The sequence below is a fragment of the Halichoerus grypus genome, chromosome 5, assembly GCF_964656455.1.
Source record: "Halichoerus grypus chromosome 5, mHalGry1.hap1.1, whole genome shotgun sequence".
Lineage (NCBI taxonomy): Eukaryota > Metazoa > Chordata > Mammalia > Carnivora > Phocidae > Halichoerus > Halichoerus grypus.
Window position 1 is genome coordinate 175169310 of NC_135716.1, and position 109010 is coordinate 175278319.

At 53.4% G+C, this 109010-nt stretch overlaps 3 protein-coding genes, 1 long non-coding RNA gene and 2 pseudogenes across 6 annotated transcripts; 2 read left to right on the plus strand and 4 right to left on the minus strand.

Annotated features, from left to right (window-relative positions):
- Window positions 1–357: 357 nt before the first annotated feature.
- RCC2 (regulator of chromosome condensation 2) lies at window positions 358–25308 on the plus strand. Of its 3 annotated transcripts, none has more exons than XM_036066970.2 (13): window positions 358–456; window positions 1608–1896; window positions 7002–7095; window positions 10444–10587; window positions 12884–13015; window positions 13421–13509; window positions 14744–14858; window positions 16803–16969; window positions 19056–19236; window positions 19493–19598; window positions 20466–20538; window positions 22114–22191; window positions 22905–25308. In XM_036066970.2, exons 2-13 carry the CDS (start codon window positions 1615–1617, stop codon window positions 23007–23009), a joined length of 1566 nt encoding a protein of 521 aa, XP_035922863.1. In that variant the 5' UTR covers window positions 358–456; window positions 1608–1614; the 3' UTR covers window positions 23010–25308. The 3 variants fall into 3 exon arrangements, with proteins under 3 accessions (XP_035922863.1, XP_035922861.1, XP_035922862.1); XM_036066968.2 differs by having other exon boundaries at window positions 421–569; XM_036066969.2 differs by lacking the exon at window positions 358–456 and adding an exon at window positions 844–1053.
- Window positions 25309–26523: 1215 nt separating this feature from the next.
- PADI6 (peptidyl arginine deiminase 6) lies at window positions 26524–45261 on the minus strand. The gene is made up of 16 exons (XM_036066972.2): window positions 45152–45261; window positions 44197–44380; window positions 42362–42434; window positions 39937–40004; window positions 39373–39484; window positions 38456–38581; window positions 35315–35493; window positions 34934–35037; window positions 32625–32736; window positions 31265–31372; window positions 30901–31055; window positions 30201–30357; window positions 29972–30095; window positions 28816–28886; window positions 27806–27967; window positions 26524–26983 (listed from the first exon to the last, which is right to left on the minus strand). The coding sequence occupies exons 1-16, from the start codon at window positions 45241–45243 to the stop codon at window positions 26738–26740; spliced, it is 2073 nt and encodes a 690-aa protein (XP_035922865.2). The 5' UTR covers window positions 45244–45261; the 3' UTR covers window positions 26524–26737.
- Window positions 27774–49046, plus strand: LOC118519491 (uncharacterized). Its single transcript, XR_004909186.2, has 4 exons — window positions 27774–27955; window positions 28359–40065; window positions 40442–40565; window positions 48378–49046. It is a non-coding gene; the product is annotated as an uncharacterized LOC118519491 (long non-coding RNA).
- A 1535-nt stretch (window positions 49047–50581) lies between these two features.
- On the minus strand, window positions 50582–87364 carry PADI4 (peptidyl arginine deiminase 4). Its single transcript, XM_036066973.2, has 16 exons — window positions 87234–87364; window positions 73451–73631; window positions 71260–71326; window positions 69662–69729; window positions 68136–68253; window positions 66312–66434; window positions 64722–64900; window positions 64473–64576; window positions 63432–63543; window positions 61683–61790; window positions 56160–56314; window positions 54964–55105; window positions 54637–54739; window positions 53715–53782; window positions 52968–53108; window positions 50582–51081 (listed from the first exon to the last, which is right to left on the minus strand). The coding sequence occupies exons 1-16, from the start codon at window positions 87323–87325 to the stop codon at window positions 50848–50850; spliced, it is 1995 nt and encodes a 664-aa protein (XP_035922866.1). The 5' UTR covers window positions 87326–87364; the 3' UTR covers window positions 50582–50847.
- Window positions 58005–61199, minus strand: LOC144381787 (large ribosomal subunit protein uL6 pseudogene; annotated as a pseudogene).
- A 5938-nt stretch (window positions 87365–93302) lies between the features above and the next one.
- Window positions 93303–94472, minus strand: LOC118519493 (phosphoribosyl pyrophosphate synthase-associated protein 1 pseudogene; annotated as a pseudogene).
- Window positions 94473–109010: the final 14538 nt, after the last annotated feature.

Sequence of the window (109010 nt, forward strand, 5' to 3'; positions counted from 1 at the left end):
CAATTAGGGCACGTCCCTTGTTGGCGGATGCGTGAGCAAAGTAACTATTTTCCGGCGAGTGTCCTCAGGTGACCTGTCTAGACCTGCCCAGGGAAAAACAATCTAACATTCTCCTAAACCCCAAAGAAATCCCTGGCGCGGGACGCAATGCGCAGAGGGCCCGGGGCGCGCGGCGCAGCCTGCAGAACGCGGAGGACCAGGGCGCGTGGAGTCTGGCCGCGTGGCGCCCGGCGCAGGCTCCGGTGGGCCGGCCGTCCCGCGGGCTCCGGCGCGGGCGCGGGCGGGGGCGGGGCCGGGCCGCCGCGGGGTCCGCCGGCCGGCAGGGGGCGCGCGCTCCCCGGACCCCCAGCCGCCCGCTCCGTCGCGCGCTCGCTTGCCGCCCGGCAGCACATGTGTTTCTGTTTTGTGTTGTAGCATTTGTTCTGGAAGCTCGTATTTACATTTTAAGTGTATCTGGTGAGTGGGCTGGAGCCCTGGTCTGGGCCGGGGGGGGAAAAAAAAAGCCCTCCGGTTCATCTTTTAGTTGCTCCTCTTCCGTTTTCTCTCCGGTTTCTTATCACTCCAACCAGGTAGGGACTGAAAATCAAAATCGACAATGTTCAGTTTGCGGGATCTGGGAAAGTTTTTTTTTTCCCCCCCCTCCTTTTTTTTTTTTCTGAAGGAGAAAAGGTAAAAAAAAAAAAACCCTAAGGAAGGGGGGTTGGGGGATTGAATGAATAAAAAGGGGAAGGAAGGCGGATCCACGTGGTTTAATCGGAGACAGACAGAGATCCCATTGTTCAAAATCAATAAAAAAAAAAAAAAAAAGGCAGACAGGGCGAAAGCGCAGGGACGCTGGGGGAAAGTAGCGGCGGAGCGGGGCACTTCGCAGCCGGGATCGGAGGGACCGGCTGGGCCGCACGTTCGGGGAGGGGCCGGGAGAGTTGGGCACCATTAAAGTTTTTATTTTTCGTGTCTGTGCGAGCAGGTGTTTGGGGCTGGGGGCCGGCTTCATTCGCCCCCCTCTCGCCGGGGGCAGCCCACCCCGAGGGATTAGGCTAATTAGAGCCAGAGGTCGGAACCCCCAGGCTGGCGCGGAATTGGGGGCTCGGGCGGGGGAGGGGGGCGACCGAGAGAATTGCATTTAATTGAGGGGGCTCGGGGAGGGGGGCGCGGAGACAAAAGCAGCAGGTGGGGCGGCCAGGGAGGGGGTAGCTCTTTCAAAGGGGGATCTTTGAAGTATCCCGGAGCCTTCTCTAATTAGAAGCTAGGGGATCGCAGGCTCCTTTTTCTTTCCCTTTACTTTCTTGGGGACCAGGCTGCGATGGTGATGCCATGTAGGCAAACCTAACTTGAGGATGGCCCGGGGGGGTCTCCATTTTTTTTCTTTCCCTAAGCGGATTGCAGTCGGAGACCTGGGCTCCCGTGCGGGATTCCCCGGAGGAGGCGCGCCGGGGCCCGGGAGGGGCGCAATTTCCTCCCGGCTCGCCCCCTCTCCGCCCACCCCGCGGCCGCCACTTTGGGGAGGGCAGGGGAGGAAGTGGAGGCCGGTGGCTCGGCTGCGCTCCCCTCCCCCCGCGCAGTTTATAACCCGTCCATTGTGCGCCGCTGCCCCGTGTCTCCTCCAGCGCGACCATGCCCAGGAAGAAGGCGGCGGCGGCGGCCTGGGAGGAGCCGAGCTCGGGCAACGGCACGGCCCGCGCCGGGCCCAGGAAGCGCGGCGGCCCGGCCGGCAGGAAGCGCGAGCGGCCCGAGCGCTGCAGCAGCAGCAGCGGCGGCGGCAGCAGCGGCGATGAGGACGGCCTGGAGCTCGACGGGGCCCCCGGCGGGGGCAAGCGCGCAGCGCGGCCGGCGGCGGCCAAGGCGGGCGGCGCGGCCGTGATCATCACCGAGCCCGAGCACACCAAGGAGCGCGTCGTGAGTGCGGGGCCGGGGGGAATCGGGGGGCCGGGGCCGCGGCGCGTCACTGCGCTTCCTGGCCGGGGGCGGCGGGGCCGGCGCAGGCTGCGGGCTGAATCATCGCCGCCGCCGCCGCCGCACAACAAAAGGGCGCGGGCCGGGGGCGGGCACGGGCCGCGGCCTAGCCGACCCCGTCGCCCCCGCCGCCCCCGCCCGCGCGGCCGTTGGCCGTTGGGGCGCGCGCCCCGGGCCCCCGCCGGGGGAGGGGCGGCCGGAGCCCGCGCCCGCCCGCCCGCCCGCGCGAGGGGGTCATGGCCCCGCCCCCGGCGCCGCGCGAGCCGACTCCCTCCGCCTCCCCTCCCCCTCCCGCCCCGGGAAGGGAGACTTTTGCAAGTTGTCTCGGGCCGGAGGAGAGGACGCGCGCGCGCCGGGTGCGGGCCGCGGCGCCCGGTGCCCTCGCCGCCCCCGGCTCCCGTCCCCCTCCCCAAGGCCGCTGTTCCGCCGGGGCGCCGCCGGGAGAGGGGGCCGCCGGGGCGCTGCGGGGAGCGGCGGTTTGCGCCGGGGCTTTGAGGTTCCCGCCGCCTCGGCTCCGGCGCTTCGGGGGGGCGGGGCCTGGCGGCCGCCGCGCATGCCTCATACAGCCCTGCGCTGTCTCGCGCCGCCTGGGAGGCGGGGGTGGCCGGCGCCGGGGCGGGGTGCGAGGGCGCATGCTCCGGAGAGCCCTCCCCCTGAGGTCGGGAAGCCCCCGGGGCTGAAAGGTGTTGGGGCTTTGTTCAGCGTTTGAGGTTGGGGGCGCGGGTGCTCGGTGCGGGCTCCGTGTACAACCCCCTTCCCTCCCCGCGGGAAGAAGCATCTCCCGTCCCCTGAGTGGGCTTCAATTCTCTCGTTAGAGTTGGGCCTGCAGATCTTAATTGAGGTCATAACCAACTCTGGTGCCTGCAAAACCCTGCACAGAGCCAGAGATCTTAGCCTGGGGTCTGCGATCCTCAAAACCCACGGGCTTCTTGTGGGACGTGTATTCAGTAGAGGATCAGAGCATTGGCCAGATTTCAGATAGCCCCAGAAGAGTAAGAACTTCCACTTAGGGTGTAGGCACTCTGGAGAGGCCCTTTTCTGTCCCCAAAGGGTGTGTGAGGCTTCGCAGTACCAGAGTGCTTCCCTCAGAGGTGCTCAGTGTTTAAATGGTTAACAAGAATGCGTTTCATCATCTGCTTTACAGATGAGGAAACTGAGGCACAGAGTTTAAGGGCCTTGTCCCAGCATCCCATGGCAGTAAATTTCCACATGGGCTCAGGTGTATACTGATGGCGTCCTTAACCCCTGTGCAAAGTGTTCATGTGAAAATGCTTCGTAACTGCCCTCCCGTTGAAAGGGTCAGCACGTCAGATGGTGGAGGAGAGCCCGTGTCACTGAACTGTCTTAACCTTGGGTCTGGGACCAGGCTGTGCCAGGAACTGGCCGGAATGGAGAAACTGGAGCACAGGAACGGTTTTCGTTTGACAGATGTAATTCTCTGTGCGGGACTCTAGCTGTTTGCCCTTCCCGTCCCGGTGTGTTAGGAGGGAAACGGAACAGAAGGGCCAGCAGGGCTCTGTCTCTGCTGTGTTCTGTGTGCCGGAGCGCCTGTCAGCTGCAGGGTTCCAATCAGCCTATCAGAGCAGCGTGTTTTCTTGTCCCGAAGTGAAGGAAGTGATCCTTACCCCAATGCTGAGGTTCACCCAAGCATGTAGTCCCAGAGAGAGTGTGCAAAGGGGCACACGCTGGCTTGTCTGATGGGAATGGCACTTTCTTAGTCTTACTGAGAGATTCCTTTGCTCCCCAGGAGTAGACAGACCCAGCAATGCCTTGCAGTTTGCATTTGCTTTGTATTTACGACCGCGAACCTTGTACGTTCTGGATACACGTACACAAATCTATACATACCTTCTCCCACCCCCTTAAAAAACAAGCAGTAGTGCGGTTTCCTTTGGACTAGTAAGCGCGTCCAGGAGACTGAGCATCCAAATGCCTCGTGGAAGATGCACACCCTAAGTTTCCAGTTCTTGTTAGCATCTTTTGAGTTTGGTCCAGAGTCAAGGCCAGGCCCGTGCTGCCCCGCTGCTTTCCCACGGGCGTGGGTCCCCCCGCCTGGCCCCAGGTTCCCGGCTTCCAAGGGAAGCATCAGCTCGCTCCCGCGAAGCAGGCCTGCCCCGGGCCGCCAGCAGTCCCTAGCTTGTTTCCAGAGAGGCTTTTTGCGGGAGAATTTTGCAAGCCTCACTGTGGAGGGCCGCCTGAAGGCGGTGTGTGTGTGAGAGCAGTTGCCGGGAGCGGTCTGGAACTCCAAGCCGAAGTCGGGGCTTGTGAACCCAGATACTCGTGTGGTTGAGGGGCAAGGTTGCCTTGAGTAAAGAAGTGTATTTTTGTAAAACAGTCTTAGGATTTCAGTCTCAGGAAATGCTCTCTCCCGGGCTTACGTGTAGTGTTGTCAGATGAGCATTTTACAGTGGTCTAGGGTGGATGACGTGTGAGCCCCCTGACCCTGGAGGTAACGCAGGCCGCCTCGGCAGAGTTCTGGAAAACGGGAGTGTCGCCGGCTGTGTGGGTCTTTGTGGTTTCCTCAGTGTCGGGGTGCTAAGGTCTTGTGGACCCCAAGACGAGTCTGTCCCATCTGCAAGGGCCAAACAAATATGACCAAAAAGCAAGCTTGAAGTCTGTTCTAGTTGATAGCCCGTTAGGGAATTTGCCGTTGCTGGCATTTCTCTGAGCAGCCTTCCCTCTGCCGGGGGTAGCGGTTTCTTAAAAGGATATATGTTAAAAGGTGGACTCTCAGCTTCATAAACATGCTTTTTGCTCTTGGGCAATAATTCAAAAATCGCTTTGAACCAGAAATCCCATTTTGCTGATTGAAGAAGCTCAGTGCATTTTTCTGCGCTGGCCATTCATCTCGGACCAGCTTACGTGACCGGGGTGTCGGGAGGCAGCAGGTGGAGTGAAATTCACTCATCCTCTTGGGGAGACTGTTGGACTGGCTTCCCTGCCACATAGCCTTTAGTCACAAAGAGCACTCTCTCGGCCCATCCGGGAAGGCTGGATTAGACCGCGAAGGGTCCGAGCCTCCGTCCCTCAGCCCCGCAGCCATCCCTGGGGTTCCTCCAGGTGGAGCCCGCAAACATCGGGGTCTTTCCCACCTGTCAGGCCAGCTCAGGTCTGTGACCAAGAGGGACATGGGCTGTGATTTAAAGGGTGTTAGGAGTTCTGTTCCTTATTTGAAATTTTTCTTTCCTAGAAGGTAGAGGGAAGAATTACATTAGGGAGAAATCAAGTGGGTGGCCTGTGGCCAACGGCTGTGCAGATCATAGCATGAAGCCTAGTCTGTTAGTTTCATCTGATGGGTGAGGACCTAAGGCCCAGGACAGGAGAACCTGAGAAAGAGAACAGTCTCTCTGGAGGACTCCGACCATGGTGACTAGAGTAGACTGCACTGACGAAGGCTTGCCACAAGCCTTGGATCAGAAAGGTGGGAGTTGTGGAGAAGCCCAGTACCCACAGGCCCTTGCTCCCTGGCGCAGAGGAAGCCCGCTCCTGCCCGGGGCCATCGCAGAAGCTCTTGCAGTCTGAGGGAGCGGCCGCGCTGGTGGATGACCCTCCATGTCGTGGTTTCGTGGTCACGTCGCCCCCGGGGGTCGTCTGCTGCCCTCTCCACGCAGACCTGAGGAGCCGTGGGGGGCCGGCGGGCATCTGGGCAGAGACGCAGGGCTGCTCCTTCCTTGGGGAACTTGACGGGACCCACTGGCTGCTGTTCATCCCCTGTGGTAGACCTGCAGAATGTTCCAGCCAGGCCTGCCCGCTAAGCAAAGAAGGGGAGATAACTGAGGGAAACTCGGCTCCCGTTCAAGTAACCCGAGCCCGTGGGTGCTGTGGGCTGGGACTGTCCTCCGATGGAGGTCGTTCTCTCAATAATTTACGTGTGATGAGGTCCTTCTCCATCCCCAGCTATTGGGCTCCCCTTCGTGTGCTGCCTGCAGGACGGGGCCTGTTGTGTGGGGTGCCCATGGCCTCAGGTCTGGGTCACACAGCGTCCCCCTGAAGATGTGTTCCTCTTAAAAACGCACGCACCGTGTCGCCAAGCATCCCGCCAGGGCAGGCACTGCCTAGAGCTTAGAATGACCGGGGCCAGGGGCGCTTTTTTTCATCGAGCCTTCCAAGAACAGTTCTGTAAACAGAAGGAAACCATTCTTTTCGGTGACCTGGGGTGGTGAGGTAAAGGATGACGGCAAAGAGGGAAGTCCCCCTTCCCCGGCCCCCGCAGGGACCTGGGTGCATGGTTCAGAAGCGAGTCTCTGGCTGACGGTCAACTTTTAAAAGTGTGTTTGGACATTTCGTTAATGCAGCACACTGCTGAGTATTCTAAAGAGTGCCACCCCAGATTGGACAGTGGCCTTTTTGAGTGGCGCGTCCCTCGACCACCCAATAGCGTGTGGTCCTAGTGCCATTCTGTGTGGGGAGGCTGAGCGTCTGGACTCCGGAGTCCTGGGGCAGGGAACACGGCCTCTCCCTCCGAGGGCCCGGCCCCGGAGCCGCCCCGTCCCCACTCACCGCTGCTTCCCTGGCTCACGGTCCGGCAGCCGGGATCTCCCGTGTCACACGGTGCTCTGATGCTGTTCCCCCCCCCCCTCCGCCCCCCCCCCGGAAAGGCGCCGCGCACAGCAGGCAGCAGAGGGCCAGTCCAAAGTCACTGGTGATGCAGGGCTCTGCTGGCCCCAAGGTCGGCCGCTTTAGGACTCCCTGCGCCTCCATGCCTGGCTTCTTGCAGTTACCTCTGAGGCAGTTTGCAGGGTGGAGGGAAATGCCACGTATGTAGCTGATTTTTTTAGTGTTTTGCACAAGGTATTTTCAAGAGAAATAGACGGATAAAAATGAGCCTGGGCCTCTCAAACGAGCTGCCGTGGGCAGGTTTGGGATTATGCACACTGATGAGGTGGTGACCACCTCGGGCCTCCGTTCACGGTACGAGCCACGGGGGGAGGCACGAATAAAGAATAATGATTTTTCTTTTGTTTCTGGCTGTCGTGGGACAGACTGCCAAAGCTGGAAGCTGCATTGCAAGCTAATCCTTTTTTTCCTCTCTTTCCCTCTCTCTCTAGAAACTTGAAGGGTCTAAGTGCAAAGGGCAGCTTTTGATTTTTGGGGCAACCAACTGGGACTTGATTGGTCGAAAAGAAGTGCCTAAACAGCAAGGTATGAGACCCGGTTTCTAAAACTACGAAGCTACTGTTTGTCGAGTGTTTCCTGTGTGCTAGGTGTCCCGTGTGGTTCCTGCGAGCAGCCACCAGGTAGGTACTCTCTGCGTTGACAGAAGTGTTCAGAGAGGCCAAGCGACTTGCCTGAGGCCACACAGCCCCTCTAGTGACAGGGCAGGACTCAAACCCTGGTCTTGTGCCAGTCTCTCATTTCACAGTTCTGTGTTGTTGTTGTTTTTAAGATTTTATTTATTTATTAGAGAGAGAGCAGGAGAGAGAGGGAGAGAGAACCCGAAGCGGACTCCATGCCGAGCGCAGAGCTGGACGCGGGGCTCAGTCCCACAACCGTGAGATCACGACCTGAGCCAAAACCAAGAGTCAAACGCTTAACCGACTGAGCCACCCAGGCACCCCTCACAGTTATGTATTTTAAAAACCCAGTTCCATTTAGGATTAAACGGGAGAAGTACAAATAGTCACAGATAGCATGGACACCTTTTTCCCATCCTCCTCCTCACATCAGTTACTTTCATGAACATGAAGAGGCTGGTCCCGTGGGATGTCAGAATGTCCAAGACGTTTGTCACATGTCACACGTCCAGCTTGTTAGACATTGCAGAAGAGTCCATGAGTTTGCACGCTGCCAAATTGTTGCAGGAACTGGTCAGACGGAGCGAGCAGCAGTGTGGCGTGGAGGGAGCAGAGAAGCCCCAAGAAGTAGCTTTTGGTTCCCAGTGGCTTTTAGAAAATCGGTATCTTTCCTCAGGAGGATACTGGCCCATCCAAGAGAAGTGGAGCTGGCCTGTCGCCACATTTTATGGCTTCTTGATTTCATTTGGAAGGATTCCCAAAGTACTTTCCAACATCGCCCAGCGAACAAATATTTGCACACGGACACTCCCTGTGCCTCAAGCTGGGCAGAGGAGATCATCGTATTCCGTGAATGCAGCAGGACTTCCAGCAGCGCCTGGGGTCCGGCTGAGCTGGAGGGGGCCCGAGCCCTTTGCCTCCTGTCGTGGAAAGGACCACCTGCCCCGGGGCTGGTGTCCAGGAAGCCCCTCCCGGGGTGTGATGGCCACCATCTCCCTGCCGGCCCCGTGCGGGCGCCAAATCATGTCTCCGAGCTGCTCTTCCAATGAGTGGCCGGCGCACAATCACACACGCTCAGGCTGGAGCAGGGAAGTAAATGCCAGAGGAGAGCAAGCGGCAGAGTATGGGCCGTCTCCTGTGGACGTAGGGTGGGGTGCCGGGCTCCCCACACCCCGGTGAGGCCCGGAAGGAAGGAAAACTGCCTCTGGTTTAAAATCCACTTTCACGCCCTGGTTGAAGGCATTCTGGGCGCATTTTAAGACTGCCTTTTTGTCTTCTCCCATTCCGGCCTTTGCTATCCTCATGGATCTCCCTGCAAGTGAAGTTTTATATAATTAACAAACAGTCTTCCTAAGTATTTTAAAGTATCCTTTGGCCCTCCGTGACCTTGCCGGGGAGACTATAGGAAAAGGGGGAGGACTTGTTGTCCCGCTGGTGCGAGCTGAAGGGGAGGAGGAGTTCTCCTCCCACCCTGGCCCTTCCCAGTCTCCTCGCACCCTGGGGGGGGGGGGCGGCGGGCAGCCCCCCGGGTGCCCACTGCCACGAAACCCCTGGAATCGGCGTGATGCCCACTTCGTTGATAGCATGACACGGTGGCTTGCGCTCCATCCCCTGACCGCCAGGCTGGCCGAGGAGCTGCCACTGCCGCCGGGCACCGAGTTTGACTCGGATCACTCGGACAGGGCTCCTCGGGGGCCGGGACAAATCCTCCCCCTCGGGCTCTCGGCGTCTCGGGCATTGATCCTCCTGGAGCTGCCCTAGGGAAGAGGCTTCGGCACACCAGGGCGTCCGGCCCCCTGTGAGACAGGTCCACTTCAGGCTGGGTCTGCTACGGTACCAGGTCCCTCCACGGTGTCCCCGGGCGCTGTGCGTTTTTCCCAGAGATGACACGGGTCAGTCCTGCCACCGTCCTTTTCGCCTTCGTGATAAACAGACATTGGCAGAATCCCTGAAGGCCGTTATGTTTGGTGTGCTCTTTCCAGGGAATTGTTGGGTCGTCTTCCACCTTCCAGGAGAGCAGAGTGTCTCAGGGTGGAGCAGCTCTCGGGGGTGTTGCTGTGTGTGGGGGGGTGCTGACTGCAGCGGCCCCATAACTGAATGAGGGCGCGCCTGGCGCCCTCTGCTGGTGGGGCGCGGCAGGGCAGGACTGGCCTCGAAGAGTTCACCGATGCTTTTCCACTGGAGCCCGGTAACTGAGCAGCCTCATAACCAGCTCCGACATCCAGATTAACGTGACACGGTTGACGTGGCAGCTGCTAGCATTTCATAATGGTCCCCACGGGCCGAGAAATGTGGCTCGTGTCTCTGTCCTCGAGAGCCCCAAATTGAAAGTATTAAGCAAAACGTTGGCCATGCCCAGTCTACAAATGGGGAGGAGAGGGAGTTTTGAAGGAAGCAGCTGTGTTCTTCCCACCCACACGCCTTCCAGTGTTCCTGGGTGCTCCCTGGGTGCCAGGCATTGGCGAGGCCCTCGGGTTGCTAGGGCCTGGAAGGCACATGAGTTCAGTAGGCTTGAGTGCTGTGATTGGCCTCCCGGTGTGTGGGAGCCATGAGCTAAAAGAGGGATGTGGGCATGGAGGGCTTCCCAGAGGAGGGAGGGCTTGACATGAGGTTTGAAGAACAAGCAGGGGACACGGAAGGGCATTCTGTGGGAGGGAGTGCATGGCAAAGCATGGGGCCATGACCTGGCCACTACAGTGGGACCCCGGAGAAAGGAGGACACCGTGTGGCAGGGGAGGGGTGTCAACTGGGCCCCCCTGCACGGGGCCTGGTAGATGTGCAAGGGAGGTAGGTGGTTCTGGGGAGGATGGGGACACTCAGACTCCGCTCGGAAAGGAGCCTCTGGCTGTAGGGGTGAGGCCGAGGTGGGTGGAGGGCAGGCAGGGGAAGGTGAGAAGGGGTATGGGGAAGGAGATGCTGGGTCCACCACCAGCTTTCCTGGGTTGGGCTCGCAGCAGGAGGGAGAGCACCGTCCCTTTTTGGCCATTTGCATGTGGGCATGCTCAGCAGCCGATGCACGAGGGTCTGAGATCCCCGTGGGTTGGGGCCGGAGACAGAGGTGGGGCGACAGTGGTCGGTTTGTTTCAGTTGCTGCACACTTTCTCTCCTCAGTCAGCCTCCCGATGCGAGGCTGACACAGCACCCCGGGGGTTCTATGTCGTAGGAGAGTGGACCCTTTGTGGCTAGTGACGTTTCTTGGGGTGCATTTCGCTCCCCAGTCACTGTGGGTGTTTGATTTGCATTCTTCCCTTTGCAGCTGCCTACCGCAATCTCGGTCAGAATTTGTGGGGGCCCCATAGATATGGCTGCCTGTCGGGGGTCCGGGTGCGGACGGTGGTCTCGGGTTCGTGCGCTGCCCACAGCCTCCTCATCACCACGGAAGGGAAGCTGTGGAGCTGGGGTAAGTCTGGGGTCGGGCGGGACAGGGTGACTTGTGGGGCTGAGCCCTCCCGGGGGGCTGACTTTCTCCTCTGTCTGCCTGGAAGGGTGGCCTTTTTGCAGCCATATTTCTTCTCCCCAATTTCCAGTTGGTCTTGCCTGTTCCTTGCAAGTGCATCCCCTTCCTCCACCTTTCTGCCATTTGCTCATACACCGAACTCTTTGAATCTTCTTTTTTGGAGGAAAGATTTTTTTTATTGGAGAGCGCATGAGCGGGGGAGGGGCAGAGGGAGAGGGACAAGCACGGAGCCCTACATGGGGTTGATCCCAGAACCCTGGGACCATGGCCCGAGCTAAAGGCAGACGCTTAACCTTTTCCTGAATGTTCTGACTGAATCTGGATTTTTGTGATCTTGAGGTACCTAGAATTGAATTCCTCTTTTAGATACGCTGTCCTCTGGACAGACAGTCCCCCCCTTCTTGCTTCGTGGCACAGTGTTGACGTAAGACCTCTGTTCTTGCCACTTTAAATGCCACCGGCCACGTCATGGCATTGGCCACCGTGTCTCTGCGATCCTGTCCCTCCAGTTCCAGGGATCACACCCGTCTGCAGGTTCAGTTGCTAGGTTCCTATTTCTTCTTAGATTTCCTGACCGTTGAGTTTACTTTTTTCTGAGTGGAGTTGCTCTTCTGCTGCTGGACCCCTTCGCCTGGGTCGCTGGGAGGTGGCGTCCTTGCCCTTGGTCCCCTCCATGGGGCTCCCACGCACCGCTGCCTGTTTCCTCCTTCCAGATTTTTGATCCAGGTACTGACTAAGGCTCAGTTTAGCCCCACGCCCTCTGGTAGCTCCGGGACTCTTCCTCCAGCTGGGTATGTTGGCAGTTGTCCCCGCCCTTTGTTTCTGGTCCTTTGGCTAGCTTTTAGTCCATATGACTGCTTTTTTATTTCAGTCTGTTTGAACCGTTTTTTGCAACTTCATGAGCTGCTGTACCAAAGTCCAAATATATTAACATCTGTTGTCTTGCTGCACTCTGCTAATTTTGTAATGCTGTTGGAAAAAAAAAAAAAGCTAACAAGTGTGTCTGGCCCAAATTTAAACTTTATAGTCTCTTGATGACATGCTGACATTGCCACGGTTTTCCTTTTCCCCGATTGGCGCAGAGGTGTGTCCTTCCCCCAGAGCACACCCCTTCTGCCTAGCGTGCCAGCGCTGAACACAGCAGTCTGTCTGAGCTCCGAACTTGAAATATCTTCTTTCTGATCTCTTTACTGAATTGCACTTACATGGTGCTTCTAAAAATGTGCTCTGTGCTGGCCCTGTGGGCAGGGAGGTGCAGAAGGCCGTGCACCCAGCCTGGCCCCCAAGCAAAGACCTGTGTCCCTTCAAACAGACTTAGTGGCGGGGTGGGGGGGATACGTCCCGGTGGCACGGTTAGCTGCTTGAAACGGCCTGGGATGTCGTCTGGCGTCTGGAAGCTTCAGTGCTACAGCACGTCACTCTTGAGGGGTCCGTACCGGTCGGCCACTCGGGCCTCTTGAGGGGCTGAGAAACCATGCCTTTCCTGGTGAGCTTGGACAACTCCTGGTAGAAGCTGCCAGAGGGCTGGAATCCGAGCGAGCCTGTGTGGCTCCAGAGGCCGTGGTGGCCCCACTGGGAAAGGCTTGTGGCCCGCGCAGTCCTGTCCTCTGTCCCTGGCTGAGGGTCCTGTGCAGGGCGGTCCACAGGCGGTGGGCTTGGCACTGCTCTGTGGGCATCGTTTCCAAGGCAGGTAAAAAGAAATGATGATTAGAAATGAACCAAATGGTCCATGGAAGATGCCCAGGGCAAGTCTGTGGGGCAGGTGTCGAAAATGGTTCCCCTCTTAAAATCCACCTCGGAGGGAAGGGAGCGAGGGAATTGTGGGCTGGCTGGCAGGTAGAGTGAGAACTGGGAGTTTCCGTGAGCTCATGTGCCTGCACGGGACACCCAGGGCAAACCGAGCGCTTCTGTCTCTTGGTGGCAGAGCCACGGAAGGGGCTCCTGGCCAGGTCCCAGCCGCTGTCCCAGAAAAGCAGGTCAGAGAAGGTGAGGGAGGTGGCAGCGGCCTGCAGAGCCGTCTCTGGGGACGGCAGCGTGTATCCTACCCTGGTCACCCAGCCCCACTCGCGGGCCTCGAGAGATTGGCCATTGGCAGAAGAGCCGGGGCTTGCTTCTGCCTCGTCCTCGGCTGTCGCGTGTGGAGGGCGCCTTTGGGGGGACCCAGATGTGTCTGCCTTTCCCGGGACGCCGCTCCAGCCACCCTCTCTCCTTCCCACTGTATCTTGCTCTTGTTCTGCAGGTCGCAACGAGAAGGGGCAGCTGGGACACGGTGACACCAAGAGGGTAGAAGCCCCCAAACTCATTGAGGGTCTGAGCCACGAAGTGATCGTGTCTGCGGCATGTGGGCGGAACCACACCCTGGCATTGACGGGTAAGGAACGGCTGGTTTCTTCTGAATCGGGCAGGAGGCCACACGGTCCCCCCTGGGCTTTGGGTGGAGTTGCCTCTGTGGCTCTTGGTCAGGATCAGAAAGATGCCCAGAGAGCCCCGGTGGGTGCTTCTCGGGGCTGCTGACGGCCTCACCCACCTCCTGTTGGCATCGGAAGGCGGGCCAGGAGGCAGAGGCCGGAGGCCGTGCCTAGTGCCTCCCCGCACACTCGGCCTTGGCCGTGAAGGGCTTCTGCCCTGAGCTGCCTGCCCCACCTCTGCCGTACGGTCTCACTTGCGCTCTTCCTGGCAAAGGAGATGTTTTATTATTTTGGAGCCTTTGATCCCAAATCGAGTTCAGAACCCTCAGTGTTCTTTTCCCTTCTGTGATACTGTTCTTTCCTTCCAGAAACGGGCTCCGTGCTTGCATTTGGAGAAAACAAGATGGGGCAGCTTGGCCTCGGCAACCAGACAGACGCTGTCCCGAGCCCCGCGCAGGTGCCGCACGCTCCCCTCTCCTGGCTCCAGGGCCTCTGTCTCTCCTTGCTTTTGTGCTCAATTTTCCGGGCTGACACCAAGCACTGCTCCCTGTAGTTCAGTCGATGCCTTGTGGAAACGGTCTAGAGTCTTGGAGTGGAATTCACGTGCTGTAGTCTTGAAAGCACACTTCCTAGGTGCCCACGGTTGAAAAACCTCCAGAGAACAGTTCTCTCTGCTTGAAAGAATTTGCTATGGAGGCCTGTTTTAAGCCTGTTCTGTTCCAAAGAAAGTGAGAAATGTTGGATGGATGGGATTCGTCTTTCACTGCAAATACCTTCTGAGTTCTGACCTTGTGTGGCATCACCTGCCGGGGGCTTAGCACCCAGACAGGAGTTAGGCGGTCTTTTATTCCTGAGGAACGTGTGCTTCCATCAGAGAGGTGGCGATCACACCTAAGAGGGACTACTAACGGAAGGCAGCCACGTGCTAGTGAGCGTCTGATTAGTGGTTGAAGGATGAAGGCGGGGCCTCACATTTCCTGGTCTGTAAAAGAGACTGTGTGTGAGCTTACCTGGGGTTTGAAGGATTTTTGAAATGTCCCCGTTGCGTCTGCCATTTGCACAAAGGAGGAAGTGACAGTTTCTAGAGGAAGCCAGGAGCGACGGGCAGGGCCCAGGGCTCACACTTGTTGGGTGTGATAATAGCACGGTTTCCAAGTCCCATCTGACGTGTGTTCCCAGAGCCCATGCTGAGTTCCTCAGGGGGGCCTTGGCTGTCTTATTTCCCAACTTTGAACAAAAAGTTTTATCTCTTGTCCACACCTTCCGTGGGGACTAGTTAGGCTAGTGTCTCTGCAGAGGGTAAGGAGAACGGGAGAAAGTGTCTGTCTTCCAAGTTGATAGTGGCAGGGTGAGGTTTGGGGGTTATATGTGGGCTAGTCTCTGTTTCTTTACCCCTCCCACCCGGGCTGCTCGGCTGAGGTCTGTGCTGACCGGTCGCAGTGTCGGGCATTTTGGGGAATGCGGGGCTGGGCGCACCACGTGCCCTGTCTTGGGATTCGACTCTGCTGGGAAGGTGGGGGTCACAAGGGTATTCCTTCATGTACACTCTAGGCTTTGGCCCTCACAATTCCTGGGTCCGTTCAGTTTCTTTTGCAATCTAATAATTGTTTCACACCAATCTGCAGAGAGGGGGGAGGCTTTTTATCAGTCTTTTAAAAAATGTCTGAGAGTCTACTGTCTTGTCTTTTCAGATAATGTACAACGGCCAGCCAATTACGAAAATGGCCTGTGGGGCTGAATTCAGTATGATAATGGACTGCAAAGGGAACCTCTATTCCTTTGGGTGCCCTGAATATGGTCAGCTGGGTATGGAAACATTTTTTAAAAGCTCTGTAATCTAACTGCGTATCTGGAACCAGAAGTCAGTGTGGGCCTGTACACACGTGTTGGAAATGTGGGTAATTGATCGCAGATAATAGCCTTGATCCATTAAGTGGATCTCCCGTTTACTGGGACAGCACGTCCTAAATCACAGGGTTGTGGAGCATTACAATGGCTTGGCCTTAATGAGTAAGTCGGGACTGGAGTCTGACAAAGGATTCTTTTTTTCTGGGAGGGGAATTCATTTATATGTAAAAGGATTTCAAAGTTGTAAGAAAAAAAAACCACTTTCATTCAGTTTCGTATTTAAGAATTTGCCTTTATTGGAAGCGAGAACACACAAGGTAAAGGTTGTTGTGCAAACCCTAGGCTGGGCGGCTACCCCTGGTGTCCACCTGAGCCCCCTTCCCTGTGACTGGGACCCCTCTCGTTTCCGTCCCTGAACAGAACACACTCCCTCCTCCAGAAACACATTCACGTCTGTCTCATTGAGTAGAAAGGGAAAGCTCAGAAAGCCGTTCCCTTAAGTGGAAAATGTCGTCTCGATCCTGATTTTACAAGGTCTCCATTTTCTTTTCCCATCTGACACCAAAGTGGTTTTTTTTTGTTGTTTTTTTTTGTTGTTTTTTTCCTTCTGGCGCCTTCCCACAGCCCAGCCCCTGGCGAGTGGGAGGTGAGGAGTGGGCGCCCTCTGCTGGCGTCTCAGCTGCATGCCACTCCGGATCCCGGCAGCCCCCGTATCTGGGTTGCCGGGTCCCCACGTCATTAAGAGCAGGCAGATGGAAGAGGGTATAAATAGAACAAGGAGCATCGCGCTGGCCTTAGACTCCAGGGAACAGTGACTTTGTGAAACTAAATATACCTCAAGTCAGAAGTGAATAAGAACGAACAGCCCCTTACGCACATGCAATGTTGGTTGCCAGGGAGTTGCCAGAGACTGTTGGAGAAACCGTTTCCATGGCCACAGGCCCTGGTGCCATCTCCAACCCCGGGCAAAACACCGGAAGTGTGTTTCCAGTGTCCTTCCGGAAGTGTGTGTGGTTCCCCTGCTGCGTCTCTGGCTGCCCCGGATTTGCGGACGAGCAGGTGGATTTTCCTGGAGGGAAAACTCCCTGACCTTGGTAGTGCTGACCGTGGCTGGTCCTTGAGCAGGGGCCGTGTGCCACACGCTCGGAGCGCCTCATACAGACGCTCAGGTGCCCGGTCGTTTGAGGTACCGGCTTTACGAGTATCTGCGGAATCGGTCCTACTTCTCAGCTGTCTTTGAAACCCACTTTGAATCTCTTTGTCCAAATCCAGAGAGATCCCTTTTAGAATTAGAACATATAAATGTAACCTCAGAGAAGTGTATCCCCAGCACACGCTCCCGCCCCCACCCTCTCTTGCTCTCATGACGCATTTTACTGGGTCAGGCAAGGCAGAGACGAGCATGTGCTATTAACTGTATTTTAATGCCCGTAATGATATGTTTAGGTTACCGGTAAGTCCTAAAAACTTAAGTCTAGGGATTGTGGGTTGAGCTTTTTCTGTGCATTCTTGGCCCATCCAGGGGCCAAGTGGGGCACAAACCATACTCAGTAGGCCATTCCTTTAAACCCGGGGTCTCTGGCTTCTGTGACCACGGCTCATAGTCAGAAATGTGGTTTGTGTTACGGTCTGATCCAAAAGTTAGAGGCACATACAAAGAATTTTTACAAAACAACATCCTCGTTATGGACAGTATCCTCGGATGTTTCCTATTCTGTCCCTTTCATTTCTTAAAAATAATTGGTTTCATCCCCCAAAATCGATTTCATGGTACTGGTCAGGTTGCGCCCCCAGATGGGAGGGCATTACATTGGTGGACAGAAGTGTCCCACGAGGCCCCGATGGGTCAGGCTGGGGCACGTGCTCGTGGCCGCCACTGACTCCTGGCTCTGGTCGCCCCAGGACACAACTCGGACGGGAAGTTCATCGCCAGGGCGCAGCGGATAGAGTATGACTGCGAGCTGGTCCCCCGGCGTGTGGCCATCTTCATCGAGAAGACGAAAGACGGGCAGATTTTGCCAGTCCCAAATGTGGTCGTACGAGATGTGGCCTGTGGCGCTAATCACACGGTAAGGCCTGAGGGTTTCTGGCTTTTCCTCTGCTTCCCGAGCATCACCTCCGCGGAGAAGGGTTGTGTGTATGCTCCGGTGTCCCAAAACTTGGCTCTGGCTGGGAACTGATCCCGGAGATCTGCAACATCCTGCCCTCCTCCCACGGCTTTGCGCCATTCAGTTGTCTCGGGTCATAGTGCTTTAATAGTGTCTCTAACTTCTGGAGATGCAGCTAAGGACAGACTTTGGGGGTCAGAATCCTACTGTAAGTGTCTTTCTGGCCTCGGCTTTTGTCTAACAGAGCACCACAGACCTCGTTTCTAGGTCCATAGATGATCCCCCATATCGAGGGTGTTGAATGGTTTTTAGCTGTGAAGGCTGTTCCCTTAAAGATCACTTGGAATAGGGGTGCCTGGGTGGCTCAGTCGTTAAGCGTCTGCCTTCAGCTCAGGTCATGATCCCAGGGTGCTGGGATTGAGCCCCGCATCGGGCTCCCTGCTCAGCGGGGAGTCTGCTTCTCCCCCTCCCCCTGCTTGTGCTCTCTCTGTCAAATGAATAAATAAAATCTTTTAAAAAAAAATCACTTTGGATAGATGGCAGTACTGTTTTTGTGTACGTGCTGTTTTGTTTTGTTTTGTTTTTATAAGATCTTATTGGTAAGTAATCTCCACACCCAACGTGGGGCTTGAACTCAGCCCCAAGATCAGGAGTCGCTTGCTCCACCGACTGAGCCAGCCAGGCGCCCCGGTATTTGTGTCTGTTTATCTTCGTTTCCTTTTTGCAGTTATTTTGCCCAAGAACGTCTGTGAGTCAAAATTGGCTCTCTTCTCTGTTGAAAGAGCACTGGGCTGGGAGTCCAGAGACCAAGCTGGTCTCCTGGTGTGTAGCTGGCTGACTGGCGAGTGACCTCAGGCATGGCTTCTTCCCTGCAGTGCTCCCTGTCTGGTGCTCAGTGACGTGGACTAGGAGATTTTGGTCCCCTGGAGTCTAAAATCTGTGGTTCTCTTCTGTCCAGTGCAGTCTGGGGAAGCAAAGGTGGATCTTGTGCGGGCCTCATGTCAGGTGGTTTTAAGAGGTTGTACGTTCATACCATTCAAATGCTGAATGTTGAAGACGCCGTGAAGGAAAAGTTTTTTGGGTTTTTTTGTTTTGTTTTTTAAATTTTTTTAATTTTAATTTTTTAAAATTTTCTTTATTTGAGAGAGAGCACAAGAGGGGGTAGGGTCAGAGGGAGAAGCAGACTCTGCTGAGCAGGGAGCCCGATGCAGGACTCGATCCCGGGACTCCAGGATCATGACCTGAGCCGAAAGCAGTCGCTTAACCAACTGAGCCACCCAGGCACCCTGATTTGTTTTGTTTTTAAGTAGGCTTCACACCCAATGTGGGGCTTGAACTCATAACCCTGAGATCCAGACCGGAGCTGAGATCAAGAGTCTGATGCATACCTGAGCTACGGGGGTGCCCTGAAGATCAATTTTTTTTTTTTTTTTTAAAGATTTTATTTATTTATTTGACAGAGACACAGCGAGAGAGGGAATACAAGCAGGGGGAGTGGGAGAGAGAGAGAAGCAGGCTTCCCGCGGAGCAGGGAGTCCGATGCGGGGCTCGATCCCAGGACCCTGGGATCATGACCTGAGCCGAAGGCAGACGCTTAACGACTGAGCCACCCAGGCGCCCCTGAAGATCAATTTTAAATTGTTTTCAGTCCCTGTGACCAGATGGAGGTCCCCTGTGAACGGGGTGGGGTGGGGCGTGTCTAAGAAAGAGTCCCAGGCAGGCCGGCCTTCCCTTGGTTCCTTCTGCAGTGCCGTCTACACTGTGATGGGGGAACCCGGTGCATTGACCTGCCCTCTGGAGACTCAGCTCATGCTTCTGAGGAGGAACCAGGGGGACTTGTGACTTTACGGAATAATGCAGGTCGGAAAGTAGTGTCCGCAGCAGAGGAAAGAGGAAATGCCCTGTGCCCTCCCCCGCCTTGGGGGCAGGTTCGGCTTATCTGCAGCATTTCTGCCTCTTACCATGTTCTCTGCAACAGAGCAATGTTCCTCTCGTCCCCTCCCGTTGGGGGGCCCGTCCCAACGCTGTGTGTTCTCTCCGCCCGCAGCTGGTTCTGGACTCTCAGAAGCGTGTCTTCTCCTGGGGCTTCGGTGGCTACGGCCGCCTGGGCCACGCCGAGCAGAAGGACGAGATGGTCCCTCGCCTGGTGAAGCTGTTCGACTTCCCTGGGCGCGGGGCATCCCAGATCTACGCCGGCTATACCTGCTCGTTTGCTGTCAGCGAAGTGGGTTAGTGACTTCCCCCCCTTTGGCCTCAGGAGCGGGGGGTGTGCAGAACCTCCCTGGCAGATGAGCACTCTGGTGGGTGGGGAGCCGCAGAGCCCTTCTGCGTTCCTAGACCGAAACCCTGGTGTTCTGTCAGACAGAATGTTTCTCTCTTGTCCGCAGCGTGTGGCGTCTTCCTTTCTTGTTGTTGTTGCTAAAGAGGAGAATTCAGTTCTTGGCATGTGTGGTCACGGTGGCAATGTGTCTTGTCTTTCCCCAGGTGGCCTGTTCTTCTGGGGGGCCACCAACACGTCCCGCGAGTCTACCATGTACCCGAAGGCCGTGCAGGACCTCTGTGGCTGGAGAATCCGGAGCCTGGCTTGTGGGTATGTGGCCGTGTTGCCTGGTGAGCAGGACGTCTGTCCCCTTCCTGGGCCTGATGGACACCCGGGGGAGGGGGCCTCTTCCCTTGAGAGGCTTCATTGTACCACCCCCACCCCCCACCACCACCCCGCTCCCTCATCAGGGCATCAGATGCACCAGAGTTCAGGAGGGGGAGGGACTGTTTGGGGCAAGAGGGCTTGGTAGGTCCTACATGACGGCTTGTAGTCCTGCCTTCACAGAAAGAATACCCTCTTGACGGTTTCTGTTCTTCAAAGGCTTGGTGGGCTCTGCTCATCTTGCAGGTTAAAATTTTAGCTGAACATCATGGTAGGATTTTACTCTGACACGCTGGGAAGAAGTTGTCCTTAAGCCAGTACTTTTCAGTTTGAGGACACCTGTTGAGCTCTCTAGCACTTCTTTGTGAGGAGTTTATGTTAAGTGCCAGGTGGCTTGGGGGGGGGGGACAGTGTCTTTCGGTAGGGGGGCTCCGGCTTTCATCTCTGCCAGAATGTCTAGCCCCATCTATGTTAGTTTTTGCTGCCCATGTTCCATCCCCTTTGGAATGAGCGCTCCATCCTGATTCGATGACCTCCTTTCCTGGTGGAACGGTCTGGGGCTGGGGGCCTGGTTCCTGGCGCTGTCTCGGGGCTCTGCTTCGGGGCCTGCGTGGGACACCGTTGAGGGTTTCGGAGAAGCCTGTTGGCCTGGTGTGTGTAGTGGCAAATGCGTGCCTCGCAGAGTTTTTAATGGGATGGCCTGGATCTTAATGCTAGTAGGTCACCCCCTGCTCTTGAGCCGGCAGCCTGCAGGAGCGCCCGTGGGGGCCGGGGCCGCTGGCCACGCTGGTGACAGCCCCTACCTGTTTGCAGGAAGAGCAGCATCATCGTGGCCGCCGACGAGAGCACCATCAGCTGGGGCCCATCGCCGACCTTCGGGGAGCTGGTAAGCGGGGGGGCCCGTGTGGCAGGGCGCAGGACCCAGGCCGGGCTCTCTGCGGCTGTGCCTCCTGAAGACGGGCGTCTGAAAGGCTGCGACGCTCCGCCGTCTTTGGGTCACATCGGCTCTCGGAGAGGATTCTGTGCCCATCACGTCATGGTGACAGTGCTTCACAGCCACATTGTAAACGAGAACAGGGCGGTTTCAGATCCCATTTCCCTGTGGTCTTGTAGCGCGGTTGAGGTGTGCCGGTGACGCGGAAGGGGGTGCTTTCTCTGCTCCCCTCCAGGAGGGTGCCCGTCAGCCGGAGCAGCGGGGCATCGGGCACCGTGTGGCCCCCGGGTTTTCACCTGCTCCTCCACAGAACGGTGCGCCACGGGGCCAGCCTCTCGGGTCACTTGGGGACATTATTCCCTCATTTTTCCTAAATAAGTCAAAGTCTGTGTTGCCTGCTTTTAATCTCCGTTGCCTGACTGATGAGAACCGATGGCCCTCAATTTCTCACCCGTACTTGGCCTTCCCCAACCAACTGTCTGATTCTTCAGTTCTGGTGCCTGATGAGTCTTTAACTTTTAATTTCCTCATCGAGAACAGCTTGGCTGCCGAGCTCGGCTGGCGGTCTGCCCGTTTAGTTGCGATTTGATCCTCAGCCTCTTTGTTATTTCCTGTGGGGAAGACGGTCTGTTTCCCTTCCCGCCTCGCTCGTGGGTGGGAGCTGAGGGGCGATGGAGAGGAGGGAAGGGGGGGCTTCTTGGTCCCTTGAGCCATCTCCGGGACTTGGTGGCCTTGTCTTCGGTGTTCTGTGCAGACTTCGGGGCTCCACGGGGGCCCTCTGGCAGCAGACACTCCAGCCTCTCAGAGGCAGCCCCGAAATCAGGAGACTGAGCCTGGCCCGGTTTTTATGGATTCTTCTCAGAGAGGGCCAGGTGTTTTTAGGGCCTATCAGAGAGGGATTCCAAATACCAAATTTAGAAACCAGAGGGGAACGAGGGGGACTTTGGGGCGGCATCTCGGGGCGAGGAGGAGACAGCAGGGCGTCTGGGAGGAAGCACTCACTGAACAGGAAGGTGTGAGGAGGCATCTGGCGGCAGATGGAGCTGGGAACGGAGGGCTCTGCCGGCCCCGGAAGCCCCCATCCCCACCCGGTCTGCGTGACTCCCTGGGAGCAGTCTTCGAGCAGAGCCCGTTGGCTCTGGCGTCCTGGGGTCTGGGGGGGATGGGGGCTGTTCAGTGTCCAGCCTGCAGGGGGAGTGTGGGGACAGCTGATGTTCTTCGTGATGATGGTGTCTCCCCAGTGACCACCCCCAAAAGGTGCCCGTCACCACACAGACCTGCACAGGTGACAGTTCAGCGTCAGGTTCTTCCTCGGGTTGAGAATCAGTCCCCTGTTGGCAGCACTTCTGCGGTAGGTGTTGCTCACGAGGCCGGCCGTGGTGTCCGGCGTGGCGGGGCTCTGTCACCATGCCAGCCGCCGCTGGCTCTGGCTCCCGGACACCGGGGTCCCCACAGATGTCGCCATGGTTCCCGTATCTGGACTGTACCGCAGCGACCCCAGCTCTGTGTCTCTGTTCGCTTCGCCAGGGCTATGGGGACCACAAGCCCAAGTCCTCCACCGCGGCTCAGGAGGTGAAGACGCTGGATGGCATTTTCACAGAGCAGGTGAGCGGGGGCCTCCGGGCCAGCGAGAAGCTAAAGGGGCTGGTAGCAGAGCGAAGAAAGGCTGTGCCAGACCACACCCGACTTGCCCTGCTCCTGGGCGCGTGAGCCTGTTTGAGGCTGGTCTCGTCTCCCTGAGCGGCTTTTCTGCCGCATCATGCGCTAGAGGTTTGGTGGGGAATGGGCATCGGTAGGAAGAGGCACGGGGGCAAGCTGGCCAGGCTCCGTAGCTGTTCTCACCCTGAATGATGCTGGCCGCAGTCCAGCCACGGCGGATTTGTTCTGGGGACAAGGGTACCACTCACATCTGCTTTGTACCTTCAGCCGAGACTATGCACTGTTAGGCCGGGGGGGCAGATGGCAGGGGTGAGGCTCCTGCTTCTCTGTCCAGCCAACCACCCTGCCCACCCCTGTCTGCCAACACACAGATGGGGCATGTGCCCCCACACAAGGCAGGATCGTGGTCCAGAGAGGCAGAGGGAACAGGGAGCAGGATCCCCACGTCCCTTCCGGTCTCTGCTGACAGCGTTGAACCCCTGCTTGGTGGCAGCCTGGAAGGCTTTGGTTGGCAGGGCGTCAGTAACGGGTCACATGGACACTAGTGCCATGGGGCAAAGGGCGTGGAGGTGGTCCCGTCCCCAGTGCCTGGTGGCCCGCTGTCCGCTCCACTGTCCAGGACGGGCCCTGGCCCATCCAGCGCTGATCTGTTCCCCCAGGTGGCCATGGGCTACGCGCACTCCCTGGTAATAGCTCGAGATGAAAGCGAGACCGAGAAAGAGAAGATCAAGAAACTGCCAGAGTACAACCCCCGGACCCTCTGATTCTCCCGGAGCCCCCGCAGCTCCACCCCTCCCGCGGCAGCTGTCAGTTCCACGTGCACTGGGACGGGACGTCAAACGAGGAATTTAAGAAAGCAGAAGTTGACCGAAGGTGCATTTTTGTTAGACTCCCTGAGGTTCCGTTTTATAAGTGATTCAACGTCAACTACCTTTTCTGTATGCTTTCCAAAGTGATTTTTTTTTCCTCTTAATGTTTAATTAAAATATTTGCTCATAGTTGACTTACCATTCCTACAAGAGGCAGAAACTTTGAGCAACCTAGGTGTTTTTTTTTTTTTTCCCTTCAAGTTGTTTTTCTTTTTTTCCTGCTCCTAAATACACTTCTCAGAACACCCCTTTCCAGTTGTAACTAGCATTGTGATCCGAGTGGGGGCTCCCTGGGAGAGGAGTCCCCGTTGATGCAGGAAGAAATGTCCCTTCCGGGAACCTGCAGCGGCTGGACAGAGACCGTCCTGGTGGTGGATCTCCATCCAAAATCACGCCCACCTGCTTCGGAAGCATCTGGGTCACTTTCTTTCCCGCTTGTTCCTGTAGACCAGCTGAGGCTGGCGTTCTCTTTCTCTCCTTGGCTGCTTGTAAGCCCCACCGCCTTTTGGCTGCAACATTAATAGAATCTGCCGTTTCCCCCCTGGTGGGGGCTCTGGGGTCTGTGTTTAGCCATTTTTATCTACTTTAGCTGTAAAAGAAGTCCAAATGAAAATCAGGTGATTGTGGACCCAGTGGGGACCTGGGGGGTGGGCAGACGTGGGGACAATGTGTCTGGTTCGGCTCTGAGGTTCCTCTGACGTGGCCGGCCCTCGCCATTAGAGATTGATCAGCCAGCAGTTTAAAAAAAAAAAAAAGTGCATTCTGGAGTCCTTGCAAGGATCAGCCCTTTACGTACCAGCCTTTATCACCTCTGTGCTTCTGTCCCTGCCCCCGCCGGATCCTGCTGGAACAGACCCTGGCTCTGAGATGCGGGGTCCTGTTCTACTATAACCCAGCTCTCTGGTCGCCTTGCTTGGCTGTGGTACCAAAGAGTTGGGATTCCTGAAGAAGTCCCCCTTCCCCGCGTGTCGGCGCAGACCTGTGACTGCCACCCCGCTTCCCGCCACGTGCCCTCTGCCCGAGCTCGTCACCGGCGTTGCGCTGCTCTGCGTGAGTTACGAGGTGCCTTTCCCGGACCCCTCCGCTCACTTGGACCCAGGAGAGGCGACAGCTCTGGCTGGGGCTCTTGGTTTCGAGAGGGTCTGGACTGGTTTGGGTGCTTTAAAATAGATTTTTTAGTTCCGTGGTGCTTCTGGGGGAGATGGGGATAGAACTTCAGTGTGACACTTGGGTGGATGGGAAAGTTGAATATGGGTCTTTTTTTTTATTCTTTGCTTTGCTGTTGTTACCACCTGTCATTGTCTCGATGTTAAAATGCCAAAAATGATCTAGTCGTCGTTGCTTTTTTCCCTGCCCGTCCCCCGTCACGCCTTACGGCAGCTTCGGCCTTTCCAGGGCATTTGACAGGATCTGTCCTGGCCGGTCCCAAGGCCTTGCGCGAGGAGAGCGGCCCGCGTCTTCCTAAGGTTTAGTCTGACTTCACGCTCATCTTTGCTGTCCTGTCAGTCCGTAGTCCAGGGGAGAAGCTTCTGCTAAACTAACCTAATTTGTCCAAATCACCCCCAAAGCCACCATCTCGGGCTCTCACTTCCGTGCGGGGCACCCACCCGTTTTCCCAGACACAAGTCTTTCTCCTGGAGTGGGGCTTCGGCGCATGTGCCCCTTGGACCCGCACAGCTGCCCCGGGGTCCCCTCTGCGGGAGCCACCCCGGGGCAGGCAGGGCTCCGATCTTCCAGGGGACTAGTCTGAAACCCGCCACCAGCCTACTTTAGGGCCCCTTGCCAGGGACTGGAGCAGCCTAGGCATGGAACTTCGAGTGAAGACAGCCCTCTTCTCTACCACAATCACTCCTTTTGGCTTAGAATTTTAAAATGAACTTCCTAACGGGGAAAAAAATCCTTCATGACAAGGAATTAGGGGGTGGTCCTGCACTCCAAGAGAAAGAGTAGCCCTGGCCCCGGCTGGGCTGGGCTGAGAGAGGACTTTGCGCCGACCCCCAGGGCATCTGACCCACCTTCTAGCTCTGGCAGGAGTCCCTGGAAGAGGGGGTTCGGGGTAAAGGGGAGAGCACCCAAGAGGAGGTGGTGATTTGGTCGAAGGTGCCTGGTTTAGTGCTGTAATTGTCTTATTTTTTTTTATATATATATTTCTTGGAGTAAACATTTTAAATAAACAACATCATTGTTTACTCTGTTTTGGCTTTTGTGCTTCTTTTTCAGCAGAACCAGCATCAGATGTTAAGAACGCGGAGCAACTCCGTTTTTCTCTGCTCCCGCAGGCACCCCCCACACCGAGGCTCCCCTGAGAAAGATGGGCTTCAGGGGAGCTCGGTTCAGTTTCTAGGCTTAAACCTGGGGTTGAAGGTGAGTGGAGCTCCCACCTCTCCCTGGAAACCTGTGACCCTCAGGGAGGTGTCCTCCTTCACTGGCCCAGCTCAGAAAGGGGGTTTGGGTTTGCCCCATTGGGGCTCTGAGGGCAAACGCTCAGGCACGGAAAAGCACTAGAACAGGGGTAGGTCCATGTGCCCAGAAACGTCTGTCCTCATTCCGCACCCTTCCCCCTGCCCCCCACTTCCAAGGGGAACCCGAGCCCTCCTGTCTGTCATCTGCCACGTAAGCCCCGGTCACAGAGGTGCTCCAGGCCAGGGCCAGCCGCCTGCCGCTGTACAGCCAACTGCCCACCAGGGGGCACCGAGGAGCCAGTCAGGTGCTCTGAAGCCCCAGACACTTTGCTGTGTCCGGGTTGACCCCCTTTGTTCCCAGGCTGCTGCTCCCGGCTGGGCTGAGCTCTTCCCCCGGGCCCCGGGCGCCTGCACTCAGAGCATCCAACAGCCGCCACTGTGGAGGCTCTCAGCTGCTGGCTGCACTCGGTCCTCAGACCAGCCTCCCCTCCCCTCCCTGTCTTTGCCCCGCTCCCCCATCCCAGTGGCATTGCCCATCAGCAGGAGGAGGGGCGGAGCCTCTGGGTGGTTAGACCTCAGAAGCACTTACCTAAAAAGGGTCTTCGTGCCATCCACCCAGGGGTTGGCGGACAGGTGGAAAGAGGCAGCTTTGGGTCCCAGGATGGGCATTTCTTCTCTCCAGGACACTTGAGGTTAACAAAGGTACCCCCCCCCCAGGCCTGCCCCCACTGTATCTTGTCCCTCTGACCCCAGAGATGCCAGCTACCCACAAGGGGCAATGCCTCTTCCTTCCCTGAGCCTGGAGGCTGTCACTGTGCTTAAGTGTGTAGACCCAGCCTGCCAGAGGGGCTTGAACTAGAGACAAATGGAAGTAATCTGAGTCCAGCCTTGTCCCTGCCCCCTTCCCTGCCCACGTGGGGCAGCCTGACCACAGGAATCCCAGGGACTCAACTTTCCATCCTTAGCTGTCATCCCCATCCTCAAAACAAGACAACTACCAAGATGCATTCAGAACACCTAGAACTTTAATGGATACTTAGTAACCACTTCTCTGCGAAGACCGTTTTCCAAGGGGGTTTGAGCTGGCAGCGTCGGCCACCCCCTCCGGATACTGAGGGACGAGGGTGGCCGGGGGGAGGAGGGGTGTATTGCTCTCCGGACAGACAGGGCATTGGGATGCTGTGGAATGGTGATTAAGGGGCCGTTCACGCTGGGGCGGGGCTAGGCCTGGGGCTCGGGCACCATCCTCCACCATTTGAAGGCAAAGGGTACCCGGCGGATGTTGGCACAGGCACAGAAGTCCCCGATTTCAGTCAGGTAGCAGTCGAAGTCATCGATGAAGTTGCACTTGAAGCCCAGGGGCTCTAACAACTGGCAGATCTTTTCTTCCAGGCAGCAGATGCCCTTGATCTGGGGCCCAAAAGGCTTGGGGATGCCCAGATTCTTGTCCATCACGATCATCTGCAGCTGTCAGAGACAGGATGGGCAAAGCTGAGGTAGGGGTCAGGGCCACGGAAGAAAGCCCGCTCGGTGGTCAGGCTGGACCACACGCAGCAAGCACAGGGCAGCTTTCTTGAGGCTGTGTCCCTGCAGACATGACCAGTTAACCTCCGCAAAATCCAGCTCACTTTTGCTGAACCTTCCCGTGGCCCTGACAGGTTTCAGCAAAACCGAAATCCCGGTCGGGCCACGGTCTGGCTCTGCAGATCTCCCTGCTTCCTTTCTCTACGGCGCTTCTCTTGTTCTGGACAGGAAGTTTCCTAATCTGGGTGCCTCTCCTGGGATGCCCTCCCCCCAAGCTCTGTCGGTTGACTTCGGTCCATTTCTCCTTTCTCAACTCCAGCCTCTCTTCCTCAAACACACTTCCCCCACTGCTACCCACCCCTGCTCCCAGGGCCACGTCGTGCCAGGGGGCCCCCTGGTCTTCTAGAATTAAAAGCTAACCACGTGTGAGTGATGAATGCAGGGCCTGTGTCCCTGGGATTCAGAAGAGGGCAAGCAGTGCCCCTGTCTGTGAGGTGGGCATGTAGCACCGCTCCCTCAGGGTTGGGGATGAGCCCAGGGCCTGGCCCATGGTCACTGCTTGGCCAGTCACCCAGCCTGGGACCTGCTGGTCTGCTCCCTGAAGCGGTGTTCCCTAACCGAGGGAGAGAAGAGCTTCCACACCTCCCTTCCTCAGGCACCGCTGTCCGCTGGGCCTGAGCCTCCAGTCCCGCAGCAGGGAGGTCAGGAGACCAGCCCGAGTTCGCAGAACATCCCCCCGCCCAGCCCAGCCCCTGCATGCCTCACCAGGTTCGGGAAGTAGGGCCTCGCGAACAATTTCGCCATCTGCTCGTTGGAGGGCACGTTAGTCAGCTGCCCCAAGCAGAAGAGCTGCGGGATGTCAATGATGTCCCTCTCCACCAGGCCCAGCTCCTTCTTCAGGATGTCACGGTTCAGGTTAATGCACTTCTGTGGGGCAGGAAGGGGCCGGGAGACCCAGGGTCATGGCCTGAATGGCCACGGTCTTCATCCCACACCGTGTGCGGGCAGCCTTTCATGGCAGGCCCGCCCTCCGACAGAGGGCACACAGTTCCCTTTGGGGGCTGCGGGGGGTGGTGGGCGTAGGGCTCGGAGGAAAGGCCGGGATCCCACAGCTGGTCGGTGTGGGGCAGCATGGGGGTGGGGGCGGTTGTTTGGCCCTCAGTCCTGGCCAGAGTGGGGGAGCTGGGCCAGGCCAGGCCAGGGCAAGAGGAAGTCCTCTATGGGCACCCTGCTTCCTTCCTTAGGCTAGGAGCCATAAGGTCCCAGGGGGCAAAGCGGTTTGTGCTGTGACCTTGGACAGGTCCTTGCTCTTTTCCAGACTTCTGTTCCCCGCTGGAAGTTGGATAAGCTCTTCTGGAAACTCCTAGCCAGTGGTTCACAACGAGGCTAGAGGTGCTGGGTGGCCCAGAACACAGCTCATGGGCCACTTCAGGAAGCATGGAGACGACCCTGGTCCAAGTCTCCAGAACTTGGAGCTTCTTAGGGGAATTGGGGGGGTGTCCTCTATTTCCTGGTCAGACACTAGGCAACTTGTGTGGCCCAGAGCATGTCTTTGTGGGTCAGACTTGGGAATCAAACCCAGTTCCCCCTACTCCTTGGCTTAGTTCACACCTGGGCGCTAAGCCTCCCTATCCTCCTATGCTTCAGGGGGTGATCAAGGATCATAGTATCTTTCATGATGCTTGGGCTAAGTAGTTGCTCAATAAGGACCTTGTCTAAATTGTCCATGCCTCCCCCGACTTTTTGGAGAAGGTCCCTCACCCCCTGGGCCCTACCTCTACATAGTTGTTCTGCTTCCTCATGTTTTCATCAGCCAGAAGTTGATTGATGGTGTTGGCCTCCCTCCCTGTAGACGGAAGGAGAGGGCGGGCAGGATGTAAGGCCAGGGAGCAGTTCCTCCTAGGGCCGGGCCGACTGGGTGTATTGTTACCCCGGTGACTCTGACAGGTGACCTGGCGTCTCCAGAGACCTACCTAGGTCACCTGTCACCCCTGGGGACTGACATCAAGGTCATTAGGGCTCAGGGAGGACTATTGCTGCCCCCAGCCTCTCTGGCCCTGGTAGGAGGGGAGACAGCCTGGAACAGGTTAGCAGGTGACTCCAGCCCCCACTCCCCTCTCCCCTGGGCATCTGTGCATCATGTGACCCAAACCACCCAGTCACCTCCTACCTGTGACCTTGACTAGGCTATTTAACTGCGTTCCTCAGTTGCTTTGTCTTTAGGACAGGGATGGCCTGCTCAGGCCCCAGCTGAGGTAACACAGTCTTCGGCGTGTGGGGTGTGATACTGAGCGGCTCGTGCTCAGTAAATGTCACCTTCTAGAAGTGTTTCTAGAACCCATGTGATTCCTGGGCCCCACCCCAAAGGTGGATTCACCAGGTCCAGTGTGGGGCTGAAATTGTGTGTTTCTGACAAGCCTCCGGGTGACCCTGAAGCCGCCCTTGGAGGAGCATGGGGTCTAGAGAGCTTCCCAGCACCCCCTCCCTGGGTTCCCACAGACTTTCAAACAGAATGACTGTGCCCCAGCCACATGATCTCTGCCTGTCCACGTAGGTTTTCCACAAGGTGCCCAGGGGACCCCTGAAGTCCAAAAGCCCAGACACTCGACTCCACGTCCCCCAAGTAGGTAGACATGAGTGTTGGTAGCACCTGGTTTTGCCTCCTCATCCCCCCACGGAGTCCCCTTCCCATACACTTGGCCGCCCCTCCGCCACCCCCAGAACTTCTGGCTGACTGGCCCGGGCGGCCCTAGCATCACCAGAATAGCCCCGAAACAGAAGGGGTTCTCATGTGCTACACGTTAGGCTTTCCTGCTTGCCTGGAACTCTGCGCAGCAGGAAGCACAAAGGGAGACCGGCCCTCTAGAGAGGGCATCTGGGAAAGGAGGAACTGGCTTCTGCTTCTGTTCCAGTGCCAGGGGCTTTGCTCACCGTTGGAAAGGAGCTGGTCCTCCCGGACCTCTGCAAACAGAGTCAGGTCTCCGTAGCCCTCCTTCTGTTTCTCCTCGAACACTCTGTAGCAGGAGCTGGGGCTGGCCAGGAGCAGCCGGAAGCCCTGGGAAACTGGGGTCAGATGCTAGCTTCCCCTCCAGAAGCTTCCAAGGGGCTTTACAAGGGGGGAGACCCTCCCTCTCCAGCCTGCACCCCTACCCCCACCGACCTTGTCACCCTCACTCTTGTCCTGCGTGGGGATGAAGCACATGAACTCATCCACGTGGCCGACCATCAGCCAGTCCGAGAAGAGCTCCACCGGGGCCTGGACTCGCTGGGCGTAGAGGAAGTCCCGGAGGGCCTTACCCATGTCTCGGCCCTCCTTGCTAAGGGTAAGACGGAATGAACAGCCCTTGAGCCAACATGATGCGGGTGGGCCACCACCTGTTCAGTGTCAGGCTCCCTTCAGCTAACTGGCTGCTCTAACCACTGAACTCAAGGGACCGGGGTCCATAAAGGATGGGGTGACTAAGAATCCCTCTGGCCCAACTCCGGACCAAGCCAAGGGATTCTAGCTAGACCAGCTCTGAACCCTGGGACACAAGTAGCTCTTGGATTTAGATTAACAGCCACCAAGAAGTCCACACACCTTGTAGAGATAAGCTCCTGCTGGTCCCTAGGCCAGCCAAATTTACCATCCTTCGCAATCTGAACCCAGGAATCACCACTCCAAAGGATGAACAGTTCGTCTGCTTTTTCTACCTGTAGTCTCCTACAACAATCAAAGACTCAAAAATCCTTTCTGGGCAGTTTAAAGAAAGGTCCAGGGCAGATAACCTGCTGAGTCGTGTGGGAGTCAGGTGGGACCCAGTGATTTACTAGGTCCCCTCAGTTTTAAGAGCTGGCCACCACCTGGCCTCTTGCCTCACCTGGGGTAAAAGCAGCTGCCAATGAGGATCCTGCCTAGGGGGTACTCTTTCCCTTCCACCTTGACAGGTGGAGACACCATCAGGTTCCCAATAGAGTCCATGCTGGCCACCCTGTGGTCCTTGGTGCCTTGGATCATGTAGCCAACCCCTGGGCTCTGGAAGGAGACCCAGTGGGGCAGGGCTGTTAGGAAGGATGGGCTTTAAGCCCCAGTCTTACCCCTGATCCAGACTCTCAGGTAGATTCCCACACCCCTGCCCCCAGAGCCACTCAGGCCCCCTCCCCCTTGGCACTCCGTCCCTTCTGGGCAGGCGCCATGCCTGACAGGTTGGACAGGGTTTAGATCAGCCAAACCAAGCCCCACACCAGGGAGTATTTCATGGGGAAGTCGTCCAGCGTGAGGACCCGAGGGGTGTCGAGGACCAAGGAAAGCGTCTTATGGGGAGCCTGGGTGTAACAGAAGGCCATCTCATCCTGGAGGGGACAGGAAAAGGAGTTGAGTCACCTTGCGCCATCGGCTGCTTTCCTGCCCGTGTCCAGCTTGCCAGTTACAATGCTCCCTGCACACAGGCCACCTCCGGGGGGGGCAACAGGACCCCCTTCTGCCCACTCCTGCTTGGCCCCTGAAACTCAGCTCAGGCATCCCCTTCTTTGGGGCTTTTCCAGACCTGTTCTCCCATGCGTCACGTTTAAAACCTGGGTCACCTAGCTTCTCTTCCTTCTCTTCCCTTCCGCACCCCGTCCGCAAACAAGCCTTGGACTTCTCTCTGGCACCATTCGGGTGAAGCCACTGTGCTCTTCCCCAAATTACCCACCCCCCTGCAGCCAGTGCGCTTTGATTCTTGCCCCTTCCTAAGGCCGGTTCTCTAGTTCTCAGCCAAAGGGGGCTTTTTAAAACCTAAATCAGAACATTTAACTCTCACTTCACACCTTTCAATGTTATCCCACCTCATTGTAAACTCGTTTCTATTCCTTACCTTGGCTTAAAAGATCCCTAATATTCGATCTGGCTCTTTCCTCCCTCTGGCTTTTCTGCTCTGATCTGGCCACACCAGCCCTTCTGTTCTTCAGATCCTCCAAGTAAACCCCCACATTAGGATCTTCACATCAGCTGTGCCTCTACCCAAAGAGCTCTAATGTCTAATGTCTAATGTAGCACATACCCCCCAATCTTTGTACGGCCAGCTCGGTTTCCTGAATTTGAAGCTTTTCCTGACCACCCAAACGGCCTCGTTTGGGCTAGAGACTCACTATGGCATCTTGCTTTCACAGCACGGAGAGCCCCTGTCCTTGCTGGAGCAGGAGCATGATCCGTCCCACTATCCTGTAGCTCTAGTACTTAGATGGTGGCCAGTGTATGGTCCTCACTCAGCTACTTGTGGAGAGGAGAGCACCAGACTTCAGGGCTCTGCCAGGTCCGGCTGGACGCTGGAGGGGGAGCCCTGCCCCAACAGCCAGGAGGCAAAGGTGCCAGACCTGTTCTGTGGTCTCGAACACACACAGTCCGGAACGGGAAGAAGTTGGACTCTAAGCTATCCCTTAGTGGCTAGGATTTGGGCGAGCCATTCCGTCTGAGCCTCTACTGAAGTTCTCGAAACAGACACCTCTAGTTAGTCTGAGCTTTGCTGGGCAGGTTGAATGGACACGTGGAGCTGGTCAGATGCACCACCTGCAGTCTCCCAGCCCCTCCCCCAACAGGTGGGTTTTCCCCAGGTGGGGGGGTTACCTGGAGCCACCTGCCCATGCGGTTGGGGTCCTCGTAGACAGATGCCACCTGGCTGTTACTCTTCTCGCTCAGCTCCATCACTGTGTTCACAAAACCCTGGACCTGCAGCTCTCTGCCATGGGAGAGAAGCCAACTCTGGGGAGCCCTTCAAGGCTCCCTCCGCCCTGGTCATGGCCTTACTCTTCCAGGGGCAGGGGGCACCTCCTCCTGGTGAGGAGAGATCATGCCCCCGGCCCCAAGGTAAGCAGAGCTGCTGTCCCCTTCTTGCACTACCTCCAAGATCTCCATCTGGCAGCCGGTTCCAACACCTCCAGCTCTGGCTCTAGCTGCCCCCTCGCTGGGACCTCTGGTCCTCAGCGGCTGTCATCCCCATCTTCCCCGTTCATGGCCTTTCTCCTCACTCGGCTTCAGTTCTCCCCTCGCCCCTGTGCTTGGGCTGACTCGCTTGGCAGAACCCCAACCCTGGTTAGCCCAGTTCCACATTTCTTCTTCCCTAGAACTCAAGTTACTGGAAATAGTTGGAGAAAAGCCCCTGGGGACAACTGGAACTGGTCCTTAGCACCAGACAGCCATCCTCCTATCAAGTCCCTCATCCCCATGCTCTGCTCTCCCTCCTGGAGCCGCAAATGAGCAGTCCCCCTACCTATCAACAGGACCTATGGACACGTCCTACCAGCTTGGTTCCTGGAGCTGCCTTTCCCCTCCTCTCAGATTCTTCCTGCTCTGCTAGATCATTCCATCAGCATCATTCTCAGCTTCCCACCTTAAAAAACAGCCTTCCCTTGGCCCCATACCCCCTTCTTGCTTCCTATTTCTTTGGAGTTTTGCAACATATTCCCTTCCCATTCATCTTTCCATGCTTCCAAAGCCACCATGCAGGATTTCTTACTGCACAGTGAGTGGCCTCCATCTTGCCAAACCCAATGGGCATCTCGTTCTCCTCTTGGGGTTTCACACAGCTGACGCCTCACCTGGCCTCCCTCTCCCCTAACCTCTGGGTCTCCACTCTCCTGGTTTTTAATCGAACCTCCTCTCCCTTCTTGGTTATGTTAAATCACCCCACAGCTCACTGCTCAGCTACCTTCCCTGTGTGCACTAGTCCTCAGATGAGCATGGCTAGGCCTGTGGCTTTGAACATCCTCCACCTGCCAGGGGCACCCAGACTCGTCTCGAGCTTCCCAACTGTCCATTGAGCCCCAGAAGTTTAGAGACCCAGTGGGTGCCCCCAGCTTTAAGTCACCAGGGCCAAAGCAATACTCTACCAAGTCAGCAACGGCACCACCATTCACCTTCCTGGGGACCCCAAACCCAGGGGACAGTCTTGTCTCCTTACAGCCCATGCATCAGCTCCCCTGGGTCGGGGGAGGGGGGGAGGTCTGCCTTCCGCACACCCCTGAATCTAACGTCTGTGCTCCCACCCCCTGGCCTGCGCCACTGCTATGTCAGGCTTGCACCATTGCAGTAGCTAAGCTGGGTCCTGCCTTCTGCTTGTGCCCCTGGTTTTCCAGGTGGCCGGAGTGCTTCTACAGATGGGACCCTCGATGGCTTCCCACAGGTTTTACCAGCCAGGGTCCTTTGTGCCCTTCTCCATAGGTATGTGGCCACCTGGCTTCCCTGCAGCTGAGAGTGGCCGTCTGCAGGCCATGAGCACATGAGAAGTGGTTCAGGAGACTTCTAGACCTCAGCAGGGACGCATGACCGCTCTGCCCGACTTTGACTCCTCCTCTTTCCTGGGGCGTGAACATGCCTGGGCCGAGCCTCCGTCACAAAGATGGAGATGCCACCCCAGGGAAAGGCATTAGCACAAGACAGAGGAGTCAGGGCCCCTCTGTGACCGAACAACGCAACCCTCCTACCTGTGGCCATCTAAGGGGGAGAACGTGGACTTCAAACCACTGCATCTGGGGTCTGTTACAGCCCCCGAGGCCCCGCTGCCTTGGTCCTGCCATCCTCCTCCTGCTCCTGCCGGCTCGTTCCTGGCTCTCTGGGCCTCCCTGCTGTCCCTGGCGCACGTGCCTATCCTTCACCCTGCTTTCCAGCACTGGCCACTACCTGGAGCCATGCTGTCGTCCACCTCCCCATGAGAGCAGGAGAGGGACGGTCCCATTCACTGCTCCGTCCCCAGCACTGTACAGGTTTAGACAGGACTCCAAGCAAGGACTATCTTGGGGATAGGACTAGACAGTTCAGGCAACAGAAGCTCACTCTGCATGGGGAGAAGTCTAGTGATCTCGACCCACCCCCTCCGGCCCTGCAGACGGACAGAATACCAGGAAGGACCTGGCGCAGGCAGCCCGAGGGTCTCTTACCTGCACAGGTAGACCTCTAGAGGCATCTGGGTGCTGGGAGTAAAAATGCAAGGGGCCACCCGGAACACTACCATGTCCTTGTACACCAGGGTCTCTGGAATTGACTGCAACATCACACAGGGTCCCATCAGCAAGCTGCTTCCACGTCCCCTTCCCCCCAGCCGCAGGCCTCCAGCTGTTCAGCCCTGCCCACCTCTGGGCCCTCCCCATCCTCTGCCAGCTGCTCTCCCACAGGTGGCACGAGACCCTAACCCTAGCTCTACCCGCAGCAAGCCTGGTCTCCCCCCACCCACCCGCCGCCGTCCCTGTGCCGCGTGACAGAGGCTTCCTCCCCACATGGCCCCTGGCCCCAGGGCTGCTGGTCTACCTGAGGGGACATACCGGGTCTTGCGATTCTTCCACCAGGGAGACAGAGTAGGAGATGAGGCCCGAGAAGTCGGCAGACGGGAACTCCATGGCTTCAACGTAGAAGGTTTCCTTCAGGTGGTTCTCAAGGGGGGCGAACGTATAGGTGTGCTGGCCAGGCCCCAGCAGCACCTCAAAGGTGCTTGAGCTGTCTCCTGAGGACAGAAGGGATGCGCCAGCTGCTGACGTGGCCCGGTGCCCGTCTCCACATCGGACAGTGGGGGTTCCGGCTCGTTCCTCCCGACAGAAGCCAGGTTCGGAGCTCCAGCAGAGCAGGACCCAAGCTGGCTTTTCTGTCCCTGCATTTCTGATGCTTAGGGCTTAGGGGACAATTAAGCATTTGTTCCCGAACAAGGGCCAGAGCTCACGAACGCTGTTCAAAGACCTATCCCATATCAAGGGCCGGGGCTCGGATGAAGATGCCGGCCTTCAAGGCTCTCGGTCCAGGGTGAAGGCCTGAGCAGGTGGTTCTACCCTTGGACCAGCTTTGGGGAAGAAATCCTCAAAAGCCTCAAAGGTGAGAAGCTGCAAAATTGGGCTTGGCAGCCTTATCTGAAAAACCAGACCCTGCTCGAGTAAGCACTAGGGAGGGGTCCGTGGGAATGGTCTGTCGGCCAGGGTAGGCCTCGGATCATTTCCTGAGAAGCTCAGGAAAGTTCCTATCGGCTGTTCAGAGCCTAGCACCTTCGGGTTTCGTGGGTTGTGAAATAGAAAACCATGCACAGGAAAGAAGTTGACCACACCCTGCGGTTGTCTCTAGTTAATTCAATCCCAGATCTGTTCGCTCTCCATTTGCAGAGATCGTCCCGACTCAAGGCCACCAAGCTTCCCCACCTGACCTTCCTGCCACTCTCCTTGTCCTTCCGACCCATTCCCGGTGTGGCCGCCCTGCCCTGATGGCAGCTACTCCTACTTAGAGCCTCTAGAAGGATGCCAGGTCTAGGAGATCCTGGCCTAGGTTTCCCTGGGCCACCAAGGCCACCAAGGCCCTGAACCATCTAGGCACCGCGTCCTCTGCAGAGCGCTCTGGTACCCAAGCAGCCAGAGGAACCACATGCTGAAAGACCCCACTTTAGGAGCAGACCAAACCTCACCACCACTCAGGAACACTATTGTCACACTGCCATCCTACTTAGCGCTTCCGCTTCTCGGGTCCTCCGCGGGGCATGTCCTCCTCCCTAGCTCCCTCCTCTGAGAGGCGCTTCCTCACCTCCGCCTGATCATGCCCCCTGCACAGATGTGCCGTGTTTGTCCATCTCCAGTCACTCCCCCTCCCTTCCAGCCCCCCAGTCACCACCTCCACACGGTTCCCTTTACGGCAGAGTCCTCCCACGTGCACGTCCACGGTCTGCCCACTTCGCTTCCAGCCCTGCATTCTTACCAAATTCATGAATGACCGGCATTTTGAAAACCCGAGACGTTATCACAGATTTGATTAGCCTAGCAACAGCATCTGCCACGGCCGATCATGGCCCTCACTTTCCTTTGTTTCTAGAACTTCCTCTGGCTTTCTATTTCTCTGGAAATCTCCCCTCAGACTCCTTTGCTATATCTTACAGAACAGTGTTCTCAAACTTTAGCCTGCTTCAGAATCACCTGGAGGGCTTGTGAAAACACAGTGCACTGTGTGTCCCTGCCCTTTAAAAATTTTTTTTAACTTATAAAAAATAAACTCTACCCTCAACGTGTGACTTGAACTCAACCCCACAGTCAAGAATCACATGCTCTACAGGCTAAACCAGCCAGGCACCTGCTTGCCCTGTATTCTTGACTTTAATTTTTAAGGGGCATCTGGGTGGCTCAACCTGTTAAGCGTCCAACTCTTGATCTCAGCTCATGATCTCCGGGTCATGTGCTCGGGCCTCACATTGGGCTCCACACTGGGCGTGGAGCCTACTTAAATTTTATTTTTATGTAATCTCTACATCCAACATGGGGCTCTAACTCAAGATCCTGAGATCAAGAGTCCTATGCTCTTCTGATGGAGCCAGCCAGGCACCCCTAAGTTTTTTGTTTCGTTTTTGAGTGCAAAACCCGACAGTTTGATATGGGTGATGAGCTACAACATCTTTAGCAAGGTACACAAGTCACTGCCTCCATTACTGGTACCCAACGGGCCGCACTGGGCTAGAGCATCCTCGTGGCTGAACCAGGCTTAGACCCATGGGTCTAAGGCTCACTCCCAGCCCACATGTGGAAGGACCACATACAACCAACCTGGGCTGCCTCTCGTGGCTGGTCCCACATCACTTCCAAGGTCAGCTGTGGTCTGCAGAAGAGACGGAGCAGAAGACTGAGCGAGGGCCCCTGAGCACAGGTGAGGGAAGCAGCCGAGGCATGCTCTCCAGTGCTGGAGACTGGGAGGTGGCCGATCTACAGCAGAGCCTTCCCTAGTCACCCAGCTGAAGCTGAACTTGGGTTTTAAGAGAAGGGAGCATGGCACATTTCTCCAGAAACAACGTTCAACCTCGATTTAAAGAATTTAGAGGCACAGAATACTAAGCCAGTTTACATGAAAAACTTGTTCATTCAAGGACATTTTGCTGGACACGTCTACCTCGGCTTTCTAAACCAGCAGCCCTTGCGCCTTTATCTATAGGACAGGAACGTGCACCTGCCTTCCAGGTTGGTAGGGCTACAGATGGGCGGGTGTGGTGTGGCGCCTGGGATGGACAAGCTCACACAGCTGCCACGCCGGCCCTTGGCTTCCGAGCTCTGGAAACTCAGTCTAGTGGGGCCTTGTAGAGGAGTGAAGACGGCCCCTTCTGGCAGGGGTAATTGGGAGAAGAGCTTAGCTCGTCTGTGTAAGGCCATGGCTTCAGCCAGTGCGCGTTTCTTCTCTCCCAGCCGTGAAAACCCTGCAGGACAGGCACTGCCGTCATCCCTGCTGGCGAAGTGGTTGGAAGTGCAGAGACTCACCCACACGTACAGGCTCAGTCTGTGGAGGTGGCAGCCAGCATGTCCCAGGGACACAAGCGTGGCCCCACCAGGCCCCCACCTGCAGCCCCAGGTCCCAGCAGGCCTCCGACAGGGTCCCTGCTGGGAACGACACGTGGCCACAGTGCCCCCGACGCGTTGGAAGAGTAGGCAAAGCTGGAGTTGGTGCAAGAAACTCACTTTGGGGCCGGTAGACTCTGGCCTTCTCTGCCTCTTCCTCCGAGGTGTGGAGAACCAGCCGGTATTTCTTTAAAGTGCAGCCGGGCCCTTGAACATTCAGGGTCATCTGAGACAGACTCTTTATTTCTGGGCAAAAGACAAGGTAAAGGTTCGGGGGCCTCCGAAGGCCAGCACTGAGGAGCAGTAGGGCCAGGGGTGGGGATCCTATATCGGGGCCCTGGGGACCCTCTGCCTCCTGTTCTGGCCCAGCCCTGCAACAGGTCTCTGCTGCCTGCTTCCCCACATGGCCACAGGCAACTTGCCGTCCCTGGGGTCTGCTAGGAGTTAGGACGGCACTCACCCCATACAGCTGGGGAGAATGCACAGCCCCTACAAACACTGAGAACAGGGCCTGGCACGGTCCGCCCAGAGGGGGTCCCCCTCCAGCCTTGGTGTGAACCAGGGCATCCCTTTATACTGCTAAGACCCAGAACCTTGGTCCCAACCACAAGTGAGGACCAGATCCAAGATTGCTCTTGCCTAAGACAGTCGGGGTTCCTGGCCCAGGTCACAAGAGGGCTTTTAGGAAGATGTTCGCAACTCCCTCATGTTTAGCCTTCTCAACTACTTTGTGAAGCCAGCTAGATCATCCCCATTTTACAGATGGCAAAACAAGACCAGGGAAGTTAACACATTCAAGTCCATAGCTAGGATATAAGTTTGTTACCTGACACCAGGACCCACACTGCTCCCACGGAGCCGTGTGGCCTCTTCCTAGTTACAAGCTTCAAGCCTCTGACAAGAGACTTTAGGCTCAGAGCGGGGACACCTCAGCCTGGAATCCATGTTCGCTGAGGGGTGTGACAGCAAAGGCCCAGGGAGAGGTAGACCCCGGGGAGAAAAGCGGCCACAGTCCCAGGACAGCGGCCAGTCCTCACCTTCTGGAAAGAACACCTTCGTGGTCTTGTCTACAATCTGGACCTTGTCAGCAGGGCTGCAGTTCACAAGCAGGATGGCACCCCAACCGCTGGGACCCCAGACCCAGTTTTTCTGCAAAGACGACAGGAATGTTGACTCAGGAAGAAGCCAGGGAAATCCTGCTTTCCAGATGCTACCCCGCATCAGGAGCAGAGCCGAAGCTTTCTCCAGGGTGACAGGGACCTCTTGGGGACCTCAAGCACTTAGAAGAAGCAGGCCACGTCAGGGCAGTGGGGGGGAGAGGCAGGGGAAAGCTGGCTGCCGGTCACAGCTCGCTGCCTGGTTTCAGTGCTGGGGCAGCAGGGACGGAGGCAAACGGGAGGAGACCCGTCCCACGCAGGGAGCCTGTTCTGGTTGACCGAACAAGCAGGCAAGGATGGGGACCTAGGGTCACCAGACATTTTAGTTTTTTTGAAAGAGCTAGACACGGACTTCATCAGTTCTGATTGTATCGGAGCTGTTGGACTTCAAAGACACCATGTAAGCCAGTCTTTGGGCCCACGCCCTTCCCCAGGCAGCCTCACCTTAGCCTGCTTGTCACTCGTCATCTCGACCTGCCCACTGCGGTAGATGTCCACGTCCAGGGAGACCACTGAAACAAGAGGGAAAGTTTCCGCCACCCAGACCTGCTGGACGGAGCCTCGAAGCGCCAGGTAACCCTAGCGGTGCCCAAAGCTGGGATCAGGGATGCCCAGCCTTTCAGGCATGCTGTCAGCTTAGAAGAAAGTTCCTCCAAGGCAGACTGCTTCTCTGAGCAAGCCTGGAGAGGACCAAGTATCCGCATGTCTCCCCCAACCCCCTGGGAGTTCACAAACAAAGTCCACTGGGGTCCGAATGCCATCTCTAAGCTCTAAGACTTAGGAAGGGCTCAATCCACAGCAATCCCAAGCCTCGTAGAGCTGAAGGATCCGGGCTCTGCCTGAGTATCCTCAGAGGCTCCTCTTACAGTCTTTACACTCCACCTTCCACTCCTCCCCACCACACACTGACTACCACGCGGCTCTGCCCTGGTTTCATTTTTGTTCATAGAGCTTGTCTCCTGATGTGCTCCGTCCCAACTGGAATGCCATGGCCAGAAGAACAGACCACAGTCACTGCGTGTACTTTGCACCTGGCACGGATGCTCAGGGACTGGATCCCTGCTACGAACCAGGTACAGTTCTAGGTCCTAGGGCTACGGCAGCGTGCTAGACAGGCCCGGTCTTCTTCAATCTTAGGGAGGAGAGTGTCAGAGCACACACACCACATGCAACAGTGGCGAGGGGTCAAGAAATAAGCAAAATGCATATTGTTTCTGATGGTAAAAGTGCCGTGGAAAACAAGGAAGAGGATGGGGGGTTTGTTTCAGTTTTAGACGATCAGAGGAGTGCTCTAAAGAATGGAAATATGAACAGAGGCCGGAAGGAGGCAGAAAAGGGATCAGTGTTAATATTTGGGGTAAAAGTAATTAGAACAGGAAGTGCAAGGTGGCAAGGTCAAGGGTCCAGAGGCCAGCGTGCCCAGAGCAGAATGAGCATGGAGAAGAGAAACAGGCCACGGGGCAGAGATAGACGAGCTCATGTAGGTTTTGTGGGTAAAAGGGATGTCAGCTTTAATCCAAGTATGCAGAAGCATTGGAAGGCTCTAATCCGAGGAGACGTTATCAGATATCCTTCTAAAGACATACTGCTCTGGGAGCCAGGTCAGGAGTGGACGGTGGAACAGTAAGGACAGAGCAGGGACACCTCCCCCCCCCTTCCCCCCGCCAGGGAACCTGTGCAGTGACCCAGGTAAGAGGATGGTGGCTCGGACCAGCTGAGAGCATCAACGTGGCTTGTGGCTGGATTCCAGCCAACTTTGAGGAAACAGCAACAAGACCTATGGATTGACATGGGTGGAGGGAGAGGGAAGAGGGACACCCAGCGTTTAGGCCTGACCAGCTAGAAGGGTGGACCACAGTCCACGACAATGGGCAGACTATCAGGAAGGTAGGCGCTGGAGGAAAAGAAAACCAATTCGGGTCCTCCTACTCTGCCACCATCTTCCCCGGAAGTAGAACCCGTTCCATTTGGGTTAAAGATTGAAATGTTGGTTAGACACCCAAGAAATCACACTGGGTTAGCAGATACCCAAGTTTGTGGGAGACGCCTGGCTGGAAGAGCTTGAAGCACTTCTACCAGGCTGGGTGGTGGGTGGGGGATGAAGGATCCAGCAAAGGGACCCAAGAAGGAACAGCCAGCTAGGTAGAAGGAAAACTGGGTGCAGGGTCCCTGAAAGGTTTCGGGTAAAATGGGTCCAGAAAGGGTGAGCAGTTGTATTAAACACTGCTGCCAGGTCAAGGCAGGGGAAGACCGAGGACCAGTGGGCTTAGGGACCTCCATAAGGGCAGTGCTCCTGGGGGGGTCTGACTTGAGACGGTACCAGAGAAAGGGAAGAGAAACGGAGGGTGTAGAGTTAGGGGAGTAGGGCTCGAAGACGATCCAGAAGCAGGTTTAAGAGAGCAGAGGTTGTTTCGTGTTCCTTAAGAGACTAGGCAGCATAACGTGCTCCTATTAAAGGAATAGAGGTTCCCGCTTGTTCTGGAATGATCCAGAAAAGGAGCTGGGGGGGAGGGGTAGTGGCTTCCTACATCAGTAAATTGCCGAAGGAAGTTTCTGAATGAGTGAGAGGGGAAAGGATCTAATGTGAGAAGGTTAACTTTGCACCAGACACCCCACCAGTTATAACAGGGGGCAGAATGCAGGCGGGGCTGAGGGTAGGTGGGCAGGACAACAGGAGCTCAGGGAAGTTCCCACGCCCACTCTCAGGGAACGAGGCCAGCAGTGAGTGAGGGCGGCAGAGAAGGGACCGTGAATGGGCATGTTGGGGGGAGTCCATCCAGGACCCAGGAGGTAGATTACAGGGAGAGCCCCTCGGCCCCTCTTGCTGCTCCAGCGCCCGCCCCCCCTCCCGGGGTACGAGCACACTCACCAATACCAGTGAGGCAGAGCACAGCCGTGGCCACGGGGATGTCCTCGTCAGGCAGATAGTACGAGACCAAAACCTGTAGAGATAGCGGCCGGCACCCGTGGGAGGGGAGGGCAGGGGGGCAAGAACAGGACCTTGGGCTAAGTACCCACGTCCGGCCATTGGACTTTGGCCTCACGTTACAGCTTCTGAGCTTCTGATGTCTGACTGTGAGCTGGGGCAGGGTCCTCCACGTGGCGGCCTGACTACAACCCTCCCAGGTGGGCTCTACCCTAAGGGCAGAGAGAGATCAAGGCACTTGCCCTACATTCAACCAGAAAGGGGTGGCACGAGCTTTAAGATCCAGGCTGTCTGGCTCAGAGGTCAAGATTTAGACTGGGCTACACATCCCCCCTACTCTTCCCCTGCATTCCTGGGACCCCACCTGTTGCCCCAGAGATGGGCCATGGGGAAGCAGGGGCTCCCAGTGGTTCAACTGCTCACTCAAAAGCAAGTAGGACAGCTGGGGTGGGGCCTGGAATCAGAACGCAGTCTTTCCTGGGTCGTGCACCAAATCTGCTTCCAGAGGGCCTCTATACATTAGACAAAGACCTGCCCTTCAGCCACTTGGCCTGGACCACAAAGCCTTCATCACAAACCAGAGAACTAGCCAGCAGCTGGGGCCATGTTCTCATGCATGTGACCCACCACCTCTTCCTAAATGGAAACTTCTGTCCCCCAAGGCCCAGTGTCTCCCTCAGCGGACCACTCCTGACCGTGCTGGACGCTGAGCTGCGGGCAGACCACGCTTCTCAGGTCTCTGGGCTCAGCCAGGATGCATCACAGCTGCGAATCTTCCCTGTGAGCTAGGCAGCGATTAAGTGTTCTACCTGCCTCCGAGGGAGGTGCCTGCCCTGGGCAGAGTGCAGCATGGGGTGTGTTCTACCCATCTGTCACCTGCCCATCACCGGCAGACTATTCCAGCAAGTTCTGCCGACCGAGTGCCCTAGTCCTGAACGGGCCTCCGTGTTCTCACCCCCACTTCACGTTGGAGTCGGCTGGAGAGCTGAGCCACAGAAGCCAGGGGCCCACCTGGGAGGCTGACTTAATTGGCAGGAGGTGTGGTCTGGGTGCTGAGTGTTACAGAGTCCCTGGTGGTTCCAATCGCCCCATATGAGCCATCAGCTGCGACCACAGAACCACCACCAACGCCAAACTCAGGAGCCGGCTTTCCAAGGAGGTCACCCTCCCCGCCACCACCGGTGCCCCATTAGGGGAGACAGCTTGCCCAGGGGAAAGAACACGGCCTTGGGCTCAAATCCTAGATCTCTCCCACTCTAGTCATGTCATTCAGGTTGAGTCTAGAGGTCATTCCGTGCCTCAGTTTCTTCGTATGTAAGATGGGGGTAAGGCCGACCTCTTGAACCAGAACTCCAGATACCCAGTACACAGCATATGCACTTACTACACATTAGCTCTTCAGTTTCCTTAAGATCTTCACACCCCCGAAGACCAGCCTTGGTCAAAAAGCCCATCTGAGTTTTGCTGCTAAGACCTTTGAGCCAGACTTGAAAAGCAGCTTGTTGGGAAGCTAGGCCGGAGTCGTGGTCAGGAGCACAGGGAGGAGACAGACGTGCTGGAGCTTGAATCCTGGCTCTGCTGATCACTCCCTCCCTCCCTGCCTGCTTCTTTGGGTCCTGGGGTCATGGAGCAGCCCCCTCACAGTTTCGGTGCAAGCACCGAACATCAGCCAAACACCTGCATGTTTCACAGACTCGGGGCCCAGGAAACACCATCTTTCGGGAGAGAGCCCCCTCCCGCAGCTAGGATTCCCCCTCATCCCCCACGCCCAGGCTTACCTTGTCACTGTCGATGGCGGAGCTGGGGGAGGTCATCTTCACCAGCACGTCTATGGGATGCGACAGAGGCCACCGGGTTGGGGCGGCCTCCTCCCCGCTCACTGCTGGGACCGTGTTGGGGACATCCACCAAGACCCCAGGAGAGCCACTGACCGTGAACGATTTGCACTTCTCCGGGGCACACCTGGTTGGCCCAACGAGGAGACAGACTTTAGGGCACAAGAGTGTCCCGTTCTCGGCCCACAGGGCAGCCGGCTTGGTGGGGGATGGGCCCTGACCGCGGCTCTCCTTAGGGTGTTGAGGCAGAGGCCGGCTGCTCAGGGCAGGTTTGTGGTCCTCACACAACTTCAGCCTCACTCCTACCTTCCCCCACTCCACGGACCCCGTGTCCTTCCCCTGCTAGCTCTAATCCAGAGCCTACCCTCCCGCCGAGGCTCCAGAAGTTACCAATGCTACATCTTATTTGTAAGCCCATGGAGGGAGGAGCCGTTTGTCTGAGCCAGAAAGGATCCCGTAGGGGGAGAGACAGGACCTGGGCCTCGGGATTTCCGTGCGGTGACCCTGGGGAAGACCCGGCCTCAGGAGCAAGTCAGCCCTCCTCCCCCCCACTAAGGCTCCATTTTACAGGAGCCCCCCTCCCTTAATCCTCATGGCCTCCTAGAGAGCAAGCCTCGCCCCCATTTCACTGGTAAGAGGACAGGATCGGCAAGGCACTTGTTCGTCTAGGGTTCCTTAGCCCACGCAGGGCAGAGGCAGGACTTAGGTCAGAATCCTGCAGGGTCAGGACCGGGGGCCCTTAGATGAGGGGATGGGGCAGGAGCCAAAGATGCAGAGAAGGGAGGTGACCCCCGGCCCCCACATAACCTAGGGGCAACCCCAGTACGGGAACCAGGCGCCAGCCTCCCTGCCCGGCCCCGCCCCCCAGCCAGCCCCGGCAGAGCCCCCAGCTCCTCACCCATTGAGATCCAAGCAGATTTCCGTGCCCAGCACACACAGGGCATGGACAGGGCTGTCCAGGGACAGGTGGATGATGCTCTGGAAAGACATAGCGCGGCCCTCCGAGCTGACTACCCTCAGACCCACGCAATGACCCTGACTCAGCACAGCAACCTCAAATAACGCCAGGGCTCACCTGCGCCCTCCCCTCTTATGGGCTCAGGGCCTCCCCAGCCCAGCCCCTTGTTAAGGAGGCTTCAGCAGCCGCCCAGGTGTGGCTGATTTTCTCCACTGAGACTTGCTGGGGTGGGGGTAAGGGGGTGGTGAGGAGGAGCAGGTGGGGTCCGAGCCCCGTGGTCACTAATCTATCAGGCAGCTGGTTCCCGCAGATCCAGGGCATCTGAGGCTGGCTGCTTAGGTCTCTGGCCTTCAGCTGGGAGCAAGAGGGGCTCTGGGGAGCTGGTGCCCAGGGCACTGGGCAACCTGGCCATGACACTGTAGGACGGACTCGGCTGGAAGGTGCTGTCAGGAGCACATATCCGCAGGGGGGTATGTGGGGTGGTGGTCAGGAGGGCAGCGCGCGGCAGCATTGCTGGGCACTGGGGCCTCAGTGCTTCCAGAAAATTGCTGAGGTGAGCCGGGCAAAGTGCTGGACCAGTGGTCCTCAATGTGTGGTGGTTGCAAAAAGGATCAGGAGGCTTGTTACCGTTATAGACTCCTGGGCCTGGCAGGTCTGGGGTGTGGTCCAGGAACCTGAGTCCCATCCTCAGGTGATTGGGGGGCACTCCTTGTCCAGAGTGGTGGCATCAGCTCCCCGAGGGGGCATGGCAAGTGTTGGTGGAATGAATGAACCGAGGAGCCCCTGCTGAGCCCAGTTCGCCAGCTGCTTCCCATCGTCCCTAAGCACTGGGCAAAGAAATGAGAACAGCTCCAGCCCAGGGGACTCACCAGCTAATTTTAAAGCAGTGTTCATGTTATGGTTTAAAGTGAGGGTTTATGGTTATTCTTGAACAGGTACCACGTTCACATGGTTCCAAGTTCAAAAGGGGCTTGCGACAGTGTCCCTCCTGCTCTCTCACCCACCCAGTTCCTTCTGGAGGCGCTCGGTGGTATCCGTTTCTTCTGTGTCTTTCCATATAAATGTAACACACGACCAAGCAAACATGTATGCATATCCTCCCCTCCTTCTTAGTTTTATGTAAGCGGCAGCATATGCTACGTAGTATCCATTTCTTGCTATTTGCATTTCCTAGTACAACTTGGAGAGAAGTTCGTCCTGGCAGCTTGTGAAAAGCATCCTTATCCTTTTTTGTGGCCGCACGGTCCTCCCAGCAGAGCGGCACCGTGATAGGTAGACACATTTGTTTTCAGTCTTTGGCCCTGACACACAACGTGGTGACGTGTAACCAGTGTGTAACAGCACAGGGTACATAAGTTGGGTCCTGAGTGAACTCGGCTCGGTCAGCCAGGCTTGTTAAATTCGGGACTAAAAGTAGAACTATCCTTCCTTGGAAGCGTTAAGCATGCAACATAACTGTCAGGGATGGCTTTACTTAGGGGGCTCTGGGACACAGCGGGTTGGCCAGGAAGACCCGAAAGCCCCTTCTGTTTGGGCTGAAAGGGGCAAATATTAAGCAGGCAGGAGGCGCTCAGCCCGTGTATGCTCCCACCCACACCGCCAGAGGTGGGCTGGAGGGAGGGGATGGTCGGACTGGGGAGGGGCTGCTGAGGGTTGGGCTCTGGCTTCTGGAGCCAAACCGTCTGGGACCTCTGTCCCCCTTGACCTCAGACAGCCCTGCCTTGTGCAGGGTTCTGAGCGCTGTGGGGGAGGAGCACTCTCAACCTGGAGACCCCTCTGGGCATGGAAGGGACTTGGAGGGATCTAGAGTGGGCCTTGCTCCTCTCCAGGGGGCTTCCTGTTCACCACTGAATCCCCAGCACCCACAAAAGAGTCCTGGACATAGTAGGTGCTCAATAAATTCTTGGGGTGCAAATGACTACATGACCCCCATACCCCTCAAAAAGATACCCCAGTGGGCTTCCATCGGGCTCTCCAACCAAACCAAGGGCTCTGTGACCATGAGGCAAGTTTTCCTAGACTCCCACAGCTCCCTGCATGCTTGCTCAGTGTAGACTGTCCCCTTCGGCTCCTCAGGAAATTTCCTTCATCACTCAGGTAACCAGGTCCCATGGTCAATTTAGGTCACGGTGGCGGATGCTATGGTACGCCACCTGACCCCTTTCAGGACACAGGCACTTATCCCCCAGCTGCTGCCGGCCCCCCTCCTGGAACTGTCCACACTGCCAGTTCCCACGGCTGTGTCCCTTCCTTGGGGGCAGTTTCCTCCAGTGTGGCGGGGCGGGGGGGGAAAGGGCAGGTTGCTTGTCTTAATTCAGGACAACTCCAAGGGCCTATCCCAGCAGCAGGGCATCCCATGGGTTACCCAAAACCTTTGTAGCCCCCACATCCCTGCACACTGTCTCCCGCTGCCCCCCCACCACACTCCCTCCCCAATGTGGTTCCCTATCCACTGCCTCCGGGTCCCCACCCACCACCTGCGGGCACCTCTCCCCCTCCAAATCTGTTTCTGGGAAGCAGACATGAAACAGTTACCAGACAATTTCAATTCAGAGGTTCAAAAGTCAAACTCCACACAAAAGAAAACCTCCAACTTGGTTTTATAAAACTGTATCTGCCCCCCCGACAAAAGAAATGTTAATGATGTGGCATGCTATCCCATTACCGTGTTCAAGTGTATCAGCTCAACACTGTGCACCTTAACCTTATACGGTGTTACGTGTCCATTATATCTCAGTCTTTACTGATGGATTGATTTAAGATTCATTTAAAGATTATTTATTTTATGGGACGCCTGGGTGGCTCAGTCCGTTAAGCGACTGCCTTTGGCTCAGGTCTGGGATCGAGCCCCGCATTGGGCTCCTTGCTCAGCGGGGACTCTGCTTCTCCCCCTGCTTCTGCTCTCTCTCTCAGACAAATAAATAAAATCTTTAAAAAAATTTAAAAAAAAAAAGATTATTTATTTTAAAGAGAGAGCAGGGGGAGGGGTAGAGGGAGAGAGAGTCCCAAGCAGACTCCGCGCTGAGCCTGACGCAGGGTCCGATCTCATGACCCCGAGACCACAACCTGAGCCGAAACTAAGAGTTGGCACTCAACTGACTGCGCCACCCAGGTGCCCCTATATCTCAGTTTTTAAAAAGTTAACTCTTGTCCCTTTCCCATTAAGGTTTAATGCAGGTGCAACGCTTCAAGCTGTGGAAAAGGGGTGCAGGGATTCTCTCTGCCTCTTCTGCCTGCCGCAGCTGGACATAATGGTTCTTAACTGTGGGAGGTAGACTAACGGCCCCCCAAAGATGTCAGGTCCCAATCCTGGAACCTGTGTCATCTCACACAGGAAGTCTTTGCACGGGTGACCATGACTCTTTGAGATGGGGAGATTATCCCGGCTTTTCTGAGCGGACCCTAGAAGCAGTGACGAATGTCTTTATAAGAGAAGCAGAGGGAGATTCGCCACACACAGAAAAGAAGGCAAGGTGACCACAGCGGGTCCTGGAGGCATGCCGGCGGCCACCAGGAGCTGGAAGAGATGAGGAAGGGACTCCTCCCAGAGCCACCGGAGGGGACACAGCCCTGCCCGCCCCTTGATTGCAGCCCCCCTGAAACTGATTTCGGACTTCTGGCATCCAGAACGGAGAGAATAAATTTTGGTTGTTTTAAGACACCCGGTTTGTGGGGCGCCTGGATGGCTCAGTCGGTGAAGCGTCTGCCCTCGAAGGATCGAGCCCCTCATCAGGCCCCCCACTCCGCGGGAAGCCTGCTTCTCCCTCTCCCACTCCCCCTGCTTGTGTTCCCTCTCTCGCTCTCCCTCTGTCAAATAAATAAATAAAATATTAAAAAAAAAAAAAGACACCCAGTTTGTGGTAACATGTTACATATGGCAGCCTCAGGCAAGTAACCTGTGACCGCTGGGGAGGGGAGGGGAGGCAGCAGGAAAGTTCTCGCTTCCCGGGCACTGTCCTAGGATGGCTCTGTGCTCTGCGGGGCTGGCAGGACTTAGAGCGGGTGCTTTCTCTCACTTGGGCTTCCCTGGTCCTTCGCAGAGGCTCCCGCCCCCCCTGAGTGACTGGAGGCTCCCCTGGGTCTGTCTTGATGCCAAGCCTGCTCCAGTCACCAGCTTGTCCCTCGGTCCTTCTGCAGCTCCCGCGATCTGGCAGAACCTTTGGCTTTTGTCTGCTGAGGCGGGTAGCTGCTCCAGGCTGCCCTATGGGTCAGGTCTGGGGACAACCTCACACCAACGCCCCACTGTGCACTGTCCCCTCTCTGGTCCACAAAAACCACTCGTGCATCCTTTGCCCCAGCAGTTTGGGAGGGGAAGCCTCTAACTCTCTTCGGAGGAGCACGGTTTGACCCAGGGTTTTTGGATCCTTTCTACTGTGGTGTGAGGGTAGGAGCTTTAGCTGTCCACCTTTTCCACCATCGTCTATTCTCCGTAACCACACGAAAACAGTATCTCTGGGTGTTTAGTGAGCATCGCAGACCCTATGGAGCCAAGATCTGGCCTTCGTTTTCAAAATCTGGAGGCATCAGGTTTTATTTTCGACAGAGGAACCTAAATCCCTGTGTCAGGGCCACGAAAGAAAGCGTACACGAAGGACACAGAGGGAGACTAGTGACTTCATTCCTCAACCGCCCCCCCCGCACCGCTCCTGCTGTGTACCACACCCCGCACCTGGGGACAGCGTCAAACAAGTCCCTTCACGGTCTTAGAACGGGAACGACAAATGCGAGGGACACAGAGAATTCGCCGGCGTGTGTATGGATCTCACACGGCAGTCAAATCCTCACGCTCACGCCCCCTCGGGTTCTAGCACTGGCCGTCTGCTGCCTTTTTCTCAGAGGACAGCACGAACAGGAATGCAATTCCTGGCCCCACCTTTGCCCTCGGAACTTCGTACACATCCCTTTGGGGTGTCCCGAGAAGTCTGAGGCTGACATGACTGTCCCTGGCGCTCTTCCTGCCGATGTGCTCGGCATCCAGTGTGCTTCCTATAATTTTCTTTATCAGGAAACACACAGCGGAGGTGTGTCTGTCACACATACACATGACAGCGAGTCATCAGACGGGCATCCGTATGCCTCGGGATGTTCAGCCGGCTGGCTGCTGGGGAGCTGACTTCAATGCAGCCTAGAGGAGGGATGTGCTGCATCCTCGGGGCTCAGCCTCCCCCCCACCCCCCGCTGCCCCACCAAAGGCTCCATGGGAGCGTAGAATCAGCTGGGCTCAGATCACAGAAGACTTCATAGACCAAGTATAGACCTGGGAGAAAAAGCCACACAGAGTAGCGCTGACCTTCAACTTCGAATTTGCAACATTCAGCCTGACCATGACAAGGAGTGAACGCACAAAGAGCAATGAGAGCTTGACCTCCCTTACAAAGAGATTATCAAACTTTATTGCAGCATCTCACAGCAGAAACAAGTTTGCAAGGCCAGGACTATCTTGGGATCTTCAGAGGGGGTGCCCAGGGCTCCAGGGCACGGCGGAGGGGAGCAAGACGCTGCCGGGAGGGTGGCCACACCCAGGGAGACGATCTGTCCCCCAGAGCTCTTGCTGTGCCACACTGCAGGGGACCAGAGCCTCTGGCCAGGAGCTTCCAAAGGGAAAGGACACGGGGTGGGGAGGGCGGGGGACAGGCTCAGGGCACCATGCGCCACCACTTGAAGGAGAAGGGCTGCCGGCGCACGTTGGTGCCACAGTGCACCTCCCCGTGCAGCATGTGGTACGGGGTGAAGTCGTCGATGAAGGTGCAGTGGAGGCCCAGTGGCTCCAGCAGGGACCGCACCTTCTCCTCCAGGCAGCATTGGCCATCGATGATGGGTCCGAAGGGCTTGGGGATGCCCAGGTACTTCCCCAGCACCAGCATGTTCACCTGCAAAGAAGCGGGGTCCCAGCCCAGGGCCAAAGGCATGCAGCCTGCCTCACTGCCCGTGGGTCCGCTTTTCCTTCTGACCTTCCAAAACAGCAGCCCCGCTTCACAGATGGGGAAACAGAGGCCCAGAAAGGTAAAGTGGGCTACTTCCGGCCACCCTGCTGGTCTGGGCCTCAGACCCAAGTCTGTCAGACTCCAGGGCCCATGTTCTCTCCTTCCCACCCGCCACCTTCTGGCAAACTCTCTATTACTCAAGGCTCAGCTCAGGTGGCACCCCCTCTGGAAAGCCGCCCATGAGTCCCCGGACTCTGGTAGTTAGTGCTCCTCCTCTCTGCTCCCCCCACAGCTGCCAGCCCAGGGCCTGGCCCATAGCCAGCACTTAGTAAATATCCCATGACTGGATGAATACATGATTACCTTCTTGGTAGCACTCTCCATGTATTATCATTTATGGAAATGACTGTTTTCTCTCTTATACTGGGAGGTGAAAGGAGGAGGATTCTGGCTCTAGGCCAACATGGGTTTGAATCGCAGCCCTGCTACTCAATAGCTGTGTGACCTTAGGCAAGTCACTTCACCTCTCTGAGCCTCATCAGCAAAATGAGCCCAAATGGGTTTCTGTTACTGTGACGATTAGACGTCATGCTCAGGAACAGGTGCAGGGTCAGTCTCCAGGGCTCAAGAGTCAGGGAAGGGCCTCTCATTCTCTGTTATGGTCCAGACACAGTCCCTGCTGAGTGTCTTGCTCCCTGAATTTCTCTGCCCGTTCCACGCTCACGCCCCCACCTCCCACTGCGGGCTCCTGGGGTGAGTAACAGCTCATGCTCAGGCTCCTTCCAGAGCCTCCAGCAGCCAAGGCACAGAGTGGAGCTGATGACTTCACTCGTGATGCCTCATCCCCTGGCCGCCGGCATCAGCCTTCTTTCCTGCCTAGGAAACCCGGCTGGGCTGACATGGAGAAACAAAACGCTTGGGGCCAAGGAATTTTAGTCAAGGTGCCCCCTCCTGCCTTGTTTTAACCACAGAACCTCTTCTTCTAAATAAAATCTTCTGCGGTACCTTGATGCCCAAAACAAAACAAACCCAAACCACTAGCTTTGAGGCACCGTCTTGGAACCCCAGTGACCTGGGGAAACCAGTCTGGCGTCCTCTGTGCCGGGGGCTCGGGCTCCTCCCTGAAGGTGACCTCCAGCCCCAGCAGGAGAGGGCGGCTGAGGGGCCCCAGCAGCACTGGCTGAGGTTTCTGCCTGGCCCTCGGGTATCCTTTGGAGCTACAGAGTCAGGGCACAGGGATGGTAAAAATACAATAGATGGCTTTGAGATGGTGCTTGGCGGGGAGGGGGGCGGTCACAGTTAAAAGTTCTCGACAAAGGCGGGCTCCCCCTCAAGTCCACCCTTCAGAGGAGAGAAGCCACCCAGCCTGGGCAGCGCTAGCCTCACGCCCTCGGAGAAGCCTTCCCGGACCACCCCGTCTGAAATGGTGCCCCACCTCGATCCCTTCCAAACGCGACCTGAGAGCCGGCGTGAGCTGCCTGTTCCGTCCGCCGCGCACCCGCAGCACCCCACACAGGGAAGCCCTCAGGGGGCAGTGCCACGTGGTGAGGGCATGGGCTCTGCAGCCAGACCCCCGGCTGCGAACCCCAGCTCGAAATCCCATTTTACCAGCTGTGTGCTCTTGCGCCAGAGACCTGACCTCTCTGTGCCTCATCTGCGAAGTGGGAGCGGGTGAGAGTCTCGGGTTCCCAGGGCGGTTGTGAGATGCCCAGAGCCGCCCTGTGAGCCACGCGGACCCCAAGCAGACAGCCAAGCCCTCCGGATCCGCGCCCAGGGTCCCTGACTTAAGGCCATTAGCAAAGGCGGGCCGACCCCAAAGACCACCTCCTCACCATGTTTGGAAAATAGGCTCTGGCCTTGAGGATCCCGCTGACCTCCTCCTGGAGCTTGAAGAGCTGGGGGATGTCAATGATGTCCCGCTCGGTCAGGCCCAGCTCCCGCTTCAGCACCTCCCGGTTCCAGTTGATGCATTTCTGGGGTGGGGAGGTGGGGGGCGGTGGGCATGGCCGGGCCAACTCGGGCAGGGGTAGGGGGGGCAATGAGAGGGTGGAGGGCCAGGGTGGGGCTGACAGGGCACAGCAGGGCCGCCGCGAGGAGGGGGTGGGGACCACGGTGGGGGAGGGCGGTCTGGGGCTGAGGCCTGGCCAAGGGAAGGACCAGGGACAGGGTCAGGAAGGCAGTGACGCACACCTCTTTTCCTTCCCTCCTTCCCTCGTTCTGCTTGCTCAGTCCCTCGACCTCTGGCTTCTGCCTGTGTGTCCCTGTCTTTCCAGCCACTTCTGTGTCTCTCTAGCCCTTGGCCTCTCTCCTGCCGGTCGCTCTGTCTCTGAGAGTTTCACCTGTCTTGCTGTGGCTCCAGCTTTCTCGACTTCCTTCCTTTCTTTTCCACGCATCACTCGCGTGTGTTCCCTCAGTGGTGACTGAAGTCTGTCTGTCTGTCCCACACACATTTACCCAAATCCCAAAGCCATTCGCCACCAAGCCGACACGCAGCCGGTGGGAGGCTCTGCCTTGAGCCTCCAAGGGAAGGGAAGGCGGTGGGGTGGGTGGTTCAGTCTGCCCCGCACCCCGGCTAGTACCTCCACGTATGAGTTATGTTCTCTCAGTTTCTTGTCTGACAGAATGTCCTTTATTTTCTGTTTTTTTTCTGTCATGGAGAAAAAAGAAAAAAGAATGCAGATGAATTCAGAGGTCGATTTCCCTCTTCCCAGTAGGCACAGTGGGGACTCAGTTTTCCCATCTAGAAAATGGGCGCAGTTATAATTTCTAGCTCACAGGTTCGTTGTGAGCATCTAGGAGGCAGACGCCTTTAATAAAATATTTCATCAGTGTAAGTTCTCCTTAAAAGTGTTTCTCTCACTCCCTTAAATTATCTCCAAAGGCAAACAGAGGTCTAACAGTTGCCTGATATTAGATAAAAATTCTCAGCCATGGAGACTTACCAACCTCTGACCCAGCCCATGTCTGCGGACTTTAAGCTTTCCTTCTGTGCTCCAGCCAGACGGCGAACTTTCTTTCATTCATCCATTCATTCATTCATTCATTCAGCATTTGAGCCAGACTGAACTTTCTTCAGGTCCTCAAACACATTTCGCTTTCTCCTGTCTCTGTGCCTTTGCATTCACTGTTCCCTCTGTCTGAGATATCACTCTTCCTCTCAACCCACTGCCCCATTGGGCGAACTCCTGCTCATTCCTCATGCTCCTGCTTGGTCTTTGCCTCCTCCAGGAAGCCTCCCTTGGACTCCTCCCAAATATTCCCAAAGCGCCTGTGCCATTGTTGTTTATTTGACTCACTTCCCCAGGACCGTGAGCCCCGACAGTGACAGCGGGGAGCTACCCTGCCCTGTTCACACAGCATCCCCAGCGCTCAGCACAATGCCTGGTGCACAGTAGGTGCTCAGAAGGTAGCTATTGCCTGAATACCCCCATCTGGTGACAGGAGACTACATGAAGGCAGAGAAAGGACCCTGGATGCAAGAACAAGGCAAAGCCAACTTACTCTTAATGCCTTCAAATAGCACAGCCTCCCCATGGCCCTCCTTCAGCTGCTCCTCAAACAATCTGTAGCAGGACCTGGGGCTGGCCAGGAGCAGCCTGAAGCCCTAGAGGCAGAAACACTGGGGTCAGAGGTCAGCTTTGCCCCTGGGGCTCCCAGAAATGTGGGCGTGGACCCAGGCTGGCCAATCTCCTTCGTGCCCCCTGCTGGGGTTGAGGGAAAGCTGGTCAGGCCTATAAGGCCGGGCCTCCCAAGCAGAGTGCTGAGCAATGCTTGGGAGCCCAGGGAGCAGGCGTGTGGCCTCCTTCAGGCAGCCCCCCCAGACTGCACCTTCTTGTGTGCTGGGACAAAGCTCAGGAACTCGTCCACGTGACCCACAAACAGCCAGTCGGAGTAGAGCTTCACTGGGGCCTGCACCTGTTGGGCACTGAGGAAGTCCTGCACGGCCTGGTGCATCTCCTGGCTCTCAGCACTGCCAACACAGGATAAAGGGAGCGTTACGGGGAGCGAGGGGCAACAGGAGGGCCTCTAGAGGAATGGAGGCTTGGCAAAGGGGTCGAGGTTCTCCTTCAGCTACAGAAGGGATTCGGAAGCCTGGATACCTTTATTCTATCCTCGAACATTGGAGGAATTTACGATTTGCCATTCTAGTTTTTTTGGGGGGAAACTGAGGCACCAAGTCAGTACAGTGAAAAAGACCAGAGCTTAGCCTCAGAAAGCACTGCCCATTGACTCAGCCCAGATGCTGGTGTTGTGGGTAAACATGGGGCTTGCCCATATTATCCAGAGATGTGGAGAGCCGATCCAACCTGAGTGGGTAATCCCTTGTCGGATTGTAGCCTTGGGACATTCCTTCACCTCTATGGGCTTCAGTTTTCTCTTTGCCCTGGTTTCCAAGGGTCTTCCTGATCTAGCCCTTTGCTCTCTCTCACTCAGTCTGTTCCAGCCACTCTGGCCTTCTTGAACACACCCAGTTCAGTCCTGCTGCAGGGCCTTTGCACATGCTCTTTCATCTGCCAGGAACCCTCTATCCCAGATCTCCCCACAGCCATGTCCTTATTGTCATCGGGCCTTAGCTCAAGAGCTGTCTTCTCAGCAAGGCCCTCCTTAGTCACCCTAACATTCCCATTCCTCCTCTGCCCCTCTCTTTTTTGTTTTCTTTGCTATTTGAAATTATCTTATTTGTTTACCTTTGTGTCCCCCCCACTAGGATAGCGGCAAGGCCTTGTCTGTCACGCTCATGGCTGCCTTCCTTCCCAGCACCTGCCTAGTGCCTGACACACAGTAGGTGCTCAGTAAATATTCACTGATGGAAAAGGGTGTAAGTGGCTGAGCTGGAATTTGAGCTTGGGTCTACCGGGCTCCTAAGCTGTATTCGTCACTCTGCACTTGATTCCTCTCCAAGTCCCTAAAGTTTATTGAGACCCTTGGGCTGGGAGCAAGTAGGGGAGGCTTCCATTGCAGCCTCTGCTTTTCCTTGGCATCCCTGGGTCTCCCATTTCCCCTCCTGTCCCTGCCCTCCTCACCTGGGGTACCTGCTGCTCCCAATGAGGATCCTGCCCAGAGGGTATTTCTTCCTCCCGACCGTGACCGGGGGGCTCACTTCCAGGTTTCCAAAGGAGTCGAAGGTAGTAACCTCTCCTGTTTCAGGTCCTCGAGTCACATAGCCAAAATCTGGACCCTGAGATGGGAGAGGCATGGGCCAAGTATTAGAGAACATGGCCCCTGCGTGGGGACAGGGTGGGGGCCAAGCCACAGGCAGGATTTGGTAGTGGTCCGAGCTGGTACAGAGCAGACACTGCTATGATCTGGGGGATGCCGAAGGAGCGCTGACTCAGGAGGTAAGAAAAGGGTCGAGCGCTTGCTGAGTGCGTCATGCGTGCCCACTGCTTTGTAAACCTTAACTCAGGTGTAACAACGAATCTATAAAGTATCATTTTTGTCCTCATTCTGCAGAGAAGAATGAAGGTCAGAGCCGTGGGTGGCTTCTTCGGCCCCACAGCCTGCTGGTGGAGGGATCTGAGCTGTCTCTCCAGCAAGCCCTCTAGGACCACACCGTGCTGCTTCCTGACTGGGCTGGAACTGGCTTCACCCAGTGGCTGTGACATCCCCACTTGGATCTTCGTGGGAAGAATGGGTGGGTGACACATCTCATCCCCTCTGTGCATTTCCTATGGCTGCTGGAACACATCCAGTAGGGGCTTAAAACAACACACATGTATTCTTTTTGGCTCTGGAGGTCAGAAGTCTGAAAGCAGTCTCACGGGGCTAACATCAGGGTGTGGGGGCGCTGGTTCCTTCAGGAGCCTCTGAGTCTGTTTCCTTGTTCTTTCAGCTCCTAGTGGCTGCGTGGCTGGTGGTCTCTTCTCTCGTCTTCAAGGTGCATCGCTATGTCCTGTGTTTCCACCATCACATGCCTTCTCCCACTCCGTCCTCCCTCTTCCAAGGAGCACCATGATGGTAGAGAGCCTGCCAGATAACTCAGGGGCACCTCCCCATCTCAGGGTCCCTGACTTAATCACATCTGCCAACTCCTTTTGCCATAAGAAAGCATCAGGTCCCAGGGATTAGCACAAGGCTGTGTTTGAGCACCACCATTTTGTCTACTGCACTAGCCCTAGCTTTCTACAAAAGGGAGGTCATTCCCAATCCCTCTTCTCCCTTCCTCTCTAACACCCATGCCAGCCTGACTCCCATGCCCACTGTGCCCTGGAAACTTCATGACCACACAGCTGAGCCCAAAGGGCCGTGCCCTCCAGCACTGGGGGAGTCTGCTGGTCACACCCATGTCCTCCGCACACTCTCTGTGCTTGGCCTTCCTGACACTGCAGGCTCTTGGGTCCTGCCCCTCAGTCTCCTGTGCATGGGATGGGGTGCCCCCAGCCTTGTCCCTACTCTTTTATTCTCTATAATTCTCTTCCTCCTGGTGCTGTCACCTAGTCTCGCCGAACACCGACCACGTGCCGACAACCCCACATATCTATCTCCTGTCTGCACTTCCCCACCAGCCCCAGACGGGCATCCACCGCTCGCTTGACTTCCCACTCGGATGTCCACCAAATAGCTCACACTTGCCCCAAATGGAACTGCTGACCCCTCTACCCTCATCCCCTGTCCCTCCCACAGTCCTCCCCAGCTCAGGGAATGGTGGCCACTGCTCACAAATGTCAAAGCCTGCTGTCACCTTTGGCTTCCCTCGCTCTCATAGAGGTCAGGGAATCCTGTTGGCTCGGCCCTCAAAGCATGTCCAGAATGTGGCCACTTCCTGCGCCCAACCCTGCTCCCCAGGTCTGCGCCCCCATCGCCTCTCACCAGTGACTGTGCCTGCCCCCACCTCCACACCGCCTGCCCCCGCCCCCCGTCGTCCATTCTCAACAAGGGGCCAGAGCTTCCCTTTTATAACACTCATCAGGTCATAATCCTCCTCTATTTAAGACCCTGTAACAATCCCCATTTTCCCAGAGTTTAAACAAATAGCCTTGCAGTGGCCCACAGGACCTGCCCCCCACTCAGTCCCCATCACCTCTCTGACAGTCTCTCCTTCCACCCTTCCTTCATTTCCCCCTCCCCCAAATCAATACAGCTTTTATTGCATCTTTCAAATATCACAAATAGGTCTGAAAAATCATCCGGCATCTTGCTGTTTCTGTAGCTGGACAACGTATGATCTTACTCATCAGCCTGCTGAGCCGTTCCTTTTTCAGAAACATAAATACCTCCCCAAATTTTCTGATATCCTTATTTTTAACTCTTGTGGCTTGCTGAATCAAAGCAGCTGAGTTTGATACAAGTTCAATGTCATTTCCTTCAAGAATTAACTCATCTTTCTGGGCTTGAGATACTGAACGAGCAACACCTGGCTTCACTTGAACCCTGCAGACACATTTTTCACCCAGGAAATTTTGGATTTCAACAAAAGAACCATTCTCCTGAATAACAAGGTTGATGGGGAAGTGAGTGTACCCAGAGCTCATCTTGTAACAGAAACCCCGGGGCCACGCCCTTGACCACATTCTGTACGAAACTCCAGATAATACAGATAGGGCGAATGGCAGCCAGTTCTGTTCTAGTGCCCATTTGTCCACTTAGAGCCTCTTCTTCCTCCCAAGGAGACTGACTTCTACATTGATGTGATTGAAGTCCCTCCGCAGGGCTCCCTAGGGCCCTTTGCAATAATAGCGCATCCCTTCAGAGTGATGACATTTTCTGGAACGTCGACAGTCTGATCGCTGAGAATGGTGTTCATTCTCAGTAGGTGCGGCACAGAGATCCCACCCTTCCTCTTGCTAGCTCTGCTCCACCCCTTCTGGGCTCCTCACTCTTCACTGAACATGCCAGTCTTGCTGCTGCCTCAGGGCCTTTGCACTGACTGTTTCTTCTGCCTAGAATACTCTTCACCCAGACATCCATACAGCCAACTCTTTCACCTCTTTGGAGTTTTTGCTCCAGTGTCTGCTTCTCAAAGAGGTCACCTCAAAAAGGTCAGGCCTACCCTGACCATCCTATTTAAATTTGCAATGTAATCCCCCCACCACTCTGGCACCTGGGAGCCCCTTGATTCTGTTTTTTTCTTGCTATAGCCCTGGATTCCACTCTCCAATATACAATATAATTTATTTATCCACTGTACTTATTGTTTATCGTCTGTCTTTCTGGGCTAGAATGTCACCTCTGTGGGGGCGGGATCCTTGGCATTGCTCACTGACACATTCCAAGTGCCTGGAGCAAGGCTGGGCACAGAGAACGGGCTCAAAGAATAGGGGATGAATGAATGAAAAATCCATATAAGTCATTGCCTTGGCCATTGCCACGAAAGCGGCTCAGTTCCACAGGCTGCAGGCTTGGACTTCTGAAGGCAAATGAAGGTGCCCCCTTTGCAGAAGTGGCCCCCCAGGAGTGGGAGGCGCAGGGGACGCTCCCACGTGCTACCCGATGCAGCTTCCGGCACAGACTTAGACACGTGTCACCCTGTTCGCTCTCCTCCAGTCTCTGTTCACCGAAGCCCCAGAGTGCGCAAATCCATTCTTGAAAACTGCTGATCTCCCACTTTACTAACCGGAGAGCAAACCTTGGCTCAGCTCTTGCACTCATTCGTATCGAGCTGGCTTTAATAGCATTATTTTGTTTTAATTCTGTTTACCTTCACGGTTGCCTTCTATTTATGGTAAGTACCGCTGGTTTTCCACTTAAAGGTGGTATAACGCTTACTGACATTGTCTTACTGGAAGAATACCCAGTGAGCGTCAAGCTGGGTGCTGAGCGACCTGAGCAGTGATGGGCACCACGGCCTCAGACCCTGCCCTGCTGGTGCTGATGGTCCAGCAGGGAAACAAAAGGGAAGTAAGAAATCAGTGATTTATAACAGAACACTCCCGAAAAAACCAATGAGGTGCTGTAGCCGAGAATGCCAGGGGCTGAGGCGGGGTGTCCTTCAGCATCAGGGATGGTCTCACTGAGGAGAGCACTGCAGCGGAGACGTGAAGGCTGGGACAGTCAGCCATGTGAAGCGGGAAGGGCATTGGAGGCAGAGGGAACAGCATATGCAAAGGCTATGAGGTGAGGAGCAGTTGGGCACATTTGAAGAACAGGAAGGAGGCCCGCGGGGTTGGAGCTGGGTGAGGGACAGGGAAAGTGGCCCATGATGATGAGTTTGGAAAAGCCGATGGGGACGTTGTCTGGTGACAAGTTTGACTTTTAGCCCAATTCTCTTCCTGAGTGATGTGAGTCAGAAAACCACAGCCGTGCTTGCCTATGAACACATCGCAGCCCCTCGCCCCAGGCTGGGTGTGGGAGAGGGGAGGACCCCTGTGCTGAGGCATCTGTCTGCCTGGCAGGACTCTGGAGATGTGGCTGGTGACGTCAGAGAATCTGGCCTCTGTCATGCTTGGAATGTGGAAAGGGGGACGGGCCACTGCACAGAGCAGGGCTGCAACCAGTGGGAGGGACCACGGTCCCAGCAGGCCAGCGGGGGTCCTGAAACAGGATTACCCTGATTCCGGGTGGAGAGACACTGTGGACCCTACAAAATCTCTGCGTTGGCACCACTCAGCTCAGGAGAGTGAGCGAGACTTGGACGAGTTGCTGAGTTGAACTCAGATTTCCTTTCAAAGCCTCCTGTGTGGGCAGGGCCGCCTCCCCTTCCCTGGGGCGCAGGGTGCTCCTCGGAAAGCCTTTCTTCAGAGCAAACCTTGCACCCCACACCCCACACTCTTTCCTCTGCACTTCCCCGGCGCCTGGACTCAGGGGCTCCCTGCACCCGGGGTGTGCGCCCGGCGGCATGCTGGGCACAGAGCTCGCCGGGCCAGACCCGCCTGGTTTCAGTGTCAGCTTCTCTCTTTTCATGTCACCTTGGAAAAGTGGCTGCCCCTCTCTGAGCCTCAGTTTCTTAATCTATAAAATGGGCCTAGTGATAGCATCTAGATTAAAGGTTGCTGGACAAATTAAATGAGTCAGTGCTTGTAAAGAATTTGGCATCGTGTCTGACACAGAATGCATGCTCGATAAATATAACTATTCCTAGGATTATAATTCTGTGCTGAGTTTACGCGAACCTGCCGGGCTAGTCCAGCATGATTCACCAACATGTCACCCCCACCCCCGCCCCCAAACACATGCAGAGTCACATCTAGGCAATGACCACTCTGATCCCCAAACCCACCCCATATCCCAGATGGACCCGCCACAAAGCCCCCCCACCCCCCACCAAAGACAGAGCCTCCAGCCGGATACTGGGGAAGGTTCCAGTCCCGGTCCCACCCACCCCTTGCAGCAAGAGCATCTTCAGTGGGACAAGGATGCTGCAGCCTGATCTGATGTCCTTGGTAGGGTTATTTTGAGGACAGGCTGAGCTCATGGCTGGAAAGAGCTCCGGGAAAGGGGGAGCCAGATCTCATCTCAGTAGTGACAGAAATACTGCAGCCCACCCGAGTGACTGCTGCCCCAGCAGGAAGCGCACCTACTACGGAGCCGGGGTGCTCAGCCGCGGGTGGTGAGGAAGGAGGCCTCGGGCGGGGGGTATCTCAGCAGTCGCAGGCCCCACCAGGACCTACCAGCATGCATTTGACGGGGAAATCCTTCAGGCCCCTGTTCCTCGGAGAGTCAAAGACCACAGGCAGGGTCTTGTGCGGGGCTTGGATGTAGCCGATCTCTATCTCGTCCTGTGCAGAGCGAGGGGAAGGAGGGCTGATGGGCTTGCTGTCCAGGTGACACCCAGCGCAGGGAGGGGGGCGTGGACCATTCACTCTCCCCCTGTGGTCAAGGGCAAATTCCTGTGCAGTGTTCGACCCCAGAGGAGGGACTCTGAGGAAGCAGAGCTTATTATTCTGTGTGTGCACAAACGGGCTCACCCCCACTCCTGGTGAGTGCTGGGGCTGGGTGCTGCGGTTGCTGGGGACTCGGTGAGTGAGCCTCAGGCCCTGTCCTCAGGGAGCTGGTCACATAGAACCCAGAGTGAGGAGGTGATGGGCCGGGAAGGAGAGGCTCCTGATGGTGTTGGGACTGGCAGAGAAGGGGGGGCAGGTCAGACCCCGCTTCGCCAAAGGGGCAGAAGTCAGGAGGGCTCAGAAATGCACCTGGTACCAATCCTGTCTGTACTCTGCTAGACAGATGTGATGTCGGATGCGACCCCTCTTAGGCTAAGCCCCCTGAAATGGCCACACTTGTAGGTCAGAAATGGGGCTTCCAGCAATTTTAGACTGTTCAGTCCAACTTTTTTTTTTTTTTTAAAGATTTTATTTATTTGACGCAGAGAGAGAGAGAGAGAGCACAAGCAGAGGGAGCAGCAGGCAGAGGGAGAGGGAGAAGCAGGCTCCCCAAGGAGCAGGGAGCCCGATGCGGGGCTCGATCCCAGGACCCTGGGATCATGACCTGAGCCGAAGGCAGTCGCTTAACCAACTGAGCCACCCAGGCGCCCCTGTTCACTCCAACTTAACACAGACAGGACTTCAAGAAAGGAAGAGAGGGTGTTCTCTGTGGATTTAGGGGAGGGATGGGAGATTTTTGAAGGGGAAGCTTTCGAGCTGGGATTGTACAAGCGGGACCTGGGTGTTGGCGATGGGACCGGGGAGGATAGCGGAGAGAAGGAACAGCATGAGCAGAGGCACAGAGGTGCTGGGAGCAGGGCGAATGGCATGGAAGGGCAAAGAGCCCGAGAAAGCAAGCAAGTGGTGAGGAGGCTCACGAGGTCCAGTCGGCAGCCACTGCCCCATGCCGGGTGCTGGGTGCTGAGCTGAGTGAGACTCGGTTTCTGCTCTCAGGGAGCTCATGGCATGATGAGGGAGCCTGGCGCAGAAACAGAACAGCAATACAGGGTGGACAGCTGGCTTGCAAAAGGTGCGGGGCAGCCAGGTTGGGGGTGGGGGCCCTGGAAGCAGGCTGAGGGGGAGGAGGTGGGAACCATGGAAAGTGCTGGATGGAGCAGGAGTGTGGCCTGCTGGTGTGGTGGCTGAGCCCAGGAGGGCTGGCTTGGAGGGAGGGCCACAGGAGGGATTGGTCGGGCGCCAACCCCTTGAGCTTTGTGTCATTTCTGGAGGTCACCTGAGAGTTTTCAGGCAGGGAGGTGGCTTTCATCTTGGTGACCATGGCAGGCAGGCAAGGGCTGGCCTTAAACGTCGCTTTAATCACTTGCCTGAGCCCCCACATACCCAGACCCTCAGAGGCTCCTCACTTCCTGCCCATCTGAGGAAGGGTGGCCAGCAGGCCTCTAGGCCCAGCCTCAGGAGCCTGGGGCCTCCAGTGTCCCCTGACCCTCAGGAAGATCCACCCGGTGTGTCTCACCCCCGCCCCACAGGGCCACATACCTGCATCCACCGGTCATCGTTGCTCTGCTCCTTGGAGGGGATGGTCAGCTTGCACTTGGCTTCCCTGGCCAGAGCTGTCACTGACTTCAGGAAGTCCGCGTTTTCAAGCACCCTAGAAAGAGCAGAAAAGAAGCCCCTTAGTGCTCTGGATTCAGTGGACAGTGGCCTTGGCCACGGACCCCTGCAGGGTCCCTAGGGGTGGAGCAAGAGCTGAGGCCTGGACGGAGTGGGGGAAGGGCAAGTGGCTGTTCAGGAGATGTTTGTGGCCTGGATGGAGATGCCCGGCTCATCCTGTCTCTCTGCTCTTAGCAAATATCTCACTGAACTCTTGCAACAACCCATGAGGGGACTAGCTGGTTGCCCTTCCATCCGGGAGAAGCCACAATGAAGAGGTCAACACTCAAGGTCATGCCATCTGGGGAGACAGCACCGGGATTTGAACCCAGGTCTTGCTGGCTTTCAGCCTCCGCCCTGACCTCCAGGCAACCACCAGGTCACCCCTCACCCCTTCTGCCTGGAAGCAACCACAAGAGAAGAGGGGAGGGTGTCCCTGAGACCCCAGCATACTCAACAGGTGCTCTCAGATGGCAAGGTGGATGCCAAGGCTCCCCAGAGAAGCTTGTTAAAAGGCAGATGGGCCCCTTCCCCAGACCCCAGACCCCCCAGTTCTGAGGTTGGCCAGAAACATGCATTTGAAGTGGTTTCTGGTGCGGAAGGTCCACAGGCCACCCACTGAGCCCTGGCAGGCTGGCTCGTGGACTGAGGGTTTTCATCTGCCACGTCTAGCAAACGCTATGGGCCTTCAGGAGAGAAAGGCGCCCTCTGCCTGCATATTAGGGCAGGAGAGTGAGGACAAAACAATAGCAACAGGAATTTCCCTGCCTTTTTATTCCAAACTGGCCAGAAGCCCTCGGCATGTTGCAGTAGGGGTCATTTTTCCCCATTTACACAGCAGATATTTCGGGGGGCGCCTTGTGGCCAGAACCCAGGGCCCTTCCTGGTGCATCTATGCCCCACCCCCTGGCACCCCAGGGCCCTCACCTGCACACGTACACCTCCTCTGGGGGCTGAGTGTTGGGGGTCATGATCCAGGGGGCCACACGGAAGACCACGCTGTCTTGGAAAAGCAGGGTGGCAGGGAGCTCCTGTGAGGCATGGGTGAGCCCAGGGCTGTCACGGCAGCCGCGGCCCGACACCTACCGCTTCCCGGCTGGGCTCTGCACCCCGACCCTCGAGCTGGGCCGAGGCCCAGTAGCTCGGGTCTCCCCTTGGGCTGCCATCTTGGCCTACCGGGTTGGACGGGTCCAGCAGGGAGATGGTGAGGGAAATGAGCCCCGGGAAGTTGACGTCTGGGAAAGCGAGGCCCTCCACGTAGAAGTCCACGCTGTGCTGGCCGCCCGGGAGCTCCAGAGGGTGACTGGGCTGCTGTGGCCCCAGGACCTGCCTGTACCTGGAGACCTGTTTGCCCCCTAGTGGAGAGAAGGGGGCTCAGGTCTTCGTCTCCCCAGTGCTGTGATACCTTCCCAAGGCCACCACTCTCAGGACGACATGTCAGAGCTAAATGAGCCCCCCGTAGGAGAAAGAAACTAAAGCGTCAGGTGGGACATCGCCCCCTGGCTGGGGGTCCAGGGATGGAGTGATGGGGGGGTGCCTGAGCCATTCCCAATCATATACATACAAGTCCAACACACATTATGGTTCATTCATTCATTCATTCATTCCTGAGCACCTGCTCTCAACTGACACCTGGGGAGACCAGGGAGGTAGTCACTGTCCCGGTCCCCACGGAGTACACAGCCTCCTGGGTGAGGGAGGAGGAGCAGAGACAGTCAAAATCACAATGGTAATGAGTGCTGTGATGGAGAGAACCCCAGAGGGCCAGGAAAGGCTTCCTGGAGGAGGTGATGCCTCAGCAGGGGCAAAGAGTTGGTTTGTCACTAAATCACTGTCAGTTCAGTCACTTTGATCTAGAACGGAAGTAAGTCAGATCAAGTCGTGCCTCTGCACAAAGCCCTCAGATGACTTCCCCCACGTCCATGCCGACCTCCCCTTTCTTCTCCACCCTCATCCACCACCTTAACGCTGGTATCCTGCACTCCAGCCACACTGGCCTCCCCGCCTGCCTTCCTCAAGCTCACAGACACGATTGTACCTCAGGGCCTTTGCACTTGAGGTTCCCTCCGCCCGGAATGCCATTCCCCTGGGTGTCTGCGTGGCTGTTCCCCACCGCCTTTTGCTCAAATGACACCTTATAGGGGCAGCTTTCCCCAACCCCTTCTCCTCACACCGCCAGACTCTACCCCTCATCCACACCCTCTTCCGTTTCATTCTTCTGCATAGCATTTAATGCCATCAGACACACTAGAGGTTTTACTTCATTATTTTATACATGGTCTCTCTCAACCCCCCAAGAGGAAAGTGACACGAGGGGCTTTGTTCTGTTCTTTGCTTGTGAGCTGCTGAGAAGTTAATGCTGTCTTTGATGAGCAGGGTGCTGGAGAACACACTATTACATAACACACACAGTCAGCTTGGATTCAACAACCTCTGTAAACAAGAGTCGTGTGTGTGTGTGTGTGTGTGTGTGTGTGTGTGGCAGAGAGGAAGAGACAAACACAGTCACAGCAGTCCTTGGGAGGGAGGCTATTTCCTCCTTGGTGCTCACCAGCACCAGACATCAGCTTCTTGTTTGTTGGCATTTCGTCTGTGTGCCCTTTCTAGAAGGGAGCGGCAGGGTGTCCATCTTGCTCACTGCTCTATCCCTGGTTCTTAGAACATGCTACAGAACTGGGGCTCAGGAATTATTTGCCGAAGGGGGATGCGAAGGGGCTGTGCTGGGGCGGGAAGGGGACCCCGAGGTGAGGGCCGAGGGCGACTCACGGCTGGCTCGAAACACCCTGACTTTGTCCATCTCCGATTTGGCCACGTGGAGGAGCAGCTGGTGCTTGGTGAAGTCGCTGGGGGTGTTGGTGTACAGGGTCACCAGGGACATGTCCTGCAGGTCTGGAACGAGAAGACTCTCTCCTCTCTCACCACTCCCCTCAGCCCCCCCCCCCCGCCCCCCGCCCAACCCTATCGCCTGGTTTTATTTTCGTCATGTTCTTGTCAGGATTTCAATAATGATTTTCATTTTGGAATTGAAGCTAATTACATTTTTGGCCCTCTCCCAAGAGAATGAGCTTAGGAGGCAAGCTCAGTGAAGCAGGGGCCACGACTGTCTTGTTTATTGCTCTGTCCCCAGCCCCTGGAGCCTAGAAGCATCTTGAAGCACCTAGAACAAGGACTGGTGCATGGCAGGTGGCTTGGTAACTATTTGTGGAATGACGAGTGGATGGGTTTCTCCCCTGGGCCTGAGTGGGAAGTGAACCAACCCAAGTAATGGCCAACAAAGGCGGGGGAGAGCGAAGCTGGACGGTGGTCCCCACTGGGCATTAGTCCCCGGGTGAAGGGAATTGGAGGTGGTGGGTTCGAGCCCTGGATCTGTGGGAGCCTGGGAGCTTTTTCAGCTCTCCGTGCCTCTTCTTCCTTGTCAGTAAACAGAGCTAAGAGTAGTGCCCAGGCAGAGGGACGAGTGAGGGCATATGTATGAAGTGCGGACTGCAGCAGACGGCATCCTGGGCGCGCCCACGAAGGGTACTGGCTATTTTGATCATTACTCTGGGCCGCGCACCGCACAGAGGCTGCCCCTTGGCATCAGGCGGAGGCAACTGCATGCAACTTCAAAATGCATCCATTTCTATGCTGTCCTAGCAACTCCCCGGGAAGGCCCGAGCTTCTGCCGTGGCTGGCCAGCCTCCCGCCCCCAGCGCCCTCTTCCATCCCAGCCACACCTCAGAGGGGTGCCATCAGAGACCCTGCGCCCACCACCATCCTTGTGCCCCCAAACCCGCCGCGGTGTCGGGATGCCTGGGTCCAAATCCTGAGCTCGTGACTTACTGGCTGTGTGACCTTAAGCAAATTGCTTAGCTTCCCCATGCCTCAGTTTCCCCATCTATAAAATGGGGCTGAGGACAGTACATACTTCCAAGCCTTGTACTGAAGGACCAAATGTGTTAATAATTCTGAAGTGGTCAGAACAGCGTCCAGCATGTGGCAGGCGCTCGGGGCTGCTCTGACAGGACTTTGGGGCAGTAGCCCGGCTTTCATTTTAAATTATTTCGGGTCCCAGGTTTAACCCAAGAGCAGAAATTTAGGTTGGGCTGTGGACCGGAGCATGGGGACCGGAGGAGGCATTGGGAGACTCAGCCCTGGTCCCAGCTCTTCTCTGGCTGCTGTGTGACCTTGGCTGAGTCACTTACCTTCTCGGGACCTTGTCCATTCTTCTTATGCAACAGATAAGCTAACAAGAACATGCTTCCAATAGGGCGCCTGGGTGGCTCAGTTGGTTAAGCGACTGCCTTCGGCTCAGGTCATGATCCTGGAGTCCCAGGATCGAGTCCCACATCGGGCTCCCTGCTCAGCAGGGAGTCTGCTTCTCCCTCTGACCCTCCTCCCTCTCATGCTCTCTGTCTCTCATTCTCTCTCTCGTAAATAAATAAAATCTTAAAAAAAAAAAAAATTAAAGAACATGCTTCCAATAACCGCCATCTCTGAGGGCTGTTACTAAGCTCAGGCTGCGTAGACAAAAGGGCTTTACAAAAAGACAAAGCTCTATTTTCATTAGCTCTCTGGGCAGCAGGGAGGCTGGGGGATGGGGGTCCTTACCTTTGCTGTCAAGCACTTCAGCATCCTTGCAGTCTACAGTGGAAGATTTGGGATTATCTTTGTCACAGTTCACCAGCAGGATGGCGCCTTGCCCGTGGGGGCCCCAGGTCCAGGTCCTCTGTGGACACCCAGCAGAGACGGGGCGTGTTCAGAAACCTGCGTATGTCCCTCCAACTCTTGGGGAAGCATATCCACCTTCCCCCAGCACCTCGATAGCCTTGTGTGGGTTTACACATCTCACTCCCACATCAGCGAATTCTTTAGTACCAGGAGGGGGTTGTTTGCCTGCTCCAAAAATCCTAAACAGGGGCGCCTGGGTGGCTCAGTCGTTTAAGCGTCTGCCTTTGGCTCAGGTCATGATCCCAGGGTCCTGGGATTGAGCCCCGCATCGGGCTCCCTGCTCTGCGGGAAGCCTGCTTCTCCCTCTCCCACTCCCCCTGCTTGTGTTCCCTCTCTCACTGTGTTCTCTCTCTCTGTCTGTCAAATAAATAAATAAAATCTTTAAAAACAAAAAACAAAAATCCTAAACACATTCACCAAAAATGCAATTCATCCACTTCAAAAAAGGACCCCATGACAGTAAAATTGATTTTAACAGGTTTAAAAAAACTGTCAGATTGGCAAACCGACTGAGCTAAATATTTATGTCAAGATTCTAATCTAAATTGTTACTCTTATGTGAACTCTTAATTACTCATCCGCCAAAGTGTGGGTACTATTCTTAGCAGCCAGTTGCTGTCTGTCCAAAGATTAAAGCAAATTAAGCAGCCCCTCCCAGTAGGGATCTAATAGCAATGACATCTTCTGTTTGCAGGACAGCGTTGGCGCCCAGGAATGACAGCGTTCTGGGTGGGACAGAAAGACGGATTCCACTCCCAGAGTTGTAATTCCTCCCTCCACTTTTGGCTGACCCACAGAGGGATCTTCATCTTTTGACAGGGCCTATCCTCCTAAAGTGCGCACCAGCATTAAACTGTGCAGGTGGCTTTGGGATTTCAGGAACACCCTGGGGTTTATCCGCAGACCCAGTTAAGACTACCTGCATGCCCCACCTCTACATACACCACTGTCTCTGAGCAACAGACTTTCCCTGCCCCCGCGTGGCTCCTTCCCTCTTCCGCCCCCTGCCAGTTTGCCCTTTCTCTGTTCTTCGCTTCCTGTGGGCAGCACCGTGGGAATCTCTCCCACCAGCCTGGAAACCCTGGGGTGGGGGGGATTTTTTTTTTTTTTTCTGCCAGAGTTAAGAACGGCCTGCAATTTTTTTCTCTGCTGTGCATTAACCAGATGACTCTGTAGTTTCTAATTTGCACAACACATTCTCTAAACTCACAACCAGTGAAAATCTAGTTTTGCAAAAGAGATGGGAAATCTACAAATCCAAACGGTAAGGGTGATTTTAGTTTTCTCCTTTGCCTTGTTCGTCCTGGAGGGACGGGCGGCCGTTCGTGCCATGACTACCAGGGGGCGCCAGAGGAGAACCCAGCAGAGGTAGAGAGCTCCTGGAGCGTCAAGAGGCTTGAGCGCACCTGGCCCTTCTTGGCTCCAGCGGGCTTCACTTTGCCGGTGCGGGCGATGTCCATGCTCAAGGAGATTTCTGCAATCCCACCGAGTAAGAGGAGAGGGTTGGTGAAGGTACAAGGTCAAGGCACTCAGTGTGGTCCCCAGGAGACTGTCTGCCCCATGGCTTCTCTCCCCCGCCTTCCGAGGAGACACAAATTCAAAGACACCCCCCCCCCGTGTCCCCAAAGAAGATGTTGGACTGCAACTCAGCCAGAGCTGGAGCCTCTGACTACACCCATTCTCCTTTGCAGGGGGTTGGGGGGCCTTGACATAGCTGTGATGCCAACCAGTCTCTATACGTCTGGCCTTCAGGGGTTCAGAAAGATTTCCTGGCCACCCCAATGGGATGCTTAAGCAAAACTTAAGCAAAACTCCTGCCAGGACACCTAGCCAGGCTCTAAAGGCCTCTGGCCCCAACTCCAGTGACCTTGGGGTGGGGGACACCGTGGTTACTCCTACCCCAGCTGGCTCTTCCTAATATGCATTATGGCTGCAGTGGGGACAAATCATGGCAGTGATTTGTCTACTCTACCCAGATGTCAAGGCTGAGAAAGCATATGTCTGTTTCTAAATCCTTCCCACCCTCATCAGAACACGTGATCACAGTCTTTCCAGTGACACAGATCCGTGTGCCCACATCATAGGTAGTGACCTTGTGAGCTCACAGTGGGAGACCGACCTGGATGACCTTTTAGACACACGTCGTGCCAGAGCAGCATGGAGTTTAGTGCTCTGGATTCCCGGCTCCTTCACTAACCAGCTGCATGAACTTAGGCAAATCTGTCTACTTCTTGTGCCTCAGTTTCCTTATCTGTAAAATGGGATATAACCGTACCAATTTCATGGGATTTGTTGTAAGGTTTAAATGTAAAGTCTTAGTGAAGTGTCTGGTATAGAATCAGTGCTATATTATTCCCATTATGTAAATTTGCACTAATGAAATACATGTGTATTAACGAATGAAATTCATTAATGAAATGGAACCTGAAGTTTCCACACGCTGTTCTGATATTTAATCCATTTAAATGGTAATGATAATCATATAATATTACTGTTCAATATGAGGTCAAGTTAGAAAATTACTTTATTTAAAGAAGAATGTTAAATAAATATGAGTCTAGACAGATCATTGATATGGCAAAACAGTGAAGATGGGATGTAAGTCATGGCATTTCGGGAACATCAGTCTATATATTATTGTATAAGACAGTGTCATCATCTACTTTTCTTTTAAATATAAATATTTGAAGTGTCAAAAAGGTTTAGAGACTCATATGTGGAAAATCCACGTACCACTTCGTATGTCGAGAAAATATTAAGATGTAATTGAACTCCCTGTAAATGCCCTCTGTCTCTCCCCAGTTGAATTACTTTATGGTTCACTGACTGGGGAGGGAATATTTATGAACCACCAGATGTATGACTAGCTAGAAATTGTCCTTTTCTCTGCTCAGTCTAAAGTGAGCTCCAGAGTGTAGTTTCTCCTGGAGAGAGACACCTTGCAAGGGTGTGTTGTGTGTGTGGAGAGGGGCAGTGGCATCCCAAGGTCCTGGTCATCACTTACCAACACCGGTGACATAGAGCAGGGCTTGCACGGGGTTGGTCTTGGGTCCATAATATGAAATCTGAACCTAAAGGACAGAGGAAACCACGAAGGTCTTCTCTTAGTCATTCAACAAATACTATCTGGACTGCTGCTCTGTGCCAGTTCAGGGTGAGATGCTGAGGAGACAAGGATGAACAAGAAGTGGGGCCAGCCTATAAAAGCACCCCAACTGGTGGGCATGGGGGAGGGAGCAAAGTACTCAAATGCCTATGATACTTAGACAAGGGTTCTGTGGGAGCCGAGAAATGGAAGGGCTGAGCCAGCCTGGGTGGTATCAGGGAGATACACTTTGAGGGAGGAGTAGGAGCTCCGCAGCTGGAGACGTGGTGGAGGGGGCATCAGAGGGAGGGCACTGGCTGTAAGCCACAGAAACTGGCTCTGGCAAGCAGAAGGGGTGGAGAGGACTTGAAGAACCAGACCTTGGAAAGGCTGGAGCCCGAGCCCTCTGAGGATCTGGGAAGTGGGAGCTTTGGATGGGAGCTGGTCTCTTCAGGGCAGGTCGAGGTCAAGAAACACCAACCCCCCACTGCCCAGGGTTCAAAATCCAGGAAGAGTGGATCTGACCGGCCCACCCTGGCCAGAGGAAGGCAGAGCATCAGGATGGACACTTTTAAGCAAAATGGAAGAGGGGAGTTCCCCAATGCAAAACCAAAGAGCTGCCACCAGAAGAAGAGACACTGCTGAGGGGATGGACTGAGGTGTCTGAGTCTGTCCTGTAGATAGTGGGGACCCAGGGAAATGTCACAGCCACCATCACCTCATATCTAGAACATGGCATCAGCCTCTAGGCGACTGCCTAGATCCAGTCTATTCAGGACACTGCAGCCAGTGGGGTCTTTCTATGACAAATGCAGACTTGTTATTCCCTGGATGACAGGTTTTTACTGGCTTCCTGTTGCCTTCAGAAAATGAGGTCCCTGATGCCAAACTCTAATACTGGTTCCCTCTCTCCTCCACTTCCTTCTTCACCTTCTCTCCTTGCCATACATATCTTCCTCAGTTTCCCCAACACATGCCTGACCACCTCCTCATCTGGACTGTGCACACAGGCCACATACCCCATGTAGAGTTCCCACTCCACTTTCCCTCTCTTAGGTGGGTCATTCCTACCATCCTTCAGCTTGCCACTTCTTCCAGGAAGTTTTCCCTGATTGTACCCTCACCAACCTACTTTGATGGCCAAGCTCTATGCTCCTATAGTAAGCAAGAAGTCTCTGTCCCAAGGGGAAGACTGAATGGCCTGTCCTACTGGAAACGAGTGCTCATTGGTTCAGATCTCTGTGGGGAACCCCAGAAGCTCCTGTTGAGCTTATCTACAGTTGGAGGGGATGTAATGGGTTGAGTGGTGGTCCCCAAAAATATATGTTCATATCTGAATGCCTGAAACCTGTGAATGTGACCTTATTTGAAAAAAAGGTCTTTGCAGATGTAGTTATGGGTCTTGAGATGAGATCATTATGGATTATCCAGGGAGGCCTTAAATCCAGTGACTTGTGTCCTTATAAGAGTGAGGCAGAGGGAGATTTGACAGCCTGAGGAGGGGCAACGAGACCACGGAGGCAGAGATTGGAGTGACACAGTCGCTAGTCTAGGAAGCTGAAGGAGGCAAAGAACTGGTTCTCCCCAGAGCCTCCAGAAGGAGTGCTGCTGATTTTGGACTTCTGTCCTCCTGAGAGAATACATTTCTGTTGATTTAAGCCAGTAGTTTCTGGTCATTTGTCCAGCAGCCACAGGGAAAGGGCATGGACCAGAGCTTCCCAGGGCTGCCTGGCTGTGGCCTCATAGCACTCGCCACCACTCATAATGGCTTACCTGTATTTTACCCATAGGTTGTAAGCCCCATGCAGGCTGCAACCTCACCTGTCTTGTTCCATTCTGTATCTCCAGTGCCTGGCACTGCCTGGCATGTAGGAGGTGAATACTAAACATTTGCTGAATGGATGAGTTTAGTAAAAACCCGGCTTTCCTAAACCTCTGGCATCTCTGTATTGTCTGTGAGGATACCTATGGCTGGAACAGTCTCTATAGTATCCAGAGAGAAGGAAACTCCGCTAGGGCTGGGGATCAGTGCAGGATGGACTGAGCAGCTGACCTGCTGCCATCTGCTGACCTCCTCCCACACATCCCACCCCATGGCTGCCACACTCACCTTCTGGTCACCTGTGCTACTGCTCACAGCTTTCATCCTCAGGCTCACCTCCAGGCTAGGGTCCAGGGACCACTTGGAGGAACCTGTGGGATTCTTCTTGACTGTAGGGCTATGGGCAACATCCACAACCACTCCTGGGGAGGCATTGATGCTGAAGGATGTGTAGCCCGTGGGGGCAGAGCTGTGGAAGAGACAGTGGGGAGGACAGAGTGCACCGTGAGGGAGGCCTGGCCCACCACTGCTCTCCCAGCATTCTTCCCTTTCCCCCAACAAGTGTAAACCCCACAGGGCAGCCAGTCGACCCTGACCATGGGAGTAAGTACTGAGAGGTTGTCGGGAGATAGTGAGAAACAAAAATTAAAATCTCCTGACCTGAAGGGTTTACACTTTGACTAGGAGAATTGCAGGGGGATGTGCACACAGAGGATTGTGCATATATAAACAATCACACAGACTTCTGCTTCTGGAATATAACATACCACTACTCCGAAGGACCTTCCTCTTACAAAACAACTAGATTGTGATTAAAATATACTTTTTAGAGAACTGCTAAGATCATGAGACGTAAGGGAGATCTCCAAGGACTCCCTTCTCTGTGTGTGCATGCACACACACATATACACCATGGAGGTTAAATTGAGGAACACCAAAAACAAAAAGGAGATATTAAAGGTATCCAGAAAGAAGAGTCAGATCACCTATGAAGGAATTACTATTAGATTGAAAGCAGGTTTCCCAATAGCAACAATGAAATCCAGAAGACAGTTGAATAACATCTTCAAAGTATTTTGAAAAAAATAACTGTTAACTTAGAATTGTGTACCCCACAAAATTGTATATTTTTAAAAAGATTTTATTTATTTGAGAGAGTGAGAGAGCACGAGTGATGGGAGTGGGTAGAGGGAGAAGGAGAAGCAGACTCCCTGCTAAGCAGGGAGCCCAACGCGGTGCTTGATCCCAGGACCCCAAGATCATGACCTGAGCCGAAGACAGATGCTTAACTGACTGAGCCACCTAGGTGCCCCAAGAAAAAATTGTACAAATAAAAATACCCAAAAGGTAAAAACAAGTCCAAATATATGTATAATCAAAATAAATGTCAATGTATCAATGCTACTAGTTAAAAGAGAATTTTGACTCAGATAAAGAAACAAAACTCATCTATATGATATTTATAAGAGGCACACCTAAAATATAAAGATCCAGGGGCTCCTGGGTGGCTCAGTTGGTTAAGCGACTGCCTTCAGCTCAGGTCGTGATCCTGGAGTCCCAGGATCGAGTCCCACATCAGGCTCCCTGCTCAGCAGGGGGTCTGCTTCTCCCTCTGACCCTCTTCCCTCTCGTGCTCTCTGTCTCTCATTCTCTCTCTCTAAAATAAATAAATAAAATCTTAAAAAAAATATATAAAGATCCAGAAAAGATGAAATTTACAGGAAAGGAAAAACATACACTAAACCAATACTGACCAAAAGAGGGCTGGGGTGGGTATATTAATATCAGACAAAATTAATTTTTAGATGAAAAACACACTATTAGCAATAGAGAGGATCACAACCTAATAATTTAAGGTTCAATTCACCCAGAAGATATTCTAAACTTGTAGGCACCTAATAACATAGCCCCAGTATATGTATAAGGCAAAACTGATAGAACTATAGGGAGAATTTGACAAACCTATCATCATAGTTGAAGACTTCAAGTCTTCTTTCTCAATAAACAATAGATTAAGCAGACAAAAAATTAGTGACACAATTAACAAGCTTGATTTGGTACACATATGTAGAATTCCTTGCTCCACAACTAGTGAATATACATTTTCCCAAGCAAAGTGCACATGGATCAGTAAAAAAACATTGATCACATAGTTAGTCTTCAAAGCAAGTCACAACAAATATTAAAGGATAGGTCACATACAGTGTAGGTAGCACAGTCTTTGATCAGAATGTAACTAAGTTAGGAGTCACTAACATAAAGTCCATTTTTAAGCCCCATACATTTGGAAATTTTAAAACCAGACTTCTAGATAACTTACAAGTCAACGGACAATTAATGGAAATTAAATAATAATACTTAAGACTGAGCAATAGTTAAAATACTACATTTCAAAACTTTTGGGGGAGTTAAAGATGTTGCTTTGTGCCTTAAATGCCTCGATCTTTAAAAAGAAGAGAAAAGCTAAAAAATAAGTATATAAGGAAAAACAGAAAAACCAAATAGAATGTAATCTCCCAAAATAAAAAAAATAAAGATGGTAGAAATCTGTGAAATATAAAACAAGTAAATCAACAAAGCCAAAACAGACTAATACAACTGGTAAACCTCTGGCAAGACTGATCAAGGGAACAAAAATAAAAAAATGAAAAAAAAAATCACTACAGGAAAAGCAGATTATTTTGTAGATAGTTGATAAAAGGTAACAAAAACCCCATAGCATGATTATCTGCAAACTGCCCCCCAAAATTTTAAACCTTAAATTTAAAAGAAATACTAAGAATTCAATAGGGTAGGTAGTAAGGTGGAAAGGCAAAAACCAGTTGCATTTCTGTACACCAGCAGTAAATAGTTAGAAAAATAATTTTTACAAGCAGATATAATTTACATTAGGAAAAAACACTGTAAAGTACCTAGGATAAATCTAACAAAAGATATGTAAGGATTTTATGGAGAAAACCAAATCTATTGAAAGCATTAGAGAAGACCCAAATTAATAGAAATACCACAAACATGGTGAGGAAGGCTTATTATCATTAATGTATGAATTCCCTCCAAATGAATTGATATATTCAATGGAATTCCAGAGCATATCATGGAACTTGACAAGTTGATTCCAAGATTGACATGGAAAACCAAGGGACTAAGACAGTTAAAGTACTCTTTAAGGAAAAGTTAAGGGACTTGCTCTACCAGGTATGAGTTACCAGGAAGCCATGGATGGTGCTATAATGGCTCAGGCAGGGACAAATGACAGATGTAACTTAAGAGAGATTCTCCTTGACCTGTGACAGAAGTGATCTTGTAGATAACCGGGCAAAGGGAAGATTATGTAACAAATGGTGCCAGGACAATTGCTTGCTCATATGGAAAATAGTTAGATTGGATAAATAATTAAATTGATCCCATCCTCATACCATATACAAAAACAAGCTCCAGGTGGATTTAAGACTTAAAAATGAAAGGCAAAAATTTGAATTTTTTTTTAAATAGATTTTACTTTTTAGAGAAATTTTAGGTTCACAGCAAAATTGAGAGGAAGGTACAAAGATTTCCCATACATCTCCTGCCCCCCACCCCCATGCACCGCCTCCCCCATTATCAGCATCAGCCACTGGAGTGGTACATTCATTAAAATTGATAGGCTTACATCAATACATCATAATCACCCAAACTCCACAGTTTACATTTCACTCTTGGTGTTGTACATTCTATGAATTTAAACAAATGTATGCATAACGACATGTATCCACCATTATGGTATCATACAGAGTAGTGTCATTGCCCTAAAAATTCTCTGTGCTTGTGATTGAGTTCCACTTTCAAAGCATTATGGTCTGAGAATATGCAGGGAATAATCTCAATCTTTTGGTATCGGTTGAGACCTGATTTGTGACCCAGTATGTGGTCTATTCTGGAGAAAGTTCCATGTGCGTTCGAGAAGAATGAGTATTCTGTTGTTTTAGGGTGGAATGTTCTGTATATATCTATGAGGTCCATCTGGTCCAGTGTGTCATTCAAAGCTCTTGTTTCTTTGTTGATTTTCTGCTTAGATGATCTGTCTATTGCTGAGAGTGGAGTGTTGAGGTCTCCTACTATTAGTGTATTATTATCAATATGTCTCTTTATTTTGGTTAACAGTTGGCATATGTAGTTGGCTGCTCCCATGTTGGGGGCATAGATATTTACAATTGTTAGATCCTCTTGTTGGATAGACCCTTTAAGAATGATATAGTGTCACTCTGTATCTCTACCTACAGTCTTTAGCTTAAAATCTAATTTGTCTGATATGAGAATTGCTATCCCAGCTTTCTTTTGAGGTCTGTTCACATGAAAAATAGTTCTCCATCCTTTCACTTTCAGTCTGGATGTATCTGTAGGTTCAAAATGAGTCTCTTGTAGACAGCATATGGATGGGTCCTGTCTTTTTATCCAATCTGCAACCCTGTGCCGTTTCATGGGAGCATTTAGGCCATTCACATTGAGAGTGATTATTGAAAGATAGGATTTTATTGTCATCATGTTGCCTGTGAAGTCCTTGTTTCTATAGATTGTCTCTGTAAATTTCTGATCTATATCACTCTTGGGGTCTTTCTCCTTTTATAGAACGCCCACCCCTTAATATTTCTTGCAGGACCAGCTTGGTGGTCACACATTCTTTCAGTTTCTGCTGGTCTTGGAAGCTCCTTGTCTCTCTATCCATTCTGAATGACAGCCTTGCTGGATAAAGTATCCTTCAAAATCCTAGAGGAGAACATAGGCAGTAACCTTTTTGACATTGGCCACAGCAACTTCTTTCAAAACACATCTCCAAAGCCAAGGGAAACAAAAGCGAAAATGAACTTTTGGGACTTCATCAAGATAAAAAGCTTGACACAGCAAAGGAAACAGTCAACAAAACAAAGAGACAACCCACAGAATGGGAGAAAATATTTGCAAATGACACTACAGATAAAGGGCTGGTATCCAAGATCTATAAAGAACTTCTCAAACTCAACACCCAAAAAACAAATAATCACATCAAAAAAATGGGCAGACGACATGAACAGACACTTCTCCAAAGAAGACATACAAATGGCTAACCGACACATTTAAAGATGTTCAACATCATTAGCCATCAGGGAAATTCAAATCAAAACCACATTGAGATACCACCTTACACCAGTTAGAATGGCAAAAATTGACAAGGCAAGAAACGACAAATGTTGGAGAGGTTGTGGAGAAAGGGGAACCCTCTTACACTGTTGGTGGGAATGCAAATTGGTACAGCCACTTTGGAAAACAGTGTGGAGATTCCTCAAAAATTTAAAAATAGAGCTACCCTATGACCCAGCAATTGCACTACTGGGTATTTGCCCCAAAGACACAGATGTAGTGAAAAGAAGGACCATATGCACCCCAATGTTCATAGCAGCAATGTCCGCAATAGCCAAACTGTGGAAAGAGCCGAGATGCCCTTCAACAGATGAATGGATAAAGAAGATGTGGTCCATATATGCAGTGGAATATTACTCAGCCATCAGAAAGGATGAATACCCAACATTTGCATCAACATGGATGGAACTGGAGGAGATTATGCTAAGTGAAATAAGTCAAACAGAGAAAGACAATTATCATATGGTTTCACTTATTTATGGGGAACATAAGGAATAGCATGGAGAATATTAGGAGAAGGAAGGGAAAAATGAAGGAGGGGGGAAATCAGAGGGGGAGATGAACCATGAGAGACTATAGACTCTGGGAATCAAACTGAGGGTTTTAGAGGGGAGGAGGGGTGAGGGGATGGGTATTAAGGAGGGCACGTATTGCATGGAGCACTGGGTGTTATACACAAACAATGAATCACGGAACACTACATCAAAAACAAATGATGTACTGTATGGTGACTAACATAACATAATAAAAAAAATTATAAAAAAAAAAAATCCTCTGTGCTCTGCCTATTTATCCCTCCTTCCCCCAACCTCTGGCAACCACTGATCTTTTACTGTTGCCGTAGTTTTGTCTTTTCCAGAATGTCATACAGTCAGGATCATATAGTATGTAGCCTTTTCAAATCAGCTTCTTTCTTAGTAATATGCATTTTGAGTTTCCTCCATGTCTTTTCATGGCTTGATAGCTCATTTCTTTTTAGCACTGAATAATATTCCATTGTCTGGATGGACCACAGTTTCTTTATCCATTCACGTACTGAAAGACTTCTTGGTTGCTTCCAAGTTTTGGCAATTATGAACAAAGATGCTATAAACATCGGTGGGCAAATTTTGTGTGGACATAAGTTTTCAACCTCTTTGGGTAAATACCAAGGAGTAGGAATGCTGAACCATATGGTAAGAGTATGTTTAGTTTTGTAGGAAACCACCAAACTGTCTTCCAAAGTGCCTGTACCATTTTTGCATTATCACCAGCGATGAAATGAGAGTTCCTGTTCTTCCACATCCTCTCCAGCATTTGGTGCTCTCAATGTTCTGGATTTTGGCCATTCTAATAGTTGTGAAGTGGCATCTCATGGTTGTTTTAATTTGCATTGCCGGATGACATATCATGTGGAGGCCTACCTGCCATCTGTGTATCTTCTTTGGTGAGGTGTCTGTTAAGATTTTTAGCCCATTTTTCAACTAGGTTGTTTGTTATTGTTGTTCTTTGTATGTTTTGGATAACAATCTTTTATCAGATATATCTTTTGTAAATATTTTCTCCTAGTCTGTGGTTTGTCTTTTTGTATTCACTTCACAGTCCTTTTTAGAGCAGAACTTTTAAATTTTAATAAAGTCCAACTTATCAATTCTTTCTTTTCTTTTCTGGATTATGCCTTTTTAAAAAATATTTTATTTGTATGACAGAGAGAGACACAGTGACAGCAGGAACACAAGCAGGGGGAGTGGGAGAGGGAGAAGCAGGCTTCCCGCAGAGCAGGGAGCCTGATGCAGGGCTCGATCCCAGGACCCTGAGATCATGACCTGAGCCAAAGGCAGATGCTTAATGACTGAGCCACCCAGGCACCCCTGGATTATGCCTTTCGTATTTTATCTAAAAAGTCATTGCCAAGGTCATCTAGGGTTTCTCCTATATTACCTTCTGAGAATTTTATAGTTTTCTATTTCATATTTAGGTCTATGACCTATTCTGAGTTAATTTTTGTGAAGGATGTAGGGCCTATGTCTAGATTCCCTTTTTGGATGTAGATGTCCAGTTGTTCCAGCACCATTTGTTGAAAAAACTACTTTTTTTTCCATAGTATTCCCTTTGCTTTTTGTCAAAGGTCAGTTGATTATATTTATGTGGATCCATTTCTGGGTTCTCTGTTCTGTTCCATTTATTTATTTCTCTATTCCTTTGCCAATACCACACTGTCTTGATTATAGCTTTATAATAAGTCTTTATAATATAGTTTCAGCTTTCCAACTTTATTCTTCTCCTTCAATACTGTGTTAGCTATTCTGAGTTTTTTACCTCTCCTTATAAACTTTAGAATCAGTTCGTCAATATCCACAAAATGGGATTGCATTGAATCTCTAGATCAAGCTGGGAAGAACTGACATCTTGACAATGTTGAATCTTCTTATCCATGAACATGGAATATCTCTCCAATTATTTACTTCTTTGTTTTCTTTCATCAGAGTCTTGTGGTTTCCTCATATAGATATTATACATATTTTATTAGATTTATACCTAAGTATAAATTTAATTTGGGGGAGTGCAAATGTAAATGGTACTGTGTTTTTAAATTTCAAACTCCACTTGTTTGTTGCTGGTATGTAGGAAAATGATGGACTTTTCTACATTAACACTGTATTCTATAGCCTTGACATAATTGCTTGTTAGTTTTAGAAGGGTTTGTTGTTGTTGTTGTTGTTAATTCATTTGGACTTTCTACATAGATGATCTTGTCACCTGCAAATGAAGACAGGTTTCTTTCTTTCTTTCCAATTGATATCTCTCTTATTTCCCTTTCTAGTCTCATTGCATTTGCTAGGAATTTTAGTATGATGTTGAAAAGCAGTGGTGAGTGAGGACATCTTTGCCTTTCTCCTGATTTTAGTGGCAAAGCTGCAAGTTTCTCACCATTAGGTCAATGCTAGCTGTAGGTTTTTTGTTGATAGACTTTATCAGGTTGAGGAAATTCCCCTCTAAGTTTACTGAGAGTTTTATCATAAATAGGTGTTTGCATCTTTTAAAAGAATATGACACAGGCATCTTTATGCCTTTATTTAAGCAAGACATAATACCAATAAACATTAAAGAAAAATTGTAAGTTCAACTAGATGAGAATAAATAACTTCTGTTCCTTAAACGACACTATAAAGTGAAAAGACTTAGCATAATCTACAGAGAAGATATTCACGACATAAAACCAAAAAGGCTTAGCACCTAGAATATATAAAGAACTTGAGTTAATCAATATGAAAAAGATAACTCAATAGAAAAAAATAGCCAAAGATATGAACAGACATTCAGAGAGCTTGCAACAGAAAAGGATAATAAACATGTGAAGAGGCACTCCATCTCACTCATAAGTAAGGAAATGAAAATATCCAGGCTATAGTGGAACAGGGGCATACACCGGCTGGATTGGTGAAAAATAACACTGTGGACAATACAATTCAAAGACAGCTCTAACACTGCTCATGGGAGTGTGAAGTTTACCACTCTGTAAAACAACTTGGTGTTCTCTTACGAGGTCAGACATCGGCCCGCCCCAAACCCAGCAATCCACCACAAGGCAGACACCCCAGAGTATCCCTGGCACGTGTCCGCCAGGAGACATGTCCGGGAACATTCAGAGCAGTCCTTTCTGCAACAGTGAGTGACCCACAAATCGTGGGGGGACTAGGGCTTTGTAGCAGATTCAAACCACAACGGAGGCTCCCTGGAGAGGCAGAGCTTGCTCCCCAAGGTCGCAAAGGCACGAGTGTTATGATTGTGTTTTCTATTTTTATTTTTGCCATAAAGTTCTTAATCTCTGTATCAAAAGCTACATGTATTCCTTACAGAGAATTAGGAAAACACTGGAAAAGTCAGTGATAGGCAGACTTCAAAGATGGCCCCCAACAATCCCCACCTCTGGTGCTCATGCCCTCGTGTAAATCCCTCCTCGGGAAGGTGGGAAGGGCCTTGTGACGGCCTTCTAGCCAATGGGAAATGGCTAAAGGAATGAGCTGTCCATTCTGTGATAAGGTTACAAAAGACGTCTTCTCTCTCTCTCTCTCTTTCTCTCCCTCTCTCTCTCTCCCTCCCTCTCTCTCTCTCTCTCTCTCCCCTCTCCTTAGCTTCCTCACCTTGATGGAGTAAGCTGCCGACAATGACATGGGTAAGCTTGGAAGCAGAGCCTGCCTCAGCCAAGCCTCAACATGACTATAGCTGCGCTGGCATCTTGACCACGGCCACTGAGACCCAAGGCAGAGGACCCAGCTAAGCCACACAGGAGTCCTGCCCCACAGAAACGGTAAGATAATAACCACTACTGTTTCAAGCCGCCGGGTTTGGGGGCAATTTGTCCCACAGTGATCGATAGCTAATATAGGACTAACAAGGAAGACAGGAGGAAAGAGGCAGATAGGGAGGAAGGAAGGAGGGAAGGAGGGAGGGAAGGAGGGAAGGAGGGAAGGAGGGAGGGAGTGAAGGAGGGAAGGAGGGGAGGGAGGGAAGGAGAAATGGAGGGGAGGGAGGGAAGGAAGGAAGGAAGGAAGGAAGGAAAGAAAAATTGCCTAGAAAAGAATGGAATCTTACCACTTAGGGACAATCATTGATGGACATTTTGATTATTTTTTTTCAGGAGACAAATTTTTTAAGTCATTTTTGAAGAACCAAGAAGTAGATGAAACCAACACTCTCCTAGTCTCTGTTCCCAATTTCCTTTCATGTGGTGCCGACACCCACCCCCACCCCACCCCCACCCCCAGCTCAGGCCCTCACGCCATCCACACAAAGTCAAGCTCAAGTTCTTAGCCTTCAGGAACGGCGAGCATTTATAGAGCATTCACACTGCTCCAGGCCCCGTATGCATTCTTTCCATACATCAGCTCATTCAGTTTTCACCACTAACGTGCCAGGTAGGTGCTGAGCTTCTCTCCATTTCACAGGTGAGGGAACTGAGGCAGAGGGCTGAAGACACCTCCCCAAGCTCAGCTTTAGGCATTGCACTTCTCTGCTCTGTCAGAGAAGGGTCGGTCGGGGTGGTGCCAGCGCGCTTCATACACCGGCCCCGCCCCTACATTCTCCCCACACTGCAGGCACACTGAGCCCCTCACGGCACCCCTACACCTGCCCCAGGTGTGCGTGGCCACACTGTGTGCCAGACCTTGAGCTGGGGGAACGGGTGGTGGGGGTGGGGGCAAGCTCTGAGGTCCCAGGGGCTCCTGGCTAGGAGGAGGGTGATTTCCTCAGCCGGAGGATCTGGGGTCCCATTGCGGGCTCCCCCAAGTCTTCCTTGACAAGGACACCAGTCCACATCTACCGAACTCCACTAATGGGTGTCCCTGCCTATCCCCACCCCTCGGTGTAGGCACTAGCTTTACCACGTGCTCCCAGCCTGGTCCGCCCACAACGGGGGCCAGGAGCAGGATGGCTGGGTTGTCATTCCCTAGGGGGACACCGACCTGGGCCTTGGTGCGCTGACTCTCTGGATTGGGGAGATAGCCAGGGTCAGTGTGGACAGAGTCCTTGAACTACCCCTCCCACTGCACCGCACAGCCCAGCGCAGGGGCCTATCTGTCTATACCAGCCAGCCAGGTATACCAACCACGGCTCGGGCCTCTGGCTCCAGCCCCCGGAGCAGCCTGTGCTCAGACACTCGCCTGCAGGCCAGCAGGGGTGCCCCACGGGAAGTCCCAGGCCAGCCCGGGGGACGGGAGACGGGGGGGTGCAGCAGGCCGTCTCCGAGGGCTGGAGAGTGGTGGACCAGCTTGGGCCACTCCGGACAGGCTACATGACTTGGGTCATGAGGGAAGCCTGGTCTCATGGAAATGAGGTTTCCTCGCTTCCTAGGTTGTTGTGAGGTTTGGGGGCCGCTCAGTAGTGACGGGGCACTCAGCCTGTGCCCGACAAGAGTTCCTGGCTGAGGGGCGCCGCACTGGAACCAGGGGCCTTTCTGCGGGTTACACACCGACCTGGACAGACCGAAATGTAGGAAACGCCCTTGTTTCTCCGCCAAAGTCTGTGCACAGCTGTTCAAGTTCATGCCCGCAAAGCCGAGGTGAGAAGCCAGGCCTCCCCAGCCGGCCAGGTGCCATGGCAGGAGGAGGGGACAAGAGAGGGACACGCTGTGTGTTTGGTACAGCAGGAAAATGAAGAAGGGGCCCAATCAACAATGGGAAGACTGAGACTGGGGACCAAGGTGGGGGCAGCCACAGCGCCTGGCCCGTGGCCTGTTCACTCGGCTCGCTCGGTCCCACATGGCTTCCTCACCAGGGGCGGGGAGAAGGGTGCAGACCGGCGGGTCTGCCACCTGCCAGGGCTTGATAACCACCCTCTCCGCCAGAGGGGGAAACTGAGGCTCAGAGCAGTGAGGCCCAGCTGGGAAGTGGCGCCACTGGGATTGGACCTGGAATGTGTGTTCTTTCCTTTGGCTGTTTTCCAGACCCTCTCAGGTCCCTAAACAAGGGACTTTCATAAACAGAAGGGGGTTTTCACTGTGAATGGGGGGAGCAGCCATGCGTGCTGTTATAAGACAATCCGGAGCTGATCTTCCTGTAATTTCTGCAGAGGCAGCACTGAGAGCTTGAGCCCCGGACGAGTGACCACATCCCTCCAACTCCTGAATTCAGCATTTCCTTCCCAACGGTCCCAGGCTGGATAGCACCTGGCGTCTGCAACTCTCACATTCAGTGGCTCACACAATCCTTACGGGAAGGGGGACTGCTCTGCGGACACTCAGCTGGCCATGTGTGGTTTAAGCCTCACCACACCCCAGCAGCGTGCATGTTAATGTTCCCATTTTACAGATGGGTAAACTGAGGCTCAGAGACTTGCCCATGCTCCCTGCTGTCACACTGAGTGGCCATCTGCTGAGAAGGAGACACTGGAGGAAGAGGACAAACCCCCTGACTGCAGCATCAGAACGCCCGCCGTCTTCCGTGGTTGGCAACTTCCGGACCCCCACACCCATTCCAGGCCTTCCGAGCCCTCTGGAAGCTGTGTGAGCTCCACCAACCGGGCAGCAGTGCCCAGCGAGGCCAGCGCCACAGCACTCAAGAGGCCATGGGTGCTAGGGAAGCAAGTGAGTTTGGGGTCAGACAGTCCTGGGTTTGAATTTCCTGGCTTTGTCACCTTGAATTTGCATGACCCTGAAACCTCAGTTTACTCATCTCTAAAATGGGCATGATGTTCATGAGAAATCACAGGAGGACCTGGCACACAGTAGCCGGGGTCGTGATACCTCCCTGACTCCAGCCACAAGCATCACAGAAAGCCCTCGACGGGTTTCAATATTCATCTCAAGTCAGTGGGATTCTGTCTGAATATAATCAATGTGCTTCCCATTACAGGAAAAGAACTTTCCAAATGCAGGATGAAAATCACAAGCAGCGTTTGTAAGGGCAGCTCTGGACGTGGTGCCCACCCCCCTGGGTCTGCTCCTGTCTCTATGGCCCTTTGTACCCCTGGGGGCTCTGAGCCCGGTGGCAGAGGGCATGGCTGGGGCAGGGGTGTGGAACACGCATGTGCTGGGAGGAGGTCAGGGGAGTAGCGCTGCGGAGGAGATGGTGCCAACCCCATCCGTGTTTCCGCAAGAGAATTCAGGCCACAGTCAGGCTGGTGGCTGCATGGGAGGTGGGATGACGGTGCGGGCCAGGGGGCCGTTAAGAGCAGGTAGGAAGCACGGGGGCGGGGTCCCAGAGCCAGGCTGCCTGCGTTTGAATCCTGGCTCCCTCACCTATGAGCCGTGATGGCTTCTGGGGCTTACTGGACCTCGCAGAGCCTCAGCTATCCCTTCTGTAAAATGGGAAGAAGAGCGCTGCCTGCCTCATAAGGCTGATGAATGAGTTATGTGTAGGCAGTGGGGTGGAAATGTCAGCCGTTGTCGTGGGAAGTGGGCGGCGCGTGGAATGTCTCACTGAAGGAGGAGCTCACTCTCAGAAGAGTCAGGTGGCTTCAGATGACATCGGCCTGTCTCTTTCCTTTATCCCTCGACCTCTCTGTCTCCTGCCTCCCTTCCACAGCTCCAGACGGCCCCCCACCCCAGACTTTTACTGCTACTCTACCATGGCCCAGGCTCCGACAGCCAGTGACACTTTGAAAGAAATGTCCCAGACACTCATGTGGGCACCATACTAGGACCACAGATGTCCAGCCTGGGAGGAAGGAAGCCGGGGGTCACTATTACTGATGACAACGACACTAACCATGCACACTTGCCGAGCGTCGCTAGACCATTTTGTGTAACAAGAGCCTAGTGCAGGCTCGGCACATAGTAGGTGTTCAGTTGGTATTTGTTGGGTGGATGGATGGACGGATGGATGAATAACCACCAGCAATATGTCCAGCTATGTGCTAAGTAATTACACACTTCCATGGTCTTTCACGTTTAATCCCTCCAACCACCCTATGGAGCGGGTATTACCCCATTTCACAGATGAGGGACCTGAGGCTCAGTTGGCCAAGGCCCCCCAGATGGCCAACAGCAGGGATAGGTTTCCCGCGTCAGCCTCTCCCACGCCAGAGCCTGTCCCATCACACGTGGGTTATTACGCACCCGTGGAGGGAGGCTTGGCTGAGAGGTGGGGAGGTAACAAACTGCATCAGCAACCAGGTGTGGGTCATGAAGTCCAGGGCCTAGCCTTCCTTCCAGGGCACACCTGCTGTGTGACCTCGGGCAAGTCACACACCCTCTCTGAGCTCCATTGCCTCAATGCTGAAAGGAGAGGGTCCTGTCTGCCCTGTGATAATTCATCTGTGGTGAGGCCCTGGGGAACCCTCGCCTTGAGTCCAGGCTCATCCCAGGACCGCTCAGGTCTAACCCCTCCAGCTTCTCCCCGGGCAACGGCTACAGAGGCTGCAGCCCGAAGCCAGAGCCAACCACACGTCCTGTGTCATCAGTGGGCCTGTCCCCCGCCCCCAGAATGTCCCTGCTCACCCATAGACATCCAGCGGAGTCTCGGTGCCCAGCACACACACGGCATAGATGGACTGCCCCGGGGTCACATGGATCACTGCGCCCTGGGCCATAGTCCCGCCAGCCCGTCCCTCCAGGTGCAGGAAGCCCCTTGGCTGGTTCCTTTATACGGCCCAGCAGAGCCATGAGTCAGCACCTGTGGTTTACAGGCCGCTTAGCCCCTCCCCACTCAGCTCCCGGGGCGGGTACTCTCTCCACTCTCCCAGCCCAGGAGCTGCCCCTCCGACCCTCGTGAGTGTCAATGCCAGAGTCACGGCAGGCTGGCTCTGTCAGTCTCCTGGGAAGGGCCAGGGGCTCAGGAAGCCTGGGGGTGCAGGTCTGGGTCCTCATGTCACAGCCCCCTGCACGCCTGGGGCCGTGAACACCTGGGTCCATCCAACATGGGTATCAGAGAGGAAGAGGCGAGAAATGCAGGGAGCTCGGGAGATTGTAGCTAGGAGGTCACCCCTGGGCTACACACTCGAGGACCAAGCTGGCTTGGGACAGGTCTCCCCAGGCTGGGCCACCCATGTGACAGCTCACCTTCTTGGGTCTCTTCTGTGTACCAGGTAGCTCTCTCTGCCCCCCACGTGGACTGACCCACTGAGGCAGGCTTGTGGGGTAAACGCTATCATTATTCCCCCACCTGGTCATCGCGGCAGCTGTCTGAGGTCACAGTCACTATGATTCCCATGTTACAGAAGAAACTGAGGCACAGAGAAGTCAAGTAATACTCACAAGGCTCCACAACGGGTAGAGTTGGCATCCGGGCCCCAGACCACCTTCTTGAGGCTCGGAGCCCATCTTCTGTGCCAGCAGATGATGTGGCCACCTGACGCTCCAGCACGTCCACACAGCAGGTCTTAACAAACCCACTTTCTCCAGCTGGTCACAGGATTAGGACTAGTTTGAGCTTCGGATGGAAGCTGGGGGAGGGGGCTGTCCACTGCCAGACTTGAGAAGGCCCTCACCACCAGATCCGGTCATCCTGGGCACGGGAGACTGAGGCACAGAGAGGGCTGTGGCATGGCCCGTCACACAGCAAGTCAGCCGCAGGGGCCGGGCTCTACCCCAAGCATAAGGTCTCCTGGGGTGATTTTCTATCTTTCCTTTTTCCCCCGTTTTTCTTCAGCATTTGGGGGTTTACATTGGCTATGAATAAGCCGCAGAGAGAACAAACCTAAAGTAGTTTTATTAAATCCACAAATATTTCTTAATTGCCTACTGTTTGCTAGGTCCTTTTCGGGGTGCTGGGGATGCAAAGTGAACAAAGACAAATATCCTGCCTTCACGGAGCTTTTGTTACTAGAAAGAGACAGCCAATAGGCAATAAATATAAGTGAATTACATAGTATGTTAACATTGTGGAAAAGTGAAACAATAGGGCATGGCAAGGGGTGGATTGCCATTTCAAATAGGGTGGTCCAAGGAGGGGACATCTGAGCAGACTAGAGGGAGGTGACAATGTGGACATTTGGGGGGAGAAGATGCAAAGGCCCGGAGGCAGGGACATGCCTGGGAAGGGGCTGGAAGGCAGTGGAGGAGGAGGAGGGAGGGAGGGCAGTGCTAGGAAGTGGGGGCGTGGGTCACAAAAGGCCTTGCAGGAGTTGTGAGGACTTTGGCATCTACCCCAAGTGACATGGGGAGACATGGGGACATTTTGAGCAGAGGAGGCCCACAGTCTGATCTGTCTGGTTGCTGCGGGAGAATCAACCGCGGGGAGACCAGTGAGGAGGTTGCTGCCCTCCGGCAGGTGGTAGGACATGGGGCACAGGGCACGGTGCTGGCCGTGGAGGAGGCGAGAAGCAGTTAGGTTCGGGACATACCCTGACAGTACAGCCAATAGGATTTGCAGGTGGGCCGGATGGGGGGCATCAGCAAAAGCGAGGAATCAAGGAGTTCTCCAAGGTCCAGGGAGGCCTGAGCCCCTGGAGGAACGGAGCTGGCACCAACTGAGAGGGAGGACTGGGGGGCGGGGAATGGCTGCAGGTGGTGTGGCTGTCAGGAGTTTGGTCCTGGCCATGCCGAGTGTGAGCTGTCTATTCGAGTCTGTGTGGGGACGCCCTGTAGGCTGTTGGTTGGACACATGATTCTGGGGTTCGAGAGGATCAGGCTGGGAATGATAAATCTGTGGGATGTCAACCTCTAGAGCTTCTCTGGGGAATGAGCGTGGACGGACAAAGGAGAAGCCCCGGGATCCTCTACCCGAGACCGAGAGGAGCCACCTGCAGGAAGGGACGCAAGAGAGGTGCGTTCCCGCTGTTTGCCATTTCACAGGGTGGCGCCTCATCAAACACCCACGCCTACACGCCCGCACGCAGGGAAAGCAGCTGTCCTTCGGAAGCAAAGCCTTTTTCCGGACTCACGGGCTCTGGCGTGGCAGGGCAGGGACGAAAGGCTCTGCGATTGGCAGGGGGGCCGAGGGCAGACAGACCCGCGGGGAGCATGGGCACCGCCCGCCCCAGCAGCTCCAGGTGCATCACTGCCCTGCTGCTCCCCGTCAGAGCTCGGCTGCATCACAAAACAGCCTAGGTTGGGGGCTTAAACAACAGAAATGTATTTTCTCACAGTTCTGGAGGCTGGGAGTCCTGGATCATGGTGCCAGCGCGGTGGCGTTCTGGGGGGGGACCCTCCTCCTGGCTTGCAGGTGGCTGTCTTCTTGCTGTGCTCTGGCATGACAGGGGGAGAGAGGAGAGAGAGACACGGACAGAGCTAGTTCTCTGGTGTCTCTTTAGGGAAGCCCACCCTCACAACGGATTACCTACCGTGACCCCCTCTCCAAAAACCACGTTGGGGGGTTAGGGCTTCAACTTAGGAATTTGGGGGGAGCCATGATTCAGTCCGCAGCACTGTTGGACGCAAAGGCTGTTTGCGGATTTCTGGTATATAAACCATGTTTCGATGCATAAATTGCCTCCGTGTCTGGGCACCTGGGTGAATCAGTCGGTTAGGCGTCCAACTCTTGGTTTCAGCTCAGGTCATGATCTCAGGGTCGTGGGATCGAGCCCCGCGTTGGGCTCCATGCTCAGCGCAGGGTCTGCTTGGGATTCTTCCTCCCTCTCCCTCTGTCCCTCCCCCTGCTCTCTCTCTCTCTCTCAAATAAATAAAATATTAAAAAAAACAACAAATTGTGTCCATGGCTGTGGCTATTTTGCAGGAACTTCATGGGTTGATCTTTGCTCCTCTTTATTCCCTTACAGGGCGTTTTGTTTTTTGTTTTTTGTTTTTTTTTAAATATTTTATTCATTTATTTGACAGAGAGACACAGTGAGAGAGGGAACACAAGCAGGGGGAGTGGGAGAGGGAGAAGCAGGCTTCCCACTGAGCAGGGAGCCTGATGCGGGGCTCGAACCCAGGACCCCGGGATCATGACCTGAGCCGAAGGCAGACGCCCAACGACTGAGCCACCCAGGCGCCCCAGGGCGGTTTGTTTTTTTCCTGAAATTTGTTACAGTTTATCATTATGTGTGTGTGTTTAAATGTCTGTCCCCGAATCAACCATGAGGGCAGGGCTTCTCTAGGTTTCAGTTGCACCTCCGGTGCCTAGAAAAGCTCCTGACTCCTAGTAGGTGCTCATTAAACACTGTGGCTGAAGACCAGAGTGTTGTTCTCTGGCACCCAGCCCAGCACTGGACCCAGGGCAGGGCCCCTGAGACAGCTCCCTACAAGGATCCCTCAGAACCCAGCCTGGTTATTACCTCATGGAAGGCATTGACCTTGGGAAGTTTGGGAAGCAAACTGTCTGGTACATGAGGGCAGCTGGCTCAAAGCCCAGGCCAGAAACGCCACAGAAAGGGGCCCCTCTCCCCGCAGAAAAGCAGAATCACTGGTGGGGCTGCTCAGTGGAGGAAGCAAGGCTGTGTTGGGGTTGCCCAATGCCCTCTGGCACCTGGGCCCCAGCAACTGGCCTGGATATATGCCCTTCCTCCAGGAGATTGTGATGACATCATTTTGGGAGTAAGCACTGGCATCAGGGCCTCTCCCTGAGCCCCCGGGACTGGGTGTAGGGTTGCACTGTGTTTGGAGTGGATGGCTGAGCCATTCCTTCAGCGCTGTTTGCTTATAGATAGAGTTCAAATCCATTTATGTAGCTCTTCACTCTACAAATACTTATCAAATGCCTCTTAAGAGTCTGGCACTCTCTTAGAGGCTAGGTTAGGCTTTATTTAAAATAGATTTACAAGGACCCAGGGTGATAACAGAGACCACGGTCTATTACGCATCCACTACGTGCCAAACTTGTCACCAGGTCCTTGGCTATATTATTTCCAGTTATCAAGATAACCCAGTGGGCAGGACTTATGATCTCGTTTCTAAAGAGGAGTGGAGCCCCGTGTTCAAGGTCACCTGGCTCCTGAACAGGTTTCAAACCCAGCTTTCCCTAATGTGCTCTGCTCTCTGGTGCAGTCCTTGCCCACGCCAGGCCGCTGACACTGATCCTTGCATAGACTTTAATGTCTGACTTACGCTCTCCCCACTTTCCAGATGAGGAGATCGAGTCTTGGAAGGCTTACATAACTTGCCCAAGGTTACACAGACCAGAAGTGGTGACACTTGGATCTAACTTTGTCCCTTGTCCCACTCTGCCTGCCACGCAGCTGCCTCCCGTTCAGGTCACTTGGCCGATGGGTTCTGAAACCCCTTCCAGCACAAAGAACCCCCAACTTCTCCATAACTTCAAGCAGAAAATTGGGAGTATGTCTAGATCATCCAGATTGGGAGAAACTGGCAAATCTTTCCCCCCACTAAGGTGTTTGTCTGAGTATACCATGCAGGTAGTGGTGGGGGTGGAGGGGTCCTCGCACCCTCTCTCTGCTCCCCCAGCTCTGTCTGGCCCAGCACCTCTCTGCTTTTCTTCACAGAACCCTTGTCGGCTCTGGAAAGATTCATGGGCATGCAGGGTAACATCATGACTGACAGATGCCAGGCCCCACCCTGCACCATTTTTACTGTGCCCATTCAGGTGGACCCCACAGCAGCCTGGTAAAGGAGGACACCCACTAGTCATCGATGGGTGAGCATTATGCCAGGGGGCAGAGACGGGAGGTGGGATGCAGGTCTGTCCGCATGGATAGGCTGCTAACTTCCACGATGCCATCTTTGAGGAAAGGAAGGGGACCCAGCCAGATGAAGGTCAGGGCATCTGCATTCCTTTTCTGGAGCTGGCTTCTACCCTGTCTTTGATCCCAGGTGCCCACATTCCTTCTCCAGCACCAGAATTTCTCTTGGGGACCATGAGAATGTCAGCACCCCAAAAGCAGGGACTTTCCTTTGTATTCATGTCTATGCCCCTAGTACTTGAAGTAGTGTCTGGTGCAGAGAAGGTGCACAAGAAATACTGTATATTTTTTTTATATATTTTTTTTTACTTTATCAACCTTTTTTTAAATTTTTTATTGTTATGTTAATCACCATATATTACATCATTGGTTTTTTGTTTGTTTGTTTGTTTTTTGCAAGACAACAAATTCTTTTATTTGCCATTGAAAAGCAACGCAGGTATCCAGAGATCGGGTGTACTCTCTAATCTGACCTCCTCGCCGGGGTGATGCCACAAAGGCTTCGTTGTTCAGTGGCTGTAGGCACAGCAGCTTCTCAAAGAAAAAGAGGGTTTCCTGCAAAGACTTACGTGAGGCTGACGGGGGAGAGGACAACTAGAATGGAAACAGTTCCAGGGCACTCAGCTTCCCTAACCAAGTTCAACGCTGACACACATTTCCCTGCGGTAGAAATACCCGAATGTTACAGAGCTAAGACTATCTGCCTTTAACCCCTTTTCAGTATCAACAAAATTTGGGGATTCTTTTCAGGAAAGCGTCTGTAACTTTTGTTTAAGGAACAGGATGGCGATGGCAGATATTTAAGGCCATTTATCCATCAGCTCTGTCTTCCCCTTGACTATCTTAATGCCTCCTACCTACCCAACTTAATGCCTACCTACCTACCTGTCTCTGATAGAGACAGACTATCTGACTTCAGGCTATTTCCAGGCCTCCCTTGAGAGGAAACACTGTGTACATAAGTTGATGGCACTGCTCTCCACACATTTTTCTCAGGAGTTCCACGGTCAAGGCATTGGTGACAGCTAGTCATCCACAGTGATGTTTCGGAAAAGGTACGCCATGGACTCCCCATTGTGGATTCTCCGAATTGCTTCAGAAAGAATCAGACTGATATCCACAGTCTTTATCTTGGGACACTGCAGCTTCTGCACCTCGTGAGGGACAGTGTTCGTCACCACCACCTCATCAATGGAGGACTCCTCGATCAGGTGGGGGGGGCCTCAGCAGACAGGATGCCGTGAGTGGCCATGACGTAGATCTTGTAAGCACCTCTCCCTTTGAGGATCTCCGCAGCAGCAACAAAACTTTCCACATCATCAATAATGTCATCCACTATGATTGCGATGCACCCGCCAACATCTCCGACTATGGTTATCGGTGGCTTCTCTTTGGCCATCATCAACGGCAACTCCAGACCCGGGTGGACAGTAGCATTTTTGACCATTGGGGGAGAATGGCGACCGTCATCCATGTCCAGCTCTGCACACTGGGCTTCTCCGTGGATCACAGCTAACCCCAGACGGAGTCTCTCAGTGTATGACTGGGCCCTTTTGGCAGCATCAGGAGACTCAGCCACAATGACTGCATTCCTGTAATTCGGAATTTCTTCCTGGATATACTGAAGCAGGAAAGGTGAGGCTCTAAGGTTGTCCATGGGAAAGCTGAAAAAGCCTTGCATTTCCTTTTGATGAAGATCCATATTGATAATGTGAGTTAAACCTGCTTTCGCCAGCATGGATGCCAGGAGCTTGCACACAATGGAACCCCTCTTCCTCATCTTGCTCTGCTTGCTGCAGGGGAAGTAAGGGATGACTCCGATAATGTTCCTGGCACAGGCAGTCTTCAGTGCGTAGGCCATGATCAGTAGCTGTATTCACATCTCTGGGTATTGTCTGTATAATGAAAATATCTTGGCCACGAACAGACTCTTTTATTTCAACTCTTGTTTCTCCATTGGTCTCTTGATAGACCACAGATTTCCCCAATTCAGCACCAAGACACTCGGTGATGCGCTTGGCCAGCTCGGTGCAGGCGGCCGTGGAGTTGGCCGAGAAGACTTGGTAGCCGGTGCGGGCGGTGTTCATGGCCGGGCGGGCGGCAGGGCACGGAGGGTCGAGGACGCGGAGAGCGGGGGCAGCAGCAGCAGCTTCTTGGGCATCGTCCAGCCTGTGCCCGGAGTGGCTCTGACTCAGGTGGTCGCGAGGCGCAGCGTCCGGCTGGGGAAGGTGCCGAGACCCCAAGCACGGGAGGAGAGAGGCCCGAGACCCTCACGGTCCTCATACTGGAGGCTGCCAAGGGCTGGGGCGGAACCCATGCTCGCCGCGACCGGCTTATCAGCCACCTCCTACATCATTGGTTTTTGATGTAGTGTTCCATGATTCATTGTTTGTGTAGAACACCCAGTGCTCCATGCAGAACGTGCCCTCTTGAATACCCATCACCAGGCCAACCCATCCTCCCACCCCCCTCCCCTCTAGAACCCTCAGTTTGTTTTTCAGAGCCCACCGTCTCTCATGGTCCCCCCTAAGGTCAGGAACGCGACAGGGATGTCCACTATCACCACTGCTATATATTTTTTAATCAAAAACTGTTTAAGATACATCCTTTGCTCCATCAACCATTTGTTGAAAAGACTTTCCTTCTATTGAATTGCCTTTGCAACTTCGTCAAAAAATTCGTTGGCCATGGGGCACCTGGGTGGCTCAGTCGGTTAAGTGTCTGTCTTCAGCTTGGGTCATGGTCCTGGGGTCCTGGGATTGAGCCCCGCATTGCTCCCTGCTCTGTGGGGAGCTTGCTTCTCCCTCTCCCTCTTGCCTGTTGTTCCCCCTGCTTGTGCCCTCTCTCTTCCTCTTTCTTTCTCTGTCAAATAAATAAATAAACATTTTTTAAAAAATCAGTTGGCAGTACTTGTGTGGGCTGGTTCTGGGTTCTCTCATCTATTCTATTGATCTATGTGTCTATCCCCAGCCAAGCGCAGACTTGATTACTGTAGTTGTATCTTGAAACTGGGTGGACTAATTGCTCCCACTTTATTCTTTCTCAAAAGCATTTTAGCTATGACAGTTTCTTTGTCTTTCCACATAATTTTAGAATAATCTTGCCTGTATCTGCAGAAAATCTCGCTGGGATTCTGTCAGTCACTGCATTAAAACCTGGATAGCAGTTTGCAGAGGATTGACACCTCACTATGCTGCATTTTCCAATCCATGAACACAGCGCCCCCCACATATTTAGAGCTTCCAGCATACATTCCAAGTCTTGTACATGTTTTGTTAGATTTCTACCTAAGTGTTTCATTTTAGTGGAGGAACTGTAGATGGTCTTGTATTTTTATTTATTTTTAACTTTTATTTATTTATTTTAGAGAGAGTGCACACATGTGGCGGGGAGGGGCAGAGGGAGAGAGAGAGAATCTTAAGCAGACTCCCCTCTGAGTACAGAGCCCAATGTGGGGCTCGATCTCACAACCCTGAGATCATGACCTGAGCCAAAACCAAGAGTTGGATGCTTAACCGGCTGAGCCACCCAGGTGCCCCTGGTCTTGTATTTTTAATTTCAGTAACCACATGTTCATATTAAAATACAAGTGATTTTTATGTATTGTCTTGTATTCTGTGACCTTGCTGAACTCATTTATTAGTTCTAGGAGGTCTTTTGGGTAGATTCCTTGGAATTTTCTACGTAGATAATTATGGCATCTGCAATTAGAGGCCGTTTCATTCCCTCCTTCCTGGTTTGTACGTCTTTTATTTCTTTCCTTGCTTTATCACACTGGCTAGAACGTCCAGTGCTAGGTTAGATAACAGTGGTAAGAATGGTCATCCTTGTCTTGGTCTCAATCTTGTGAGGAAATCATTCAGTCTTTCACAATTAAGTATGTTGTTAACTGTAGATTTTTTTTGTAGATGCTTTTTATCAGGTTGAGGAAGTGCTCCTCTAGCTCTGATTTGCAGAGAGTTTTAATCATGAATGCCTACTGGACTTTTTCAAATGCTCTTTTGGCTTCCATTGATACGAGGGTATGATTTTTCTTCTTTAGCCTATTACGTGGTGGATTACATTGTTGTTGTTTTTTTAAGATTTTATTTATTTATTTGACAGAGAGAGAGACAGCGAGAGAGGGAACACAAGCAGGGGGAGTGGGAGCGGGAGAAGCAGGCTTCCCGCTGAGCAGGGAGCCCAATGCGGGGCTCAATCCCAGGACCCTGGGATCATGACCTGAGCCGAAGGCAGACGCTTAACCGACTGAGCCAACCAGGCACCCCTACATTGGTTTTTGTCGAACAGAACACTGGGCATCTTGGCTACCTTATCTGCCAAGTGGGGGTAACAATAGAACCTACCTCCTGAGGTTGTGAGACTTTTGCAAAATCATGTCTATTTCATGGAATTACTGCGGTGCTCAAACATTGTATGCAATAGTGTTAGGTACCCTAATTATTGGTAGTTTCAGAAGAACTGTGTTTAGAATTGCTTCACCAATAATCAATGCTGGGGGAGGACGTCCACTGCGCAGAGGAGAGCAAGATCATCACAATGCCAGCCTCCGAGAATAGAAGTCCAAACACTTCTGCCCATGCATCTTGGGATCAGAATTACCAGGAAAAACACAACACAGTCAAGCACCCTTTTTTCACTTTATAGGTCTCAGACAACTTTCTGTCCTGTACGTACGTATCTGATTTTTTTCTTCTTTCGTTCATACGTTTAAATTGTAAAAGATGTATACAAAGCAAATCGTGCCTGATTTAATCCTTTTCCATGGGCAATGATTACAATGATCACCCCCATTTATTGATTTTGCCATTTCACAGATCACTTCCTTTTGTAGCCAGATTTTTTTTCACATAATACAAGAGATACTTGTCACATGACCATAAAATCCTTTTAGGTTTCCTACATGGCATCAAATGGAGGTACCACAACTTTCCTACCCATTCCCAAATGCTTTCACATTTTGACCAAGCACGAGTCTCATTTTTTGCTAGTATGAATCCTGAATGAGCGTTTGTCTTTGAGTAGGATTACTTCCTTGTTTATTTTCCTAGAGGTAGAATTCCTAATACTTGAAACTGCTTTCCAAAGGATTGTGTGATCAAATCGTATCCGTATAAGCAATTTATTGCTCACTTCGCTCACCTTCCCAACAATCTTTTCGGGGGATTTTGTTTCTGCTATCCTGATGGTGGTGTTTTGTGTTTATTTAGTTCCTAATGAGGCTGATAGAAGTACCAGATGTTTGCCATCTAGTTGCTGATGTTGTTGAGCAGTTCTGATCAGGAGAGACATTAGGGAAGGAATGAGCTGGGAGCCTGAGCCCTGCAGGTAACTTGTGTCCTCACGGATTCATTGCTTTGCTTTCTTCTGGTTAGACCATGATTGCATCTCTCCAGCAGGGACTTGGAGGTTGAACCTGGAGCTACATTAAAATAACATTGCCATATAAACTTGAACCTAGCACCGGTAGAAAGTAACACTGACACCTCACGTTCTTCTCAGGCTTGGGTGATATCTTCTCCAGAATTTGTATATTCACACCCAATCAGGAAGCCAAAAGCTGGGGCTGGGTGGCTCTGTTGCAGAGGTCTTGGCAGGGCCCGACTGCTTGGTGGCCGGCTCTTCTGGTGCTCTTCTTCCCGGTGCTCCGGACCTCTGAGGTGTCCCTCCTCACTAAGGAGGGTGGCGCAGGCGTCTTCAGCTGCCCCTCAAGGGCCCTGGGGCATGCCTCTCAGTCCGATCAAGTCCAGGGCCCAGGAGCCATAATGGAGGATGGTGAGGCATGGGGTTGTCACATGTCCTCGTCCTCATATTTTAGTGCTCTCGGCCTGTTTCTCGCTGCTCAGGGCCTCGGGAGGCTACAACATACTATTTGTGCACCATCTCTCTGTTCAATTTATTGAGCACTCACTGTGTGCCAGGCCCTCTTCCCAGGTCTTAAGGAATCCAGGCCTGGATTTTTCTGGGATGTTCTGATTTCCAGTATGCTATCCTAACATAGAGCTTCCTTAAGCACCTTAATGCAAAGAATGTTACAGTCCTGCTGTCTGCAGCCACCAACATAGATGAAAGTGGACCGAGCTCTGGGCAGACTCCAGGCTAAGCCACTGACATGCACCACCTCACGTGATCCTCGGGGCAACCCCACAAGGAAGGGAATTTGCAGGCAAGGAAATTGAGGCTCAAAGAACTTGAATGACTAGAGCAAGATCACACAACTGGTAGTAAGAAAAGTCAGGATTTGAATCCAGATCAAGGTGGTTGCAAAGCCTTAATCTAACAAGGCTTTACTGGCCAATTGTGGGAGGAATAAAAGCTCTCAGCCTCTCCGGTCTTCTGATTTCCATTTATTCAACAGACATCTGCTGAACACCCCTCTGCGCCAGGCGCTATGCTGAGTATCAGGGACACAGAAGGTAGAAGGGTCCTTGCCTCCAAGGAACGTGAGCCATGAAGAGATCTCTCTCTCTCTCTTTCTCAGAATATGTATATTCTGGGACAAGGATTTGAGTACAAGTCATTTACCTGGAAGGTGCAGGATACACTAGGATGGAATGGGAAAGTGAGACAAGGAAGGGGAGCCAGTGAAGGTGTGTTAGTGAGCTGCTTACCATGGTTACCACTTGAGGCTGATAGAGCTTAAGCCACTGGGGAGCGCTGGAAAGTGTGGAGCCCATGCCCCAAAGCTAGCCCACCCCAGCCAGCAGGGGGGCTGGGGCATTTACACACCTGTCCCCATCACTTACTGGCTGAGGGCTGCTCCTGGCGCATCAATACCCTGGCCTCTGGTCAGCAGGCTCTGGTGGGCAGAGAAGGCCTCAGGCATTCTGGTGCTAGTGCTGGTACCTGGAGGCCAGGTCTCCATGAATTGAAGAGGGACGGGATGGCGGGGGCAGGGGGGCGGGGCACTGACAGCATCTGCCACAGGGAGCCAGCTGGGGACACATCCTCCCCGAAAAATGCACATAGAACACGTTGCATATAGTTTGATGGGTTCGTGGACCCCTGGGGCCCACCTGGGGACCCTGATTTAAGACCTCTACCACCTGTGACTCGTCCTTCCTCTTTCCCCCATGCCCACCCACCTGCCCCCACCAGGAGATAGTCAAGGCTTTCCTGACACAGCTGCCCTCCACCCACATACACTCAGGGACTCTTCCAGAGGGGGGCGGCTCAGTGATGGCATTGTGGTCCAGTCACCAGGGTGCAGGCGCCCTCCACTTCTCTGACCTTCGGGACTTCAGAGCAGTTGGCTCCCTGGCAGCCACCCCTGGGGGCCCTCTTCAAGGGGTGGCAAATCCTCTGCTATCTGCCTGCTGGAGGCGAGGATCTGCTCTTCTTCCGGCCAGTGGGAGCTGCGCTGCTGAACTAGACCCACTCGTGCATGCGTTCTGTGATTGCCTTTCTATCTGCTGGCATGACTTCAAATTGTGTAACTTATCACACATACGGAGGAGTGCATACACACACGATCATTTTGAGGAATAATAAAGTGAACGCCGTGGAAAACGACTTAAGAAATAGAAAGTCTTCAGTATCTTTGAAGCTATTTGGGGACCCCTCCCTCACTACATCCCCCTCGCAGCCCTGAACTAACAATTAGACAAAATTTTCAGTCATCATTCCTTTGCTTTTCTTTATGGTTTTTACTGTGTTGGTTAGTTCTGTCTAGTTGGACCTGGGTTCAACGGAATCACACATCATTCCTTTGTGACTGGGCTTCCTTCACTCAAGGCCGTGTTTGTGAAATGCATCCACGTGGCCGTGTGAGCCCTAAATTGGCTCTTCTTCGTTGCTTTCCAATATTCCATCGTATGAATGTCTGACGGTGTAGTTAGCCTTCCCACTGGTGACGGGCATTGTTTGCAGTCTGGGGATAATCTAACTCCTGCTACCATGAATATTTATGTCTCTCAGGCACAGTGTAAGAGTTTCTGCAGGCATATTCCTCGGAGTTGAATTTCTGGCAGAGGGTGCGGCATTTTTAATTCGCTGGGTAGGAACCAACTGTTTTTCCAAGTGGTTGTGCCAATTTCATCCCCATCAGCAATTTGTGAGTGTTCCAATTGTTCTGCATCCTTGCTAACAGTTGCCCTTTACGTATTTATTTATTTTGGCCTATCTGGTGAGCATGTAATAGCCTATCATCGCGGTTTGCTTCTGAGTTTCCCCCACTACGAATGAAGCTGAATATCTTTCGCTCTTTATTGTAGATGTGTGTTTTCTGTTTTGTGAAGGGCTTATTCATCGTTTTATCTTTTTTTTTTCCCATGGGATTGTTTCTCTGTTTCTTATTTTTATTGAATGGTAGGACTTCTTTATATATTCTAGATAGTGGTCCACAAAGAGCAAAATGATAAAAGAAAGGAATGATTATATTAAAATGAAGAACTTCTACTTATGGAAAGACAGAGTAAGTGAATAAAAAAATAAACCACAAACTGGGAGAAAATAGATCTGTAATACATGTAAATGGTGACAGACCAGTACATGGGGTTTATAAGCAACTCCTACCATGTGATAATAAAATGTCTGACCCTCTGATCTGGGTAGTTGGACTATTTGTCTATCTCTGCATGAATTCTATATCGTCTTCATGACTATAGCTTTATAATGAGTCTTAATACCTGGGAGAGCACATTCTCTCATCTTGTCATCTTAATGACTTACTTAGCTTAATGACTCACTTGGCTCTTTGCGCTTCTATATAAATTTTAGAATCAGCCTCTACGTTCTACACACACACACACACACACACACACACACACACACACACACACAACCTGCAATGGTTCTGATTGGGTTTGCATTAATTTATAGATCTCGGGGAGGAGTAACAACTTTTTTTTTAAGATTTTATTTATTTATTTGAGAGAGAGCGAGAGCGCACAAGCAGGGGGAGCGGCAGAGGGATAGAGAAGCAGGCTCCCCGCTGAGCAGGGAGACTGATACAGGACTCCATCCCAGAACACTGGGATCACCACCTGAGCCGAAGGCAGACGTCTAACCGACTGAGCCACCCAGATGCCCCAGAGTACCATATGGAGCTTTCCATCCATGAACATGGCATCTCTCTGCATTCATTTAGACCTTCTCCAATGTTTATAGTTTTGTCGTGTAGCATACCCCATAGAGGTTTTTGCACATCTTTGGTTAGATTTGGGGTTTTTTTAGTTTCACCACTTTATGTAAATGAGGCTGCTGCGAGGGTATCTTGTGATTTTCTTTCTAAATGTACATTTTTTGGCTGCAAATGCAGTAAATATTTCATATTTTATAAAAAAAAGATTTGGGGTTTTTTTTGGCTTTTGTTTTATTTTTTACTTTTTTAATTGCTATTATAACTGGGATATTTAACTTTTAAATTTTCTATTTACCTTTGGCATATAGAAATACAATTTATCTCTGTGCATTGGTTTTATAGCAATAGCCTTGCTGAACCATCTTATCAGTTCTTATGGCTTGTAGATTCTTTTGGATTTTCTGTGTATATAATCATTCCTTTCCAGTCCTTAAAACTTGCATTTCTTTCTCTTGTTTTACTCTACTGCATGAAATTTCAGTTCAAGTCTGAATAGAAGTATTGACAACAGTGCTCTTATCTTGCCCTGACCCTCTGATCCTGCGAGAGTAGTTTCAGCATCCCCTCATTAAGTGTAATTGTTGCTGTGGGTTTCCCGTAGACCAGTGGTTCTCGAAGTCCAGCAGCACTGGGGTTACCCAGAGAGCTCATTAAAATGCAGCCTGCTGCCCCCCTCCACACCCTGACCCCAGAGTTTCAGATTCAGCAGGTCTGGGAGGGGCCTGAGGGCTTTATTTTGGACAAAATGCTGCTCTGGGGACCACACCGTGAGAAGCGCGGTTGTGGCTATTTCTTTGTTGGGTTAAAGGAACTCCTTTTGATGCTTAGCTTAAGTTTTATTTTAAAGTCATACACGGAAATTTTATCAGCTGTTCTTTCCCAGTTTAGTGAGATCATTGTTTCTCTGTTTCTTATTTTTATTGAATGGTAGGACTTCTCTATATATTCTAGATAGTGGTCCACCCTGGTAAATTGTTTCTGATTTATTACTCTACTGAATTGATGTTCTAAGGTGAAACTCGGCATTCCTGGGATCCATTTCATTTGATCTGATGAATGTGTATCCTTTTTGAATTTCATTTGCTAAGGTTTTGCTTATAATTTTTGTATTTACGAATTCATGGCTTCATCGACAGGTGTCCTTTTTCCTGCTGTCCTTGTCAAGTACAGATTAAGTGCTAAAATGCAGGCGTTATTATTCTGCCCAGATCATTGTATTTACGTCATGCTGCATTGTCCGTCTGCTTTGCTTCACTACTAATTTGCGAGCTTCGAGAAGGTGGGGACCACACCTGCTCCTTCAGAACCTGCCACTGAGCTGGACACACAGCAGGGATGATCGTGCCCATATAAAACAGGGGCGAGGATTAAGTAGCCACTGTCAGGAGGATGAATAAGGCACGAATCCTGCAGGGGGTGGAGAATGGAAAGCAAAGAAATGAACATTGGCAGGGTGCTCACAGTCTGCCAGGCACGGCTCTGGTCCTCAGAAAATCCTGGAAGATAAGCATCGTTTGCATTTTATAGATGAGAAACGGAGGCTCAGACTTAGGAGATCTCTCATCAGGTCTGCTGCTGCAGGGGTTGAGGGCATTGACCACTCCATGTCCTCTTATAAAGACCCACGTGTTGGGGGGGATCCTTTGGCATGCTGCCTTCCTTCTGATAATGAGAAGGAGATGGCTGGTTCTGCTTCCCTTCTTGCATGGGCTGCTGGGAAGCTCAGATCCTAATTCTGAGCTTAACCATGCTCACGAGCTTGGTCCCCACCATCATATGTTTGTTCATCCTTTCCTGTGGCCTTTATTTCTTAAAATCTTCCAGCTTTGGTGTCTCTATTTTTCCTCTATTTTTTAATTATCAGTTTGCTGACTGTTTCCATATGATAAATGGTCTCAAATCCCTTGAGGAATAATTCCCGTCAAGAGAAAAAAAAAAAAAAAAAGAAGTAACTATCATGAATGAGCACCCTCTTGGGTAGTGTTACTCACATAAAAACTCATTTCTGAATCACGCCCCGCCCAGCCCTGCTCAGGTCCCTGCTTGCCGGAGCCCTGGGAAGTCCCTGGGGCGGCTATAATTTCAGCGATTGAGATGTTTCAGGTTAAGATAATTAATGTTGAGATGCAGTTTCTCAGGATGCTGAGACATGTAAAGACCCAAGGAGAGTTCAAAACCGAAACTACGGAGTGAACTTTAATGCTGGTCTTAAACTCTTCAAAGATAGCATTGGTTCAGAGAGTTGGCTTAACGGTGCTTTCTTTTCATCTGCTGGGTGATCACACACACACACACACACACACACACACACACACACACACACACACCTGTTGAGCACTCACACCAACACCACTCACCCTGGATTTTTCGAGTCTGCATTCCTTTCTAGGAGCTCCAAGGGTGACTCCTGCCCCCTGATATGCATCAGAAACCGTCTCAAATCCTTCCCACCAACATAACAAGAAAATGCTGAGAAGCAGGAGGCCCTGGTCCGGTGCCCAGGCGGGGGCGGCGCACTTGGAGGAACAGGGAGCCAGCCCCCCTCTGCCCCGGGCCTCATGAAAACTTGCCCCCTGCTTATTCAGCCTCAGGTCATCAGGGGGCGGCTACTGACACATCGTGGTGGGCAAACGGGAGACACCCCAGCCCACCTACCTCCCGGTGGGTAGAGGGTGCTCGGATCTGCCGTGTTCATCAAAGCTTTGCTGTAGCCAGACTTCTTAAGTGTCCAGCTGTAACCTTAAAAAAAAAATGCTTATTATTAGGAAAAGGTAGGTAAGAGACTCCTTAGGTGGCGGTGCAGAAAAATCAAGGCTTTAGAGCCAAACCACATCTGTCTTTTAAGTTATTCCAAGTTATGGCTCCCCATCACAGAGCTGCCATTTACTGAGGGCTCGGCACTTGGCTGAGCACTTTAGACAATCTCTTACACCGCTCAGGACACCAGCTGAGATAGGTACTAGGACTACCCCCATCCTACCCATGAGGAAAGTCAGGTTCAGAGAGGTTAAGTCACCTGCACGAGGTCACAGAGCTGCAGTGGCCACGCCAGGAAGCCCACCCTGGGATAATGAGAAGGAGATGGCTGGTTCTGCTTCCCTTCTTGCATGGGCTGCTGGGAAGCTCAGATCCTAATTCTGAGCTTAACCTGGCTCCCCAGCCCCTGCTCTTAACTATGCCACAACCATTGCCGCTCATGTCCTAGGTACATAGTACGTGCTCAATAAACACCTAACAGGTTCAAGGAAAGTGTCCATCCGCAGAGCTCCCAGGGGGCTGAGCGACGGGCCGGGAGAGGTTGACAAGGAAACCTCAGCCCCCATCCGGGGGGGCACACCAGTTACTGCAACAGAGAGGGAAGCAGGAAGGACAGAAAGACGCACTGCCCCACACACCTTCATCTGTCACCAGGTCCTCGGCGCGGGGCTTCTGTCTGCTTGCACTGAAGGAACCCTTGACTCACTAATCTCTGTCTGGGAAGCCACTTACTGTGCCCTCCATCCGCAGGCGAGGTCCGGAGCCGCGGCTCGGCTGGCCCCCGGGGGGATGGGAGGAAGGGCCTGCAAGCTCACTGCTGGGACCTGGGAGGTCTCTTCGCTGAGAGATTTTTCTCCCACACTGCTCTCTTTCTCCCCTGGCTCTGAGGAGCTAGCGGGCAGCAAGGAATTCCTTTTCCCTCGTCCATCATGTGGTCACGACTTGACAGGCAGCTGCCCCAGCAAGGACCGTGTTCCCAGAGTCCCTTGCACCCCCAGGCAGGTGCTGTGTTCCCACGGTGATGTGGGTCCCTGCTGTCGTTTCTCCTGCCTCTCTCTTCTCTTTTCTGCTCGCTCAAGGCCAATGTCCAGGGTGACCCTGGAAACCACAGGGGCCAGACGGCAGAGCCTCCATCAGCCTGGGTCCCTGAGTGTCTGTGTGGAGCAGATCTCCCCAGTCCACCCCAACACACACACACACACACACACACACCTGCACAACTTAGACTGTCGGCACGAGAAGAAATAAGCAGATGCTGTGCCTGAGCCCTTACACGTGTTAGAGCTGCTGGCCTCCCCGAACACATACTTGCCCCCAGACTGGTCCTTGCCCTTTCTTCTCCACGGCATCACCATTCCCCCAGTTAATGAGGCTACAAACCTTCTAGATTTATGTTCTAGAGGGACTCATGAGACATCTGCAGGGATGGTGATAGCACCATTGTTTGTGACAGCCAAGCATGGAAAGCGCCCAACACCCACTGACAGGAAAACATCAGTTCCATCCACAAAACGGAATCCTACACAGCCGTGGAAAGGAACGGATGCTGGGGACGTGCAGCCTGAGTGAATCTCGCCAATGCGGTGCTGGACGAAAAGGGCAAGTCACAGAATCATGTGGGGACTATGGTCGCGTGCTATAAACTCTAAAAACAGGCAGCGCTAACCAGGAGGCAGTCCCGAGGTGCTGCTGTATGTGGTACAATTACAAAGAGGGGGAAGTGATGATAAACCCAAGGTTCGGGTCAGTGAGAAGCCCTGGGTGCGGGAGAGGGGTGGGACCGATCACCCCACAGGACTGCAGAGGGGTTTGGACTGCTCTCTTTTTAGAAAAAAGTTCTGTGCTGACTACACGGGCTTTCATTTCATAACCAATGCTTTAAATCCTACAGAAACATTATAAAGACTCCGTTGTACCCATGGTCTACTGCGTAGTAGATCGTTAAGGAGACAAGCCTGGAAATCTGCAGTCACTCGTGACCTGCCTCTCTCCAGTCCCCCGGCCTTGCCCATCAGCAATCTCGATGCTTCTGGTTTCACACAAACGGTGAACCGAGCGCAGTCGGTTGGCTGACAGCGAGCAGCCTTCCGACCTGTGTCTTTGCTCCCCCACCGTGTTTCTTTTCTTTTTTTTTTTTAATAATTTATTTATTTATTTGACAGAGAGAGACAGAGAACACAGCGAGAGAGGGAACACAAGCAGGGGGAGTGGGAGAGGGAGAAGCAGGCTTCCCGCCGAGAAGGGAGCCCGATGTGGGGCTCGATCCCAGGACCCTGGGATCATGACCTGAGCCGAAGGCAGACGCTTAACGACTGAGCCACCCAGGCGCCCTCCCCCACAGTGTTTCTTACCCCAAAATCCCTTCCCCATCTAGAGCATTCTCAAAGAATGTAGACCAAATCACGTCACACCCAGCTGAGAGGGTTTCCCCCCCGCCTCAGAGCCATAGCCAAGCTCATCCCTGTGGCAGAGATGGGGCCCTCCCTTCTATCCCAGCACCCTCCATGGTAGCTCGCTCACTCCATGCCCACCTGGAGGCCTTGGGCCGGGTTCTAGAACACACACAGCCAGCTCCCACTCAGTGCCTTGGAGAAATCCCTCTGAGTCAGTTGGGATCGTTCCCATTCATTCTTGTTAAATGACAGTATAATCGTCCAAGGTGTGGACCACACCAGAACTCAAAGGCACCCTCTTGATAAATGTTCACGCTGTGTCCAGATGTTTTGCCGTGATGAACAGGAAATAGCTGGAATTTTAACCCAGAACCATGAGAACCATCAGAACCATCTGGGAAGCCTTACAACACCCAGATAGCTATAGGCCCAGGGATTTGGCTCAGGAGGCCTGGCCGGATGGGTGGGGGTGGCCAGACATCTGTATTTTTAATGACTCTCCCGGGAAATCTTGTGTGTGCTCTAAGAACCCCTGGCCCCACAAGAAAACTTGAACGTAGCAGCAACCGTCTGGTGGTTGGAGGTACCACCACCACCCGAGCGGTGTGGGATCCCAGGCCCCCCAAACTTGCTGATTCTAGGCGGGGGACAGGAGTGCCAGGCGGGAGGGGAGGGGCAGAGAGGCTTAGGGAGGCCATACAGCCTGGGTCACTGATGCTCTACCCTAGCTGCTCACCAGAATCACCGCGCAGCTCTGCGCAACATCCCAACATCCAGCAGACCCTCCCAGCGTGGAGACTTGGCCCCTAGCAGAATGCGGGAATGAGGGGCTCTCCACACAGCAGGGGCTGAGGAGAGCCTGGAGGGGGGCGTTATACAACAATAGGCAACATTCCCTGAGCACTTAGTACGTGCCAGGCACTTCTCACGGAAACCCCGTGTAAACTCTATGAGGTGGGCACAATTATTACGCCCACTTCACAGAGGAGAAAACAGACCCAGAGAGATTCAGAGCTGAGAAGTACCAGTTCAGCATCGGATCGTCTGTCTCCAAGGCATGTGGCCTTTCCACTGTACCGCGCTGCTTTGCCCGGGGGCTGGGGTGTGTGGACACTCTACCCCGTCCTGCCCGCCCCCAAGTCAAACCCTATAGAAGGGGAGAGGGGAAGGGGAAGGGGCAGTGTGTTCCAGGGTGGGCATGGTAGGGCTCTGGGAAAAGCGGCCTCCTCCTCACTCACCCCACTCCATACCCCTAGCCCGTCCTGGTCTTCTTTTCATCCCATTATGCCACAGATGCTCCCCTACCTCCGGGCTGCCTCCTGCGCCCTTGCCTGGAAGCCTGTCCCCTCGCTAGCCCATCCGTGAGATTCTTCAGTCTCAGCCCAAATATCCCTGCTGCTGGGCGGAGTCTGTCACCCGGCTAAAGCAGGCCCCACCCCTAGTCCCTGCTCCTCGTGCCCTGCTTCATGGCACTCGTCACAGTTTCTACTGATCTGGTCTCTTTACTTGCTACCTCCCTAGATATAAACTGAGGTTAGAGATTTTCCCCGGCAAACAGCAGATGCTCGTTGAATAGATTTGGAATGGATGAAGAATACACAAGGCTACACACAGCAAATGAAGAGAAATATTAATAAAGATGAATCTGTATAAAGAAAAAAAAAAAAAGAATACACAAGGGTGCTGGAAAAGCTTTCGCTGGGGTATAAATAGCTGGCCCAACCTAGCAGCCACCTCCAGCCTCCCTTAGGACACCCATCCTAACCTTCCTAGGGTCAAGGCTGACCTCTGTGTCAGAGAAACCGTAGTGTGTTGTGGGGGAGGGGGGCTTCCCCCACGAGAACCTAGCCCTCATCCTGGTCCTCCTGGGGGTCTAAGAGAGAACCAGGCCCTGGAAGGGAGCACCCAATGCAGCCCTGGGCCTCAGGTTTGATGAAGAAACCCCCAATGCTCTTAAGAGCCACCAGCCTGAACTCATGAGATCCCAGGTTTCAGCCTCATGTCACCAGGGGTCCGGGACTAAATACCAGTCCTGGAGAGAGGGTCCACCGATGGCATCTTTCTCCTGCTGACCCCCGGATACTCATCAAGGAGCCGAGCTGGATTTCAGAGGGCACATGTGTGCTCCAGCTCGTGGAGACCAGGAAGCCCAGTCGGGAAGCCTGGCTGGCCACGGTAGGCAGAATAATGCTCCCTCCGCCCTGCAAAGATGTCTGCATCCTAATCCCCAGAACCTGTGAATATGTTATCTCACGTGAACAAGGGGAATCAAGGTTGCAGGTGGAATTGAGGTTATGAACAGCTGACCCAGAGATGGCCAGTTAGCCTGGCTTATCCAGGTGGGCCCAATGTGATCACAAGGGTCCTTATAAGTGGAAGAGGCAGGCAGAGGAGTCAGAGAAATAGCTGGAGATGCCCCATTGCTGGCTCTGGAGATGGAGGAAGAGGAGGTTACTGGCCAAGAAAT

Bases quoted from the DNA above. Each gene is read 5' to 3' on its own strand.
- RCC2 (XM_036066970.2), top strand. From the start codon at position 1,615: ATGCCCAGGAAGAAGGCGGCGGCGGCGGCCTGGGAGGAGCCGAGCTCG. The intron at 7,096-10,443 runs GTATGAGACCCG...TTCCCTTTGCAG, and splicing joins AGAAGTGCCTAAACAGCAAG to CTGCCTACCGCAATCTCGGT. The intron at 19,599-20,465 runs GTATGTGGCCGT...ACCTGTTTGCAG, and splicing joins ATCCGGAGCCTGGCTTGTGG to GAAGAGCAGCATCATCGTGG.
- PADI6 (XM_036066972.2), bottom strand. From the start codon at position 45,243: ATGTCTTTCCAGAGCATCATCCACCTGTCCCTGGACAGCCCTGTCCAT. The intron at 44,381-45,151 runs GTGAGGAGCTGG...TGGGCCAACCAG, and splicing joins ATCTGCTTGGATCTCAATGG to GTGTGCCCCGGAGAAGTGCA. The intron at 31,373-32,624 runs GTAACCCCCCCA...TGTCCCCTCCAG, and splicing joins GCATGGGCAGGTGGCTCCAG to GATGAGATGGCCTTCTGTTA.
- PADI4 (XM_036066973.2), bottom strand. From the start codon at position 87,325: ATGGCCCAGGGCGCAGTGATCCATGTGACCCCGGGGCAGTCCATCTAT. The intron at 71,327-73,450 runs GTGAGTGTGGCA...TCTGTCCTTTAG, and splicing joins GTAGCACAGGTGACCAGAAG to GTTCAGATTTCATATTATGG. The intron at 64,577-64,721 runs GTAGGCCAAGAT...CATGCCTCACAG, and splicing joins TGCTGGACCCGTCCAACCCG to GAGCTCCCTGCCACCCTGCT.